Below are 144,179 nucleotides of genomic sequence, written 5' to 3'. Positions count from 1 at the left end.
TTAAATTGTCAGATAAAGAGGCAGTTTTCAGAAAAAGAAATAAAAGCTATCAATTGTCATATTTAAAAAATTACATTTGGCTAATCAGAAATATGTTTTGCATAACATCACATATATAATCAATATCATATCCCTTGCTTTCTCAAGGGAAAAGGCAGAATAAGGGGGGAAATTTGAGATTCAAAGTTTTAAAAATAAATATTAAAAATTATATGTAATATTTAATGAAATAATTTAAAGATATATTTTAAAAACAGAATTATTAGTCTCTGTGAAAACCATAAACAAATAAAAATCCTGGGAAACATATTTTAAGAAACTACAGTAGAAAATCACATGCACTATTAGGACCAGATTCTCTAGTATTTTGTAATCATTTATGGTGACATGCTATCTCTACTCAGGCTATTATTTCCTCCTCATCAGACTCTTCTTCTGCCTCTGTAAACACTCAGTTCTGGTAGGTCAGCTTTGACTGAATTTTGTTCATTTCTAAGCCTCTACAGCATTTTTACAACTGGCTACCAGGCTCATATTTCCCTCTCCTTCCCTTCCTTTACCGTCTAGATTCACTTTATGCTTTTTGTCCCCTCCTACTGCCCCCCTCATTAGAATGTAAGCCTCTTGATGATAGATACTGTCTTGTACCCACTGTTGTCCACTACCCAGTATTGAATCACAATTCAAGGGCAGAGACAAGCACTGCAGTCTTAAAGGAGTAGGAGTCTTATGTATATAAGGACCAGAGGAAGCAGTAAGCAAAAATTTTCCCCATTCACACCACAATGGAAACATAGAAAATTTACAGGTCCCCCTTGAGCAGTAAAAGCAACAGAAGGACATAAAAGACAAACACTCAATACATAAATTCTTCCCACCCATAAAGGTAAACAGAATCTATAAAGGCCAAAGTCAGGAAGTAAACTAGAAAAATGGACAAACAGTTTTTAAAAAGAACCTAACTGTAAAAATCTATGATGACAAGAAAACTCAATAGACACTCTTAGAAGACAAAGACTAGGAACACCTACATGTAAAGTCTCAAAGAAAAATGCAGGTTGGATACAAGTTCAACAAGAATTCCTAGAAGACTTAAAGATTTTTTGTTGTTATTTTTAAAGAGCAACACATTATTTTAAAAATCAAAAACAGTAGAAAATTCTGAAAACAAATGAGAGTAGTGAATGGAAATTATGAAGAGAGAATTAATACCTTGGTAAAAAGAAGCACACACACATACACATACCACTGAAGAAAATAACTCCTTAAAGATAAATATCCGTCAAATGGAAACTAATGCTTCCATAAAACATTGAGATGTGCCAAGTCTCATTTATTCTATCTTCATAACATCTTTCACATGCATTCTCTTTTCTCCTCTGACACTATCACTGTCCTAGTGCCCTCATTACCTCACACATGGAACTATTTGGATAGCTTACTGGTTGGTCTCTGTGCCTCAAGGTGTTTCCTATTCCAGTTCCCCTCCTCTTAACTACCAAAGTCATGTTCCAAAAAGATTGCCTTGATCTTCAGTAGCTCTTCATTCCCTCCAGAATGAAATAGAAAATCCTTTGTTTGACTCTGAAAATCATTCATAACAAGGTTCTTTCCTAGTTTCCAGTTTTCTTATACCTTACAATCCTCTTCGCCATCAACATTATCACCATTACCTATCTTGTAACCAGTGTCACTGGTTTCTTATTCCATATACAGCACACTCCATCTCCAACTCCATGCCCTTTCACTGGTTGTTTCTCTCTAACTGAATTCTCTCTAATCTCATCCTTGATTTCTGCTCTCTCTGACTTCCTTCAAGTTCAAAATAAAATCCTACCTTGTATAGAAAGCCTCTTTTATTCTCTCTTAACGCTAATGTCTTCACTCTGGAATTATCTATAATTTATAGATTTGTATAGATCTTATTTGTACAAAGATATTTACATATCTTCTACCATTATTAGTCTGTAAGCTCCTTATAGGTAGGGAAGGTTTTTTGCTTTCCTATATTTCCTTAAAGCTTAATACAGTGCCTATAGGGCACAAAGCAGATGTTTAATAAATGTTTGTTGTAATGTCCAGTATTAGTTTGTCCATTTCTTTCTATAATTTCATAGAAATATAGACTCACAGAATTTGAAGGAACCATAGAGTAAATTATGAATTATTCCAATCTAATCTAATATTCTCCAGCTTCTTAAACTATGGTTCACAAACTTATATGGGGTCTCATAACTTAATGTAGTGGTGGGGTCATAAAATTAGGGTTCATTTTCAATAAATATTTTACTTGTATATATCTATTTTACATACCTATATATCCAGAGCCACATAAAAATTTCTCTGGAGAAAAGGCGTTATGAGTGCAAAAAGTTTAAGAAGCCCTGCAACATTCAACTTAAGCTTTCAGCATCCTACAACATTCTAAACAAGACATTATTAACATTTGGGAACTTATTACTTCCCAAGCTCACCTGTTCTATTTTTGGACAGCTCTAATTATTTTTTAATTTCATTAAATTGCGCCAAAATTTTCTTTCCATAAGAATCAATCACAAAATTTTAATCCTTTATTCTGCTTTATATTGAGGAGAGTAGAAATCTCTGGCCAGAGGTTCACCTGGTATCTGTTTGTAGATTGTGAGAGTGAGTGAGAAAACAACAAATATTGTATAAATCACTACAAAATTTCCTTGAGATGGAATCTGGCCCCAATCTCTTCTGGCTAATTCATACCTGAGTATGACTTTTATCAGCAGAGAACAGTAGCTAGGTGGGATGGAGGTGAATGGGGGCAGGCATTGCTGACATATGACAAGGAGAATTGCTGACCAGTACCCCAAGGCATGAAGGAAATCAGGAATTGAGTTTAAAGGCCCTAAACAAAAGCCAAATATGTAAATCAAAGTGAAAACATCCTTTTAGATTACAATGTCATTCTTGCCAAGAAAAAGGAGACAATGTCTCACCAACGTTTAGTCACTGGCAACAAGTCTGATACAGTTCCTGTGAATAATGCTGAGGTAAACAACCATGACACCCATATGGACCATAGCTCCTTGTGGTGTAGACTTCTGTAGGACAATCAAGGGGATGGATTTGACCAAATGGTACCCCTTCTTCACCACACTGAGTATTGATGCCTTAGCCAAACTGGCTGAAAGTTCTTAACATAAAACCCAATGCCCATTTAGACCACACTTTGTTAAATGGCAATTCAGAATCATCATTATAGGAGCCAAAAATAAAATCAGGGTTGCAATGATATTCACAGAGAATGAGTGGACTGGAAAAGTACAGGAAATTCTAATCTATAAAAGAAAGGAGATAGATTAGATGAACCCTAAGTCTCTTCCAGATCCTGATGTATGATTCTATAATCCTAAGAGATGATCAAGAAACTGCTATATGGGGTACAGATGTTGCACATGTGAAAGGCAGAAGAAATTCTGTGGCTGACCTCAAAGTTTCTTTTCTACTAAAGTGGCCCATCTGACTGAACAACTCTTTCTGCCTCCTAGCTCTAGGTTTAGGGCCATCATTTTTTATGTAATAAAAACAAAAACAATAATAAAACCATGCAAGGAATCTACAACCCCAAACCTCTGGATTAATCTGAGCCATCATGTCCAGCACCATGTATCAGCTTCCCGGAGAGCACTGGCTAAGGAGGCATCCAACAAGGCCTAAAGAAATGATGGGTGAGTGAATCATTGGGCTCTGGAATGAATCCCCTGAGGCCCAGAGCCCAGAGTGCTCTATGAAACTAGAACAACCAGGTGCAAACAATTATTTCTTGGAAAACGGGTGCTTAGCTGTCCCATCAGTGAGTGATGTTCCTTACACAAACTTCTTAAATCTCCATCTGAAAATCCTGCTCAAAAGTTCTTGAGAGTTTCCAAGTTACCAGGAATAATGTCCTAGCCCATCTTGATCTCCAAGTATCTCACAAATTATTTGTGTTATGACTTGTTTTTATTCAGCTCACTACAGATCTCATCTGGCTCTCTGTAGTCTTATTTTTATAAGATTATTAATTTTGGCAGTTCTGAGTATAACATAGTTTTATTCCATGAAATTGCTCTAGTCCCTCCATCAATAAATATCTGTTATTTATATACAGACTATAGGTAAGGTGAGGCAGCTAGATGTCAAAAAGGATAGAGCACCAGGCCTAGAAGCAAGAAGACTCACTTTCCTAAATTCAAATTTGGCTTTAGACATTTACTAGCTGTGTCATCCTTGGGCAAGTTCTTGCTTCCTCATCTGTAAAATTGATGAGGTCTAGAATTGGGGTACCTAAATGAAATTAGGGTTTAATTGAGGTTTAGTGGCAGGTTCGGGGCACAGGGATCAAATGGAGCTCCCCTGCAACTCCTTTAGATTCGGCACAAGGATACAGAGTTAAATGAGGTCTAGTGGCGGTGCAAGAGTCCCCTGTAAAGGAATTTACAGACCCAAAAACCTAGATTGACAAAAGAGGTTTATTATGGGGTTTGGAAGTAAGGTTAAAGTCTAGTTAGTAAAAAGTGAAGGTAGAGAGAAGAGGTCACCGGAACCAGTGTTCCAGTGGGCAGAGATCCAACTTGGTGCCAGGGGTAAGGCTGCCATGTTTGGGACCTCTGCAAAGAGAGGGCTCCAGTCTGCCTCTTTTATAATAGGGGGCTTTGGCTACAAGCTGAAAGGGGCTTTTAGGTGGAGTCCCAGATTGGCTCCTAGCTGGGTTTCACTAGGGTTAGAATTTGAATTGAATTCAATAGGTTTTGGGACTGAGTCGTCCTCACCCAGATAACAAAGATGAAACTGTTTGTGCTTGGGGTGGAGTCTGCCCTGAGGCAGAGTAGAAGGAGGTTTTCTCCTTTAAGGATTTTTCAGAGTTTTGGTGTTTCCTCTTCAAAATGACTTGAGAAGGAATAGCAAACCACTCTAGCATCTCTGGCAAGAAAACCTCATGACTAAGCAACAAGGACAAGGCACCTGTATTACCACTCCTGTTAGGAAATTTAATTCAATAAGCTCCTTTTTTGTGATAGATATTAATGCTAAGTATGGGGGATGTCATCATGAGCTTATGTTCAATTATATGCCAGATAGTATACTATAGAGAAGATACAAAGAAAAATTAGAGGAAAAAATGTAATGTAGTGAAGAAAGTCCTGGACTTGAGTCTGAAGACTTCAGTTTAATTCCAGATTTTATCACTTACTAGCTTTGTGATCTTCATCCATCATTTAGTCTCTGCATCTCAATTTCCTTATCCATAAAATGATGGAGATAATACTTGTACTACTTATGTCACTCAGTTGTGAGACCTGAATGATGTGCATGTGTTTTGATACCTATTACCATTTTTATGAATAAAGTACAATCTTTGCTCAGAAGGAATTTGCACTTTAGTTTTTATCTGTATAACTTAAAAGAAAATAAAACAAAATTATAGCAAGTGGAATTATGGGGCTGTCCCTGGAAGATGGATTACTTTCATTACTTCAATTCAAATTTACTTTCTTAAGTGAGCTGGTATGATGCAGCATTGTTCATTCTCTTGTCTAATAAGTTCTTATTTACTCACAGAACTCATGAGGAAGCTCTACAGAAGCTTCTACCATCTGTGTGACCTTGGATAAGTCAAGTCATGTAATCACAGATTCTGAGTTGGAAGGGAGATTAGTAACCACTGAGCTCAATCTGCTTATTTCACAAGCAAAGAAACTGAGACTCAGAGAAGTTTGTCCAAGGTTAGCTGAGTAGTAGCAGAGCAGAAATTTGAGTTCAGGTTAATAGGTCATAAATCCAGAGAAGGGACTTCACAGGACACTTAGACCAATGGTTCTTAATGTGGGGTCCACAGATAGATTTCAGAGGAGGCATGTAAACTTGAATGGGAAAAAATAAATCTTTATTTCAATATAATGGATTTCCTTTGTATTCCTACTTATTTTATTTTATGCATCTAAAGACATATTTCTGAAAAATGACAATAGGTTTCAATGGAATGCCAAATGGGTTCATGACATCAAAAAAGTAAGAGTCTCTGATCATGTCAGATATGCTGATGCAGATGAGGAAAGTGAGATTCAGAAAGCTTAAATGATTTGCCAAAAGTTACACAAGTAATGAGTCCTGAAGAGTCTGGAAAAGCTAAATCCAACTCTTGCCTCAGGTAAGGTAAAGGTTTGTGTCTGCCTCAGTCTTCTCATCTGTAAACGGGAATGATGACAATATTTACCTCCTGTGGTTGTTGTGAGGGTAAAATAAGATAATAAATGTAAAGGATTATGTAAATATTATATTTTATATATGTAGTCACACACATAAATAATATTAATCTGTGAGAAATTAGGGATTTGGATTCAATGATCTCTAATATCCTACCTAGTTCTAAATCTCTGATTCCGTATGTGACTCTATCAGATGTAACAACACAGGTTCAGAAAGGAACCTTAGAAATTCAATTAATCCAACACTGATTTTTAGGATTAAGAAAACTGAAGCCAATGTCTTGCTCAATGACATCCAATAAATCAATATTCAAACCCACTTCCCCTGATACCTGAGTCAAAGTTCTTCCCAAAAGAATATATTGGTCTCCTACTTGACAAGAGATAGGGAATCCAGAGCATGAAACTATATCACAAATACAATTCCCAACAGGAAGAAATCCAGTCTAAAAGGCCCAATGGCAGTTCAGACACATAACCTAAACAGCATGAAACAGTTTAATGGGCTAGAAAGAATGCCAGATTATCCTGGTTTTGCAACTTCCTAACTGTGTAATCTTGTATCAGTCATATAACTTCTCTGTGCCTGTTTTCTCATCCATATAAAGAAAGGTTTAGACCAGATGATTTCAACTTCTGTGATCCTCATTTCCATAATTTGAAACTCAAATATTGGCAATCAAACCAGAGTTATTTAAGCTTACAAGTTTTTAAGCATATAAGCAATTAGCACACTTTTAAAATCAGTTTGGCTGCCAGATCCTTAAGACAGCAAGTCCCCTTCCAGATGATCTTGTGTAACAATGACAGTGTTGAAACAATGCCAGTGAAGTTCTGAAAAGCAAGCAGTATTAACAACAAGAATTTGTGATGAAAATAACGTTCTAATCAGACCTTAAAAAACAGGAGAAAGCAAACCATTTGAGAAACAGCATACATCCTCTAAAGTAAACTTTATTTAGCCAATCCATTGATGGGTTTTCTTAGGGCTAGATGATGCAGGAAGTAAAAAGAAGCCTAAAAAAAAAAAAAAAAAAAAAAAAAAAAGGAACAAAACTGGAAGTCACACAGTGGAAGCTATGGACTTGTTTTGTTAAAATAACCATTGCTTATTATTTGAAAAGAAAAATTTGTCACAAAGTTTGGCACGCAGTTTTCTCATATGTAAAATTAGTGGATTGGATTGGATTCTTTCTATAGGTTCCCTTCCTGTTCTGTGATTCTTTATTTCCAAGTTCATGATAGAAAATGAGCTTCTAGGCAGCGCCCCCATTTCACTTTGAGAGAGCAGAAACTGAGTATGGGAAGAAACAACATTTATATCCCCTTGAGAAAGTTTTTGGCACATAGCCTGTTGGGGGAAAATGGCAATGGATAAGAATGGACAAGCATCACTCATATTCTAGAACAAAGGTGTTGGCAGAAGAAACTCCCCAAGCTTTTGGATTGGAGAGTGGATTTTTTACTTTGTTTTGTTTATCTGTTTATTCACAAATTATTATTCTAGACATGAATCCTTAGCTTTTTATCAATCAGAATTTTGCTAGAAAGGCATGTGTTGATTCTCAGGAATAAATACACACTCTGCCATTAATATAAGCAATTACTTGCATAATTTATTTCTTCTCTTTTCATAACCAGTTTCTGTTGTCTTTTTCAATTCAGTTCAATGAACTTTTAAGTGCCTACTATTCACTGGGCACTCTGCTCTTTTGAAAAGGGAACTGGCACAAGCATCTCTGTGTGTAGTAAGAGAAACATTCAATCTTGTTGGAAGGGAATGAAGCAGAAAAGTGGCCAATAAAATAATAAATGCCAACTCCAGCTTGTGACTGCAGTCAGTTTCTCATCTTACAACCCCCAATGGACTGACTATTGCTTAAACAGAGTATGTTCATGGCTTGAAAATCAGCTTCTGTAGCCAGAAAGCCACAGCTCCTACATTGCCCTGGATGCACAAGGCATAGAACTCTGACTCATGCATGCTTTTCTCTCTGCTGTGGTCCCCAGTATCTTCTTCCCAACAAGCAGACTGGGACCATCAGAAGGGAAGGCTAAGCACTTCAGTGTCAATCTCTGCTAACAAAATACTGAATCCAAATTGTCATCATGAATTAACAAGACAGAAGAGAACCCCCTCCTGCGTTTTGTTGAGTGCTGGGATCTGGGTCTGTCCCATGGCAACAGGGTTTAGACTCAGACAGAAATTTCTAGCCTGTCGCAGTTAAGACTTTAATTGTATCTATTGAGTCAGGTGCTCCCTGTCTAATGGCTACATCCCAATGTGTCATTTTGTAAAGTTCTGTTGTGATTTTGTTTTTGTTAAAATAATAATCATAACCCTCTGGCTTTCCTGGATTACTAAACAGCAGTAAAATTGGCATAGCTTATTCTCTCTGGCAAGACTATTTGAAGTCTCTCATAGACTATAACAGCCTAGGACCCAAGTCTGGGACCTGGTCTTACCACTGGACAAGAGTTTGCTAATGTTTTATTTGAAAATAGGAAGGAAATGAAACTGAAATTTATTAAGCATCTACTCTGTTCCAGGCACTAGGTGAAGTATGCTACAAATAACTCATTTGATCAACATAACAAACTTAGGAGGTTAAAGGTTTTTGATTCTAGGAAATAAATATTGTACCCTATCATAAATATGTAAAATTATTCACCTAAAATATTCCTTCTCTTTTCATAACCAGTTTTTAATGATCATCTTTATTTTATAGTTGAGGGAACTGAGGCAGCAGAGATTGACTGATTTACCCAGAGTCACAAATTTACACAGAGTCACATGTTAAGTGTCTGAGGCTGGATTTGAACTCAGGTTCTTCTGACTCTACAGCCAATCCACTGTCCACTGAATCATCTAGCTAACTCCATCCTAAAAACATTTTCAAAGCCTTACTAGCCTGAATCATTTATACATATGAACCATCTCATGAAAGATTTTTCAATTATAACTAGGAAAAGATGACCAGGGATTTGTCCCCATCCCCACCAAAATCAGATGCAATAACAACATTTCATGGTTTACTTCCTGTTCACTCATGGCTACATTTTAGGTGAGTTTTCCTCTCCGAGCCATCCTTTCCTTGCTCCACTTATCCCAGGTATATACAGGCCTACATTGTATTTTCCAAATACTTGTTAAGGGCTGGGATTAGTAGAAAGAAAATTGAGTTGGAAGGCAAGTGTTTTGGCTTCTAATCCACATTTTTACACGTTAACTGTGAAACCTGGGGTAAGCCACCCAGAGTCACACAGCCTCAGATTCCTCATTTCCAAAATAAGAACTAGACTAGGTGATTTCTATTACATCTCTAATATTCTATGATTTTCATTACTTTTAACCCACATTCTAAATATACCTTCTTTTCTTCTTTGCAGAAATAGAGAATTATAGATATAGACTGTCAATTTTGTTAGCTGTTTTGGTTAATTTTACTAAACTGCTTGTTTCTCTATTTTTTAAAAATTTCTTATTATAAGGGATGACTTCATAAGTGGGAGGGAGGAATACATTTTTAAAATAAAAGTAATATGAAACCCAAAACAGCCATGATTTTTGAAACATGCAAAATTTTATATTCTAAATCTCTTTGAAAATGAAGGAGAAAAACAAGGAAGGCTACAATACATTTAAAGTAGAGCTCTAAATAGAGGATCCACAAAGATGAAGATGTGAGTGATTTAGTCCCTGAACTTACTAAATGACATGTGTATTGTAGAGTACTGAAGCTACCAAACTATATTTCAATACCTCCCCATTCCACCCCCCACGAGTTTGTGTTTTTCTCTTTGTCTCTGTCTTGTTTCTCTGTGTGTGTTTCTGTCTGTGTGTCTGAATGTCCCTGATTTTGTCTGTCTGTGTGTGTCTCTGTTTCTGTCTCTGTGTGTGTCTGATTTTGTATGTCTCTATTTCTGTCTCTGTGTACCTCTGTCTCTGTCTCTTCATATATAATGTATACACACACGTTAGCAATGCATAGGAAATATTTAATTGCATAAGGTCCTACTGAAATTTGGGATGGTGGTAGAGGAAAGATAGTACCATGGGTACTGATAAGGAGTTTAGACTTGTTAAAGAGTAGGAGAAGGAAAAACTAGAAAGTGGATAATGATATTGAGAAATGTTGAAGATAAGCAGAGCTGTGTGCATATATTCATATACATGTATGTATATATAAATATATTCACATATTTGACAGATATATTTGTATTTATAGACATATACAAAGTGCATGTATCATTCATACTCATACCCATACATGCCCACATTTGCATGTATATGTACACATGTTTTTATATGAATATTTTTATATAGTTCCTATATATGTATCATCCCAAATTCTCCACTTTTAAAATGTCAACTTCTAAAGTTAGCCATCATTTCATATCACCTTAGTTCCCCTCTTTTTAATGGACACTTTTTACCAAGAATGATACCAAAATATTTGCATTCATTATTCAGTGCCTTTTTCAAACATACCCTGACATCTAATATTTGGGAGCAAAAGGTTGATTATGTGACTTGATATAAAGCCCAACAAAATATTTCCAGCTCCCTCAGGCTCACTGAAGTTAGGCCCTGACTTACTCCCTTGCATTAGCTCCTTTCAAATAAAAGCAAAGCTCCATCTCCAAAAGTGTGTATTGAAATGTATATAGTCTCATCTCTAAAGTTTTGACTTTCTTGAAATGAGGGATACCATTCAACAGAAGCTTCCTCAGCTCTATTGCTCCTCTCCAATACTTCGCAATATCACCACCCTTTCTATTTCTTCCTTCTGATTACACAGATATCCTCTCTACTCTTTAACAAGACTAAATGCTCTCTCAGCATCCTTGATCCCATATTTTCTCCACTCCCACAAATACTATCCCCATCTTACCCTGTAATCTTCTACAAGATTCTATACAATCAATCATTACTGATATACTAAGCATTGTGAGGGAATTCAACTTTCACCCATCACAATTGCCAAATTTTCCTTCTGCCTGATACTTTCTTATCTACCTACGAATGTGCTTAGGTCTCCAAAATCCTAGAAAAGTCTTCCCTTGGTTTCTCTGAACCATCTATTTGTACTTAATACCACTACTTCTCTAACCCTTCATTTTCAATTCAGTTGCTTGTAATATGGCTTTTGCCCCTGCCATCCTAATGAAATTGTTTCTCCATCATTACTAATGATCTCTTAATTGTCAAATCATTGCCCCTCCATCCTCTTGGCTATCATATACATATACTAAATATTCTTTTCCCATTTTGTACTCAGAAATCACATTCATCAGACTCCCCTTCTAACCACTCTTTCTATGCCTCCATTACTTTTCCTCATCTTTTTTTTTCCTTTTCCCTTTATGTGATTCTTCCCCAACTCCAAGTGTCAGTTCTTGGTTCTCTTTTCTGGTTATTTTTTTTCTCTATCTTTTTCTTTCTGTTTCTCTGTCTCTCTTTTTCTCTTTCAATCTCTGTCTGTCTCTCTCCCTCTTTCTCTCATCTTCATTTTGAGGGCTTTAATTCATCTGTCATCATCTTTAATACAGTAGGACACCATGAGAACCAGACAGATGAGTTTTATTAGAAAATGGAGAAAGAAGGGTGGGTGGTAATCTCAGATTGGGCAACTGGGAGACATAAGACAGTTTTGGCCGGAATGAGGATTGATTCCATATATATATATATATATATATATATATATATATATATATATATATATATATATATATATATATATATATATATATATATATATATGCCTTGATGTCTAATAGGGATGTCACCCAGGGCCTACAATTACTCTATAAAGCAGAGGAGCATAAAGATGACTCCACCAGCTATTTCCTTATGATGATATTCATGGTATTGTAGAAAGAATGCTAAATTTAGAATGCTTACTATCTATGTGATTTTGAGAAGTAATTTTACCTCCCTGGGACTCATTTTCTCCATCTGCAAACTGAAGGGTTTGGACTGATGATGGTCCCTTTCAATTCTAAAGCTATATTTAATCACCAGGTGATATTGATTGCCACTATCAGGATCAGAAGCTGTATTTAACTCACATTCACTCTTTAGGTTTGTCCATGTCTTTGGGGGGAAATGCTGAAAACACTCTTTTTTACTTCCTATCTCTCAGTTTCAGCCCTCTCTATAGGATGACATCCAATCATATGAACTCAGCTTTAAGCCCCACTCATTTGTAAAACATTGCCACCTTTATTTGCTTCATTTCATTGAGAGCCAGTTATACAATCTTGAACTTGCACTTGGCTCCAATGCAACACAAAAATAGTTAGCTATTGCATAGCGTTTACTCTTAGCAAAAACTAATTAATAAATAACTAACAATAAATAAAAAGGAAATAATGTGGAACATTATATATTACATTGAAAAAAAATTATGACCTTAGGATCTAAGTGGATTCTCTGGAAGTTTTTTGTTATCAGCATCAAAACTGGGTAAGATGAGCAGCATTCTTAAGTAACAAGTAACCTTAAATAGTACTTAGCCTAGAACAGGGAACTTGGTCCTGGATATCCCATCTAAAGCAAAATCTTCAAACTCTGCTTGTGGATTCCGGGTGCATAGAAAGTGAATGGACTGTGTGGTCCCCAGTATTTGATGCTATTCTTGTCTAGTTTAGATTTTTTTTGGTTTTTTTCAGTCATTACTATTTGTGATTTTTTTTGACAAAGATACTGGAGTGGTTTGCCATTTCCTTCTCCAGTTCATTTTATAGATGAGGAAACTAAGGCAAACAGGATTAAGTGACTTGCCCAGAGTCACACAGTTATTCAGTATCTGAGCCCTTTCATGACTTATTTTCTTTCCTTCAGGACTTTGGTTGATAAACTGACTCTATATAAATTAAAGCTTAAAGAGCATCAAATGAAACTTACTCTTTTGGAAAGGGACCTGTATGTGCAAGAATGTTTGCAGCAGCCCTCTTTGTAATGGCCAGAAACTGGAAACTGAGTGAATGCCCTTCCATTGGAGAATGGCTGAATAAATTGTGGTATACGAATATTATTGAATATTATTGTTTTGTAAGGAATAACCAGCAGGATGATTTCAGAAAGGCCTGGAGAGACTTACATGAACTGATGCTGAGTGAAATGAGCAGGACCAGGAGATCATTATATACTTCAACAATACTGTATGAGGATGTATTCTGATGGACATGGCCCTCTTCAACAATGAGATGAACCAAATCAGTTCCAATAGAGCAGTAATGAATTGAACCAGCTACACCCAGCGAAAAAACTCTGGGAGATGAGTATGAACCACTTCATTAAATTCCCAATCCCTCTATTTTTTGTCCGCCTGTATTTTTTATTTCCTTCATAGGTTAATTGTACACTATTTCAAAGTCCAATTATTTTTGTACAGCAAAATAATTATATGGACATGTATACATATATTGTATTTAACTTATACTTTAATATAGTTAACATGTATTGGTCAACCTGCCATCTGGGGGAGGGAAGGAGGGAAAAAATTGGAACAAAAGGTTTTGCAATTGTCAATGCTGAAAAATTACCCATGCATATATCTTGTAAATAAAAAGCTATAATAATAATTTAAAAAAAACTCTTTTTATAGGCGGCCCAAAATAGACCCAAAATTGCTGAAGTGATTTATAAGAAATAGAAAAATTAAAAGCAGGGTCTAAATATGTGAAGTAGGTATTCTGGCTCCAAACTCAATGCTCTTTCCGCTACAGCACTTACAAATATGGAAAACTGGCTTAAAATTTTAAGGTTGAGGTTTCTTCTTATTTAAGTATGGAATTGAAGACAAAGTTTTAATTGCAATTGAGCTGTTTTTTGAACGTAGATTTAACCAAAAGCTTACTTTATTTGCAGAGCTGTGATTGTTCCTAAGAAACAAAGAATTATGTCTTCCACAGATATTAGATGGACACTTAAGTGTTCCTGAAGGCATTACTTACTCTCCAATGACATCAAATAAAAACACTCTCATAGTTTGCTATGAGCTATGGCACGGAGAACATTTCTGAGCTGTCCTGGATCTCCAAGGCTGTTTGCAAACCAAGCACTGATCAGCCAGCTGGAAACAGGAGGAGTTTTGTCAGCTCCAAAGAGGGTATTCCACAGGCCGGAACCAATAAATACCAGGGAGGCAACTGACAAATCGGCAGAATCCTCGAATTCCAGGCAGCCCTCCTCACCTCACCCCACGTCAAACACGTGTGTAATTTTAAATTCTCCTCTCTTTGTCTTACCCCAGTTTTAATTAAAAGTGGAACCACACAAGGCATCTCTCTTAACTTTCCTCAGAAAAGACACCATAGAATGACTGCCCCCGGAGGGCAATGGTCAGTAGGAGGGGGTCTCCCTTTCCGTCTTCATTCCTGTCCAGAATACAGCTCTTGCCCGTCTGCCTGGTTTGGGTAACGTAGGTCCGTTCCCGGCAGGGGGAAAGTACATTAAGGCTGGGACTGGGTGAAGAGCAGGGGGAAGCAACTTCTAAAGAGACCCGAATCCCTCTTTTCCCGGCCCAGTATCTTCTCCCCCACTCCACCCCCCGGAAGTGTTGCGGACCCTGGAGAACCAAATGGAGATTAGAACTAGCCTCACTGAGAATGGAGAGAAGCAGTCAGAAGTTTCCGCTTGGCCTCCCACGTCAACAAGAGTTTGAATGAAAGGTTGGCTCCCTGAAGCCTGAAAATACTCAGGAGCACAGAGTAGGGAGGCCCGAGGGATAGCAAGGGAGTGATACCCGGAGATGCAAGCGCCGCTCCTGGCCAAATATAAAGGACTGATTCTCCGGCGCCTTGTTCCCTCCTTTGGGGAGGCGGACTTTTCCATGCAGAAAAAGTCCCTCTGTTCTCCCTCCCGTGCTAGCAAAACGTCCGCACCCGCAGCTCCTTGTACCCCTGCAGAGTTGGGACCCCGGGGCTGCTCACTGTGTCCCTGCTCCGGAGTTCCCTGGCTGCCCCGCCTCCTTGCTCCTACCTGGGAAGCCGAAGCTGAGCCAGGCGTGGAGGGGCAGCAGCAATAGCGCTAGCCAGACCGAGGAGCTGCCCATAGTGCACGGCCCGTTCTCCTTCCCTCCGGATGACTAGTGTTCCACCAGTGGGGCTGGAGGAGCAAAGAGAAAAGGAAGGGAAAGAGGGTGGGGGGGTTAGGAGCAGACGTGGGTCTGAGCTGGAAAACTCCTCCTCTCGACTCCCTTTCACCTCCCTCTCTTCCTCCTCCTACTCCTCCAAAGGCAGAGAGAAGTTCAAGGTTCCTGCATCCCCCTCTACTGCCTCTTTCCTCCTCCTCCTTAGACTATGCAGCTTTCTCAGCAGCCCTTCCTGACGCCACTGCTGTCCCAGCCAGGCTGGTCTTTCTCCCTCCCCTACCCCCACTCCCCACTAACTCACACACCCTAAACACTAGCTTGGGGAGAGTTCTTCCCTCGGCAACTTTATTCCTCAGTTTTGACAACCTAGACGCCCCCAGAAGGATAGGGCTTTTAACCTAGCTTTCCACAGCTATTGAATCAAATCTTGGCAGATCTTAAAAGTCCACGAAAACTTTGTCTTCCTAGTGATCTTAAACATTCTACCTTATATTAAAATTACTGGCTTACATGTTTTTCTCGCTAGACTATAAGCTTAATGAGGGCCTAGCACCTTACCACTATGGAATGTGCTGGTAAATACTTAACAATGGGCTCCTTGGGAGAAAAGAAATGTATGCACTGCACATTTTTAAAAATTTCATCATCATTATTAACATTTCTTACATCTAAGTCAAAGCTTCTAAAACTGTGGGTCGAGATTCTATTTAGGATCTATATGGAATCATGTAACTTAATATGGAGGTCTCGAAAAAATTGGGGGGCAGATAGTTGGTGTTGTGCCTGAAATCAAAAAGACCTGAGTTCAAATGTGATCTCAGATGTGTAATACTTCTTGGCTATGGAATCCTGGGCAACTCACTTAATCTCAATGGTCTCAGCAAAAAGAAAAAAGAACAATTTAAGCAACAGTAAAAGGTTTCTGAATATTCTGCATCCTGCAGTATCAAATATTCCTTCAAGATTTAATTCCTTATGTAAAAATAAACAAGCACATTCATCTCATTAGTATGCAAATTTGCTTTCCTCTTTAATAAATGCTAAAATTATATGTATACCAAAGCATTGTTTTAAAATAATTTTCTTTATGGTTTATAATCAGTAAATGTTTGATCTGTATACCCATTTTATATATCAGGGTTCATAAAAAAAGTTTAAGAACACCTCTTATAAATAATTAGCAAAACACAAATAAATCAAGACCTGCTTTACTGAGCTTGCTGATTTCTGAGGTGTAAATGCTTATAATGAAATTTTAACAAGCTTGTTGTACAGGCCTGTTTGTTACCCCTATTTGTATCATTTAGTCAAAGTATTCCATTATCCTAAAAGTCAATCAGCTTTTCTTAAGTCCTTACTCTTACCATGAGTCACAAGGGATGCAAAGAGAAACAATAATCACTGCCACCATCACCAGACTCCCAAATATACCCGCTCTTTCTGTTTAGTACAGAATATATAAAGAATAAATAATATCATAAGGTTCAAAGTCATTGTAACACAGAGAAGTGATTTGCCCAAAATCACAAAACCAAGATGTGACAAAACTAGGACTCAGTTTCTTCATCTGTAAGATGGGAATAACAATATTTGCTCTATCTAATTCTTAGGCAATCTGAGAGACACATATTTTGTAAACCTTAAAAAGCATGTTTTTATTGCTTCACTAAACCTCATTACATGTGGAAGTGGTCTTCAAAGTCTAGCCAGGTGAAAATGGGCTCAGGAGAGCAAAGAAGTCTTGCCTGGATTCAAATAATATCTGATATATGGCAGTAAAGACGGTTAATCCCCCCAAAAAGAGTTAGATTTTTCTGTGTCTGGCTTATTATGTTTCCATTCTAGAGTAAAATTCAAGGGTATGGTATATCTAGAATTTTCCCAAAATGTGAGTAACAAGATCCCTGCTAGAAACATAGTGTAAAATACAAGTGTCAGGGAAACCCCTTTCCTACATCACAAAAACCAAAAAAAAATGCTTAAAATAATAATGACTCCTAAGTGCGCTTTAGTAAACACAAAACAAAAAAATTCTCAGATAACCCATTACACTCTCAGTGAAGATGATAAGACTGAGGTAGACACACCAAATAATGAGATTGGAGTCTGGCATCAAATGATGGGGTTTGCTTGGTAGCAGTTCACATGAGAATTCACAAGGCCCTTCTTGTTGCCAAAAGGTACATTTATTTATGAGAAGAGATTACAGACAAAATGAAGAGCTAAAATAAGTACCAGGAGTGGTAAATATGAAATAGATTTGGGAGAGCATATAATTAGTAAGGAGTTTTAACAATTAACAGTGGGAAAGACAAGTTCCCTAGTGGAATTCACAATTAACCAAGAAAAGGGTAATATTCCCTGAGGTAAGAGTATGCCATTAATGGGCAGAATAAATCCATAGAGGAGTTTAGCACCCTAAAAGAGTTAGTTAGCTACCCCATGAGGCATAAGGGAAGGCATGTGAGAAAAGGCACCATAAGTCATGGGGGAGAAAGGTAGAGGAAAGATATCAGGGGACAGAACAACATGGCAAATTAAACCAAATAGAATTCAACAAAAATGGCACAGACCATGGACAGATCTATAGGGGAAATTTAACCCCTGGGATTTGTTATTTGATTGAATACAGTAAAATGGTATTATCCAAGACCTCCATAGGGATTGAGATCCCTATCAACCCTTCCCTCCTTGCCTCAGGGAGTAATCTTAACCAGTACTTCAGGCTTTCTCTGCCAACCCCATTCAGCTATCCAGTATCTCATCAAAAATAAAGGCAATTTTGTGGGACATTGAATAGATGTGGGACACTTTCACCTCAGGTCTGAACTGTCCAAGCAACTCACAAGGTCCTTATCCCTGGGCAATCCATCTTCTTCTGCGAGAAGCTCTGTACTATTAAGAATAACTCTATCCCTACACTTTCTGGTGACTCCTTCAAATCGGTGGTAAAATTTTAAAAAGTGACTTAAAATCAAAAGACTATGTAATGACTACTGCATCATGACAATGGGCAATCATTTCATTTCCTCAACATCTGCTACCAACTGTTTTTGCAGCACAGACAAGAAACTATCATGAGATTAGTCATTTTAAAACACCTGTTCGCAATACATGGAGACATGAGCCTGGAATATGAATACCTTTTTCTTTCTGCAATTTGTCTTGGCTTCAGAAACTAGGGTTGTTTAGCCTGGGGAAGTGCATTCTACAGGATCTGACAGTCACCAAATAGTTCAAAGACTGTCACCTAGAAGAGAAATGAGACTTCTTGTGTTTAACCCCAGGAGGTACAATTAGAAAAAAGGGGCAGATCTGACAAAGAGAGAAATTTAGGCTTCATATAATTAGAACTATTTAGAAGTGGAATGGTCTACTTAAGTAGGTCATGAATTTTGATCTTTGGAGAAGGAAGTGTTTCAACCAGTGATCCAAAACACTCTTTGGATATGTTGTAAAGAGAATTATTTTTATGGTTTGGGTGAAATGAAATGGTCACTGAAGTTCCCTCTAATTCTAAGATTTTTAAATTCTTTGAATAGTGAATAGAGTAATTTGAGTAGAAATGAAGCAAAATAGCTAAGTTTTAAGTACTGATTGGAGGGATCAAATGAGAAACCCTATATAGTCAAGTCCCAAACATTTATTAAGTACTTACTATATGACAGGCACTGTGTTAACATGCTAAAAATTATCCTAAAGTTAGAATGCTATTTATAGATGATGGTTTTATTATTCACTCTGTTAGACTGTAAATTCCTCCAGGGATTATCTTTGGTCTCTTTTTGTATCCCCAGTATCTAGCACCTTGCCTGGCACATAATAGGTGCTGAATAAATTTACTTATTGATTAATTGACCTACAGTTGAATTTTCCAAGAGCTGGTAAGGCAGGAGCTAAGAGAGCCTCCATTTTGACAAATAAAAAGTAGCTAGGTAAAGGGGATGAGAATGGAAGAAAGCAGTCCCAATTCTGAGCTACAACCTCACACATTTCTGATTGGATAAAATTACAGGAAAATATAATGATAAATAGTGGAGGGGATCTAGAAAAACTGGGACACTAATGCATTGTTGGCGGAGTTGCAAAATGATCCAACAATTCTGAAGAGCAATTTGGAACTATACCCAAAAGGGCTATAAAACTGTGCATACCCTTTGATCCAGCTGTGTCATTACTGGGTCTATATCCCAAAGAAATCACAAAATAAATGTTTGTATCAGCTCTTTTTTGAAGTGGCAAGGAATTGGAAATTGGTGGATGCTCATCAGTTGAGAAATGACTGAATGAGTTATGGTATATGAATGCAATGGAATATTATTGATCTATAAGAAATGATGAGCAGGCTTATTTCAGAAAAAGCTAGAAATAGAAACACTTACATAAACTGATGTTGACTGAAGTGAGCAGAACCAGGAGAACACTGTACACAATAGCAGCAAGATTATATGATGATCAACTGTGATAGATTTGGCTCTTTTCAGCAATGTGGTGATTCAAGAAAATTCTAATAGACCTGAAATGGAAAATACTATCCGTATCCAACTGAATATGGATCAAGGCATAGTATTTTCATCTTTGTTTGTTTGCTTGCTTTTTCTTTCTCATGTTTTTCTTTCCTTTTTTGCTCTGATTTTTCTTGCACAATATATTAAATATGGAAATTTGTTTAAAAGAATTGCACATATTTAACCTATCTCAGATTACTTGCTGTCTTGGGGAGGGAGGAGGCAAGGGAAGGAAGGAGGGAGAAAATTTTTAACACAAAGTCTTACAAAAATGAATTCTGAAAACAATCTTTATATGTATTGGAAAAATAAAATAAAGCAGTCCCAAGTTTCCCTCAGAAAATATCCCTTGCCCACAATATCAGAGCTAGAAGAGAACAGCTAAGTGTCACAGTGGATAAAGCATCAGACCTGGAGTTAAGAAGACTCATCTTCTAACTCCAAAACTGGCCTCAGGCTCTTAATAGTTGTATGAGCCTGGGCAAGTCACTTAACATTATTTACTTCAGTCTCCTCATCTAAAAAAATGATCTGGGGAAAGAAGTAGTAAGTGACTTCAGTATCTGTGCCACGAAAATCCCAAATGAGATCACAGAGAGTCAGATATGCCTGAACAACAAAATATCCCAAGGCTCCACACTTGAGCCAAGTTCCTCACTCTGAGGCCAGCTGTCTCAAGAGTAACCATATGAACTCCATGGTAGCAGCTCAAATTTGTGAAATTTTGACTAATATGTTGAAAATCTCTGGTAGTAGGTTCCCCATCAATAGTCATGAAGGAGATGCCATAAGAGTTTTCAGTCACATGATTCAATGTTCCAACACTGTCCAGTTCTTTAGGTTGTTGCTATTTATAATGATAATAATAGCAATAACAATAACAATAATAATAAAGTTGTTCCTGTCCTCACTGCTTCAGGCTTCCAGTACAGAGATGGCAAAGACTAAAGATGCCAAGAAAAGTCCTCATGAGCCATCTTACTGGCAAAAGAATGATGATTTACTTAAAAAATATGTATCTGATTAACAACAATAACTGAATTTATGATGTAATATGTACCTATAGGCTTAAATTTCATTTTCATATAAATTTCCAATTTTACATAAATATGTATTAATGAGATGCTTTGGTTTCTTTGTCCAAGAAATCTTGTAAAGAAGGGTATTAGTATAGTATCTGGCATATAGGAGGGCCTTAATAAATGTTCACTGAATTCAACTGAATTCTTTAGAGAAAGATATTTTGATATACTGGAAAGAATATTGGACTAACAGAATGAGGGACCTGAATTCTAGTTTGGCTCTATCACTAACTGGCAGCTATTTAACCTTGAAAAAGTCCCTGTCTGGATTTTAATTTCTTTATATTCTTTTTTTTAATTTTTAGTTCATTTTTAAAATTTTTATTGAAGCTTTTTATTTTCAAAACATATGCAAGAATAACTTTTCAACAATGACCTTCACAAAACCTTCTTCTTCAGGCTTCCAGCACAGAGATGGCAAAGACTAAAGGTACCAGGGAAAATCCTCATGAGCCGTCTTAATAGCAAAAGAATGTGATTTAATTTGCACAGGGCCTACTTTACCAACTTTGGTGCTCAAAAGATCTATATCTCATATAAGTAGGATTTCACCATAGTTAACATTATTGAATATGAGGACATGGCTGTGAGAAGCATCTTATTCCTTTTTTTAAATAATAGCTTTTTATTTTCAAAATACTTGCAAAGAGGGGGCAGCTAGGTATCGCAGTGGGTAGGACACCAGCCTTGAATTCAGGAGGAGCCCGAGTTCAAATCTGGTCTCAGACACTTAACACTTCCTAACTGTGTGACCCTGAGCAAGTCACTTAACCCCAGACTCAGGGGAAAAAAAATACTTGCAAAGAAATCATCTCATTATTGAAAAGGGCAATATCCATCAAAATTGATCATCATATAATTTTGCTGTTGCTGTGTACAATATTCTGGTTCTACTCACTTTATTTAGCATAAGTATAAATATAAGTAATAAATGACAAAGGGACTTCTAGTCAAGGAACTCTAACTTTGTATGAATTCCTCTCGCTAATGCCATACACTTGATCCAGGATGGATCAAGATACATTCCAAGGAGGCAAAGTGAGGACTTACTTGTCTATCTAATGATGTTTTAAGCTTGAATGAACAAGATGGAAAGTAAAATATCTGAGTCCTAATTATTCCCACTCTAAAAACTACACCAAGTAGTCAAACAGATTTGATCACTGTCAATATACACTCAAAGAGGGTTAAAAAATAAGTCTTATACAGGTAAAAGTTGTCTATTTCCCTTATCTGTCATTTATGTTATGAGAGAAAAATTCCAAAGAGATACTCTTTTAGGGGCCTTAATCATAGCCCAGGTGTTTGGGAGAGAAGTAGGAGAACATGACATCAAGGCCTATGGTTCCTGATTCAGTTCTTTCTTTCTATATTCCCTATGTCAAAACCTTGAGATGCAGGTATGGTATTGAATCATTAGTCACAGCTCTGGGCCTGGGTTTTTACTTTAGAGAAGAAAAAACAGGTTTGGAGGCACACCACCACCAGACAAAACATAGCACAAGATGGTGGTGAGAGAGGGGAGGGTTGGACAGAGAGAAAGGGAAGCTATCAGGTCTTATTGAAGGGAGATGTTCACATAGTGGAGGGGAGGGAAGGGAGTATAGACCAGGGTAGAGGTTCTTGGCAGAGTTTGGCTCCCTATTAGACTCTTGAGGGAATAGGGTACTATCTCCCCATACCAGTCTGGTGGGTTTTTATAGAGTTCTTTATTTATTTTTTTGTCCAGTTTTCATGAACCCATTTGGGTTTTTCTTGGCAAACATACTGTAGTGGTTTGCTATTTTCTTCTCCAACTCATTTTTCAGATGAGGAAACTAAGTTAAGTGAATTGCAGGGTCACACAGCTAGTAAGTGTCTAAGGTCAAATTTTAATTTAGAAATATGTCTTTCTAACTTTAGATCCAGCATTCTATTCACTGCAGCAACTAGCAGTCCTAAGAGGTTCTTATATGAGTCAAATAGGACAAAGCATTGAAGTCAGGGAATGGGGAGTTTGGATGTAGGGAATATGGCAAGGCTCAGGACTGATGATGAGAAGGTGAGAGAAGTATGGAATTGGCAGCTAGCCGGTATTCATTCTCCCCAGTTGAAGGTGTTGTTGCTGGTCTCACATTGAAAGATGACTTGATTTTGGGTTTTCTTTGTCTATTGAGATTTCTTCTCTTAGCATGTAGAGAAGGTGTCGTATTGTCTTATAATCACCATCAGGCTGTGGTAGAACAAGAGTCTGGGAGGAGAAGGGGAACCTGGCTTTCTAATTCTGCCCAGATTCTTAGGCAGAGGGGCTTTGCCTTATAGCTGAGGAGGAGCCAGGACTGAAGCAAGGAGAGTTCTGATAATTGAAAAACATTTTAGAGTGATTATTGACATAAAGATTGATTTCTAAGTTTAAGATCATTCTTCTGGCTGAAAAAGGACAATGATTGATAGATTTCTTTCTTTTTTAATTTGCTCAATGGAAAGGAGAGAAGAGGTAGATTAATTATTTTTAAAGAAAAAAAGAATATTTATGGTATGATCTGTTGTAATCATTTCAATATAGTTTATTAGTGTTCAGGGATGTTGCAAAGAATCAAATTTTGGTTATGGAATCACACTGACAAAGAAAAAAGTGAAAATATATTACATCATCTTGTTATTGAAAAAAAGTATTCAAAATACTATCTTAATGGAATGGGGATGTTATTGATATTGTTATTGAGAAAGAATGGGAAGTATCAATTGAATGATTGAAAATGAGAAAAATAAATTAGATATCATTTTTATATCATTTATAAATCATTATATTTCTAAGGTAAATATATTGTATGATAAAATACCAAAAAATGTAAATGAATAAAAGAGGGGCAGCCAGGTGGCATATTGATAGAATACCAGCTTTGGAGTCAAGAGAACCTGATTTTAAACCCTGCCTTAAAAAAAGATAAACAGAAACTATATAAGCTTAAAGGAAAAAAATATATAATTAAATATTACTAGCACTGTAGAAGTGAAAAAAACTATTATTATACTCTGCATTTAAATATGTCTGCCAGGAATAATTTTTATTAATTTGTCATTATTCTAAATCCAAGTATTTTCAGCTCATAGATATGAAGATATCCAAACCAGTAGAGATGGTCTAAGACATATCTCTTAACATTTTGAAGTAGCATTTCTAGAAATCTTTAGAGGAAGAGATCACAATATTATTTTTTAAATTGGTTTTACATATTACTCCAACTAATAGAAAAATAGTCATTCAATCCTAAAATTATTCAATTTCTGCTATAATTACTCCTCTTAGTTATTGTCCTGAAGGAATCAAAGGAATCTGATCCTCTCCCAGTGGCAAAGAGAGAGTGCTATCCTTTGGTGGGTCATAACTATTATCTCTTCAGAGGATGGAGAAGGCCATGATTTTAACTAAATAAGAAAGGTTTCTGGTTGTCTTAGTTACCACTCAAAACATTTTCCTTAGCTTTTGTTGTTGTTGACTTTTTATACAAAAAAGGGAAAAGTCTGGAAAGGACTTTAGACTACGGAAATATGTTTTAGTATTTTCAGTTGAACTAAAAAGATAGGGTTTTTTTTCTATAGTACTTAATATATAAACATCAAATAATATAGCACTCAAGAAAAAATGAATTGAATCATAGGGAAAATTATAATAGGTATAGACATCCTCATGCTTCTTTTGAACCAAGACAAATTTAACAAAAAGATACTAACAAGAAGGAGATTAAGAATCTTTTAGAATTTTAGAAGCTAGAATTAATAGATCATTAGTAGTTAGTTAATGTGAAAAGAAAGCTGTATAGACATATGTATTTGCATACATGTGTACATATATACATATTGCATTTATGTATATTAATATATGTGTGTGTTCATCAACAAAAGCAATGAAAAAATTGAGTATACAAATAAAATATAGAAAAGCAACAAAGCAAAAAAAAATAGAAATTCTAAAATTTATAGAAGAGATTAACAAAATTGAAACCAGATGACATAACCACTGAATTAATTAATAAAAAATGGATCTTTTTTAAAAATGACATAGATGTACATTTAATTTGATTTTTTTAAGTGAGAAAAAAAAGTTGTCAGTAGCAAAAAATTTTAAAAAATCAAAAGAGGGAACAAATGCAATTATTAGAATTCCAATACAGATGATAATTTAAATAACATAAAAAGAGATTCACAAAAATATAAAATATCCAATCTAAAAGAACAAGCAATAGAGAATTTAAGTAACACAATTTAAAGAAAATAAATTTAACATATGAGAAGACTTAGGCAGACAAAAGTTGACTTCCCATTGTCATACAACTAGTATATTGTGAAACAAGAAGACCAATAAGATCTTCCTGACTCCAAGTCCAGTACTCTACCTGCTCTAATCACTTAGCTACTATATAAACAAGGGAGAGATAAAGCAGAGAAAGAAGATTGTAGAGTGATACCTCTAATGAATATAACTAAAATATTTTTAATTAGTAAAAAAGGCCACAACAACATTTTTAAACATTTTAAATGGCCAAGTTTCATATATATATATATATATATATATAAAACAGGAATTCAGGAATTAAAATATTTTTCAATATTAAGAAAAATAAAATTTAACATGACATTTAAAAAATTACAAAACAAAATCACATTTTATTATGTCAAAATTATATCAAATCACAACAAATATTCATATCAATTATACTAATAGATGCAAAAAAAAGTTTTTGAGAAAGAACATTACCCCTTTATGACAAAATGTTATAAAGTATAGAAATAATGAATTTTTTCCTAATAGGAAAATAAATAGTATCTATCTAAAACCAAGAGATAATCTATTCTAAAGGCTTTTCCAATAACATCAAGGTAAAGCAAGTATTGTCGCCACTATTATTTGATAATTCCAGAAATGTTAGGATAATCTTAATATAGAAAAATAGGCATAAGCAAAGAAGAAATAAAACTGCAGCTATTTGCAGATGATGTGATATTCTAAACAGATAATCCAAGAAATTCAATAAAAATTGACTAAAACAATAACACCAGCCAAGATGCAAAATATAAAATTAACCCACAGAATAATAGGTCCTTCTATATATTACCAAGAAAATACAGCAATCTCTTAAAGAGATAGAAAGAAAGAAATTTCATACAAAATAGTTACAGTATATAAAAATGCCTGAGAATCCCATGTATTAAGACATATAAAAGCTATATGAACATAACTACAAAACATTATAGATATAAGGACAAAGATATTAGCTATTTATGAATGAGTCCTACCAATGTAATGTTGAATAAATTAATTTACTAATCTAATACTGAGCCAACTAAAATCATTAAAAAATTACTAAGAGAAACAAAAGGTCAAGAAAAAGAATTTTTTAGAAGAGCAACTGGAAAGGATGAAGGCCTAGAAGAATCAGACCACAAACCATAGTACAGATCAATAACCATCAAAACTATCTGGCATTAGTTAAAAATACATAAAAATTAATCAGTACAACAGTTCAGTTCTACAAGACCCCAAAATAATAAAATACAGAATTATAATACTCAAAAAATTGAAAAACTAACTGCTGGGATAAGGAATCCCTTTTTGATAAAATTGTTGGAAAAACAAAAAAGCAATCTGAAATAAATTAGGTTTAGATCAACATCTCATACCATTACACCACAACAAGTTTCTAATGCACTTATGATATAGGTATAGAAGGCTATCTCACAAATAAGTTAGAAAGAAGATATCATTCACAACTATAATGGAAGAATTCTTGTCTAAATAGAAAGAGTCAAATGAAATAAAATGGGCAATTTTGATTACATAAAACTGAAAAGTTTTGAAAAAAAACAAAAGCAATATAATTTGAAGAAAAATAATTAACTGGGAAAATGCTTTGCAACAAATTTCCCAGATATACACTTCTATCTGTATGACAATTCATTTAACATCTGGTTACTTCAGTTTCCTCATCTTAAAAGTGTGGTTCAATATTAGGAACTGATTGAACCAAGCCTAATAACACTTATCTTCTATGGTTGTGGTGACGATAAAATAAGATTATTGCAAAGAATTTAGAAAAGTATGTTAGTTATCATCATTATCATCAAAAAGGTCTTATATAAAAGATACATAAGAGTTGATATAAAATGTTTTTTGATATTAATTGAACCAAATTATCAAAAGTAACGTTTTCAGTAATATCCAAAAATCAAATCACTGACACTTTTCCTTATAATTATTTGAAATTTAAACAGAATTTGTGCTTGAATTATTGCATGGATTATTGCTCTAACTTCTTATATAATCCCCCAATCAGTGTCACATGTGAGAAAACTTTAAAAGGCTTAATTTCTGGCCTAAAAATAAAGGGATTTTTATGGAATGAGGTTTTTTACTCCAGTTTGTGGAAGACATTGTTTACTGATCATTGCCTAATTCTATAAATATATATTTACAATCAAGGCAGAGCAATGTTCATTGTGACAATGATGTGTTGGAAATCTGTGCCCTAAAATTCTACAACCAAATTTATATAACCCACCAAAATGTAAAATAGAAGTACTAATTTAATAAATCCAGTTTGAGTTTGATAAACTAGCATGAAATAAACTGCATTTGCTTAATATTTGATTTTTCTTCCAGGTATTTCTAGTTAAGTAAAGCAGCTGATATAGCTTCCCTTGAGGTAAATTAAATTTATTATCTCAATGATATTATTATCATACATGTATCATAATAATAAGATATATATTATCTAGTTGATAATATAGTTCTATCTATATTAAATATAGAGACACATGAGAGTTGTAGAGTAGACTTTTAATTTCATTGGTATAAGGAATTATTAGATGAGGAAATTCTTTCTACAATGAAAGTTGACCCCATTCTAGATCACTGAGACTTAAGGGACTTGTCCAGGGTTACTAGTATATGTCAGGAGAAGAGCTTGAATATAGGTCGTCCAGATTTTGAAAATGACTTTTTATCCATTATGGCACAGATTCTTCTCTAAGTAGAAATGGGATCAAACAATATTAAGAGTTGGAAAGCAATGATCTAATGATGATAAAGCCATCTACACCCAGAGAGAAGTCTGTGGGAATTGAATATGGATCACAATATAGCATTTTCACTTCTTTTGTTATCTGCTCGAATTTTATTTTCTTTCTCATTTATTTTCCTTTTTGATCTGATTTTTCTTGTGCAGCAAGATAATTATATCATATTTACATATATTTTTACCATATTTAACATATATTGCATTACTTGCCATTGAGGGGAGGAAGGGGAAGGGGGGGGAATTGGAACACAAAGTTTAGCAAGGGTCAATGGTGAAAAGTTATCCTTGAATATATTTTGAAAATAAAAAGTTTCAATAAAAAAAGATTGGAAAGAATGTTAAGGATTATCTAACCCACCCTTTTCATTATCCAGATGAGATCACCAAAGCCTAGTGGGATAAAGGGACTTGCACAAAGTAACCAAGCAAGCTAACAAGTTGCAGAAAGATTGAGAAGTCCATTGATTCTACTCATGTGGCTGGGGTTCATTATGCAGCATAATAGAAAAGACACGAGAGTCAACTCTAGGATTCAGAAGATCTCTAGATTCTAGTCTTGGTACCACCACAAATAGGCCTTTAGCAATAATGAGTTAGTCCATCAATATATAGATAGATATGGATATCTATATAGATATCACACACATATGCACATGTGCATACACATAAATGGGCATCCATGTATACACACATGCATATATAAACAGGTGAGCATACATATCTTGCATGTTTATATAAATGTGGATATATACACATACATGCATATGTATGTACATATATGTTGTGAAGATAGATAATATATAACAGATAGTATAGATGGACAGTAGGCACAGAAATGAACTAGAGAAAGAAAGGAATTTTTGAAATTTTCCATTTTTTTTCCATTGACGCTGAATTGCTTTTGCTGCAAAAGCCCAACTTTTAAAATCTTTTAGTATGCTCCATGTTTATGAATCATAGAATGTCAAAATCTCCAAGGAATCAAAACTTCTGAGGAATTTTAAGAGTTGACCTAAAGATCATAATGTAGAGATGACATCAGTGTTTTAGAACTGGCATCTCTCTTGGACACCTAGAAAGATATCTTTGGTCTCCACCACATACAATTTAATCTATCCAGAAATTACTTTGGATGATGTATTCTTACCCTAAAAACACATAAATGTGCTTTACAGATATTTATAATAATTTAAAAGCATGCTGACATGAAAATCATTCCAAATTTCAAATCTTAACTGATCCGTTTACTTAAGTTTTTTTATAAACTAAAATATCTCATAACCAATAAGACAGATTAATGCTGACAGGCTTTTAGACTGCAAAAGGCTTTGTATCTATTGGGTGTGGATCATTCTCATCCCATAACTCACTTTTGGCACCAGAAATTGTTTATTCACAATTGTGGGGGGGAAAAAAGCCCTATCAAAGCCTTTTAAATTAAATTAAAATTTACTTATTTATTATCATTAATTTAATTTAATTTTAAAATGCTCTGTCAAAACCCTACCAAAGCCTTTTAAATTTAATTATTTAATTCAATGATCTCCCTTCTCTATCCTCATCCTTGAAGTTTTTACAACTTTTGGCAATATTGAACGCCCTTATCTTCTGGATATTATTTAATTTCTGATTTTTCATGATACTGCTCCTTTCTGGTACTATCTAGCTTCTATTTTCTTGGTTTACTCTGCTGATTCATTGTCAAAATCAAATTCCCTAATTGTGGGTGTTCCAAAACATTCTGTCTTAGGTTTCTTATCTTTTATTTTCTTCTATACTCTCTCATTTAGCAATTTTATGAGCTCTTATCAATTCAATTATCATTTTCTATGTAAATGACTCAGAGGTCTACATATGAAACCTTTGTCTCTCTCTCTCTCTCTCTGAAGCTACTTCTTTCATTATTAGCTGTCTCTTAGAAGTTCCATTTTGTAAACATCTCAAAATCAATATGTCCACAAAAGTAAAAAAAAAAAAAAAGCCCCAATTCCCCCCACCTAAAAAATAATCAAAAAACCTTGTTATTATTTCTCTACAAACTTACCTATGTTCTTTCAAACTTCTCTATTATTATCAAACTTACCACTATCCTTCCATTCACCCAGGTTGATAAGGTCAGCATCCTCCCTAACATTTATCCTATCTATCCAATCAGTCACCAAATCTTGTTTATCTCCATAACAGTTTTCAAATATGTCCCATCTTCTCCAGGGATACAGCTAACAATCTAATTCAACCCCATATTCTCTCTCCCCTGGACTTTTGCAAAAGCCTCCAATTTGGTCTCTCTGACATAACTCTCTAATGCACTCATTAATGCTTAAAATGTCAAGCCATTTTTTGGTTTAACTCCCATTTCCTTAGGGAAAAGTGTTTGGAATTGGAATCTGGGGATTTGGGTTCAAAATCTGGCTCTGTCATTTACTTCTTATGTGACTGAGCAAATTACTTAATATCTCAAGGCCTCAGTTGTCTTATCTGTAAAACATAACATTCCAGTTAGATGATTTCTGAGATTTATTACCCGGGTGACATCGGGAAAATCCTTTAACCTCCATGTTCTTCCCTTCCCTTGCTCCTTTTCTTCCCTTTTCTTTCCCTTTCCTTCCCTTCCCCTTTCTTCTTTTCCCCTTCCTTTCCTTTTCTGTTCCTTTTCCCTTCCTTTCCTTTTCCCTTCCCTTCTCTCCTCTCTAGGTCTAACTCTTTCCCTCCAAGTTCTAAACTAAGTTTTTCTTAATAGTCACATCAAATACTGCCATTCTCAAATTATTTTGTGTTTTAACTACTTTGAACTTATTTTATGTCTGGTAAATACTTATAAATTACTTTTTGTCTTTATTCTTAGAAAAACAAAATCATTGAAAGGAGGAGCTTTATCCTTTATGACTGGCACCTAGAAGATGCTTAAAAAATGCTTGTGGATTCACACAAGCTAATATGACTGCTGAATAAATGTCTTTAGTGAACTGTGTGAAAATCAGTTATTATAGTCAATCAAAGTACTATTATGACACCCATTGGTTCTTTCAAACACTGCATTTTTATTGACATCATCTCGTCCTAATTATGTAATGTGCTTTTTTGGGCAACGGCAACCAGTTGGCTGAGTAAGCTATGTTGTGTGGTTAAATAGATGTGTCATTTTCCCACTGAGATAAGGATGTGGGATTGAGGAGGAGATGATTAAATAGGAATTTGACTTGCTGCTTCCATTCCTGGTCTGGGTATGGGCACTGAGCCAGATGAAAATCAAATAAGTCAGTGTCACTGGATTTCAGAGTATGTGAAGGAGAGCAAAGTATGAGAAAAGTGTAAAGATAGAAATGGTTATGGCACAAATAGCTTTAAAGACTAAACAGAGATGGAGGAAGGAGGGGAAACACTTCAAACATGAAGGATAACCACTGAAAAAATACAGAACTAGAGTATCTTAAATCAGGAATCATTCAATTCAATTCAATAAACTTTAAGGGATACAATGTACTAAGCATTATGTTAAGTGAGATACACACAAGAAAAAGAAATAGTTTCCTTTAAGAAGTTTACAATATAACAGGGGAAGACTACACACAGAAGGATTGGTAGGGAAACCAGTGGGTGCCCAGTTTGGGGGCATATTGTTCCAGGGAATTGAAAACAAACAGAGCTACAGAGACTAGTATGGGTGGATTGGAGATTACAGTGGAGTGAAAACTTAGAGGCCAAAATATAAAGGACCTTTAAAAACAAACAGAATTTTATATTTGTTTCCAGAGGTAACAGGGAGTTACTGCAATGTAGTAAATAGGAGAATAACTTGTGCTTTATGATAGATCACTTTGATCACTGAACAGAGAATGGACTAGAGTTGAGGAAGCTTGAGACAAAGACTACTGCAATAGTCCAGGGATAAATTGATGAGGGTCTACAACAGACCGGTGGCAGTGTCTGTAGAAGAGAAGGGGGACTACTCTACAAAAAGTGCAAAGATGTAAGCAATAATCATGGCAACAAATTAGAAATAGAGGAGGTGATAGAATGTAAAATAAAGAATGACATGATACCTTCATCAGTAATAGCAAAGTTAAGAAGAAAGAGTTTAGGGGAAAAGATTATGAATTTAGTTTTAGACATGATCAGTTTAAGAAGTAGGACATCCAATATGAGATGTCCAATTGGTAATTGAAAAGGCAAGACTGGAGGTCAGGAAAGGGATTAGTGCTGGGCCAGTAGATTTGAAAATTATCTGTATGGAAATAATAATTGAATCCATGGAAGCAGATGAGATCATTAAGCAAAATATTATAGAGGAAGAAAAGAAGGCTCAGGACAGAGCCTTAGGGCATACCCACAATAATGGTCAGATCTGGATGAAGATCCTGCAGGGAAAGTGTGTGTGTGTGTGTGTGTGTGTGTGTGTGTGTGTGTGTGTGTGTGTGTGTGTGTGTGTTTGGGCAGAAGGGTGGGAGATGAGGAAAGAGAAGAGTCCAGTGGAAACTACAGTGAACTTGTAGAAGCCTGGAGGACAATGGAATGGCTACTCGGGTAGTCTTTGGTAGCTTTTCCACTTTCTTGCAAAGGTTTAAGTAAAAATATTGTGCCACAGTGATAGGAGGCCGAAAAAGGTTCCTATAGCATGAATTTAAATGTATTTTATTATTTATATGTTTTCAATATTTCCTTCTTTTAAATTTGGAGTTCCAAATTCTCTCCATTCTTCCCTCCCTCCCCTTTCCCCAGCCACTGAGAAAGCAAGCAATATATCAATTTTGCATGTGAAATCATGTAAAACAAATTTAAAATTTAGAAGTTTAAGAAAAAAAACAAGAAAAATAGAGTAAATTTTACTTCAATTTGCTCTTCAAATTCATCAGTTCTTTCTCTCAAAATGGATAGCAATATATTTTTCATTATGTGTCCTTTGGAATTGTCTACAATCATTACATAATAAATTCAATTAAAATTTAATATTTCTCAGCTCATCTCTATAGCTTGTTACAACATTTTGGAGGTCCCACCGATATATATATATATATATATATATATATATATATATATATATATATATATATATATATATATATATATATTGGATATATTTGGATATTGGGGGAGTTTTCCTTGATAATTTCTTGAAACATATTGAGATAACTCTTTGATGATTCATAATTCTTAAATTATCTTTTTCATCTATTTCCTAGGTCAATTCTTGTTCCAATGGAATATGTTGCACTTTTTTTTATTTGTTTTTGTTCTATTGTTTTTTGATGTCTCATGGCATCATTAACTTCCACTTGCCCAATTCTAATTTTTAAGGAATGACTTTTTTCAATGAAGATTTGCCTCCTTTTTTGTTTTTTTATTTTTAAAAATTTATTTAAAACTTAAATACAAAATAGGAAAAGAAAAAATTCCATACACAGAATATGAGAATTCAAAATATAAAGCAATAAATTTCCATTTCAAGAAGTCTATATAAAGAATATTATACACTGTGTTCAGAATTGTCCATCTTTACTTTCTTATAGATTTTCTTTTGTTTTCTGCTATGCACTTTAACTTTATTTTTCCCCTTCCTTCCAAATCCCCCAAGAAGGTTCCATTTATGCATGGACCTGTTATGCCACAGTTCTCTTTTATTGTCCTGACTCGGTTTCCCTAATTATCCTGACCCAGTCCCGACTCAGTTTCTCTAATTGTTCTGCTTCAGTTTATAATTATCAGCTCAAAGCTCAGTCCTGCAAAACCTCCCCTCCCTCTTTATTAGAATACTTGATAAGGATAAAATATCTTATGTTTTAGAATATCAGAATGCCTCTCCCCATCCCAAACTATCAATATGTCAGATATTGTCTTATCAAGATGCTTCCCCTCATCTCTGGAGGCTCATCCCACCCTGTCCGAGTCCCATTCCTGCTCTCAGCACTCTAACTCCACCCTTGCCTCAATCTACCTCCTGAGTCTGAGCCATGTGTATATAGGTCAATGAGAACTCACATTGTTTGCTAGATTCTAGGAGAGGATAGTCTCATTTAGCCCTGGGACCAAACTATGGATCCATTTGGTCCCAGTAAATCTCTCCCTTTTAAATAAATTATTAAATACTCCCATTCTCTATCTTGCCTTAGTGTTTCTGGCATTACAGACCTAGGTCTTGTGATTCTAATTGTAACTCCACTATATTTGAATTGTTTTTTCCCCTTGTTATTCATAACATTTTCTCCTTGAACTGGGATTTTCAGAATTTGGCTATAATATTCCTGTAGAATTTCCTTGTAGGATCCTTTTCTGGTAATGATAGGTGGATTTTCTCCTCTATTTCTACTTTTTCTTCTTGTTTTAAGACATTAGGACAATTTTCTTTATTTTTTATATTATTTTATGAAAATTTATTTTTTAAACCATAGTTTTCAGGTAGTCCAATTATTCTTATGTTTTACTTTCTTGATCTGTTCTCCAGATCAGTTGTTTTTCTTATAAAATGTTTCATATTCTCTTTTATTTTTTTTCCATTTATTATGGTTTTTGTGAGTAATTAACTGAGTAAAGACACTTTCATGGGAATATAGCCTTAAAATATAATTGTGACTTGAGACTTTAAAATAACAAATAGAGCCATAGCTAAAAGTTGCAGGTGTTAGTCCTCTCCTATTTTCTGCCACCTCTTACTTAATTAGCATTTAAGTACTTTTTAAAGGTGATGATGGCTTTGAATTCTCTTAAGAGTTTATTATTTGTATTTTTTTTTTGTTTCTGGGTTAGATTTCTACAATTAGAATGTAAGTGAACTCCCCCAAACAATGGGACAAAAGGTTAGAATGGGGGCTTTGGGGGTATCTGTGTTCAGGCTATTTAATTTTATGCTTCACAGTTTATGTGTTGCACTTCTTTGCTGACAAACACCTTGTGAGATGAAAAATGCCCTTTTTCCCAAGCTCATGATAAACCCCAGTTTGCTTTTTCTTACTCTGACTCTCTGATTGTTTTTGTAGTCATTACTGTCCCATAGAGTTTTTGTTTTGTTTTGTTTTTTATTTCTTGGACTCATAACTTTATTGGCTTCCGCTTTTCAATTCTAATTTTTAAGGAATTATTTTCTTCCTCAAGATTCTGAATCTCTTTTACATAATATTGTTTTTCTTCAATGTTCTTTTTAAATTTCCCCCTCAATTTCTCTCATTTAATTTTACAGTCTTTTTTTGAATTTGTGTGTGTGTGTGTGTGTGTGTGTGTGTGTGTGTGTGTGTGTGTGTGTGTGTGTGTGTGTAGGTGACCATTTGGCATTATTCTTTGGGGCAGAAAAGACTTTTAAAAAATTTCATTATCTTTTTGGAAAAGACTTTTCTATTCTCATAGTAACTTTCTATGGTTAGGTTGTTTCTCCTTTGTCTGATCATTTATTTATGTATCCATTCACTTTTTTTGCTTGTTTTATTTATTGAAACTTGTTAGTATAATCGCCTCTGGCTATGTGTGTGTGTGTGGGGGGGATGGCACCTCAAATCCTCCTTGAGTCATCCTCTCTGACCTAGAACTGAAACTGAGAATGATGAGAACTAAACCAGACAACCCAGTAATCATCAACAAAAATGTTATACAAACTTAAAAAAGACTTACATCCTCTGGAGAAGAACTCCTTTCTTATACAAACTTAAATGGCTCCATATCCTCTGGAAGCAGAAAGACCTTTTCAGATACAAACTTAAGTAGTCTTGCCTAATCTGTTCTATTATTTTGTTTCTGTATAAAGTAAAGTTTTCAGATTATGTTTCTTTGCAAAATTACTTCTCTCTTGAAGCTGATATTGCCTGCCAAGACTTTGTGGAGTCTTTTCCTAACCAATAAAGCCTTTCTTATCACGGCTTTGAGTAGGTGAATTCTTGTGCTATGTACCCGCCCATAGAACTTTGGAGAAAGAAGAACCGCACACCCATCCCTGTCCTATCTTACACCCTCATCAAGAACTCCACTCTCCTGTAAGTACCTGTATCCAGTGGTATTCTTTCCCCTTGCTTCTGCACTTACCAGGTGTATGCTGGTTCCTTCTTACCCAAGGTCACACCTGGGCAGCATAACTGGGCCTGATATCTCTGATCAGCAAAGGTCCCCTCAATATTCTCCAAGTCAAACTCCCCACACTGTCCCTGAAGTGAAAATCCCTGTGGCTGAGCTGAGGCTACTTCCCAATTCAGCTAGACTCAAGAATGCTACTTGCTATTTCAGTGAAACTAGCTTAAAGGGATTTATTTTACAGGGACAAATCTCTGAACTGGGATTTTTCCCCAAAAAATCTTCTTTGGTTATCCAAAGGAATAGCATTGTTCCCTGAACTCTTGTCTTTTAATAGTTACTCTATGTTTTCCTTGAGGTGCTTTTTTTGTCTTATTTGTGGGGAGATCTGGAGAATCTGGAATTTTCTGCCCTATTTTGCCAACTTATCAAAATACTCTTTCTCCTTTTTCATTTGACCAATTCTGATTTTTAAGGAATTCTCTTTTCAGTTAATTTTTTGTTTCTTTTCGTTATTTGGCCAATTCTGTTTTTTAAGGCATTATTTTCTTCAGTATTTTTTGTGCTTCTTTTGCCTACCTGTTGTTTTTAATATTTTTCTTATGCCACTGTCATTTCTTTTCCCACTTTTTCCTCTACAGCACTTATCTTCTTAATTCTCCCAGGAATTCTTTTTTGGGCTTAGATCCCATTATCGTTTTTCTTTGAGGTTATTTGGTAGCTGTTTTCACATTGTTATCTTATCCTGAGTTTATGTATTGGTCTTCCCTACCATTATTAATAGCTTTTTATGGTCAAATATTTTGTTTTTTTATTGTTGTTGTTTGCTTATTTTTTCTAACCTATTAATTGGAAATTGAATTTTATGTTATAGTTGGATGCTGTTCAGCTGAGGATGGAGAGGTACTATCTTAATCTTCAGACTTTTTTAAACTGCTGTTTTCAGAGATAGTTCTGAGAGTTTGCAATTTTCTGGTATTCCCAAGGTGATGTGATCTGGGCAGATATGTGGTTTCTATTTTCCTCATCCCTATTCCAGTGTGTGTGTATATATATATATATATATATATATATATATATATATATATCCAGGAAAGACCCCTAATTCTCTATAGTCACAAGTACTAATGCCTCTTTTTGCTTTATAACTGTGACCAGGACCCCTGCTTCTTGGTGACTTTGTGCTTCTGTGTTCCTCTCTGCCCTGGAACTAAAACCCAGAACTGTGTATGTGCAATATAATTGCCAATCAGTGCTAGCTCTATCCATTGCCAGAAAAGAGTTCCCTGTAATCTCTTTCTGACCAGTTGTCCAACTTCCCTATTGTTTTTGGACTGAGAACTCTCAAAACTGCTGCTGTTATGATTTTTGTTGCTACCACTAGCTGTGTGTGCTCTGGAGAGGTCTCCAATCCCCTTAACACAGACTTCTGCTTTCTTAGGCCAGAAAAATACCTCACTCTCACTTTTTGTTGGCTCTGATGCTCCAAAATTTTATTTGTGGTGTTATTTTAAATTGTTTAGGGGGGAACATTGGGAGAGCAGGAGGTTGGCCACCTCCTCAAAGGCTTCCCATAACTTAATTTAGCTTTCCTTCATGCCTGACTATATAAAAGGCTACAGTGGTTCTAGAATCATTATGTGGGGGGAAAGCTTTAAAATAATTTTGTTGGGGAAAATGGAAAAAACCTTATTGATAAAATACAGAACGATTTGAAAGAGTAGGGAAAAGGGTCCCAAGACCAAAAAGTATGAGAACTCTTTGGTGATTTAAGTACTTCTTAAACTTCTAAAGTTTAAGATTTAACTTCTTAAACTGTGGGTCATGACTGCATGTGGGGTTGTATAACTGATTATAGGAGTTTCGAGAAATTTGGCAACAGTTAAAGGTATCATTCTGTCAAGATTTAATTCTTCATGTAAAAATAAACAAGCAAATCCATCTCATTAGCATGAAAATTTGCTTTCATCTTTAATAAATAGTAAAATTATATATATATATATATAATATGTATACATTGTTTTAAAATAAATTTCTTTATGATGTAGTATCAGTAAATGTTTGATTGGTATTTTATACACCATTATACCTGGGGATGTAAAAATTTCTCAGGTGAAAAGGGGTAGCAAGTGGAAAAAATTTAAGAACTCCTGATTTAAATGATGGGGTATCAGAGAGCAGGGGATTTTCATATAGCTAGAATTTGACCATCTGAGTATCAAAATCACTCACTTTTTTTTAATAAAGCTTTTTATTTTCAAAACATATGCACAGATAATTTGACAACTTTGACCGTTGCATAGCCTTGTTTCAGATTTTTTCCTCCTTCCCTCCATTTCCTCCCCAAGATGGCAAGCAATTCAATATATGTTAAACATGTTAAAATTTATGTTAAATCCAATATTCAGAAACATATTTATGCAATTCTCTTGCTGCACAAGAGAAATTAGATCAAAAAAAGAAAGTAAATGAGTAAGAAAACAAAATGCAATCAAACAACAACAAAAAGAGTGAGAATGTTATATTGTGATTCACACTCAATTCCCACAGTTCTCTATCTGGATGTAGATGACTCTCTTCATCACAAGATCACTGGAACTGGCATCAATCATCTCATTACTGAAACGAAGCATATCCATCAGAATTGATCATCATATAGTATTGTTGTTGAAGTATATAACGATCTCCTTGTCCTACTCATTGCACTCAGCATCAGTTCATGTAAGTCTCTCCAAGCCTTTCTGAAATCATCCTGCCGATCGTTTCTTATAGAACAATAATATTCCATATACCACATATATACCACATATATTCATATAACACAGTTTATTCAGCCATTCTCCAATTGATGGGCATACACTCAGTTTCCAGTTTCTTGCCTTTACAAAAAGGGCTGCCACAAACAGTTTTGCACATGTGGGTTCCTTTCCCTCTTTTAAGATCTCTTTGGGATATAAGCCCAATAGAAACACTGCTGGGTCAAAGGGTATACACAGTTTGATAACTTTTTGAGAATAGTTCCAAATTGCTCTCCAGAACAATTGGATTCATTCACAGTTCCACCAACAATGTACCAGTGTCCCAGTTTTTTCACATCCCCTCCAACATTGGTCCTTGTCTTTTCCTGTCATCTTAGCCAATCTCAGAGGTATGCTATGATATCTCAGAGTTGTCTGAATTTGCATTTTCTCTGATTAATAGTGATTTAGAGCATCTTCTCACATGATTAGATGTGATGTTTAGAGAAACAGAATGTAATCGTTCTCTTGGGGGCAGATTTCTTGGGGAGCTTTTGGAGGCAGCCTTGGCGTTAGTTCCTGTCAGAATGTCTCCAGCCAGCTTCAGTCTCTAGCTCCCTCTGAATCCAAAGCCTCCAGCCAGCATGAAGGTAGACGTGGGAATGAATCAGACTCTGCCTCCAAGAGTGTGGGATTGTGGGTTTCCCAGAATTCAATCCTAGTTGCTGATCTCCCAGAAGTCTATGAACAGGCTTTTCCTTTAGCCTTGTGAATCTGCTGGACTTGCGAATCCACTGAATCCTAGCTCTGAATCTCCTCGAGCTTCCCTGAAGTTCTCCTCTTGACTCCAATCAGACTCCTTCCAAGCTAACTTCCCCACTCAATGTTGGCTCCTTATATCTTCCCAGAGAATGGGCTTGTGGGAACTCCTTAAAGAACCAATGAGTGAACTCCTTTAAAGGTGTGAACTCTGAACAAGAGAATTAAGTACCAGACAATTGACTTAAGCACCTAGTAATAATCCTAACAATTGGAAATAGTTTTAATTTCTTCATCTGAAAATTGTCTGCTCATATCCTTTGACCATTTATCAATTGGAGAATGGCCACAATAAAAGACTTCAGAGACTCTTGGGGTATAAAGGTTTATCTGCCTCTAATTTAAACTACCTGCAGTTTATTCTCCTGAGTTCTTGTACTATTTTTGGCCTTCACCTTCTTTTCTATCAGTTTTTACTTGATGTATTAATAATATGCCTTTTTTGTCACAGGCTCCTTCCTTCTTTCTCCCCTTAATTTGTTATGTATAAACTGCTGGGAGCTAAACTCTAAACTTCTTAGAATTATATGAAAATTATATATATATAAATTATATATAATTATATATATAAATAATATATATATTATGCAAAATAAGAACAAACAGGAATTAATTGATAAGTGAACAAATGGGCTTTACTTTATTATATTCAAAATATAATTTTTTGCTTGCTTTTCAAAGTATGTTCTTGGTTTGCCAAAGTTTCCAGAAGTCTGACCTACAGATACTGAAGACATTATTTTAGAATGTTTTTCAAAATTTGTTATGAAATAGAAAAAATAAAATTTCAGACCTGGAAAGAATATTAGAAATTATTAAGGATAAACCTTTCATTTTATAGAAGAGGTAACTGCAAATTAGTGGTAAAGGCAAGACTAGAATCTGCGGTATTCTGACTCCCAATTTTATGATGTTTCCAATATAGCTGTGTTACTTAGTTTGAGAGCTCAAAAGTTAGTTCATACATGATGTATCTAAAATTTTTAAGTTTTATTTTAAAATTTAATTCAAATTTAAAATTTACTTTTAAGAAAACTAAAACTTTTGAATGATTCCCCACCTTGGTCTGTATAGTATTATTTCTTTAAAAAAGCAAACCCCAATATGCTAATTTAAAATCCTCAAAAGTAAGCATATAATTTCTCATTCATCCTCAAAAAAAAACTCCAAACAAACCAATCCAGCTATGTTCCACAAGAAGTACAATTCACATATTCATCACTAAGTAGGAAAAAAATTTCTATTCATTATATCAAAGTATAACAACTTATGTAATATTTGTTGAAACTTTTGTTTGAAAGGCAAGTTATTAAGTATTTTGATAACCAGGTTGCATATTTGGAAATTAAATGAAATACAGACACACAATATTAGTCTTTCTTCAAAAATTGTTAGATACTTAGATATATTAAATATTGGGCTCTTTTCATTGCTTCATAGAAAAATTTTCATTCTTTAAAGGGCCTTAAATCCATTCCCTAAGGATATTCAAATTGCTCAAGTTTCTTCAATTCCTTTAAAACTGTCTAGTAACATAGACAGGTAGGTGGTACAGTAGATAGAGCACCAGCCCTGAAGTCAGGAGGACTTGAGTTCAAATCTGGTCCGGGACACTTAATACTTGTAGCTATGAAACCCTGGGCAACTCACTTAACCTCAATTGCCTCAGAGAAAAAAATAAATAAATAATAAAACTACCTGGGCTGGAGAAGGGAATATTCAAACTCAGATTTAACCCATGTTCTCTTGTCATATTCTTTTTCTTATTATTGTCTGCCTGTTTTTTTTGTTATATTCATAATTCTCTTCTTTCCATTATTATATTCTATCCAATAATAACAAATAAATTGTTAATCATGGGGGAAAAAAAGAAACTTTTGTTTGTTCTTATTAGATATAGCATCTATATAGGAGGGGAAAGTTATAGAAGAAAAATGAAGATACTTGAATGAGAAAACATTAAAAAAAAAAAAAATTCTGGTATAAGCTTGATTTTTTTTAATGCAGCTTTCAGTCCAAATGTGGTCCCATTAAAAACTTGACCTCCATCCAGGAAGGCCAGTTTCTAGATTTAAAACAATATAAGATAATTTGAAAGAATTATTTTAAGCAAATATGGTACATTGACTTTAGGAAAGACTGATCAGTTTATAAGGTCTTAGAGTGAGAGTTGATGCTGGTAAATATAGTTGTCATAATTTTACAGGATTTTTTTGTAATATGTTTAGAACTATTATAATAATAGTTTACACAGGCTTACTGAGGATTTTCTTCATAATAATCCCAAGAGGTACACTAAGCAGAGAAAGAAAAAGAAAAGAAATGTATATACTCATTGCCTCTAGTTCCTCGCCCCTCAATCATTTATAGGAACCTTTGCAAAAGATTTTTTTATTGTTTTTTGTTTGTTTTTGTTTTACTTTTTAAATAGTACTTTATTTTTCCAAATATATGTAAAAATAGTTTTCAAAATTTCACCTTTGCAAAATCTTATGTTCCAGATATTTCTCCCTCTCCTCCCCCACCCCAAGACAGCAAGCAATTTGATATAAACACATGCATTTCTTCTAAACATATTTCCATATTCATCATATTAGACAAGAAAAATCAGATCGAAGGGAAAAAAAGATATGAAAAAAAACAAAAAACCAAGCAAACAAAATTAGGTAGAAATACTAGGCTTTACTCCACTTTCAGTCTTCATAGTTGTGAGAAATGTTGAGAAGCTGGGTTTCCACAGTGTTGCATGCTTTGAGGTAGTGTGGGACAGTGGGTACCACTGATAAGAGACTTTCGGAATATAAGAGGTTAAGGAAATTAGGATTCACAGAACAATTAAGTGATCAGTAGAAGCCTAGAGCAAACAAGAAATTGGGGGGCCAGGAAGTCACAGGGGGATTTAGCCAATCAGAAAGAGTCTTATGGTTTTTCAGAAAACCACAAATTTAAGATAATAGCCCATCCAACCCAAACTAGTTGAGATCAGTGACCTGACTTGACCAAATCACTACTGCCCCTGCTTAATCAGCAAATTGAATATTAAACAACACACCCCAGAGGGGGAGTTTTCTGCCATTTTTGAACATGGGATGTATGATGGGGGAGAGAACATGTTTTATACATATTCAGGGGAAACGTTTAGTAGGCATATCAGAAAGATTGTAACCTGGATAAAATGGGCCAAACCAATGAAGACCCTAACCCAAAATGACTAATTGGTCTCTCAAAGTCAAGGTAGAAAGTCTTTTATTAGAATCTTGGGAGAAGAGGGCAGTCCTCTCCTGGGAAGTCCAGTGCAAAACCAATTTTACAGAAGCAGAAGTGTTGGTTATATAGCATAGATACTTCTGTTTTGGTTTTGACTCCATGGTTCTGAGAAGAGAATATTTTGTCCAAATCAAATAGAAAATCCCCAAAATGATCCTTCAAATCAAGAAGTCCAATAGAAATCTGCAAACGCAATTCATCAGTCTCCTCCCAAAGTTTTCAAGTGTAATTTCAATTCATTTGTAGGGTCAGGCTCTACAATCCATTCTTTTGACGCATCCACAGGTCCTTTGACTGGAGTGTGATGAGTCCGACCATATTCTTGTCTAAGATCAGAAGGCTTAGAAAGGTGCTTCCCAGGTTGGGACCAACTTTTCCTCCTTCCAGGTTCCCATCAGGACTTAGTCTCTGGGCTGGTATTTGTGTACAGCAAATCCTAAAGGTGGGGTCTGAGCAATAAGTCCTTTTAATTGTACTTCATGTAAATGTTTAACAAGTTGTAAAACATAACAACAAGTCTTTGGTGTCCCATATAGAGTCTACACCTTTTAGTCCTCTTCCTCCAGGATATGGATGTCCATGTAGGAGTTTGTAAGATAACAATTCAATATCCCCTCCAAGGTTTAGTCCTACTTCTAAGCAAGACAAGGGGAAGACATTTAGTCCAACCAATTTAGTCAATTGCCTCTTTATTTCTTGATTCATATTTTCTACCTTGCCTGAAGAGGGAGGATATGAAGGGGTATGAAATTCCCAAGATATTTATATTTCTAGGGCCTGCATTAGACTCTGGAGAACTCTTGCTGTGAAATGGGTGCCCTGGTCTGAGTCAATGTGTTCTACCATCCCATACCTGGGGATTATATTTTCCAATAAAATTCTGCGCATCGCAGGGGCAGTTGCCTGCGACAAGGGAAAAGCCTCAACCCATGAGGTCAGGTGGTCCACTACAACCAGCAAATATTTGAGGCATCCCACTGCAGTTAGCTTGGTAAAGTCCACCTGTATACCCTGAAACGGTCTCAGTGCTGAGGGTTTCCCTCTGGCCTGCACTTGGCATGAAGCAGCCTTATTTGACCTTTGATAGATCAAACATCCCTCCACCAATTGTCTGGGAAATGTGTATAATCCAGGAGTCACAAACATAGTCAGCACAGCATCACAGGTTTTGGACATCCTGATGGCTGCATATAATCTACCTCATACCTGCTTTGGTCTGTACCTCCCTGCCAGCTGGAAGAAATCATTATCCTATGTCAATTTCTCAGGAACCCAAATCATGGGCTTTTAATTTTTCCTCCCTAGTAAAGGATGGAGAAGATGGATTGGGTGGCAAGCAGGGATTAATACCATCATCCCTTCAGTAACATCTCCTTCATTCCCAGCTTTCCTCGCCTCTTCATCAGCAAGGCGGTTACCCTGGGGCTCAAATATGTTCCCCATCTGATGTTCTCTTACATGTACAATAGCAATAGCTTTAAGTAGTGTTAAATTTTGCAATACCTCCATCAGGAGGATCATATGAGCCAATTCTTTTCCTTTACTATTAACTATTCCCCTTTCTTCCCATATTTTCCCAAATATGTGTGCTGCTCCCCAAAAATATTTAGAATCAGGATAAATTGACCCTTATCATTCAACAGTTTCAGAGCTTGATTTAGGGCATACAATTCTCAAGTTTGTGCAGACCATATCTTGGGGAAACTTCTAGCTTGTACTAATGAACTAGTGACCCTGTCAACCTTTTTCCTCCCACCACTTGGGATGACCTATCTATAAATCAGGTCACACTTTCCAACAATGGTAATTCCTTCAGGTCTTCAAGAACCTTAGTTTGATATTCTATCAGATCTAGGCAGTCATGTTCACAAGTCTTATGTTCCCTTACAGGGGCAGAGAGGAATTTGGCCAGATTTAGATTGTGATCTTGTGTTAGGACCAAATCATCTTTCTCCAAAAGTTTGGTGTAACATGCCCTCCTGGCAGCTACAATTACTACTAGTCTGTTCTAGGCCCAACAGAGTACCTTTGACCACTGACCTTTGCAGTGTCAACTCTACATGGCTTGCCTCCTCTGAGGCTTTCAAAGGTATCTGGGCCACGATTTCTTGAATCTATAGTTTAATAACCAGTAGCATGCTCAAGAACAGCCATGTGTAAACTTAAAAGCCTTTATTATATCTACTCACATAATGCCCTGACTTAATGCCCTGACTTGTTAGGTCCCTAGTGAACACCTGGTCTAAAGACCCACGTGTTCACTACCAAACTCCTTACCTCTCTGGGCTATCTATCAGTTTGGCTCAGCTACCACAGGCTAGGGAGCCAGGTTAAAGAGAGTGACTGGCTGCAAGCAGTGGGCTTACAAAGGGCCCGTGAGGTCGCACACACAGCCAGCCAGTGAGAGAGTCGTCACCCCTTATGAAGCTATCTCAATATGGCCAAGATCCCACCCACAGGACAGTCCTATAACCTCAGAGATTACTTCTGGGCCACTCAAATCTCCTGTTGCACTGTGGCCGCCCATTTAAAGGACCCTTACAATTCCCTTCTCTTGTTTTGCGGGAACCGCATCCTTACTTTGTATTTCAATATTCAGGAATCAGTTAACCATCTGCCTGCTCTCTGATTGAGAATAGTTCTTACTTGATGAGGCACACTAACTATTAGGCAGCCTCCAAAGATGATTCTCTTGCTTTCTTCTACTAACAAAGGCATAGCAGCCACAGCCTGGATGCAAATGGGCCAGCCCCTGGCTCTTGGATCTAATATTTTTTATAAGAATGCCACTGGGTGGTGGTGTCCTCCCCTCACTTGGGCCAATACCCCCAGTGTCCCCGTGCTATGCCTTGGTTTATGTTCACAAATATATAAAAGGGCTTGTCTAAGGAAGGCAGTATTAGGACAGGGGCTGAAATTAATACCCTTTTTAACAGATTAAATTTGTTTTTCATTCTCTTGGACCCAACTTATCTCTTCTGGCTTTCCTTCTAATAGATGATTATATAAAGGTTTGGCCAGAACCACATAGGAGTCTATCCAACTTCTACAATATCCTACCAGCCCCCCAAATTTTCTGTATTCTCTTTTCTTCTTGGGCCTTTCTGTCAGTCTAATTCCCTCTACTCTGACTAGATCTAGTTTCTTTCTTCCTTTACTAATCAAATATCCTAAATATTTTACTTCTCTCTCCACAAACTGTAGCTTGTCTTGTGATACCTTACTTTCCCAAAAAATTCAAAAGTTGTATTGTAGCCACACAGTTTCTCCTTTCTTTCTTGTCATGAGTAAATCATCTACATACCATACATACATACAAGACCTTTGCCCCTGTAAGAGCTTCAAAATTTTCTAGTGTTTATTCTAATACCTGGCCAAATAAATTTGGAGACTCAGTGTAAACCTGGAATAGGATGAATGCAACACTAGTACTGCTGCTTCCTGTCCCATCTCTATCTCATCCCAATGACTATGTGCTCAATCCTTGTCCAACATACTCAAAACACACTCCTAAACCAATAACCCTTCTAACTAGATGCTCCATTTAAACTATTAATTGCTTTTGTGAACCTATCTTTCTTGTCCCTTGTCTTTAAATCATTTTTAACTTTAAATTTTAAGATTCACAATTAAATAACTTTCAGAGCTGACAAAATTTTAAGGCATGTGATCCCAGATGAGCTCCCAAAACTGTGTGGGGTACAAAGACCCTAACCCAAAATGACTATTCAGAGACCTCTCAAAATTAAGGTGGAAAGCCTTTTATTAGAATCTTGTGAGAAGTGGGCAGGGCTCTCCTGGGAAGTCAAGTTCAAAGAGGCTGATTTTACATAAGCAGAAGCATTAGTTATATAGCATAAAACCACAAACTGCCCACCACCCCTTGAACTTCAAACTGATTGGTCTATCTATGTGGAGTGATGATGACTGGGTAAACTGGCTGGGGAGGGGTGCTAGTTGCATAAGGAGATTTCCAAAGTTTTGTTTCTTCAGGGTCATGTGATTTCTAGGAAATCAAAACTGAGGCCTAAGGTTTCACATACTTTAGCAGATAGTTTCTGAAAAACCACATTACTTGCCCCACACAAGACGATTCCTTAAAAGTCTTCTTTAATAAATTTTCCTAGATACTGATTTTCAGGGTTGAGTGTTATTTCTAACAATAGTTTTCTTTCTGGATGTGGATGGCATTTTCTATCCTAAGTCTATTGGAATTACTAGATCCCATTTTCATTATTATTCAGTTGTATCTGACTTTCCATCATGCTGTGGGCTATAGTATGCCAATAGTGGCCATGGGGTTTTCTTGGCAAAGATCCTGGAGTGATTTGCCATTTCATTCTCCAGTGGATGGCAACCAGTGGTTAAATAACTTTGTTGAAGGTCATCCAGTTAGTATATGTCTGAGATCATATTTGAACTGAGGTCTTCCTTATTGTAAGCCCAGCACTCTATCCACTGATTCACCTAGCTATTTCCCTCCATCCTCATTACTCAATTGAAATTGCTATCTCCAGTGTTACCAGTGATCACTTAGTGGCCAAATCTGATGATTCTGTCTTAATCATTCTTGATCTTTCTGAAGTCTTTCCTCTCTGAGTACTCATGACATTGCTTTCTTGGACTTCCTACACCTTTTTTTTTAATGCAGCTTCTTTCAATCCAGATGTGGTCCTATTAAAAACTTTAGATTTACAAAAGAGGGTTTCTTTTTCTCAATTTTCTTTGCTGATATTCATCCAAATCACCCCCTATTTATGGGCATCCACCAAGGTCTGTCCAGTAACTTCTTCTTTCTATCTTTACTTTATCTCTACATTATCTCACTTGGTGACTTTGTTTCCTCAAAGATTTAATAATCATCACTATGAAGAACCCATATATCCAAACTTTCTAGTCTCCTTCCCCAAGCCATTTCAAACAATATTCCACAAACATCTCAAACTTGTCATGTACCAACCAAAACCTATTATCTTTCCCCTTCAACTCACACCACTTCTTTACTTTTCTATTTCTATTAAAAACAGAAGTATTCTCACAATCCCCCCAGGTTCATAACTTCAATGTATTATCAGCTACCTCTCACAACAGACTTGGAGAGTTAAATGGCATCAATGAAAAAGCACAAAGATCATTTATACCAATCATGTATTGTCTTTTGTTTTGTAACTTGAACAAAGCTCATGGTTTTAGAACATCCATATGATTACAAGATGGAATAATCAAACTCTAATGAATAACACATCATAAGTAAATAAATATATCAGAAACAAAATATAAATTAAAATGAAAAATAAAATAGCAAATAAATGTAAATAAATAAATGGCAGATAAATCAGAAAAAAAATCTAATTCAAAGGATAAGTCTTTCATTCTGTTGCTTAAAGACAACAATAATAACAGTATCTAACATTTATGTAGTGCTCTTATAGTTGTAAAGCATTTTGGAAACCTTAAAATTTCTCATTATTTTTATCCTTGCAAAAACCTTCAAAAGTACTATTATTATTCCTATTTTGAAAATTGGAAAAGCAAAATAAACAGATAAGACTCATAGTCTTATAACTATTAAATTTTTGAGCAGTGATATGCTAATATATGTTTAATAATGGGCTTTCTGAAGGTGAGGAATAAATGGATATTGGACACACTTGCATTATTAACATTTTCTCTATCACTTAAGTCTAAACAATCAGCAAAGCAAATAATAATAAATCAAACCCCAATTTGTAGGGTTTGCTGATTGCCAAGTTATAAATGCTTATACTAAAAATTTAACAATCAGAACAGCTTCAGCACACTCCTCTGTCAAAGGCAGAATTTTAACCTGAATCTTCTTGATAGTATCAGTACTCTATCTTGTCTGCACCTCTAGCTGTCTAATAAAATGATCCAAGGCAGGACAAATAGGTGGTAAGAGAAAATTGAACAACTTAAAAGAGATGTTAAAATTGCCAATGACAAAATTGAGGGTTGAGTGTATTTCACAAAATTTGGAGAATTATATACTCAGGGTAGAGGATGGCATGGCAACTCACTGGCCAAAATTTAATAGCCCAATCTGCCAAGTCTGTATAAGAGTCTCTGTGATTCCTGGAATTCTTACAAAAATTAAACTCAAATTGGCCAGTATGGAAATAGTTTGCCAACATCTCCAACCCCTAATTTAGAAATAATCCTTTCCCTACTCCCAGCACACACAAACCCATGACTTCTGGAAAAATCATTCTTAACACTAAATAATAATTGGTGTGAGGCTCACATAAATGGCAAATTCATTTTATCCTACTTTCTCCCATTATTTACTCCCAATATATAAAGCTTAGCTTTTAATAAGCTGTAATTAAAATTTTACAAGAGTTATATTTCTGAATTATTTTCCCACTACCTCTTTAAAAGACTTGTATTGTCTTACTTTCTGGCTAAGATGTGGTGAAAGTCCAGTCAGTTGTAGTTATAGAGAAAATATAAAATTGTGGTGGACTCAATCAATGCAGTTGTATGTCTTCTTCTGCACAATTAAACAGTATGTAAAAAGTGTGGAAGATGTCTTCATTACAGTGGAAATTATAATAAATTATAATAAGATATAAGAAAGATATAGGAAAGAAAGATTATTCTATTTTTTATTATTGATTTTAAGGATATCAGGACCATTACTACCAAATGCATCATTCTGCCATGCAGGATCACAGTCTCAATGTCATCTTCTCTGGCACATACTCCACATATCCTACCTGTAAACATTCCTTGTCATTTCTACCTTCACAACATCTCCACTAGGTCCTTTTTATTTCCTTTTCTTTTCATTCACAACTGCAACCTGGTGCAGGCCCTCATACCTGGATTATTGCAAAAGCTTTCTGGTTGGTCTTCCTGCTCTGCCTCTCCCCACTCCAGTCCATTTTCCACTCAGGTACAAATGGGACCAGGTCCTTCCTCTAGTCAATAAGCTCCAGTTATCTCATTAACTTGTTTCAAATTTTAAAAATCTTGTTGGGCTTTTAAAGCCTTTCACAACCTGGCCCATTACAAATTTCCATTCTTTTTTTCTTTTACTTCTTTTTAGATTATCTGTGATCTAGTTAACACTAGCCACATTTCCTGGTCTTCCTGCCAGTCCTTGTCCTCTGAAATAGTTCTCATTTAACCTTTATATATCTTAAATGTACACATTTCTGTTTTCTTCCCACCCATTAGAATGCAAGTTCCTCGAGGTCAGAGACTATGTTTTTGCCTTTGTATTTCCAGCACTCAAAACACCACCACCCTGACACATCAAACACTTAGCAAATGTTTAACATCCAGAACTGATGTAACTCCACTATCCCTGATCAAGAATTTATTTCCTCTTTCCAGTTTCAACCTTAATGCCACCAGGATGACATTGTTTAACTCTTTTGCCAAGTAATCTAGTTTTTCCTTCTGATATTCATTATTTTAGGATACAATAGTGATTTTCCCCTGCATTATTTTATAAATAAGTTAATATTCAAAACCACTGTTATCCTTGACTGACACATGGCAAAAAAACATCCTATCTCTAGGAAGGAAAAAACTCAAAAAGCTATCTAGCCAACTATCATTCTAAAGTCGAAAAAGTTGAGATTCAAGAAGGTGATATGGCCTTGCTGAAGCTCAAATAGGTAAGAGGCAGCATGATTTGAATCCAGATCTTTTGACTCCAAATAATCTCATGTTACCTCTTTAAGTAAAAAATTTTAGGCTTTTTTAAGCTTCTTTAGTCTTATCATTGTAACAGATTTGTATCAGCCAAGCTTCCATAAAAAAATTGCTATAAACTAGATCAATGTTCTTGCCTTCATTTCCCATTTTCAGTATGAGAAAAAGTCAGGTTTCAATTATGCATATAATTTTTCTTCATTTTTTATTATTCTGGCTTTAGTCAATTTTGATCTAATAAATTTATGGTATGAATGTACACAGCTAATTGAATAACTCCCATTTCAATAAGTCATTTGTTTGTTTCTAATTTTTGCTTACTTGGTGATTATCATGTCAAATATTATTCTATTTTTTCAAAAATTATTATGTATAGTTGTAAGGTTCCTGTAATAGTCTGAGTCTGTGGCCTTTCTCATTCCTCACTCCTCAATTACGTTTTCCAATGTATTTTTCATTGCCCTTGAATTATGCAAATTGAATAAGCTAAGCATATATTTTGATATCTAATTGCTTTCCTCCAAGGTATGGAGATGTTGAAAAAGATGGTTCAGAAATTAGGTGTGAGAGAAACCAAAAGTTTATAGACTAGAAAGCCTGGCAGTGATGAGCCTGTACTTCGCTAGCAGACACACTCTGACTATATTAAAAGTTTAGGATACAATAGTATGGTACTATTATATTCTGCTGAAACTGATTTTTGGAAACCTAAAAACCCCAGGGTAATCACATCATGATGTTGCACTGAAGGAAGACTTTGTGGAAGTTCACAAGCTTACCAGGAAACAAAGATCTCTGTAAGATATCTATTCTGTTCAGCCACTATCAATCAGACTCTCTATAACAAACCCCCTTTGGGGCTCTCTTGGCAACTATATTGAAACAGTTGGCCATTTCCTTCTCCAGATCATTTTACAGATGAGGAAATTGAAGCAGAGTTAAGTGACTTGTCCAGGGTCACACAGCTAGTGTCTGAGGCCAGATTTGAAATCAGGTCCAGCATTCTATCCACCTAGCTGACATTTCCAAAGCATTTTGTAAAAATATCTATGGTAATGAAATCACAAATTTCATACTAAAAAAGAAGTGAAGACTATTCGGAAATAAAGGATATTTAAGAGTTTAAGATTCTCACAACTCTGCTAAAGTAGATTTTAATTTAGCTATCATAATTGTTGGAGTAAGTGATATTAAAATTCCTACTAGACTGGAAATGTTTTTTTTCTCTTTTATCCTGTAATATGAACCAACTGCCACACAGCCCTCAAATGTTTATAGATTCTTTTTGAAAAATTGTGCTTATTTCTCATATTGGTCTCTGCTTCCTATTTGAACCCTTCAACTTCAATGTGTTCTTTTCTGTGATATTAAAATACAAATTACTTTATGTAAAATGATTAATTCTATGGGAAAGTTTTCAACTATATAATCACTTTTCAAGTATGAGATCAAGTCAAGGCAGCTTTTATGATTGAAATAAAACTCAAGACGACCTCCTTTTAGTTACCATAATCTAATTGCTTTGCTAGATCAATAATTTTTATTTACAATCTTATTAATAGTTCAACATAATCTTTTTTATCAATTAGAATTTATATCTCCAATCAGTCTTAACTTTCTTGACATTCATTCATTCTCTGGAAGTGAGAAGTAAAAAATTATCCCATCTTTTTTTTTTATCCTGTGAAAAGTATACAAGAACTTAAACACCTTTATTGTATATTGTTATATAAACTTGTACAACCATTTTGAAAGTGTATGCTTGTAGTTAAGAAAATTATAAAACTGTAAAATACTTTCAATTTTGGTGGCATCCCCAACTTTATAGGAAGCCTTAATCCTTACTAAAGAATAAGCAAAGGCATAAAAGCCAAATTCTGCATCAAAGTAATTAATTACCAAGGGACAGCTATTTGGTGTAATGTCACTTACTCCCAACTGACTCAGCAAAAAAAAAAAAAAAAAAAAAAAAAAAAAAAAAATTAATACCAAGACCAGAAGTCCTCTCTAATTAGGAACAGTTAATTGGCCTTTCACAATAGTTCTAGTTTCACCTGTTTGCTGCCAAATATATTCAAATTTAAATAAAACAAATATGCAAACCCCCCCCCAAAAAAAACCAGGCTGCTCAATTTGTTCCATTCTTTCATAGATAATTTTTGAAGCTTTGCGAAGTTCTTTAGAAGCTTCGAAGAAACGTGCTTTGCTTCTCTAGTGAGACAGATCAACTGTAATATATCTATAGTCCAAATTCTGACCTAATAGTATGAAAACACTTGAGACGCATTTTCATAATTTCATGTTTCTAATAATCCGAAAGAAAATTTCATGTCATTTCATGTTTCTAACAATTTGAAAGAAAAAAAGGAACATAAACTATATGAACAATAAACTCAAAATGAGAAGTAATTTCCATATTTAACACTTAATAGCTGCTCATGGTTTCTGGGACATTGCAAAGAACTTAAAGAACAGTTCTAACAACATTTTTGCATTGCAGCAATGGGGTAAATAGTGGGGGAAGGGAGTTGGTTTGTTTTAAGGCTTATGAGTATAATCTCAGCAATATAGGAGTACTTCTACTTATAAAATATTTCAGGATCCAAGATTCAGTGAGAATCTCTTCAGAATACTAAGATAATTTAGTGCCAATCCAAGAGGACTAACATTACAGAGAACTATAATTACTTTGCTGGCAAACCTTCACGTTTAAAACTGAACTATTCTTTCAAGAGTGCACATTTCCTTCTTCTTTTATTAAAGACTCTTGTACTAATTGGTTGTTTTTTCCCTTTGTAATTTTCAATGAGTACTATTTACAAGGAAAAAGATTGCTTAGAAAATTTGAAAATAACCTTATAAAATTCATTTCTTAGTATTAAAAATGTATATAAAGGGTGATCTATGACAGTATTAATGTTTCTAATGACTTAAAGAAAATAGCAGATTTTTTTCCAGTGATTTATTACAAGTTGATGTGAATAAGAGAAGCACAGGATGAGAGAAAAACATGTTATAACAACTGCAGGAAATATCTACATCAATAAGGTCACATACTATCAAAATATTCAATCATGGAAAGTTTAGTATAGTTACTAGAGAAGACCAATAAGAAGATATGATGTGAAGATCAGGAATTTTAGGCATAAAATCAGTCTTTAAACTTGGAAAGTATTAATAAAATGCAAGCCCTTTTATTATTGAAATTTGTTGGATTTGACAATTCTGTTGTATTAATTCTAACAATGATCTTTCTCATTCATTGAAAAAAAAGAAAAATTGCAAAGACAAATTGGTTTCTCTTAGAAGTTTATATTCAAATGTCCCCTTTTCATCCAATTGGAACTTTAAGTTATATTCAAAATGGTTCTAAAAACTCTATTAGCAGTCTAGCATAACCATCCATTTTTTATTGCCCTTTATTTTCCTGAAGTTAGTTTCTTTCAAAGGTCAGCTACTCAAAATTCAAATTATAAATACAGTACAAGCATACTTCATAATCTAAAGGGAGATAGTCTTGTTGGTGCTATTACTATCAAATATTACCTCCTATAATGGAGGTACACCTTAGTTTTCATTATCCTCTACTACAAGGCACACTTGAGAAAGGTATCAATACATCTCTTCTAATAAAGCAGTATTATTTATCTACTTATAACTACATGCTTTCTAACCTCTTTTACCAAAATCTTTTTTAACTTTAGCCCATTTTCCCTAGCTTCTTAACTATCCTTTTTCCTAATACAGGTTAAGATTTTCAACCAAAATCTCTGGTACTTCTTGGCACTCTAACCTTTTCTTGTATTGGAATCCTACAGTGTATATGGAATGGGGAGGGGGAGGAAAAGGAGGTATAGGTGTATATGAGAGCATGAGCAAGGGACGATCAAGAGAGCAAGTGCATATAAACACTTTTGTAATAGTAATGCTATATTTGCAACAACCAAGTCACCAGGAATTGCACTGATTTGCCCTTAATAAAATTGGAATTCTCCTCAAAGGAACAGAGGACAATCACAAAATCATGTTACAGTAACCAAAGTTCTATGGTGGGGAGATACACAAGAACCAGCTTGAGTCTAAATACCATCTCCTTGAAGGAATTGCTGAGCTATAGATCTTTATATTTAAGATATTATCATCTGAATGGGAATGGAGGGGGAAAAAAGACAGCCTGCTGCCTAGATCTTTTCATCCTAAAGAAATAAAAAAAAAAAAAAAAAGTTACACTGAACCTTACAATGTTTCCTTATGACATAGGTGGTGTGATAGTGCCAACTAGTGGGTGGGGTGGTATCTCAAGTGCCGTGCCACTTTATATGAGGTAGCCGGAAAGGGATGGTACAGAAGTGTAATATATGCAAGTGGGTTCCCCTATTAAATCAAAGAAGAATTGGAACGGGGAGGGAGAAGGAAGAAGGGGAAGGAAGAGAGAAAAGGAGATTTTTATTTTGATGAATCCTAGAAATTATGGCTCTGAGGAATGCTTTGACCTAGGGAAAATGCCTTTAAAATTACCTTTTAAAAATTTTGGTTATCTTCAAGTAAACCTAAACTTGGGACAATGGGAGGTGTTCACTGCATCTCACTGGTACTGTGTATATGACTTCAGCAAAAATTTAATAAAAAGAATATCCTTTCCAATGCTGTAGTGACAGTAACTTCAATATAAGTACAAACCATTATATAATTAAGGGGTTACATACAAAGTCTACATTGCAGAGTCTTTATGCACATTGCATATGTATAACATACAGAGTCATTGCATAGTCTTTCCTGTAAAGGGCAATAAGTAAAACTTTATTTTATAAGAAAGTACCTACATTATCATGGATATTCTTAGCATTTGTACCTCAATGATTGATGCAGTTTGCCATGTGATTTATTTGGTCATGGTATATATTTGTCTATCTTAGAGAATGTCAAAATGATCAGATCTAATCTTGTTACTGTCTTGTTTGACTATTATAAAAGGGCAAACTTAAAAATTCAAAGTTAGGCTACTTGGTCTTATAAATAAATGGAAAAATTTCAAACCAATGGCTCAAAAAATGTAAATAATGAAACTACACTATTGTTTTTCTACAAAAGTGGGCTATTTACATCAGCAGCTTTTTTTTTTTTGCTTTCATCAGCACTTAAAAGTGAAAATTTACAAAGTAACAGCGTTGTTAAACAAATTTCATTTTGTCCTGATTTTTTCAACTAATAGCTGCAAATGCCCTTCCTACTTTTATTCCTATTATCATTTCTAAGAATGTCACACACCAGAGATGATTTATTAAAATATTCCCACTGAAAACATTTTTCTTGTGTTTTTTAAACAATGCAAAATGGATACACTGTCATGAGTTTGGAATAGTGTTTCAAAGAATGGTAGAGTAAAAATTTCTTAGTAAAAATTATTAAATGTCTGAATTCAGTTTTCACATAAAAAAATATATTTTTATTACAACACTGAACAATTAAGGCCACAACACTTTAGTAAGATTTTCAGAGTGTACTTCTTATACTAATATTATCAGTAGAAATAAATACCAATACCATGGTCACAATGTCCAAACCCCAAGAAAACAAAATTAGCTTACAGTACAAAGTTCATTATCAGCAACTTTCTTTCAGAAGTCATAATTTTTTTTCAAGTATAAATTGCAACATGTGCGTAGAGACCACAAACAATAAATATGTATTTATAGAATTGTACATGACTTTGACTTTCTCTCCTGATTAGATGATGAAGGTTCCATATGGTTCTGCCCTGTGTGGTTTTGGTTTTCATCCTTTCTCTCTTTCCTAACATTTGCTTGATCTCCTATTGGTCTTGCTTCTACAACTACGAGTGGCTCAGCCATAGGTTTTGCTTCCAGAATACTCTGCACTTTTTGACTTGACGTTGATTTCCTCTTAAAAAGAGAAACCTAAAAAGAAGGCAATTGAAAAAAAGTATTTGAAATAACATAGAACAAAAGATTTAGGCTTAATGACATACATGCACTAACATCTTTCCATTAGGTATTATAATTATTATATCACATCTTTAGAGCACAAAGATTATGAGTGTACAATGCCAGAAACATTCCTAGAGCATGAAGCCTCGTTTATTTGTTTCTTTTTATTTAAAAATATTCAATTCTACCTTAAACTAGTAAAATCAAGTCGCAGACCATGACTTTTACATACCCTGTACTTTATCCAGTTCTGGAAATACCTGGAATTTTATATTTAATTTCAGAATTAGCATCTTAAATATAAGACTCTTAGCTGGCATTACTCTAGAAGTGATGACTTGAACTCATCTAATTTAGCTAAGTGGTTTGCCGTGGATTTCACTCCATATTAGGCATCTGTATTCTTTCGAGTTCAAAACCATATTCTTGGGAAAGAAGGAAGAGACACTAGAGTTGTATATTCCTGTCTTCTCTTCATAAAGGTACCATCACTCAAAGATCCTGATTAGTCCTCTTCTTTTCCCCAATACACCCTTAAAAAAACTACCCCTTAACATTTTTTTGTCTCATTTTGAATTTTAAAATTCTTGACACTTTTCTTTAGAGAGGCACAATATATTTTTGGATTCTTACTGCTTCATTTGCTCTTATTTCTGGGATCTTTTATGGTTATTTTAAATCTATGCTGCTTAACAATCAGCTTCTTTAGAATTTCCCCTTTTCCAAAACAGGAATTTAATCATTGACTTCAGATTGTCCTTAAAGATTTTTAGTCTATGGGAATCTACTGATATCTTCCCCAAACCCTTTAATATCTATTCTCCCCAAATCATGTCAGACAATGCTCCATTTTCTCTCTTTCCCTATTACAAATCCTAAATATGATTCTAATAATTTCTATTTTAGCAATCAACCATCTCCTCCTTTTTGGTGAAAATTAGGAATAGCACAAAAAGTATCTGTGAATGTTTCTTCCATTTTCTGAAATATAAGATTATTATTAAGAAAAGCCCAAAACTCTTTTAGTAAGAGAGAGTATTCTATCAAATGTCTGGATAACGGAAGGCTCCCTCTTTACTATTATACCAAATCTTCAGTTTGTCATCATGCTTCCCAGATGTAGTAATCTCCTAGTTTCCTTGCATATTAGTAATATGGTTGTACTGCCCATTTCTCTCTTTTACACCTATCTTATTCTTACATAAGAAACTTCAAAAGTCCATATTCTAGCAATGTGCCCATTCCACAAAATCTCAATACCTGTAAAGTCAATTTTTTTTTTCTTGATTTAGGGTTGCAAGTTCCTCTTATTTATTACCCATACTTTCTACATTTATATATAGACATCAGAAATGATGTCTTCTTTCTTGGATTTAGAATGTCTGAGCTTTTCTATTGCTCTTCCTCTTCCTATATATAACTATTCTCCATGGTATCTAATTTGGTGGATGAATACAGAAAGATTCTTCCCACTTTTTCTTTTTTGGAGGATTAAATTTTCAAGATTTTAGGAAAAAACATTTGTATATAAACATATGCACACAGGTATGTATAAATACACATGTGTATATATGTGTGTGTGCACATGCATGTATTACTGGTCACTATTAGTTATTCTTCATTCCTAACCAAGAGTTTATCACATCTCTGCATTTTAAGTTATGGGCCAGAAATGTAACACCTTTCTCACACACTGCCTGCTCAACAGAGTATATACCAAAGTGTTTTGACCAAGGTGACATTCAGAGGGTCAACTGTGTCCTTCATTGTGCTGAATATATTTCTACTGATATTTTCTAAATTTCCATGAACTTTTATGACTGCTGTATCATTATTGACTTGAACTGAACTCCAGTCCTGAACTCACAGTCTATTAATAAAATGTCTTTTCCATTTGAATTATTGTGTAATATTCTCTTCCCTCATATAATCACATAACTTATTTTTTGAACCTAAGTTTTAGTATGGTATAGGATTTCACATTCACCACTATTTTATTCCAATTTATTATATTGGATCCAATTAATTGTTCTAAGCCTTGATCTAGCATAGATCTTATGAATTACATTCTTTCCTTTCAACTTCATAGCTTTTCTAAATGTAACTATGTTACTTGTGCCTTAATTCTACTATCCCAAAATACCTCATGTCTTCATTTATCCTCCAATTAACTTGCAGATATTTTGAGTGGTTACAACATTAACATAAGGAATCAGTGTTCTATAGTTGTGGGTTTTAAAAATTATATGTTAAATACATATGTGAATAATTAGAATATTGGTCCATGTTTAACTTGCTGTCTAGGGGAGTGGGGAGGTAGAGAGGGAGGAAAAAAATTTGAAATATAAGATTTTGCAAGGGTAAATGATGAAAACTATCTTTGCATGTATTTTGAAAAATAAAAAGCTGTTATTAAAAATAATCAATTTAATCAATGTTTAAATATACAATCATAAAATAATTATTTATTTGATAATAAACAATCATGGCCTTACTACTTAATCCTAAAAAGAGATCAAATGCTTCTATAAGCAAAAATGTTAATGTGAGTGAGTTAGATTGTGAGTTCTTAAGTATACTGATCACTGTAAAGGAGATATGACAATTGAAATTGAGGAAAAAGAGACTCTCATTTTAGGCTGGGGATAGGTACTGATGTCAGAGTTAGAATTGTTAATAACTAAGATGATTTTTTTAGAAACAGTTTGATATGGAAGAGGAAAATATTTTGAAAATATGGATAAATTATAACTAAGATGTTTTAATAAGTAGGAACAGCCCAAAAGTAGAGTCAAAACACATGGGATAGAGGAAACAACAGTGTTTCTAGAAAGCAGCAATTGGGAATACTTGAAAAGAGGTGGTTATTTAAGGATGGCAACTGATCAGAGTTGACAGAAATTTCAACCAAAGGTGACCCTGAAGCTCAGATGAGCCCTGGGGACTGATGTAATTACCATTAGGAAGTGGTTGGGTGACTAACTTGAATAATAGTAATCTCAAGCATAAGGACCAAGAGAAGAATCTATTTATGCAATCAAAGCCTGAATTAGCTAGGATTTGGGTTTCTTTTGTTGTTGTGGTTTTTTTTTTCTGCTTTGTCACATTGTTGATTTTTTTAATCTATCTGCTAAAATTAAATGGGAAGTTATGATAGGGGAACAAGTAGAAGAGAATGTTTAATACTCTGAACTTGTGCTAAATTGAGTAAAATAAAACTGGTTATATGGACTTCAATGAACAAGATGGGAAAAAGAAATATATTTCTGGAGAAAATGAGACTGTCAGAAAAGCAAGGGGGGCAAGGGTTTTTGGTGAATTAATTTTACTCCTCTATACATTATGGCTGTGTTAATAAAAGGTTAATTCTAGATCAACCAGAAATAAATGATTTCTTAATCAACTGATGTTGCTATACCCTGTTTTGCTGTAAAGGTCTAGAGTTTAAGAAATGAAACTGTGTTAATAAAAGGTTAATTCTAGATCAACCAGAAATAAATGATTTCTTAATCAACTGATGTAAAGGGCTAGAACTGAGCAATGCACTTGGATAATGAAGCACATGAGACTAATTGCCAATTGGACAGTTCCCTATTAGCTTGTTTGAAGGTTGACCCTCCCCAGCTATTCTGTGCTGACTTGATTGGTGGGACAAAGAGGGGGAAGTGACGTGTATGGGAGGAGTAGGAGGAGGAAGAGGAAGTGAGACAAGATGCTGAGTCAGTCTCTCATGGCGTTTGAGGGAAGGTGTGTGCAAGGTTACTAGACCTAACCCCCTGACCTTGACCATAAAAGATCAAGAATAAAGACGTTTAGTGATCCTGACTCCGGCTGATTTCTGGGAAGACAGAGTTCCAGCATTTTGACACCCAACGTGGGGCCACTGTTGAGCCTAGTTCTCATTGTCATACTTCTGTTTACTGATCTGCTGCTTTGTACCTCCTTGGGCATAACACTCTGTCATCTCATGGACCAAGTGAACTATAGCTGGAGCTAAAAGTTTAGCTTGATGAGATGTGTGGTTCCCGCAAAACAAGAGAAAGGAATTGTAAGGGTCCTTTAAATGGGTGGCGCCACAGCACAACAGGAGATTGAGTGGCCCAGAAGTAATCTCTGTGGATATAGGACTCCCCTGTGGGTGGGATCCTGACCATGTTGAGATAGCTTCATAATGGGTGACAATTCTCTCGATGGTTGGCTGTGTGTGTGACCTCCCAGGCCCTTTATAAGCCCACTGCAGATAGCAGGCGCGCTCTTTAACCTGGCTCCCTAGCCTGGGGTAGCTGAGCCAAGCTGATGGATAGCCCAGAGAGGTAAGGAGTTTGGTAGAGAACACGTGGATCTTCAGACCAGGTGTTCACTAGGGAGCTGACAAGTCAGGGCATTATGTGAGTAGGTATAATAAAGGCTTTTAAGATTACACGTGGCTGTTCTTGAGCATGTTATTGGTTATTAAACTATAAATTCAAGAGATTGTGGCCAGAGACTTTTGAAGGCCTCAGAGGAGGCGAGGCGGGTAGAGTTGACACTACAAAGGTCAGTGGTCAAAGGTACTCTGTTGGGCCTAGGGCAGACTAGTAATTGTAACTGCCAGGAGGGCATGTTACAAACTGATGTTGCTATACCCTGTTTTGCTGTAAAGGTCTAGAGTTTAAGAAATAATCTTTTAAAAAGTTTTCTGTGTAATTAAATAGTTCACTAAAACAGAATATCCAGACGATAGTGTTTTCTCAAGAGCTAACAACATTCAGAGCCAAATAAATTGTACTTATTAGTCTTCAGGCAAAAAATCTGGTAATACCTAATGTCCAGTCACAGAGTAAATGTCCTCTGATGCCCATTAAAAACAAGGTACTAACATGGCCCTTTTCAACAATATTTATGATGGGAGGCAGAGTTCTGACAGAATGAGAGAAAAAGTAAACATACTGTAAAGTTCAGAAATGATCGAGGCAACTTAGTAGTGAATTTTGGTATTCTGAAGAAGTATCTAAAAATATAAAATGTGTTTGGAAAGGAAGACTAGTTTGGCTATATCTAGACTTAATCTACAAATGTCCTTTCCATTACACCATGAACTATGGCAAAATAATTCATGGGACACTTCTAAAAAGTTTTATTTGACAAATAACTCACTTATCTCCAATTAAGACCCAAATCCCACTGCTGAGATTTAAATTTCTTCGAAAGTTTACCTTCCTTGTTTACTCAGGTCTTTCCTTTTTCCTCACTCCTTTATTTTTCAACTGTCTTCCCCCTTCACACTCTTTCTCTTTTATATATTTTTTTCTATTTTTAATGCTGATAATTATTTTTAATTTTCTTAAAGATTTCGGCTCATAACAATTCAAACATTTTCATACTGATTCTATAGCAAGGGAAATCTGTTCAGTTTTCTTCACCTGTGTTTAATATCCTACAATACAAAACACTGATACATAACAAAAAAGCAGTATATTTAACTAAAGAAAATTTCTATAAAGTGTGATAATTGATAGTCCACACTTTAGTAGTTGTCTAACATATTCAATCTTTTTAATAGGAAATAGTCTAGAATATAATTCCTATATAAATGCATGTAGATGTTCATATAATCCTTGAAAACATTGTCTTAATTTGAGTACTGCAACCAACCTATAGGCAAAATAAGCCTGTCCCTACTGCCTCTACTGCCTCAATAGCATGGACTCAATGTACTTCCATACTTTGGGACAATATTTACCTCTTCTTTAAACCCCTTCTGGCTCCTCCCCTTTTCTAGCAACTATACTAAGGGCTTTAGTATACAGCTTTAGAACAAAAGCAATAATTTTTCATTCTTAACTTTGATTTGCAATAATCTTTTTATTAAATAACAATATTGATATGAATAGGAGAATAAACAAACTTTGTGACAGTTTTATCAAAATATTAAGGAGAAAATATGCTTTATTAATCTAATGTAAGAGGCTTGGAGCAGTTATTTGCCTTCTCACTCAGGAAAGGTTAAGTCTCTGGAACCTTTTATATAAGTTACTCTGTTCTAGTTCACAAGCCAAGAGGAAAATCTCCTTTCAATATTGTATAGTAAACAAATCAAAAACAGCCCCAGAATATCTGTGAAAACTTTCCATTTTGCATGGGGGATGGGTACAGGACTGGGCTCTGTACATTACCATAAAGAGGAGAAAACTGAGGCTTCATTTCCCATATCCCACTCTTTAGGTCATAAAACATATATCAAAGGAATGAAAATACCTGAGTAAAAAAAAAAACCCAGAAGAATTAAATCAGTACTCATTTATCTGCAATAAGAGAGAAATTAATTTTACTTACTGTTCGTGATTTTTTAAGAAGTCTATTTGGTGCTACTATAAAATATTCCTGGACTTCTGAATTGCGTGGCATCCGTTCATTTGTGTTTCCTAAAACAGAATTATATCATTAGAAATAGATTTTCTATTACTAAGAAGAAGTAAGAATTTATTTGAAAACAAGATCTGAAATCGAGATAATAGATTAGGAAACTTTTAATAATATTTGGCACTGATGAGAACAGTGCTCAACTTTGGAAACCACATATAAACAACATTCTAAGAAACTTGAGAGTATCTAAGGAAAGGTTACTGTTGTCCTTTCAGTTGTGTCCAATTCTTTGTGACCCCATTTGGGGTTTTCTTGTCAAAGATACTGGAATAGTTTGTCATTTCCTTCTCCAGCTTATTGAACAGATAGGAAACTGAAGCAAACAGGGTAAAGTGGCTTGCCTAGAGCCACCTAGTGCTTAAGGCCATATTTAAACTCATTTCTTGACACCAATACATAGTGTTTTAGTTACTATGGAAATATACTGCAGCAAAACAGTGCCAGAGAATCTCAAATCACGCTCTTAGGGGCTAATTTGCAAAATCTGAGGAAATTTTGGCTAGAGACAAGATAACATTGGTACAGCATAGAGAATACTGAAATGTAGTGTCTGAATAGCTGGGTATGCATATTCTGGCTATGCCACAATCGCTGTGTGACCTTGAACAACTTATTTAACTCCTTTAAGTTTCAGTTTCTTTGTCTGTAAAGTGGCTACATGTGACCCCATGGATCCTGATAGCTTTAGTTCCCCAACATCAAGAGATAGCTTTAGCCCCCTCCTTCTCTCTGAGGTCTGAAGATTGCCTCCACCATTGGGCCCCTTTCTCTCAGACTTCTCTTGAATCTAATTACTTTTTGTTTGGGACAGGTAGTGATACACTGGATCGCCCATCACCATACTTGGCATCAGGAAGATCTCAATTTAAATCTGGCCTCAGAAACTTACTGTGTAACCCTGCAAGTCACTTAACCCTATTTGCCTCTGTTTCCTCATCTGTAAAATGAGCTAGAGAAGGAAATGGCAAACCACTCTAGTATCTTTGTCAAGAAAAACCCAAATAGGGTCATGAAGAGTCAGAAATGGCTGAAACAACTTTTTATGTTTATATTTATATTTATTTGTTATATTTATTTATTTTATACACTTATATTTATATTTATTGTTATAGACTTTTTATACAGTCTTCTTGTCCTTTCCCCCCCCACCTCCTATCCTTCCTACATCCTGCACCTTTAGACTTGTTCTTTGTAAGTAGTATTTCATTCACTGTATTTATAACTCCCAAACCCAGCAGGGAGACTGATAGAAAACAGATAAAAATTATATATTCTCTGACTGATAGATCTTGAGTGATAGTCTATCTTCCTTCAAATAGGCGACGTATGGAAAAGATAACATTAATTCTATATAGTTCCAAAGGACAGAGCAAGAGCCAATGTGCAAAAGTTATGGGGAGATTCAGTTTAACAGAAAACATTCTAACATTTAGATTTAAGAATAAAAGGTGCCTTGTGAAGGAGTAAGCTCCACATTACTTTAAATGATCAAGAAGAAAAGCAGAAAATTGTAAAGGATTCCTGTGTAATGTGAAAAGCTGGACCTCTAATTTCTTTGCTAAATTTAAAACTATGATTTGTGTTTAATGATAACTAGTTAATACTAACCAAAATTTGCTTCAGGAGCTAATACTTTTAAAACTTTATGATTCATGTTTAATGATAGCTGAATATCAACCAAAATTTGCTTCAGGAGCTAATGTTAAATATAAACCAAAAAATCAGAAAGTATCTCCTTTATGAACCAACTGTTTTCATTTTCAAGAGAAACAGATTAGAGGTGTTCTGATTTATACTTAAACTAATAGTGAACTTTACCTGGGTAGAGCCTATTTGGATATTTCGATTGTACTTATTATTTGTTGCTTTGATTTCTTTTAATTCAAAACATTAAACAATTTAAAGTACATTTTTGAATGGTTTTTCCAATTCCCTTAGATAGATGCTGAGGATAAAAATATTCACATTAGTAAATGTGAAGTAAATGAATTAAGAAAGAAGTAATAAAGGATGAAAGAAAAAGTATAGCACAATTCTGAAAAAATGTCAGAAATATCAAAGTTTAGAAGAGCTGAGATAGTTTTCTTTTTTTAAGTTCGGAGGGAGGGAAGGAAGGGAAGATAGGTTTTTTTGGTTTGTTTTTTTAAGTTAGGAGGGAGGGAAGGAAGAGACTCAAAGGAGGGATAAGACAATTTCTGAGAAGTGAGGCATAGAAAGCATGACTATAATAGATGAAGGAGAAAAAGCAGAATCCTTTTTTATTTTGAATCCTTATTTTCTCTGCCAAGGAGAATAACTTTTTAATTAGTAGAAGAGATAGAACAATCTAGTTAGTCACCTGAGAGCTGAGATGCAAGATAGGAAGGGAAACAGTAAGAAAACAAATAAAAAACCAAAACTAATGCAATTTAAGTGACCAACTAGGTCTTCAAAGCTAGAGAGAGAGATTATAGTCTCATCATTTCCTGCCTTGGCCAGGCCATAAATACTAGTGTCAGCTGAAAACATCATCTATTAGGGAGGTTAACTAAAGATTATACAGAAGAGTGTGAACAGAATGGATAGCAAAAAGAAAAGATATGTGTGGGAAGGTGAAGGAAAGAGATAAAAAGCTGTCTTCAAATAGTTAAAGTGACATCATATAACCAAAGAACTGACACATTCTGGGAATTGGTTCCACAGAGCAGAATTAGGGGTAACTGGTATAAATTGAAAGAATCAGATTTAGACAATGAAAAGAAAAAGCTTATCAGCAAATAAGACTGATTCAAAGTGGACTGGGTTACTTTAGGAGAAGCAGGAGATTTTTAAGAAAGTCTAAATGACTACTTATTGAATATCCTATAGAAGAACCCTTATTTACCCCTCTCCTCCCTACCTCACCCTCATCCCCAGTAAAGGAAATCAATTTAGCATTAGCATTACTGTCTTTGTCCCAGACAAAAACTAATTTTTATTGGGTGAATGAAAAAACATTATTTACAAGACTATCAAAAAACTAAAAATGGAGACATAGGGTCACCCATAAATAATGAAGCTTGGATTTTTAAATGGATGTATTTAATAATAATAATAAAATTCACATTTATAAAGTTTTTTCTTCACAACAACCCTGTGAAATAAATGTGTACAAAATATTTTTGCCATGAATTCTATTCACTGAATTTGGCACAAGTCACTGAATTCAGTGAATCTCAGTTTGTTTGTTTGTTTTATTTGTGAATTTTGACTTGTCTTACATTTCTATTGTGAAGAGTAAATGAATAGATAAATGTGAAAAAATATAAAGTCCTGCTACAACTGCTATGTATGCCACCACACACTTTAGTCCAACTTTTTCAGTTTAATTTTTAAAAGCAAAAATGTTTACCTTTCTGACTTTCATTGCATTCAAGAATGGCTGGTTCAGCTTGCTCAACTTTTTCTTCCTATAAGTGAAAATAAAATCATAAAATCATATATCTGCTATGTTTCAATAACCATATGTATCACTTGCTATTACTCTAATCTTATCATTTCATGTTTAGGAACACATTTTTGTTTTGTTTTGGCAGATCCTTAAACATGATTAAGATGCACTGATCCAGAGGAGCATAGATTTAAAGTTGGAAGAGATCTTGGAGGACCATCTAATCCAATTCCCTCAACTAAAGCCCTGAAAAATGAAGTTATTTACTCAGGTCACTCAGGTAGTGTTAGGCACAACTGAGAATCAAAGATATGTATATTCAGAACTCAATTCACTGCTTTCCTCACTGTGCCACAAAAAAACATCTCTTACCATATTATACTCTAAGTGGTATTAACTACTACTGATATTTCACAATCTTCATATATCTTGTGACTGAACAAATTAGGAGAAATTAAAGGACTTACAAGGTCTAAGAAAAGCTGTCTTTTGGCATGAGTTGGTAAGTATTAGTTCAGATAGAATTTTCCATTACAACAAAAACAAAAATTACTATGATTTTAATGATTTCAGAATCAAAGAATGTTATAGGTAGAAGACTGAACTGAAGATAATTGGATAAGTGAAGATTAAATCATTCTCCTAATTTTACCAATGAAGAAATTGAGGCCCAGAAACACAAGTTAACTCCCCAAATGGCACATAGCTAATTAGCATTAATGAGGGACTTGATTCTTTATCTTCTGATCCACTGTGCCATGTTGGATATTATTAGGGACATAAAGAACAAGCAAAGCAAGTATTGCAATTATTTATTAGCTTAATTTGGTGGGCCGGGAATATTTAGTTGTAGGAAAAAACTGAAAGGCACAAAGTTTAGGCTCTCTGATTCAGCACTGCAAAGTTCAAGAACAGCATAAAACCCTGGTCAAGACCAGCCCCAGAGAAATTATTGTTGATGATGATGATGGCCTTGAATTTATAAAAAGCACTTTCCTCACAACATCCCTTTGAAATAACTTAGTTTAAATATTGTCACCATCTTATAAATAAGTGAAGGAAGCTTAGAAAGATAACAAACAACACAAAAAAATATGGGAGACAACAGGATTAGAACTAAGGTCTTCTGTTCCTCTCCTCTACCAAAATCTGTTTGCAGAACAGTACTTTATACAGTCTTTCAAGTAGGGAGGTAATCAGTTTCTCTCAGGAATAATTTTATTTTACATAGATCTACCTCTGTGCAATTTTAAGTTTCAGCAAGGCCTTAAAAGAGGTGTTTGGGGAATCAGGCATCTTTTTCAGTATCTTTGAAAACAGGTGACACTGGTAGATCCTTAAAATGCAAGGCTGGCCCTATCACTGACTATGAATGGACATTTACCTTTAGGAAAAAAATAATTTTATCCCCATGAGGTTGCGATTACAAAGACAAGCATAAAAAACACCCTCAGGTCTTGTCTTGCTCACAATATTGAGTCTAGCTCCTATATGATTCTCTCTTGTAATAATCATGATCCAAGTATGCATTTAGCTACAAAGAATGGTTTATCATTAGTAGTAACAACTGCTGATGGTTTTCTTTGGTCAAGAAACCAACCCATAAACAAAAAAAAAAGACAGACTCCCAATCCTGTGTAACTCCCTTCTGCCCCTACGTTGGAATGGTGAAGTGTGAGGGCAAAGGATAGCAAAAATAATAATAATAATTACATAGTTTTTGAAATGTCTATAAATGTTAACTTAAACATTTAAACATGTTATATTAAAATGTGAGATTTCTGGCCCGTAACAGATTGACAAGTGAAGATCAACTGAAGTTAACCAAAGATGAAGGGGTTCAGGGAGAAATAATATCTATCTTCAAATATTTGAAGTGCTGTCACATAGAAGAGAAATTAACTTTTCCTGCTTGGCACTAGAGGAGAAAGCTCAGGTCAATGGCTAGAAGGTTTCACAGAGGGAAATCTGGAGTCCTTAGGCTGACATTTATCTCTGGATTTTTTTTTTAAGCAGATGGAACGTTTAAAAACCACCATCACAACACTTAATAAAGAAAAACTATTTTCCTTTGTTACAAGAGCAGTCAGTTAAGAACAAGTTATGTTATTAGAGTGATATCACAATTACCTAAAAGTGAAATGCCCCCAAATTTTTTGATAGCCAAACTACTACAAAGGGATTAGTAACCTGTTCTTACAAAATACCTTTTCAAAGATTTCAGCTACAGGGTCACTGGCTCCTTCTGTGTGTGCTTCGTTGTGGTTCTCTGATTTGACATCCTCTTCCTTTGGCATTTCTTTACTCTCTTCATCTGTAGATTCATTATTAGCTTCTATGCCTTTGTCATCTGTATCTTGTGTTGTGCTTTCTCCATTTGACTCCTTTTGATCCTGTGACAAAAATAAATACTCAGAGAAAGCTTTCAGTCTTTTCTTTTAAAATATAATTTTTTGCATTATTTGTCCTAGATGATTTCTACTATCCATCAATACTTTCTATTACATTTATTCTACTACTAAAGTCATAGAAAATAAAATATCACACAATTCTCACAGGATATTAACTTACCTTGTGTATGAAAGCAAACTGCTGTATTTAAAATTTATCCCTAGGATTCCTTAGATTTGTGTCCATATAGGCAAAATGAAAGAAATAAAGCACTTAAATGTGTCATAAATTCTTTTTAAAATATCTTCAAAGATAAAACTTCAAAGACTTTGTTATTGTTGTGCCACACCACAATCATGTTTTCTATACATTAAATATACTTTTCTCCTTAGAAATGTCAAGTACTAATTGGCTGATACCCATAAAGAAGTGGGCACAGAAACACATTTTAAAAGATTTACCTTTGGTCATTTAAATCAGCATCAAAGTCAAGAAAGAGAACCAGAATATTTGATTGATGAACTATTTCTTAATTACCCTCTTCAAAAATCAACCTTAAATTATGATTCTATTTTCAAGTCCATTCTTTGGTTAGGACTTAGTATTGTCAAGTAAAAGATGAATTTTATTTTTTTCTAACACTTAAAATTATGTATAGAAAGTACAGATATACTCATTTGTGTGTTTAGACATTATCTAATCATAATTTTTCCCTTAAAGTCCATATATACATATAATATTTGATTCATTATTTTTTCCTGTGATATAACTTATTTTTTGTTGTCAAGCTTCCCAGAAATTCTTGATTAAGTGATTAAGTTACAGATGTGGCTTGCTTTAAAAGTCTACCAACACAAAGCATTCAATGGATAATTTGAAATTTCTATTAAAATAGGCCATATGAACTTATTTGGCCCGTTCAAAATCCCTACATCCCTCTCAGGTGAACCACCCACCATACATATAGTCAAATTCCCCCTACTCTTTAATTAGTTCTTTAAAAAAAATCTAAACCCAAGGATTTATACTTAACTCATATTAAATCCATATTCTTAATTAGCAAAAGTATTATGAATAAAACAAGTCTAAAGAACAGAATCCTGAAGACTTCATTTCTGGCTGATATTAATCTATTAACCAACTATAATATGCAGATTTTTCCCATCATTTTCCCCAAAGATAGGCAGACATCAAATTACCTAGTTTTCTAGCAGAGTATAGTATTTTTTTTTTGAAAAACAGTGTTTAATTCTCTTTTGTAGTAGGTAACTAAGTTCACTCCATAATACTCACGTAATGCATTTCATAACACAACTATCCAGCAAGTGAATGAAAATCTTTAGTGAATGAAAATCTTTAGTGAAGGGAAATCTATAAACTCCTAAAGCTACTGATTTCAAGTGCTGATAATTGGTAGATTGTCCTTACATTCTGCCTTCTTCAATCTTTTCCTTCATGTTAGTTCTGACTTTTAGGATTTGGTATAACAAATCTAATCCTTTATCTACACCCAAGATCTGCAAATTCTTGAAAAGGCTTTCATCCCCCTTCCCCTATGTTCCCTTTTCTAGGTTAAACAGCCCTAATTCTTTCACCTGATTTTCATGTTGAATGATTTAAAGTACCACATTTTGGAAAGGGCATTGATAATTTGGAAAGTAGAATTACTGACTTGGATCTGCCTCACTGAGTGAAATCATCAAGATCTGCATAAACATGCCTCAAGCCTAAAGTCCAGTAACAAATGATTTCTTCACTGTTATGTTACCTCTTCAATAAATCTCTTTGAGCCCTACTATCTTGGTCTGTCAATCCCTCCATTGAAATTCTTCCGCAAGGATGATCCTGGGGTCCCAATGTCCCCTTATAAGTCTAGTCTGGAGGCTGTAGCAGCCCCTTATCACTTGATGAATTAATTCTGATTTATCTGGGAAACAACAACAATGGAAGAGGGGATGGCACTTTCTGCCTTGGGCCTCCCTCCTAAGAGTCTTTTTCCTGTTCACTCTACTCATGCAGTTCTGTCTTCCTTTTCTTCTTCCATAGGAATGGGGAAAGGGGTAAGTTCTCTTGTATGCTAAGGAACTTCCTACCTGAAAATATATATTGACTTTCAAATTCCAATTACAACAGAATGAGAAATTTGTGTTAAATGCTTTACAAAAACTTAGGCTAAAATATACCTTAGAGGAACTTCTTGATCTAGTCTAGTAATCCTAGCCAAAAAAAAATTTTTTTTGATATGACTTAATAAATTCACCCTAGTTCTTTGTGATTATCTTTTCTAAATAGGCACTAGCCATCTCTTTAAATACTTAATTTCCCAAAGAACTATAGGCCAAAGAATTCACTGACCTACAGGTTTGTAGAGTGCATTCCACCCCACCTTTTTGGACTTTTTTCTCTTCCCAAGTCCAACTGTACCCCCTTCAGTTCTCCCTGCTTTCAAATATAATTGATAGGATTCCCTCCCCTAAAAAGGCAATCATTTCTACTAGTTGTTTTGGTAACCTGATCTAAATTAATGAAGACTAGATCTCTTATCTTGAATCCCAACTCTATTAGCCTTTTAAAATCTCTTTACAGACTAAAGATGATTCTCCTTAGCAAAAAAAAAAAAAAAAAAAAATAGCATCAGACCAGCCTTCTGCCTCTCCTTCTCCCCCCACTGGTATTGTTTTTCTTAATATATTCAGAATTTCTTTCCTGATAACTTCTCAAGAGTTCATGAGATTATTTTCCATAAAGAATTTTAGTTTATGGGATACTATTTATTATTTATTTGAAATTAAAGTTGGCAATTATATAGCACTTTAAAGTTCTGCACTTTTTATTCATCATTTTATAAGACTCTCAAAAAACCTAGGAGATAAAATTATAGTCATTTTATATATAAACAAACTGAGTTGGAGTTAAGTGACAATCCTGCTTATATAACTACAATTATAATCATCTGAAGCAGGATTCAAGTCCAGGTCTTTGTGAATCCAAGACTCATGTAATTATTTGCATTATGTCACGTGGCTCCCTCTAAATGTAGGGTACATCCAATTTTCTTTTCCTTCCCTATCATAAATTCTAAGATAATTCTCCAAATTTCCCGTTACTTCTCCTTCAGCAACTAGTTCTTGGCAATGAGTGGTTTCAAAACAGCAATTTTTCTCATTGTTTTCACATTTTAAAGAACAAAACTATCATTAAAAGCAATTCAACTGCTTTTTCCTGTCTTAGATTTTGTTTGCTATGTCACCATATGACAGTGTGCAAATCAAGTTTTAAAGGTACATTCTTTGTCACCAGCTGTTTACACTAAAAGTTTCTCTATACATAAGAGTAAGAGAACACCAAAATGAAGATCCCAGCACTGGTTGGATCTACTTAGTGTTCTAGGCAACAAGTGTCAAGTTAATAAGAGTTTGTCTAATACTAAGCTATTATTGTTCAATGTTCAATGTTCAGTTTAGTATCTGGCTTCAGACACTTACCAGGTATGTGACCCTAGGCAAGTCACTTAACCTTCATCTCTCCTCATAATAACAGCAGCACCTATTTCTCAGGATTGTTATGAAATTCAAATAAGATAATATTTATAAAGCACTTTGGGACAGTGCCTGCAACATAGTAAACACTGTATTAATGGTAGCTATTATATTTAATCTTTCACAAGGTTATTTAGAGTAATAATGAAATAAGTATAACGTTTTTATGATATAGCATACATTTAATTCTTACACCAAATACTTATATAGTGCATAATTTATATTTTAATGATTATAAAAACATCCACTTGATAGTTAATGTAGTTTTGATAACTTCTAATTCATTTATTCTTTTCCCTCTGTGAGCCAGAGTCCTCATATGCAATTTTTTATATATTCTTTACTATTCTCTTGTTATTTTTCTTTATATGAAAATCTCTCCAATTCATCCTCTTTTTGGATTTTTGATGAATCTATTATAATTTAGTAATGGAATTCTTTAGAAATATTTCCTCTTAAACAATTGTGTGTTAATAAGTTATATTCTTCAAAATTAAGATTTTCTTCCAAATTCTCCAGATTTTTACATTTTTCTCAACATGCTTGAATTGTGATCTAAAAATTGGTTCATCCTTATTTTGTTTTCTTTCTCAAATTCTACAAAAAACATGATTTACACATTAAAAATCTCTCTGATTTACACATTAAATATCACTTAGAGTCCTGAGAAACTGGATGATAATCATACCTCTTCTACTACCCTTCCTCCCAACCTATCTCTTAATAGTAGGAAATGAAAATAAGAACCTTCTAAGGCAAACAGTTCAACTGGCCACAATCTTTTGCCTTTTAAATTCTTCATCTTGAAGCCTCAAATCCTGTTAATTCAACCTCACTGTGCTCTCCAATTCCTCTATTCCTTATTTCTTTTTTAAGCCATCACCCCTGCATTAGTTACACTGTCCTTCCTTCCCCTTCTTTATTCTATGGTGAATATTAACACTCTCTTCTCTCTAGTCCCTTATCCCCTTATTCTATATCCCAGTCTTGCCCTCTGAAACCTTATTATCTATAGATTACTCCCACCTCCTGCTGCCTTTGCTCCTACTCAGATGCTGAAATGAAGTCTGAGAAAATCATGAGAAATCATGCTAACTTGATTCACTACAAATTTACATTACATAACCTCCATTAGAGCCTCACTGCTTCAAAAAAATCTTTTTTATACCTATTTCACACACTACAGTGTTTTTTACACCACGCTGCTTTATGACTTACTTTGAAAATAACTGTCAAGAGTTCCCTCTTCTCTCATCTTTTATCACTGAGATATCATCTGCCACTATCTCCTCCTTAACCACGTTTCACAAAAGCCCTTCTTGGCAAGACTAACCACTCTACAAGCAAAAGTGATCCCATTTCATTCCATCTTTTTTGATAAACTACCTCTTCTCTCATGGATCTATCCCTTTCTCCTGGCTTCTTTCTCATGCCAACAAACAAGCCCATTGCCTCCTTCATCCTACCAAAGTCTTCATTTGATCCATCCATCCCTATTGGCTATTGTTCCCTCTCTTCTAAGTGGCTAAACTTCTTGAAAAGGCTATAGATAATATATACTTCCTACTCTTAACTCTGCTGTTTGGCTTCCAACCTCATAACCAAATGAAAATTACTCTCCCCAATGATTTCTTAATTGCCAAATCTAATGACCTTTCTTAATAGTCATCCTTTTTATTTTCTCTACTGCTTATGACACTGCCAATGACTTTCTTTAATATACTCAAGAAAAGAGTATTTCCATGATTTTTTTAACCTGTTTCTCCTGATCTCTGCTCAGTCTCTAATATTCTTTGCCCAGGTCCCACTTGATTAACAGCAGATTATCCCAGTCCTGGGTCCTCTTATTTTGTATTTCTGTACTATTTTGCTTAGTGTTATTATAAATTCAATTACTATCTCTATGTTGATGACTCTCAGATCTATACATATTCTCTCTTCTAATCTCTAGACTCGTCTTCAATTCCTTATTGGATATCTCAAACAGGTTGATAAGAGATCTTAAATTAACTTTTCCCTCTCCCCATTCTGAACTCTCCCATTACCGTCAAGGGCGCCAGGATCCCCCCCACCAGTCAACTATGTTTACAACTTTTCAGTCCCCATATGCAATTTGTTACCAATTCCTGTTGATTTTTCTAACATGTTGCATACATCATTTGTCCACCAACAATGCCACTACTTTGGATCAGGGCCCCAAACTCTAATTTACTTTGTATATAGTTTACTTGTACAATTATTACTGACTTCCCATGCAGAGTGTGAGCTCCTTGAGAGCAGACAATATTTTTTGCTTCTCTTTGTATTAACTAGTACTTAATACAGGAGGAGGTAAGAAATTGCATATTGTTTTTACCTGGCAAGTTAAGAGAGGAAAGAATAAAGGAGTTATGGATGGTGATGGTAGAGAAGGGAGGCTGAAGGGGAAATGCTAATAAAATAAAGATTAGTATCAGGGAAATAATTAATGCTACTTTTTAAAAGTCACTTTACCAAATGATAAGATAATACTATTTTGCCTAAAGAATCATAACATGGTAAGACTAAAAGAAGCATTAGAAATGATCTATTCCAATTCCATTTTACAAAACAGAAAAATGAAGCTAAGACAAATTAAGTGACCTGCATTAGTTGAATCAAAGTTGACTCAGTGATTCTCTTACAATTCTGCTCATATGAATACTCAGTATTTAGTTTGTAGCTATTCTGTTGGAAACCAACCAAAGCTAGTGTAGATTTATTTCTATCAGCTAAGGAAGAGCCCTATTCAGTTACATACTCATCTAGTGGCTTTCCTTTTATAAAGAGTTTCAATTTATCATTCATCTTATTCAGTAATTATGGAATGTAACACTTTTTAAAACTACCACTTAATCTGGTTACTCAATTCAATGTTTTGCTACATTCAAAGTAGAGATAAAATATAAACTGGTCTAGTTATAGAATTCCTTGTACAGGTTTTTATACATAAAACAGTCAAAATTTACCATTTTGTTTTTGGGAATTTCACTTTGCTTTGTCCTTAATCCTTCTAACATATTGTTATCCACATATCCTAATATTTAAAAGATTCATGCACAGAAAACATAACACAAAAGTTTATAGGAAGATCATTTACCATAATAATTTCTATTAATTAAAAAGAATTTCAGATAAAATATGGAAGGAATAGGAAAAGTGATAAATTTGAAAAGGTTTAGGAGTAGATGAAAATCAAATAGCTTGAGTTGCATTATATAACACTGGTTCACCTAATGACAAATGAAAATAACTACTGTAAATGTTACTTACCCAAAACAAAATAGATTTTAAAAAAAAGTAATAATTACACAAATTTAATAAAATATTTTATTTGAAACATTCCAACAAAAAAACAGATAAAAATGGAGAATACAAGAGTGAAAATGAATAATATAATGAGAACACATAATAAACAGGAATGAAAGAGAATGCAGATGTTTCAAAAGCTAGAAAAGATAAACAGTAAAAGATCTTTACTCAAAATTAATAACAATAATGCATGGAATTAACATTACCTTAAAATGTTAATCATTTAGAGAAATGATTTAAAATCAAGTATGGAATTAAATCAATTTGGTGACTAATTCTTAGAAAATAACCAATACAAATAAATTTATCCCTTAAAGGGATGATGGATCCTTCCATGAGGATCTATTTTTTTTTTTCTTGGTGCAAATTATTTCCCTAAGTGAATAAACAAATCTTACTTAAGTTCACATTTCAATGAAAAAAGTATCCTCTAAAGATTATATGATTAGCATTTGACTAGTCTTAAGAAATGAAACAACTATAAAAGAAAAAAATCAAAAGACTTTTAGAAAACAAAAACATGTAAATATGAATTAAAATAAAATGAAAGCACTATTTTTTAATAATCTGCCTTATGTATTATATTTTTAAATCCAATGTCACATTTTCACAAGATCAATCAATATAGCAGGCTAAATCTAAAACTGAAATCTTAGGGTATTAAATTTGTTAAGATTTTCACAGACATTTTAAAAAAAATTAATCCTTAGGTATATATACAAATGTATGTGTAAATTCTTAACAGTTTTAGAAATCTTTTTCTAAATTTCTCTTCACTAAGGATAGTTACCTACTTAATATCTTTGCACTGTTACAAGTTTACATAAAAGATATTTTAATTATCTAATTGATAAATATACTAATACCCCAAGTTGTAACTAGTAATATAATGCCATCCATTTAATTACCATTATATTAAGAACTTAACAAAACCTGAAATTCTAAACTTGTTTGGCAAAACACTGTGTTATTAAATCAGAATTTCAATCCATTACCTCAATGTCAGGTAATGAGGGAGTACATTATTCCAAAATTGTTTTGAATTTGATAACCCATTCACTAAATGTTGCTTTGACTTTGATTTCATTTTAGATCTCTGAATATTACTTTCTCTCATCTGTGACTTGGCACTGGAGTTTCTTAGGTGTATTTTATTTTTGTCATATTTTATAGTTCCTTTTATTTGACTCACCTTTTTCTCTTCCTCACTTTCACCCATTCCCTCCTCTTCATGGTCTTCTTTCTCACCCCCCCTTTCATCATCTTCATCCTCTTCTTCCCCTTCAAATTCCCCATCCTCCTCCTCCTCCTCTTCTTTCTCTACCTCTTTTTCCTCCTCCTCCTCCTCCTCCTCCTCCTCCCCCCCCACTTCTCCCTCTTCCCCCATCTCCTCTTCTTCCCCCACCTCCTCCTCTACCTCCTCTTCCTCTTCCCCCCCCTCATCCACTTCCTCCTCTCCCTCTTCCTTCCCCTCTCCCTCCTCCCCCTCTTCTTCTTTCACCTCCTCTCCCACCTCCTCCTCCTCTCCCTCTTCTTTCCCTCTCACTTCTTCCTCCTCCTCCCCCTCTTCCTCTTTCCTTCCCATTTCCTCCTCCTCCTCCTCTTCCTCCTCCTCCTCCTCTTCTTCCTCTCCCCCCAATTCTGATCCCTTTTTGACTCCAGAGCCCTCTTCCTCACATTCTCTTTCATCTCTGCCCTCAGTAGTTTCCAGCTTATGTTTCTGTTCTATTTCCCACAAATCTCCCTCTACTTCACTCACCTCTTCATTTTCCTCTATTTCACCTGTCTCTTGCTCTGCTTCTTCCTCTTCTGCTTCAATTATAGCCATATTTTCCTCAACTGAGGAAGCCAAAGCTTCTTCATGTTCCTCTTCCTCCTCTGCCTCAGCCTCCTCTTCTTCCTCTGCCTTTTCATCTGCCTTTGCCTCTGCTTCTGCTTCTGCCTCTGCTTCTGCCTCTACTTCCGCCTCTGCCTCTGCCTCTGCCTCTACTTCTGCCTCTGCCTCTGCCTCTGCCTCTGGCTCTGGCTCTGGCTCTGGCTCTGCTTCTGGCTCTGTCTCTACCTCTGCCTCTGCCTCTGCCTCTGTCTCTGCTTCGGCTGCTTCAGGCTCTGGCTCTGGCTCTAGCTCTGGCTCTGGCTCTGGCTCTAGCTCTGGCTCTGGCTCTAGTTCTGGCTCTGGCTCTGGCTCGGGCTCTGGCTCTGCTTCTGCCTCTGCCTCTGCCTCTTCCTCCTCTGGCTCTTCCTCCTCTGGCTCTGGCTCTGCCTCTTCCTCCTCTGCCTCTTCTTCCTCTATCTCCTCTGCCTCTTCCTTATCTGCCTCCTCTCCTCCCTTCATCTTTTCTCCTTCCTGAATCTCTATCACTTGGCCATCTCCACCACCAACTTTGGCATTTATTTCTATTTTTTCCTCTTCAGCCTGTTCCTCAATCTCTTCCTCATCACCCTCTAGGTTACACAGCTGGTCATCTATCTTTTCACTATCTTCTTTTTCTTCATTATAACATTCTTTATTTGACTGAAATTCCTTAAAATTCTCAACTATATCTTGTTCACTAGCATTTTCACCCTCGTTATTTTCTGACTCTTCTAAAGATTCTTTTTCATTGTCAGAGATTTTATCTTCTTTCTCATTTGTAAGTTCTTCAACAAAGCCTTCATTTTCTTCATCTTTAATTTTAATTTCACTTGTCTCACTATGTTCATTCTGAGGAAGTTCTTCCTTTATGTCTTGCTCCTGTGGACCATTAGAGGATTTATTATCATTGTTTTCTAAATTCTCTCTTTCCTTCCCTTCATCCTTTAGACCTTCTAGTTGCTGACTCGGGTCTTGCTCTACTTCATTGTCAGAAGCCATTTCTATGGTTTCTAAATTCTTTAGACTATTTCCTTCATCACTTTCCTCCTCCACTAATTTGTGACAATAGTTCTCATCAGTATTTATTAACTCATCTTCACTTTTAAGTGTCTCTGTCTTTGAAATTTCTTCATCAGGATTTGCTTTTGGTACAAATTCAGCTAAGTCACGATTTATATTCTCGAGTGAACGTGACTTAGCTTCTGTTGTTTGCTTCTCCTCCTCCAAAGACTCATTCTGGGTCTGCCTCTCTTTACTAGTCTCTGACATCTCTTCAACTCCACTACCTTTTTCACATTCGGTATCAGAATTGTTTTCAGTATAAGATTCGTGTTTCTCCTCTTTCTTGGTTGTTTCAAGATTCTGTAAATTTGATGAATTAGTTATCATACATTTCTGGTGGATAAAAATAGCTTATCTAGTCTAAGATTTTGTTTAGGTTTTACATTTTTAGGCTACACTAGTAGAATAAAAATCTCAAATTTCACAAGACAGTTCTTTTTACCCTTTTCATAATTTGTGCTCATAAAGTTTGTGATGGATCTAATTTACCACATTTTAATTTACTATGATGTATCTGTATTTCTGTTTCATAATTTTTATATCCTTACTGTTTGTTTTCTCATTAATAATGCTCTTCTAAAACTGAATCTATAGCTATAGACTTTAAATTTATACTTAAAAAAAGGAATCAGAACATCTAGAATCCTACATAAGAGTTACATTTTAATCTTTCCATCTTCCTCATTTTCAGTTTCACATTTTTATTTTTCTTCAATTCTATGAGAAGCACAAAATTAAAAAGAAAAGAAAAAAAACATGAAGGGGAAAATAAAATTTTTTAAAATAATGACGATGTGGAATGAAAATATGATAGAGCAAAGAAAGCTTCAAATGCAATCATTTTTTCAAATTATCCTAGAAAAAAAAAGATGGTCTTTCAAAATAATTTTCTATTAACTTAAAAAGTTTTGGATTGCTCTTTTTACTAGTTTTATTGTGGTAGGGTTTTTTTTGTTTGTTTGTTTGTTTTGATAAGACTTATGATACTTCATCAGTTTAGAAAATTCCCAGTGTGGAAACCTCCTCCATATATACAAGTCATTTGTAATATGTTATTTACGTTATTTCTGGGTCAGTGAAGGATGACTTTCCCATTCATGGTCATGTAACTATTATGTGTCAAATTAAATTCTTCTGACCCAAATTGTCTATTATTATGTTGTCCAATAGAAAGAGAACTGATTTTGGAATCAGAGGACGCAGATTCAATTCCCATCTTGATCTGACACTGATGCCACTGATACTTAATCTCTCTGGGCCTCAATTTCCTTAATTGTAAAATGAGGAGATTGGATAAGATGCAAATGACTTTTGGGTCCCTCCCACTCTAGATCTATGATTAGGTTATTTCATTAAACCATCTTACATAAGAGGCAGTATGGAGTAGTAGAAGGTACGGATTGAGATGGTAACCTAAATAAAAGTTTGTCCTGCCTCTGACACACATTAGCTTTGTGACCCTGGGCAAGTCATTCAACTTGCAAATGATTCTAGAAGCTACTATAAAGAGCAGAACAAGTCCTGATCTGCAATAGAAGAGATAGATTCCTTATCAGGAACTCTTTTCTATAACAATGAAATCCCAGGCTTATACAAAAACATTAATACTTTACTAATTCATAATCTATTAATTCAGAATAATATTTTAATGGTCTAAACTGGGAAAATTTTCCTCTGCATCTCTCTTCTCTCTCCCTTTTCCCTACTACTCCATTTTGCACTCTCCTTTTTTGTCTCTACCTCCCTCCTTTCTCCCCTCCCCTGTCTGTTTCTCTCTCTCTCTCTCTCTCTCACACACACACACACACACAATGATAAAGATACTAGAGATCTACTTTTGGATTCATCTTTTATTTTCTATCCTGTCTTATAGCTAACAAGATGTGAACATATCAAGGAATCTCTCTTTTCCACTACTCTTAATTTTTTTTTCATTTACATGATTCTCAGGAAAACATGACAAATAACGAAGGTTTTACTTTTTTTAAATAAAGGTTTGTAATTTTTTTCAATTATGTGCTAGTGCTTTCCATATCTAAGTACTCACTTCCCCCCAATTCTTAAATGTCTACCCTAAAGACTATTAGAAAGAGCATCATCCAATGTTTTAAGTCATATAGCATCTTTCCTCATCATTTATAACATATCTTGTGCTCTTTATTTTTATTCACTCACTAATTTGGTAATACATACACACTTTCTTTCTATAAACTTTAAAGATTTATTTATTTTAAAAAATATAAGATATTCCTGTAATCATAGCTCAATTTGAACTCTGTCAATGCAGTATTTAAATATTATTCTAGCTTCTGGGTCTTATAAGATTTTCTAGTTAGTACTTCCCAGTCCTAACCAATCTGTGGACTGCTAAAATATTAACATTCTTTAGCAGGGACTTTCATGATTATAATCCAAACTCTCACAAGGGAGCTAAAGTGAGAATAGCAAGAAAGAGAGACACAATCATCTTTTTCAAGCTTATAGGTTTTAACAATTAGGAAACTTTGATATTTAAAAAAAAATGTGAATTCATAAAACTTTGCTAAGGAATAATATTAGACCACTGACTAGCAATTAAGCCCAAATTTATCATGCAAATGAGAAAATTAGAATATAGAAAGTTAAATTATCCAAAGTGACTCAAGACTATATAAAAAAGTTTACATTTAAATAAAGAGCTTTAAAGATTAACTAAGAGTTTTCTTCACATCATTGTGTAAATATTACACTTATTTTATAAATAAGTCTTAGAAATGTTAACAGATTTTTTTTTACTATGGTTACATGGCAACTATGTCATCAAATAACAATGTCATCTTACAGCCTTATGATTATACTATTATGGCCAAAAAAAAAAAAAAAAAAAAAAAAAAAAAAAAAAAAAAAAAAGAATAAGACAACAATCCTAAATAGGAAAGCTATTAAGCAGTTAAGAAAATTTTAAAATATGAATGTATCCAATATTAAATAGTAAATATTGAAACAAATTCTTTTTTTTTCTTTTGCTACAAAGTATTTGTAAATACTTACATTTTTTGAGGTTTTCCAAGAGACCAGTAAAGAAAAATGATCACTTTCTAAATAGAAGTTGACAAGTACCATTATAAAAAAGCTATTAGTACACTTTACCTTTTGTTTTTGAATTGGGGATAATCTTAAAGATTGATCAGTGGGATTCAGGCTCATCATATGTGTCTGAAATGATTAAAAATGTTATAAAAATTGTGATGCCATATATTAAAATAAGATACACTTTAAAAATGACAGACTAGTCCACTAAATATAATTAATTCTCAACCATACTAATAAAGAAAGAGATGGCTTAGATAATTTAATATATGAATCACATAAACCCAGGATCACTTCTTGTTCACTTTGGCATGTCATTCTCTCTTTTTTCTTTTGCAACGTTTACTTTTACAGTTACACTTACTCTGGTCAGTATTAAAACTAGTCAGTATTATTCTGAATAGTTGAGGTTAGTAATATGAGAATTACACTGAGCTTTAAAGAGGGTCAGAGATTTAAAATTTTTACTATTTATAAGCAGACAACTGAGAATTTATTGATTTGAGATTTTCATCTTGTTTGAGTGCTTTCACAACTGCCTATGACTTATACATAACTACTCTAAAACAAAAAGAGAAATAAAAGCATTGCCTTTGAAACTTTAAAAGGTGGTTCTTAGTTCAAGGTATTTCAGTGTTGGGTGCTCTCCCTATCCTGATTTTCTGGGCTTTTATCATATGCTCTCTTAAATCAAAGTCAACTCAGACTTTCTTTTCCTAGGTTTAAGTCAAGGTGGAATGTAAGGAAAAAATTCCAAACAATCAGAGCTGTCCAAATATAGGTGGACTTCCTTGGGTTCTCCCATACTAGAAATCTTAAAAGCTATAGAATCCATGACTAAATCTATAAACTAGGTTGACTCTGAGGTCTTATCCAACACAAACATTTGGTTACTCCTTATGAAGCTAAAAGATAACATTCGCTTATGTGGAGTATGCTTATTTTCTAGTTTTAGAATTGCACCTTTTATTCATTAATACTATCCCCCCCCCATTTTGTTAACACATGTTTCAGAGGTTTTTGAACTAGAATACATTTAGAGTACTAAGAGCTAAATTACATTTGCTGGTGTTCTAGAAACTTCTGTGATCTTTATCATTTTCTGCCTCCTCCTCCTCCATCATTCGCCCCACTGGCACTACAAAAATGGAAATGGTCTATAGAAGAATGAGGTTCATCTTATATTTTCATTTCCTTAACTTTTGCAACCCCCAAAAAAAATCATCACCATGTAGCCAGTATAGTAGTGATGTGCCAACATGGCTAGATTTGAGAGCTTACCTTCCATTGTTATATACTTCAAGAACCCACTTATACACCATGTAATACACTAGAATAGGAAGAAAGTTTGAATTTTTCCTCTGAGGACTGCTTTATTTACATCTCAGAAATTATGATATAATGTCTATTTTCATTTCCTTTTAATGTTTCTCTGACTTTGTTTCCTTACTTTTTTTGTAATTCAAGCTGCTAATATTTTCTTGATCTAAGTATGTATATTTTGTTCCTCCTTTTTATTACCATTTTCATTATGTTATGATCTGTAAAGGATGTGTTTAGTATATAGTTGTATGCAAAAGAAAATAATTAAATTTGTTAAGATTATAAAAACTTAAATTTTTACATCTTTAAAAAGTTTTATGTATTTTTTCTAAAAAATTTATTCAATATAATTTGATATTGAGGTCCACAAAACTTTTGATACATACTCCTGAATTATCACAATGAATACTGATGATTAGTTTAGTTAACTATTTTCTTTAATGTTCTTTCAGTTTCAAGAAGTCCACTTCATACTGTATAGGAATCAATAACAACCCTTTAAGCTGTCAGGTATTTCTGATGGTTTCTGCTATTTCCTAAGGACTTAATCAGGCCATTTTAATGCAGTCGTCTCTAAATTTTTGGCATTGTTTTCCGTTTTTGACTATGCATTCCTTTGCTCTTCAGTGAAAGTTAATATTTCATTATGAATCATGTTTAAAATGCCTAACATTTCAACACAAAAATTTGCTATAAATAACACTAATCACTGAAGTGTGTTTTTAAAAGAGCTTTAATTTTTACACAATTCCTAGGAGCAATATTTATTCTTAAAAATTAGCCCAGAATTAAAACTTAACAAATCATGAAATCTAGCATTAAACTAACAAAGAACTTAAGATAAGGAAAACAAATTTGATTATTTTCATCTGGTCAAAGTCAAATACTCTTAAGTCATCGTATAAAGTGAAACCATATTAAAAATATTGCTTGTGGGGCAGCTAAGTGGTGCAGCGGACAGAACACCATCCCTAAAGTCACAAAGACCCGAGTTCAAATATGGTCTCAGACACTTAATTCCTAGTTGTGTGACCCTGGGCAAGGCACTTAACCCCAATTGCCTCAGCAAAAATAAATATTGCTTGCCCCAAATAATTTATAAACTATCATATTTCTACTTTTTAATTTTTGTATTCTAACATATCTATTTTTAAAGTACCCTGTAATTTTAACTCTTTAATTCTATTCAGAAAATGCCAATACATTTCCCAACTAGAATTTCTATATATTTCCATTTTTCTATTTTTCATTTTTATGTTTTTATTATTTAGATCTGAAAACATAAAAGCCTGTTATCATTTTTGTGTCCTATAATTCTCTTTTATCTATTTGGAATTCAGTTTTCCTTTATGAATTTAGATGTCATTTAATTTGGCATATGTTTCACTGTTTGCTGATAGTTTTCAAGTTAATCTTTAAATTCTAAAATTTTGTAGGCTTAAACTTTTTTTAATTATTGAAATTGTGAAATTTAATCACTATATGAGTTAGGGTTTCAAGATGGCCATCTATTGTTTTGAATAATCTTCTACTTTGTGTTATACTATCTTCAAAAATTATACACAGTTTAAAAAATTTTTTTTCTTTCCACATCAGGATTTTTTTTAATTGTGTTTTTTTCCTGGGAGATCTATAATCCTTAAGTTATTTACATATATTCTACTTTCAAAAACTATCACTTTGGCTTGTACAGGATTCATGCATTGTTTTGAAGTTGTTTCCTTTTGCTCCTCCCCTTCTCTACTTGTTATAGATCTGTTATTTTGATACAGAGCCTCTAATCCTTTGAAGAGATTCCACATTGTAACTTCTAAAATATATAATCTCTATTTCAATTCTGCATTGCAAATTCTGATTTAACTTCATTCCTAATATCTTCTTTAAAAGTTGCTGTGGATTATTATTATTAATTTTTGACTGCTGTTCAATTCTCTCACACTAGTTTGAAGAATTCTATTTATGACAGAATTTTTGTTCATTTTTCATAATAATGAAATTCATTGATAATAATGTGGGCCCTCTAAGTATTTTTTTTTCATTTTTATTGTACCTTTAATCAGGTTGGTAGAGCAGTAGAAGACACATTTTCCTGAGTTCAAATCTGACTTTGATATATCTCCTAAACTGTGTGATCGGGAAAAGTCATTTTACTCTGTCTCAGTTGCTCAACTGTAAGATGACCTGAACTGAACATCATGATGATGAAAGATGGCAAGATGAAAAGGCAAACCACTCTAGTATCTTTGATAAGAAAACCATAAATGGCGTCATAGAAAGCCATACATGACTGAAACAAAGGAACACAACAAAACTGTCTTTACTAACCTCTCTATTTATTGAATGGGAGTTGGTTTACATTAGTTTTCTTCCTTGAAATTTGTTTAGCCTTTTCTCTTTTGCTTCCACTTATCTCTTGTTTTCTTTTTTAATCTGACTCTTTTGCCTCATACAAGTTTTTGCCTTCTCAAGCTTTGCAAGTGCAAAGGCCTAGCTATAGTCCTCTTTCCAAAACAAAATCAGAGGGTAAGAATCCAGCCAGCTTTCCTATTCCTTTTTTTCCTCAAATAGGGAAATTTTCTCTCTTCTGGCCAGCTCTGTCCTGTCCTCTGTGCCTCACTTTGCATCTGCCCTGATCTTCTACAGGAAAGGTATTTTAGTCACTCTCTTTTTCTGTTAAGACAGTTGAGCAGAATCAATATTTACCACAGCTTGTGTACTAAGAGTGTTTCAAACTGAATTAATGATCTGGAGAGACGTTAAAAGATCTCCCACATCTAAACCTTGAAGTATAAGTTTTTAATATGGCTTTTAAATTATTCCTTGAACAATATTTTTATATATCCCCTGAACCTGGACATCTTAAACATGACAGTGATGCATATTGTCATTCTAATAAAATTATGATGTTTATTCTATTTTAAGGGTGGAAATTCCACCACTATCTTTACTAATATAAAAAAGATAGCTCCATGAAACTCAATTGAATCAATCAATCAATAGAGCAAACTAAACAAAGAATTTTCCTACAATCTCTTTACAATGTATGAATAAGCGTTTGAAAGGATTATAGGATTTTTAATGCTGGATTAAATCAGATGATATAAATCTTGAAAATCATGTGATTCGATAAAATATCAGATATACTCTCTCTATAAAAACACAACCCTGTCTGTCCCCTCTTTCCTTTTTTCTCTCTTAAATCTTTTCTCTGGCCCTGCCAAGACAACTGAAGATGATGAGTAGAAAGCTAAGAACAACAATCTTCCACTGTGTGAGTTTTTAAATTAATACTTTTGTATGGCCTGCAAATGATATCATAAATATCTACATAGCTTCCTGCCAGAAAAAAAGTTTCCTCACCCCACTAAAGAATGCCAACTATCAATTCAAAAAACGACTTCTAAGCCTAAGGCACTACAAGTTCTGGTTTGTCCTTTTGGTCATCTGGGTATCCTCTATGTGTGGTCTAATGACCATTCTACTCTAAAATTTGAGCCCAATCCTTCTGTGCATCTCCCTCTCTATATATATGTGAGAGAACATTATTGCTGATTATTAATTGGAAGCACACCACTGCAATCAAAAAAGTGTTAAGTATTGGAAACTTGGCTCCTCAAAGAACTGAGAATGCTGAGAATAGTACTTGCTCCCAGCCTCTGAACATAAGTATAAGTTGGTAAGTGGTCTCAGTGATAGAAATGCCATTACATTTTATTTTGTCTATAGTAAAGACAATACCTTAACAAATATAATTCAGTTCTCACAATTATATAATTTCCTAATTAAGCTAATCAAAAATGGCAGTTTTAATATCTATCTTATAAACAAGGCCAGGAATTCTAATTATTTATGCCTATTTTCATCTTCAAGAAACTTTATCTTTCCTAATAATAACTTTTAAGGGATTTTTGAAGCCTGATAGCAAAGCAAGGACCATAATTAGAACCAAGAGAACATTATACACTGCAACAAGATTATGTGATGATAAAACTGTGATGGACTTGGCTCTCTCAACAATGAGATGATTCAGGCCAATTCCAAAAATCTTGTGATGAAGAGAACAATCTGAAAAAGAGAGAGGATTGTGGGGACTGAATGTGGATCACAATATAACATTTTCATCTTTTTTTGTTGTTGTTTGCTTGCTTGTTTATTCTTTCTCATTTTTCTTCCTTTTTGATCTGATTTTTCTTGTGCAGCATGATAAACATGGAAACATATAAGAACTGTACATGTTTAATCTTTATTGGATTACTTGCTCTCTAGGGGAGGGGCAAGAAGGGGGAAGGGAAGGAGAAAAATTTGGAACACAAGGCTTTGCAAGGGCAAATATTAAAAACTCTCTTTTGTATGTATTTTGAAAAATAAAAAAGCTATTTTTTAAAAAAATGATTCCTCATTTCTCAGAGTCCAGGAGATTATACTACTTGTCATATAATTTACAATTTAATAATATTATTCATGGGAGAGCTCAAAAACCAGTCCTGGAGTCAGGAAATCTAAACATCAAATACCTCTGAAACATACTCTGGGCAAGGCATTTGAGCCCCCCTCAGTGATTCAGATAAATCTCTCAAACAATAAATTTCAGAGTAGTTGCTAATCTACTTTGGTAGAAAGATTTTCCTTCTCATACCAATTAAATCACAGATTCATTCCAAAAAATCCTCAGGATAACAGACCAATACAACAAGGTCATAATATCCATGTTTTCATCTTACAGGTGGTGAAGCTGAGGCCCAGAAATTATTGACATTCTTTTAACTTTGTTGAAGAACATGCCTAAAAATGAATTTAATATTACCAAACAATTGTGGGCCTCTGAACCCAATTCTGGATTCAAGAGAATAATCAACTATTGTATGCTGATATTCTTAATGGCTAGTATTTATATATAACTTTAAGGTTTGCAAAGCATTTTACATATTTCATTGTGAGTCTCACAACAATTCTGTGGATTAACCTATTATTAGCCCAATTTTACAGAAAGGTACTTTGAGTTAGAGGCTGTCTTGCCCATATTCACATATTAATGACTGAGACAGGATTCAAACTTAAATTTTCCTGAAGTCCTGCACTCCATCTGCTCTACCACCTCTGCTTATCAATAAAGACAATCTCTAATCAGACAGCACAAAAAATTTCTAGTAAAGTTCTAGGCATACTAGTTGAAATTCAGTTGAACAACTTGTTCATGGCAATGCTTATTATGCCTAAAAAGAATTAAATATTACCATATTTAGAACATCAGTAGTGTCTCCAAGACTTCTCTGCTCGTTTTCAGGTTCTGACTCTTCTGCTGAAGAACTACTTTTTTCTTTCTCGTGAATTGGCTCATCTTGAAAATAAAATTATAGAAAATGAAAATTGTTCATATTTTATATAAGAAAAATGAAACGATTAGATTTATTTTTCAGAATGTGAGCTATACCTTTTTTAAAAAACTTATTATAGATGTTAACAAATTGAACACAACTCACTCAAAGATAAAGCTTTTCAAAATACATTTTCCATTTAACTGAACATTTATCAAGTATTTATTATGAATAGGTGCTCTAGATGTAAAAATCAAAAATAAAGCAGTTCCTGAACTCTTGAATGTAACAGGAGAGAGCAGGAAACTTGGGAGTCAGGAAAAACTGAGTATGAATCTTTATCCGCATTCTTACTAATAACTCAGTGATGCTGGACAAATCACTTCTCTTAGTTTCTGTTCCTTTAGAATAAATTGAAGATAATTAATATTTACAGTCTGAATTATGCAAGGTTGCTGTGGATTGCATATTTAGCAAATCTTGAAGACTTAAATAAATATACATCAATAGTTTTTTTTTTTTTTTTTAAGATTGTCAAAGGTCATTCCAAGGACATTAAGGATGAAAATTGAAAAAAAAAATCTAAAAAAAATTTTTATAATCAAGAATCACTATATACTGACTTTAAGGTCATATTTCCCTAAACCCTTTGAAGAGAATTAAAACAGAATGAAAGGGAATAGAGGCATGAAACTAACCAGATTAGACCAAGTATATACAGACATAATTGGTGCAGGAAATTACAATTATGAGATTTTTGAAGGATCATTTCACAAAGGAATAAAAGGAGGGGAAGATATTAAATTTGTAGGAAAACATTTCTAGGAAAACAATCTCAAACCTTTTTAAGACCAAAAAAGAATAAAAGAAAACATCTACTTGCATGCCTACTTTACTGTCTATACAAAATCTTTTATTCACAAATCAAAGGCATCTTCAATGAGGGAATTAATAGAGAATATGCAACTTTTTAGAAAAGCATTTTTAAAATGGACTTTATCTTTACTAACTAGTAACTGGAAAAATATAGAGGGCAGAACATTCCACTGAGTTTATTTTTGTTGATTATGAAAAACCATTTGATTCAATAGAGCCCAATGCTATTTTAAGGGTTCTCTTTGAACAAAGTTTCTCTGACTTGACCATATACATAGGAAAGAAGTCATGGATTGCCCAGATTATGAATGAACTACCTGGCACAGAGCATATAAATAGAAAATGACTTAGACCTAGAATAAATCTGGAGAGAATGCATTGGACTGACTTGAAGAAATTACAAAATTATTTTTATCACTCCAAACTTCTCTAGTTTTTTTTTTAAATTTTATTTTATTAAAGCTTTTTATTTGCAAAACATATGCATGAGTAATTTTTCAACATTGACCCTTGCAAAACTTTCTGCTCCACATTTTCCCTTCCTTCTCCCCCTGCTCCAAGATGTCAGGTAGTCCAATACGTGTCAAGTATGTTAAAATAGGGGCAGCTAGGTGGCACAGTGGATAGAGCACCAGCCTTGAATTCAGGAGGACCCGAGTTCAAATCTGCTCCTCAGACACTTAAGACTTCCTAGCTGCATGACCCTGGGCAAGTCACTTAACCCCAGCCTTGGGGGGTGGGGGGGAATATGTTAAAATATATGTTGAATCCAATATATGTATACACAGTTATCTTGCTGCACTAGAAAAATAGGATCAAGAAGGAAAAAAAAAACTGAGAAAGAAAACAAAATGCAAAAAAAAAATCAACAAAAAGGGTGAGAATGCTACGTTGTGGTCCACACTCAGTTCCCACAGTCCTCTCTTTGGGTATATATGGCTCTCTTCAACAATGAACAATTGGAACTAGTTTGAATCATATCTCATTGTTGAATAGAGCTATGTCCATCAGAATTGATAATCATATAATTATTTATGTGACATAATATAAATAACATGTAACTGTTATTTCCATGTACAATGATCTCCTGGTTCTGCTCACTTCACTCAGCATCAGTTCATCTGAATCTCTCCAGGCCTTTCTGAAATCATCCTGTTGGTCATTTCTTACAGAACAATAATATTCCATAACATTCACATACCATAATTTATTCAGCCATTCTCCAATTGATAGGCATCCCCTTCAATTTCCAGTTTCTGGCCACTACAAAAAGGGCTGCCACAAACATTTTGGCACATACAGGTCCCTTTTTCCCTTCTTTAATATCTCTTTTAGATATAAGCCCAGTAGTAACACTGCTAGATCAAAGGGTATGCACAGTTTGATAACTCTTTGGGCATAGTTCCAAACTGCTCTCCAGAATGATTGGATCCCTTCACAGTTCCATCAACAATGCATCAGTGTCCCAGTTTTCCCATGCCCCCTCCAACATTTGTCATTATCTTTTCCTATTATCTCAGCCAATCTGAGAGGTGTGTAGTGGTATCTCAGAGTTGTCTTAATTTGCATTTCTCTGATCAATAGTGATTTGGGGCACATTTTCATGTGACTAGAAAGTTTCAATTTCTTCATCTGAAAATTGTTTGCTTATATCTTTGATCATTTATCAATTGGAGCACGGCTTGAACTCATGAGTTAATTCTCTATATATTTTAGAAACGAGGCTTTTTTCAGAACCTTTGAATATCAAAATGTTTGTCCAAACTTCTCTCAAGAAAAAAAAAAAGTCTTATCTTTTTTCACACCAATATTCTACTGACAATGCTGTATGGCAACAAAAAGGTATAGAATACTACCAGTCCTGAATAACTGAAAGATAATCATATAAAAGGATATGAAGAGGCACATTGTAGGAGTGAGCAGGTTGCAAAATATAACTCTGAAAAATGGGAGTAAAAAGTGTCATTAAAAATGTATGACAGATGAGATGAGGTGGGGTAAGGGATAGCAGATGAAGACACCCTTGAAATGCAGGAAGAGGAAAGCTTTCAACAAGTTTAATGAAGTCACATGGGATGGTCAGGCATGAGTGAATTTATATTGCTAGAGAGGATCATCCAAATTGATTAGAGTTCTGAATGAGTATAATAGACTGGATAAGATTTTACATTAATACTATAAAATAAACGAATACATAGGAGAGGAGTCATAGAAGCAAGAAATCTGAGAATAAAGGGTATAATTTTATTTAGCAGGGTTAGGGGAAGTTTCATGGAAGACATAGGATCTGAGATGACTTTGAAAAAAAAAGAATAATTTCAAAAAAGAACTGTAAGGAGAGTTGGGTACTGTTCATAAAAACACTGAGGTAGAAAGCAGGGAAAGATTGCAAAATACCAAGGATTCCAGCTTTATTAAAACATATGTAAATGAGAGAATTATGATATAATATTGAAGGGAAGAATGTAGATTGTGAAGTACTTTAAATTTTATGATAAAGTTACATTTTATTTAGTAGGCAAAGTTTTTGAATGGAGAGTGATATGCACATTAGAATAAATGTACATTTCTTGTATAGTAGGTATATTTGGCAGAGACATGAAGGATGAATGAGGACTGTATGTAGGGAAACTAATTATGAGGTTATGACAATAAGTAAAGTGATAGCAACAGAAAAAGGATAGACCAGTTGTCACAGAGGTAGAATGGAAGTGACTTGGTAGTTGCCTGAAAGTGGAGGAAAGACAGAAAGTAAAAAATTTCAGTGTCTGAGCCTATAAAAATGGGAATGTAGCAGTACTATCAGTAAACAAAAGGAACATAGAAGGGGCAAATTTATAAATTAATACATGTGCAAAGATGTTTGTAGCTGCTCTTTTTGTAGTGGCAAGGAGCTAGAAATTGAGTGGATGGCCATCAGTTGAAGAATGGCTGAATAAGTTATAGTATATGAATGTTATGGAATATCATTATTCTCTAAGAAATGGATGAGCAGGCTGATTTCAGAAAAGCTTGGAAAAACTTGCATGAACTGATGCTAAATGAAATAAATAGGACCCAGAAAACATTGTACACAGCAACAACATTATGTGATAACGAACTGTGATGGACTTGGTCCTTTTCAAACAAGGAGATGATGCAAAGCAATTTCAATAGATTTGTGAGGGAAAGAGTCATCCGTATCCAGAAAAAGGACTATGAAGACTGAGTACAATTCAAAGCACAATATTTTCCTTTTATGTTGTTCTTTGCTTTTTTTTCTTTTTTCATCTGATTTTTCTTGTGCAGCATGATGAATATGGAAATATGTTTAGAAGAACTGCACATGTTTAACCTATATTGAATGGCTTGCTGTCTTTGGGAGGGGGTAGGGAAAAGGAAAGGAGAAAAAGTTGGAACACAAGGTTTTGCAGAGGTGAATGTCTTTGCGTGTATTTGGAAAAATCTGCAGGGAAATTATGTTTAAATTTTGCAGGGAAAGATGAGTCTAATTTGGGATGATAAAACAATGACAAAGATGGTACACTCACTTCAGCAATCTAACTCCTTTGTGAGTTTCAGTTTTACAATGAAGAGACTTGATTTGTTTCTCCTACCTACTTCAATACCTATATGAGATGACAAAAGCCTATCCAAAAGAATGATTATTTGTTAACTGAGTATCAGTGCTAGAAAACTCACATAGAAGACTTAAAAGTCCAAATGAGATTTATTAAAGGGATGCTATATAGATAACCAACATCAATAAGAGTATTGCTATCCTTCAACAAAACTAAATGAAAATCAGGATGGTGGCATGGTGATCCCAAAAGTGGCTTCTTAGCTTTTCTGTAAAGGGAAGGGCCCATTCCTCATGTGCATTAAAGAAAGCTCCTCTTTTTTTTTTTTTTTTGGTAGGGATTAGAGGTGGCAATGGAAGAGATTCCCAGGATTGTAATTGATATCTGCTATCTCCCCTTCCAGATTTAAAATTCAGGATCTTGGAGTGCTCTAATTTAGTGAGGAAGATGAGAAGGAAAGGAATTAGAATGCTTCTCCACCTACTACCACCACCCTGATTTCCTTGATGTCTACAAAGAAAGTGACTGTGATTGTAGAGGATCATCCTATCTATGATCACAGTGGCTACTGGGTTATTTGGGCAAGTGAGTACTTCTTTATGAAATCTTAATTATGGAGACAGAGACCTTGCTCGCTTAGTCTTAGGGTTAAACAAATGAAATGAGAAAGAACTAAAACTCTTAAGTTTATACAGAATAGAAAACTATTACTAGGGACCTGAGTTTTCCTAGAGAAAGATGTCTCTAATTTTTCTTTTGCCAGAAGGACAGGTTTTCAGCTCTCCTCTCAAGTGAAGCTCAAAGCCCTAGGAGGAAGGTGCTTCTGACATTTCTTCTGAGGATTTAACACAAAAATGCTAACATAACATTCTTTAGGGGAGGATGAAAAAACCTTATAAACATAAGGCCTCAATTATTTATACACACACACACACACACACACACACACACACACACACACACACACACACACACACATACACACACACACACATATACTTATCTGTGTAATTCAAGTAATGCCAATTAATTTACATTTCTGAAAGAAAATGTTAAAATATAAGAAAATATACATTTTTATATACATCATAAGAAGGGTCATAGTAATCATGAGATACTATGAAATAAACCTTATCAATAACAGCTTAACAGATCCTACCACAATGAATCTTTAGATTTTGTTGGAAAGACACTAACATAAGGATGTTCAGCAGGCAGTTGAAAATATATGGCTGAGGGGGCAGCTAGGTGGCACAGTGGATAGAGCATCAGCCTTGAATTCAGGAGGACCCGAGTTCAAATCTGGTCTCAGACACTTAACACTTCCTAGCTGTGTGACCTTGGGCAAGTCACTTAACCTCAGCCTCGGGGGGAGGGGGGAATAAGAAAATATATGGCTGGGTCACAGGAAAAAGGACAGATATAGGGAAATACATTGGGGGTTCATCTATATATAGTTTTTAAAGATTACCAAGGAAGCAGTGAATAACTTGTGTGACACCAGGATAACTAAAGCAGTTTGTGCAGAAAGAGATCTGATAGGCAAGGGAAGAGCTGTGGGGGAATCTAAATTCAGGGGGAAATTCTCATGGTAGAAAGAAAGAGGAGGAATTAGGGAAGAACAAGGTAAAGTTTTTAAAAGTAAGGAATAGAATCAAAAGAGACCAAAAGAAGACTATATGTAATTGCCAGGAAGTCAGAGTAGTTATCTTTGACATGCCTCTCCCACTCAAAAACTTCAAAAATAAATGATGATCCAGGGAGTAACTAAAGCTAAAGCCTAAGACTCAAAGGCAAAAAAAATAGAGAAAAGTGGAAGAGGAAAGCAGGCTGTACATAACAGAAAAATCCATTTCACTTGAAATCTCCTATTCTATAACATATATAGACATGGTCACTATAACTGATATTTGTTAAATAAATTCAAAATAAAGTATCAAATATCTCTAAGCATTTGATAATCAAGATATATACAGGGGATTCACACAAATTATTGTTTGTCCTTCAATCTTGGAGAGGACCATGGCATCAGGGAGATGATGTCATGGCATGCAAGTGAATTGGATTGAACCTAAGGAGAGCTGTGCAAGGTCACCTGCCTCACTTTCCCCTCCAGAGCCATCTGGGTCCAGTGACCAGATAGATCAGGATAACTAGAGATGGCTCCAGATATAGTGGTAGATTTAGACCTTTTAAAATTAGAGCTTTTAACAGATCTAAATTTGACTAAAGCAACACCCATACAGTGTTTAACACTAGGTAAGAAATGGGGCAGATTAACAGCCTCTTAGTGGTCAAAAAAAAAAAAAAAATCAAGTCTAGAAAGGGAAGACCCATAGGGTTTTTAGCCAAAACAGAATAAAAAATGAAAACAGCAAGAAGGACTACAATAAGGAAGGTACATTAAGATGCTATTGGTAGATCTGTGGTTTGATCCAACCATTTTGGAAAATAATTTGCAATTATGTTTTAAAAAAGAGATTTAAATGTGCATATCCTTTGACTTCAGAGGTCCCATTTATAAACATTTCTCAAGGAAGTCAAAGACACAGATAAATACATAAGTTGAAAATATATATATAGGTTGCAGCACTTTTTTGCAACAATGAACTGGAGGTGGGGGGAGAGTCTCTATTGATTAGGGAATTGTTAAATACATTGTGAGGAAAAAAAATGAATATTACTTTGATGAGTTGAGTTAGCAATTCCCACTTCAAAATACAAGGCACAAGATACAAAGCACATGTGAAGAATGTATAGTGGTGTTCTCTTTGACAAAATATAACTTTATTTACAAGAAGAGATTACAGACAAAATGAAGGGGTAAAATAGACACCAAAGGTAATAAATATGAAATAAGTTCAGAAGAGCAGATAGTTAGCAAGGAAAGGGGTTTTTACAATTAACCAGGGAAAAGGCATTCTCCTTAGTAGAATTTAGTAGCCAGGAAAAAAGAACAGACCATGAATGGCAGGCTAAATCTATAGGGGAGTTTAGCAGGCTAATCTCAAAAGGGGTTAATGCAAGAAAAGGGGAATACACCAAACTAAACCTAACAGGACTGTAATAAGGAGAAAGATACCATGAGGCATGGGGAGGAGATGAGGAGAAAGACACCACGATGCAAAACACTGTGGCGGGCTAACCCCAAAAGGGATTCAGCAAAGATAGCACAGTACATGGGCAGATTTATAGGAAAAATTTGACCTCAGGGATCTGACATCATAATTTGGCTTTCTGACTAGATACAGTAAGGTGGGGTTTCTCAAGACCACCACAGGAGTGGGATTATAATGTTGAACTGATCCCTACCAGTGCCATTCCCTGCTTGCCTCAGGGAATAATTATAAACTCACCAGTACTTTAAGCTTTCTCTGTCAGCTGCACTATAAAAAATTTAATATGGAGAATCCAGAGAAATGTGGGAAGACATATGAATTGATGAAATATGAAGTAAGTCAAATGTAGAAAATAATAAATAGGATTATGACAATGAGCAAAAAGAACAAAATCACAAAATTAGATACCTATTACTATGATCAAGTTTAGTCTGGGAGAAAACTTAATAATCACTTTTCTCAGAAGTACAGCAATGTGGATATGGATTGATGCTAAGCTGTCATTTGTGGCTAAGGTGGTGTTTGATTTTGATGAACTTTTTTAAAAAATCTGCTATAAGGTAAGAGAAGGTACTTGTCTAGAGATGAAGAAATTAACTATATGGATAAAAGATCAAGCTCAGTAATATTCCTTAAAGTCTGATGACAATTCAAACCAAGGCTTGAAGACTCTTTGAAGATTTAAAAGAAACGTATACTGAAGGAAAAAGGTATTTACAGAAGCAGTGACTGATTTGGATGATTTAAAAATCATGCAGGATTTCATAATATGCAAAAGTCGAGAGAGGCTGCTAGTATAGATACTAAAGCAGCAAAGAAGTTCCCAGAGTTCTTGTAAAAATGTAAAAAAAAAAAATAATAATAAGATGAAGGTCCCTACTTTCCAGAGCAAATCATTAATGTAGGTGAAACCAGACAATGTTATCAAAGAATACCATTTTTGAACCTACAGCTTGGTGGAGAAAAAACTATGACAAGGCATAAAGCTTTGAAAAACAAAATTACTCTTTAGCTAGGAGGTAATGTATCCTGAGATTTAAAAATTAAAATCTTTCCTTTGCATTGTGTAATGATAATGGCAATCCTTACAAGATTCTACTTATTTTGGATAATAATTTCCCATTCCATTTTAAAATGAAAATGTAAAAATGGTATACTCAGAGCGTCTTCCTTCCCCCTCCTAGACTTTTTTTGACTAGGTAAGAGAGGTTATTCTTTGCCTCAATTCTTCCAAAGTAACTGCCTTTGTAAATTAATGGGCATTGTCTGTCAAACTGAGAATTATTGAAGACTTTAGCTTAAAAAGGCCAAGGTCTCCCACTGCATCCAGGGCCATCTCCAGCCATCCTGATCTCTGTCTGGCCACTGGATCCAGGTATTTCTGGAGAGGAAAGTGAGGCAGGTGACCTTGCCCAGCCCTCTCTCACTTAAAACTAATTCACCTGTATGTCATGGCATCATCTCCCTGATGTCATGATCCTCTTTTCAAGAAGGAAGGACAAACAACATTATTACCACATTATTACAATCTATGGATCTGGGAGTGAATTTCCAGGTGTATTATTTGCACAATACGTTTATCCAGGCTAGTGTAGCTTTGGATGCAGATAAGGACTTGACACTGAGAAATTCTTGGAAGACCTATATAATTTACCATGCAATCTCGAATACTGCTAAGGCAAAGGAAAATGCACCAAGGTCATCCCCAATTTTTATGGATTTGACAAAGACAAAATTTAAAGAAGTAACAAGATTGTAAAATTAGCACAAGAATTTGAGCTAAAAGTGGATGAGAATCAAGGGAGGAAGTTGAATATCATGGAGAAGAGGATCTGATTGAGCTGCTAGCTTCAAAAATTGCAGAAAAAGAAAAGGAAGCTCAAAACAAGTTTCAAAACAAAACAGTGTGTAGAGAAGTATTACATCATTTGAGTGACTTTTTTGTCGTATTGAAAAGATGGATCCAAATACTTCAAGACTTTTTAAAGTTTAAAGACTAGTTGGGAATAATATTTGCTCTGTCATGAGATATACAAGAAATAAAATAGCTACTATTCAAACATTTCTTGATAGCTTCATTAAAAAGTTACATAGACAATGACCAGTGATAAAGGCCAGATGAAGTGAGTGGAAAAAAGGCAACATATACCACACACTGTGTGTCTGTATTTGAGTATATTCTAGGACATAGAAAGTTGGGAACTCCTTACCATAAAGTTACAGGGATTGCCTATCAGAATCTGCTGCTTTCCACTATACTTTTTTACTTCAACCAGATGTTACCAATTATATGCTATTAAGTAGCTAAGAGGAGGTACATATAGGTGCTACATAAATGTTAATTATCACATCCTTATTATTATTCTCCAACTGAGAAACATGCCACTTGAGGATTGAATGAGACTACATTAAAAGCTCTAACCTTTATATGACAAGCTGGCTGAATCATAACATCTTAGAGCCAATGCCTTATATCTAGATATTGCATCATTTCCTTGCTGGGTTCAGATCCTTTTCCCAGATTGTTCCCCTCTGTATTACATTTGGTGCCTGCCCTAACCATCAACAGGTTTCTGGTCCATTAAATGTCCTTTCAATGCTCCTATTCATGGTTCCTTATCAAGTGTCAGATATGAATATACTTTCACAAATCTACAAATTATTTATAGTAGGTATGTGGTAGTTAATGATGGTTGATAACATCTTAAAGAATATATATCCAAAACACTGGGAAGTGAATGTAAATTGTTAGCACTAATGTTTGTCTGCCCAGGTTACATGTACCTTCGGAATCTAATGCTTATTGTGCAACAAGAAAATGGTATTTACACACATGTATTGTATCTAGGTTATATTGTAACACATGTAAAATGTATGGGATTGCCTGTCATGGGGGGGGAGGGAGTAAAGGGAGGGGGGCAATAATTTGGAAAAATGAATACAAGGGATAATATTATAAAAAAATATATAATAAAAAAAAGAATATATATCCAAAAAACATAAATTGCTCATGGGAGACCAAGCTGATATAATAAAAAATGACAATTCTACCTGAATTGGTTTACTTGTTCAGTGCCATATCAAACAGCCAAAAAATGTATTTTATAACAGCTAGAAAAAAATAACAAAATTCATCCAGAAGAACAAAAGAACAAGAATATCAAGGGAATAAATTAAAAAAAAATACAAAGAACAGTGGCCTAGCCAGACCTAAAACTCTACTATATAAAGCAGCAGTCATCAAAACCATTTGCTACTGGCAAAGACATAGAGTGGTGGATCAGTGGAATAGATTAGATACATATGACACAATAATTAGTGACTTTAGTAATCAAATATTTGATGAATACTAAACTCCAACACTATTTCACAAAGAACTCACTATTTCACAAAAAAATTGCTGGGAAAACTGGAAAATATATATTAGAAATTCAGCATACACAAACTGTTACTGAGTGAAACAAGTAGAATCAGTAACAACAAGACTGTAAGATGATCAATTATAAAAGACATGATTCTTCTTAGCAGTTCAGTGATTCAAGGCAAACCCAATAAATTTTGAATAGAAAACATCATCTGCACCCAGACAGAAAACTAAAGAGAGTGAATGTAAATCAATACATGCTATGTTTACTTTTTTTTCTTTTTCTCTCATGGTTTTTCCCTTATGTTCTGATTTTTTTCTCCCAATATGATTCATAAAGAAAGATGTATTTAAAATTAATGTAATGTATAAACAGAAAAAAAAGAAAGAAAAAAAAAAGGGAGAGGGGAAGAATATATATCCAAGACAACTGGTACTATTATGGTTCATAATGGTTCTTTCCAGTTATTGAGTCTATGATGGGTTAGAAAATAAGTAATTCAATCACTTAATAAATTAAACAACAATAACAATTTTTTCACAAGAAAACATAATGCTAAATATCACCTGCATCAGCTAATTGTAGGTTCTCATTTTCATTATTTATATTTCCATCAGAATGACTGTTTACAGGGAACCTGAGAGGAACTGTATTGTTGGAGGCTTGTACTGGTGGTTTAAAAGGAACTTCCAATGGGGGTAGAGTTCTTATCATTCGACCGTGTTGTTCTGGTGAATTTTCCTTTGAAATAAGAATTAAAACAAGATGATGAATGAGAATGATCAAGCACTGAGTTCCACTTTCAATATTAATTTATTGTATATGTATATTAATATTGTATATTTCTTTTTAGAAAGAAAAAAGCTGCCACTATTCCATGTTAACATTTCAATGATACCTGAGAATGTAAAAAAAAAAATTCTTGAGCTATTATTTTCCATCTTAAAACATCTAAATTTTCAAAATGGAAGAGACTAATAAACGGCAAAATGTAGGGCTGTGAATGTGAATTTTTTGCTCTCAAGAGTAATAGGGTTGGCTTTCATACATATATGCTTTTTACATCATTGTTTTATCATTAATAATAGTTTTTTCCCAAATGATCATTTTGCATGATTTTCATATCTTACAAGTAAACTCAATACTTTTGACAACATAAATCACCAACATTCTAACCTTAACAAGTTTAATTTGAGAGTTGATAACACTTTAATAATCTTTTAAATTTTTTTCATGTTTTCTTCACACTGCTAATTAGTCATTAGAAGCAGAATTTGTGAAATAGCTACCCTTTCTCTTCTCCGAGACCTTGCAGATAATGATCTCTGCAAGGTGTTTCCTAAAGGCTGATCATCACCAAGACAAGAAACTACAGTCAGGTTACTATCGTTTACTTTTTCTTCTATAATTTCTTCAGATTTGTTGAGCCTTGGAGTAGCAAAAACTAGCATGTGGCATCCACCACAAGCAACCTGGTGTAAAAAAAAAAAAAAAAAAAAATTAATTAATGCTATCTTCCAATGGAAATGAATTTAAAAGTAGCTTTCAGATAAAATGTTACTTAATGAGAGCTTCTTTTGATAAAAATACTTTAATCACTGTAATTTAAAGTTGAGGACAGTATTAAGCCCATTATTTTATTTTGACCAGTATAAATATATCATGGAAAACAAAACTGGCAAACCACTTTTTTTTTAAGAAATAAGGAAAATTTAAAAATAATTTTAAAATAGTTTCAGTAAATTTAACTAGGAAATTTGGAAAATTAATTTCTTAACTACTGGCAGAAGAATAATCAAGGAAAAGAATAACATAAGAAATAACCATCTCTTTTGGCAATTCTTTAAATTGATTACTACTGCTGTGTGTGTGCGTGTGTGTGAATGAACCTGGCAATATAGAAATTTTAAGCACTTTTAAGTGCTCTGCATCAGAGCTGTTAAACAGCTTCCCTCCCACCAACCCCTAGCCAAAGCTAAGTCAGTATACAGATATCCTTATATATGGATTAGTGGCACTGTTTCTCTTTTGAAACATCACTGTCCTACATTTCATTATTGGTCTAAAAAGAGTCATTGAGTCTACTGAAAAAGTAAGACTACATAAGGCAGAGGTGAGACCTCACAGTGTAGTGGGAAAAGGTCTCTAAAGACCTGGGCTTGACCCTAACTCTTAGACTTTATTTGCTGTGTAGCCTTGATCAATCCACTTAATATTTGTAATTTTCAGTTTTCCTCATTTTATAAAATAGAGATGATCATACTTAAACTATTTCATAGGCTATTATGAGGGAAGTAATTTGTAAGCCTTAAAGTATAAATTAATCCTTATTTTGTCATCAAATTATTATTATGAATATCATTATGTAAACAAAGTTGGAAAAGTGAACACCAGCTATAATTTTTCCTGTAAGATATTTCTAAAACAACAAAATTTCCCAAGGCATCTCTGGGGATTTCACCTTTTAATCCCATGTTTTTCTGTATCTATGCTGCATTTTCCCTATAGAAATAGGTTCCTTGAGAACTTGTGTAATTTTAAATATCTTTGTAACCCCAGCACCATACACAGTGCCTTGTACATGATAAGTACTTAATATATAGTAGTTGTATGAATATGAGGATTTATTTTCAGGTATTACTACTCTATAGCATTTGAGAGTGTCATTGATATCAGAAGTGAAATATAAGATTGGCAGAAAGACAAATAAAAAGGAAGGAGAAGAAAAGCTAAAGAAAGAAATTATAAAGGAGATAATTTTTCAGGGCAGAGATGACTGAAAAAATTTGCTTTTAGAAAGCTTGAAACTAACATAAAAGTTCAAGATTTTTTCCATCTTAAAAATCAAATATTTTCCATGAATTTTTAGCAGGCATGAACATCCAATATAATATAATATGAACATCCAAACAAGGAAATGTTATATCCTTACCAGACGGACTACAAATTTCAAAAAATTAGAGCACAACGTGGGTACAAATTGATTAGTAAAATTTTCCTGTCCAAGTCCTAATTTTCCATGTCGACCATCTCCAAAAGTATACATATGGCCTGTATCTGAAATATTAACAAGTGTCAGAATATTTTCTTTTATGTAGATGCTATTTCTAGGACAGCCACACCCACTAAAACATACTAATGAGTACTGCAATTATAGTTTTTTGTTCCCCAAATTCAGTACTGAATTTATACAAATATGGTTACTAAATGATGATCTTCTACTTAGAGAATAAATGGATGACTAGAAAATTGCATTCAAAAAGTACAAAAAACCAAAGTACAGTTATATGTGGAGCTTATTGTACATGACATTATTTAAATAAGCAGGAATGAAGTATGTATAGCACATACTCACTTTATACAGATATAATTATATCAATCTATCTATGAAATTAGATATATACATATAGTATCAGAGATCTGGAGATGCTAAACCTCCTCATTTTGAAGATGAGGAAATTAAAAATAAAAGTGACAAAGCGTTCTGCCCAAGGTCACACAGAATAGCGGCAGAGCTGAGATTTGAACTCAAGTCTTTTCATTCAAAATCTGGTTCACTGGAACTGTTACAATACTAATACATAATCTACAAGCTTTTGGTTTCTTTTATTTGTTGATCCTGAACAATATTTTTCAAGATTTTTTTTTTTACTGCTCTTCCTAATGCCTACTGTGCAAATCAAATTACCATGTATTTATTAAAGTATATGTTAATTTAATATAGAGGGTCTTATCAAATTGTATATTAAAATTTAGCACACTGGACTCCTCAAATGTGTAGCTTCGTGGTGCTTGTTTGCTTATGATGAGCATATGCCATCCAGGGCAAGATGACCAAATATACTTTTATTTCTTCTTGCTTCTAGAAGAATAAAACCAACTCTATCAATTTATTTGCAGGAACATACAAGCGATTCTTACATTAAATTGCAATTTCCTTGTATCTTTTGTCAAGAATGACATGATCCAACTCCCCTCTTGTGATATTGCCAACTCAATAACCATTAGGGAAAAAAGAATCAAAAACTAAAAAAAGTTATTCTTTCTAAATTATTTTAAAATTCACTCTTAGCTTCTCCTGTTCCCTTTTCTCGCTTATGCTATCATCATTACTGAAATGAAAAGTTTAGAGAGAAACTGTGGAACAGATTGTAATTTTTTTTTTTAACTACAAGGGTTGTCTTGTCCAAAGAACTCATTACCAAGCTGCCAATTTATGTATGTATGTAGTACTTAAGATTTTAAAAATAAATAAGTATATAGATATATATATAGATATAGATATGCATATATATATATATATATTTAACTCCTTTAACAGGAGCTAACAGTCTACCATGAAACTAATCATATATAACTACAACAAAGAAATAAAATTTATTTTAAAAATGTTGTTTTATCAACAGAAATAATTCACATGAAAAAATTACTTTTAAGAAAAATGGAAATATGTTAAAGAAAGTACATTATTCTAGCAATAGGAAAAAGTATTAAAGGCTATTAGCAAGAGATCTAGCTACAGAAATATTTTTAAAAAGCTATAGTTTGAGGAAAAAGTAGACAAAAAATGATTAATAAGTGGACTGATGGGCAAGTTTGTATTCCTAAATGAAGGCCTTGAAATTTAGTGTGAGGCTCAAAGAATAATTATTAGACTTTATTATTTTTAAGGAATTATTGCATGAGTGAAGATTTAAGTAGACATTTAAGTGAGTAGATGATTTAACTAGATTTGATGTAGCTAAGAAAATTTATTTTGGTTCTAGGAACATTGAGTGAGGTAAAGAAATGGGGTTTTGAAGATTTGTATGAACTGACAAGAATAGAATGAGCAGAACCAAGAAAACAGTGACACAAACAACTTTGAAAGCCTTAAAAATCTATGCAACAACTTGACTGTGATTTCAGAAAATGAAGATGATGATGAAGCATATGACTCATTTCATAACAAGGTGATGAACTGAGGGTGCAAACTGAGACACAATTTTCAGCCACGGCAGTGTGGAAATTTGACTTGTTAAGATTATACATATTTATTCTAAGAATTTTATTACCTTCCCCATTTTTTCTTCAATTTTCAAAGGGGAGAGGGTTAAAGCAAGAAAAACAGATTTTTGTTAAAAAAAATATATATAAAGCTTTAAAAAAGTAGAGTGGGCAATGAAATGAGTAAAGAAAACAATAGGCAAAGTGTGAATAAGGGAATGAGAAGAGGTGAAAAGTAGAGAACTAGGAAGACAGAACACAAACCAGTGTGTTTAATCAGATTAGAAAAAAGGCCCCATACCATCTTCTCCTTGGTTTCTTACCATAACAATAGTAACATCATTAATTTGGAAAAGAAAGAAAATATTTAAATGGCCCTTTATTTCCTTATTGTTTCATGTGATGTTTATTTACCTAGCATATCTTTCCTCCTTCCACATTTTCTCTCATTTCATTCCCTGATGTTCCCTCCAACCCCACTACTGTAAACAAAATCATGACACAAACAAGAATGATTATAGACATTTTCTTAAGCAAAAGATAAGGTGATGTCACCAGTTTCCAAAGTCTCGTACATCAAGAATTCGACAAGGTAAACCAATAGCAGAGAAGGCTAATTCTTAGCCTTTAACAAGATCTCTCCTCACCCCATCCCTCATTACTCATGTTCTGACAGGACTGCATATGCTGATCCACTAATCTGCAACAGAAATCAATTCTATCTCCTATTGCCTCTTAGTCCTGTAAAAAACCAAAAACTTACTTTGGCTGAAACTCCAGAACAGTAGCAGCACTTAATATTCAGCCAAAGAACAGAGAAACAAAGGTTAACTGAGACAGGATACCATGGTGGCTACCAGGATCTATCAGGTCTGCCTAAAGCAAAGGGTCCAGATCCATCTACAGAGGTTTCTGTTCCTCAAAAGTTACTGGGGAACACATCAGTGAAAAATAAACTGTCTGATATAGGAAGAAGGTAAACCAATCATCTTGGAAGTCCAGCCTTCAGAGAAACCACACTCAAAAGGGAAGGAGTCAGAACAGAATATGGAAATATATGGAGAAAAAAGATTGAAACAGCCAAATAATTCAGGAGAAATAAAACTCAGTAAAAGTTTTAGAACATAAGTTTATAAACCAAGAGAGAAATTGTTACTAACAAAGAGAATATGGCCTCCAAATTAGATACATGATTCTAGACATAATATTACAAATCAAAGGAAAATGAATCAACACTTGATGAGGCAGAAATTTCTGTAGATTCCCAAGAAAAAACAGAATGAGAGAAATATATTTTTACTTGTTTAAAAGATAACTGAGAATTGCAAAGGAAGAATTTTATAACCCACAGAGAAAAAATAATTGAAAAAAAACAGAAAAACTTGAATTTACAATAGGAAGTCTCAAATAAACAATGGAGAGAATAACTTTGGAAAAGTAAATATAAATATAAATAAGAAGAAAAGCAAAAAAATATATGTTCTCTGTAAAAGCAAAATATAAAATCAATATAGAGATAACTAAAGGATTAAAAGTTTCTCAGGGAAAAAAAAGGTAAAAAAAACTAAATAAATAATAGAAGAAAATTACAAAGAAATTTTGAACACAGAAAGCAAAGTGCCAAGAACAAAGTGATAACATGTTATCTCTCAGAACAAAAAGCACTTATGCTACAAAATCCTAAACATACAGTAGTTCACAACAAACTCTTCAAACACAATGTAACACAGACCTTAAAATATAAAGAAAAAGAAATTCAGGGAACACAGATTATTTTGCATCACTATAAACTGGAAAAGGAAAAGGAATAGTGTTCCAAACAAAGAAGCTCATAGAGCAACATACACTGCAAACCTAAACCTAATAATCAATGAAAAAAGATGGATGTTCAATTTTAAAAAGAGGTGTTTTAAGTGTTCCTAGAAAAAACAAAACTAACACTTAGAGTTTTAAAAGTTAGAATGGTTATTTTTACTTATTTTAAAAACTTTTTTTCTTTTTTGTTTCTTGCTTTTATATCACAATATGTTTCTAGTGAAAATACCTCCTCCCCCAAGGAATCTTTCTTTGCAACACAGAGAAAAACAATTAAAACAAAATACTCCAAACAATTACCCCTTATTCTATCCTAATCCCCAACCTTTCTTCTATGAGGAAGGAATTATTATATGTGTTGTTATCTGCTTTTCAGGACTTCTACTGATTTTTCAGCTGGCTTACAGTTTAACTTTCTTTTATTTATAATATTTTATTTATTGTGAACATTCTTTTGGTTCTATTTATTTTGATCTGTATTAGTTCATAAAACTCTTCCCAAGTTTTCTCATTCTTGTTCTTACTGCATAAAAATATTCTATTATATAAATTTATTCTCATCCATTATGTCATCTGTGGACCTTCTTTTGTTTTCATATTTTTGTTCCATAAGGACTACTATGACTATGGTGACTTTTTAAATTGGATGTTTTATAGGTATCTAAAATACATGTTCTTAGCTTACATCTTTCCTCCCAAACTCTTCTCTCCTTTCCATAACATTACACTATTTTTCTAATCTTCTAGGTCTACAACCTTGGAATACCTTTATCACCTTTCTTTCCTTCACCTCATGAGCACAGCTAATCAACTTCCAAGTCTTATTGATTTTAATTGCAAAATATTTCTCATGCTTTCTCTACCTTATAACATAGGCTCTGATCACCTTTTGCCTGGGTAATTTATGAAGCCGATTAAGTATTCCCCCTTTCTAATCTATCTCCCCCAGAGATGTCAAAGTGATATTCCTAAAGCACAAGTCAGACCATCTCACTCCCTTACTCAATAAACTGAACTTGTTCCTATTTAACCTCTAGAATCAAATAAAAAAATCAACTGGCAATTAAAGTGCCTCAATATTAAGCTCCAACTTCATTACATATTACTCCTCAAAAACAGATTCAATTGGCCTACTTGCTTTACTTAGCATGTGACAGTCCATCTCCCATCTCTGTGTTTTTGTACAAAACTTCCTCCATGCTGGAATTCATTCCTTCATCATCTATGTTTCTTGGACTCCCTGGCTTCCTCTTATTTTCACATTTCCCAAATTGCTATAGCATCCTCCTGATAGAAATTATCTTCCCTTTACCCTGTATATTTTTCATTTACTTTCCCCCTTTTTATTTTATTATAATAATACATTTTTATGAAGTAAAACAAGCATTTCTATAAAAGCCCAATAAAAAAGATCAATCATGAAATGCAAATCTACTATGTACAATTATCTCTTTCAAATATAAAATAAACTTATATAAATTTATTTTTTCTACCCTCCACTCAACCTACCCTAAAGATGGCTGCCATTAGACACAAATATGATATATATATACATATATATATGTGTGTATATATATATGTAGCTATGTCTACATATGTATAAAATTATTCTATATATATATATATATATATACATACATATATATTTATCAGTTCTTCCTCTGAATGCAGATATCATTTTCTTTATTAGTTCTTTATAGTTAATTTAGATATTTATAACAATCAAAAGCAATTTACTCAAAATTGTTCTTCTAACAATATTGCCGTTACTATATTCAATTTTCTGTTTGTTCTGCTCATTTCACTCTTCATAATTTCACACAAGTCTTTCAATGTTTTTCAAAGATCACTGAACTCATTTCTTGTAGCACAATAGAACTCCATCACAATCATATACCAGCCATTGTTCAGCCATTCCCTAACTGAAACAGCTTCCCTGAATTTCCAGTTCTTTGTCACCAAAAAAAAGCTGCTATAGTGGTATTCCTGGGTCAAAGGGCAGATGGTAGCTCAATAACTCTTTAGGTATAATTCCAAGTTGTACTCCAAAATCTGCCAACGATGAATGTAAGTAAAGCTCTTTGAGGGCAGGGATTATTTCATTTATCTCTGTACTCCCAAATACTTTCCACATAATAGATATTTAATAAATGCTTGACTAATACATTCATTCAGGTACCAGAATATTGATTTCTCTTTAAAAGCTCTCATTTCTGCCCTTATAATTTCTCTGATTGCTTTTCTATACCATTCTTGGGGTTGAGTTACTATGTTGTTGTTTCGGGGGATCTTGCCAAATATATTGTTGTATTTTTATCCTCTTCAGGACACTAAGATTCAATTTATTTTGTACTTATCCAGTGAAATAAAAATATTTTTTCTCCAATCTGCTATTGTCTATATTGTCTATGTCACCCTGAAGAGTCTTCTATGGTATGCTTGCTGTCAACACTCTTGACATTAATATTTTCCCGACAGCCCAGTGCTATCAAAGACATAGGATCAGCAGGGACACTCAGAAAGGCCACTGAAGTTGTATTAATTCTTTACTTTTTGCAAGTCTGGACTCCACCCTCCTTTCTGAGTCTGCCTTTTTTTTTTTTTTTTTTTTTTTTAATTCTTTAGCCTTATCTAGGTGATGACCATAAGAGGTCTTTTACTACATGATTCACAAATTCAAATCTAATCTTATCCTTTTTCCTGCACTCTGGGGCCTGCCTTTCCAACTGCTAATGAGGAGAAATCATAACCCAGATTCCTCCCATTCCTCCAAATACATGCACGTTTACAGCTGAGCTCATCCTTAGCTCAGGATGTTTTCCTTTCAAATTGTTCCTCCTCCTGTCTTGGCTACTTCTGTTTCTGGCATGACCGTTCCTCCAGTTTACCATGCTCATGTAATTGGAGCTTTCTTTTGACTCTTCCCTTTCCCTCACTTCTGAGATGAGGTATCTCCTAAACCTCTTTTTTATGAATTCCCTCATCTTTATTCCTGCTTCTAAGACCATTTTAGGCTTTGGAAGTAAATGAGATTACCAAGTTTAAGAATCTGAGGACTGAAGTGTTTTTCTAAGGTACTGAAGCTCTTAGTGTTTTATTCCTAATCTTCTCATTCAAAGGTGTAAGTGAAATACAAATGCTTCCATTTTGCATTTAAGGTATTTTACAACCTCCAATCTACCTTTCTAGGCTTATTAGATGATACTCCTCTTCAAAAAAGCTATAGTCCAGTCAATGGGCCTTTCTTGCTGTTCATCATAATAACAACACTCCATCTCCCCTCATAATGCCTTTTGTACGGCTGGGCCTTGTCCTCATCTCTGTCTCTTAGAATTTATAGTTTCCATCAAGGGAACATCAGCTAAGAAAAGTGGCACAGTATTGGTCCTGAAGTCAGGAGGACCTGAGTTTGAATCCCACGTCAGATACTTGACACTGATTAGCTGTATGATTCTGGATAAGTCACTTAACCCTGGTAGTCTTGCCAGGACCATCCTCCTACATGAAAAACAGCGTTCAGTTGCAAATGTCTCTCCCCCTCATTATTTTTTATCTATGTACTTTTGTCTGTGTGTGTGTGTGTGTGTGTGTATGTGTGTGTATAGATAGATAGATGTACATATATAATGTATATATACACATATACATACGTAAGTGGAGTGGGGAGAGGGCGTGTGTGTGTGTGTGTGTGTGTGTGTGTGTGTGTGTGTGTGTGTGTGTGTGTTTCTTCCCCAATAAGCTCCTTAAGGAACTATTTCATTTTTATCTTTATATCTATAGTATCTAGCATAATGCCTAGAACATAGTAGATTAATAAATGCTTATTTGTTTGAATAATTGTGGGCAATTTACTTTACCTTTTGGTGCTTCTGTTTATCTGTGAGATGCATAAGTAAGCAACCCAAAGGTGATGGCTGGGTCAGCAGCTCCTGCCTGGAACCACAGAAAAACTAAACCACAGCCAAGCAGACATTCCTCCAGAATAAGACCACCTAAACTTCCAGGAAACAGCATGGATTTGGTCAAAGGATTAATTTTCTTGCATTTTGATTCCTAATCCAACAGATTCCCCCAGTTTTGAAATCTATTAAGCAACTCCCCATTTATCCTTCCAGTCATCTGATCTCAACCTCTAGATCAATTCCCTAAAATTATTCCGGTATGACCTTCAGATGAAACATTCTCTCCTCTTAATATAAATTATCTTCACCAGATAAGTAACTGAACTAACAAGTGAAGGAAATAAACTAATAGCACTTCTTCTGACTGGGAAAATCTCCAATTGATGACATATATCCAGTTGTTCCTCTGGCACTATCTGATAATATATTGGACTAGATTATTTCTAAATCCCTTCCAACTCTAAATTCCCATGATGATCTGATTCTATTTCCAATTTGGGATTTTTTTTCTAACTATGGGGAGGGAGAATTTATAAAACTGATAGTAATTCCAAAAAAAAAAAAAAAAAAACCAAAAAACAAAATCCTACATGTTCTGTCAAAGTTTTAGAATAAAGTTTTAATATTAATACCTTTTTGACATTTATAGAATCACAAAATCTTGTGTGAGTTGGAAGGTTCTTTACAACAACTTCTCATTTAAGAAATTATTTTTGTAGACCTCAAACATTTGCAATATAAAAGAAGTAAACAATTTTTGAGCAGCACCTGCTTTTCAATAGATAATATTAACTGAGTAACTGTCAGATTAAATATGTGAAATAGTGGTCTAAACCTAATTTTTGCCAAACTTCTTCCCAGTATTCTCTCAGAAGTTCTCAATGAAAAGTGAAACCTCTAGAGTGATAGCTGTTATAAAACCACATATACCCTTTGACCGTACAATACCACTACTAGGTATCTATCCCAAAAGAGATTAAAAAACAAAAAGGGAAAGGATCTATATGGGCAAAAATGTTTATAACAGTTCTTTTCTCAAGGCAAAGAACTGGGAATTTCCATCAACTGGGGAATGGTAAATAATTTGTGGTATGTGATTATTATAGACAGCTATTGTACTCTAAGAAATGAAGAGCAGAATGGTCTTCAAGAAAACCTGGAAAGCCTTTCATGAGCTCATGCAAAGTAAAATGTACTAAATATAAAATAACAGCAATATTGTAACAGGATCAGCTGTGAAAGAATTGGCTATTCTCGGCAATACAATTGACCCAAGACTGGAAATTGAGTGGATGCCCATCAACTGGGGAGTGGCTGTATAAGTTATTATATATAAATGTAATAGAATATTATCATTCTATAAGAAATGATCAGCAAGCTGATTTCAGAAAAGCCTGGAAGACTTAGATGAACTGATGCTAAGTGAGGTGAGCAGAACCAAGAGTACATTGTACAAAGAAACAAGATTATGTGATGATCAACTGTGATGGACTTGGTTCTTTTCAACAATAAGATAATTCAAGGCAACTCCAATAGACTTGTAATGAAAAATTCCATTTGCATTCAGAAAGGATTATAGAGACTGAATATGGATCAAGGCAAAGTATTTGTACCTTTTTTTGTTGTTACTATTTATTTTTTCTTTCTCATGTTTTTTTCCCTTTTGATCTGATTTTTCTTGCATAGCATGGCGAATATGGAAATATGTTTTTAAAAACTGCACATCTTTAACCTATATCCAATTGCTTCCTATGCTAGGGAGGAGGAAGAATGAAAGAGGAAGAAAAATTTGTAATACAAGGTTTTGAAAAGGTGAATGTTGAAAACTATTGTTGCATGTATTTGGGGGGAAAATACTGATTTTAAAAAATACAATAATCCAAGACAACCCTGATGGACTTTTGATGAAAAATGCTAACCGCACCTAGAGAAAGAACTAATGAATTGTTTTATTTTGTTGGGTTTTTTTTGGGGGGAAGGGGTCTTTTATAACATGAATTTTATGGAAATGTTTTGCATGACTTCACATGAGCCTTCTCAATGAGGAAGGGGCTAGAAAATGAGGAAGGAAAAGAATCTAAAACTTAAGTTTTAAACATAAATGCTAAAAAAAGTTTTACATGTAATTGGGGAAAAACAAAACACTAAATAAGGGGAAAAATGTTGATTAATAGACTATATAGTCTTTGACAATGCAGGGTCACATCATGATGATTCATCATAGTAGAACCTAGCAAAGGTTGCAAAATGGTGCATATTTATTCTTTGTTAACTGCCTATTTTGAGTTCAATAAATGTTGATTTAACAAGCATTAAGTGGCTAGAGTATGCTATATAATAGAATATATTTAACAAGCATTAAGTGGCTAGAGTATGCTATATAATAGAATATACAATATCCAAAGTTTAGATAAAACATGAGCCCCGACTTCATGGAGCCAACAATCTAGTCTAGATACCAAAAGATACTATAATACATAATGTGTGACATATTAGAAAGATGCAAAACATTGTGTGAGGGTTTGAGCCAAAAGATTATTAGTAATACAGAGAAACACAGAAAGCTTTATGAAGGAAGTGGCACTTGGAGGCAAGCCTAGATCACAGATCTTCTGACACCTAAAATCAATTCCATTTCTAATATACCATCTTCCTTCTTGTATATGCTATGTATCTGGATTTCTTAAGAATACATAACCCTAATCCTTACCCTTTCTGTATTCCTATTCTCCATAAAAAGAAAAAAGATGAGGGGCTCTTTTAACTACATGCATATCAAGATGATATAAAAGTGTTTCCTGAAAAGTTAACTGTCTCAATCATTGATTTCTGTGAACAATTATCATATAGAAACATTTCAGTATTATTCATTTCATTATAGTGTTAAGGTAAAATACATATTGTTAAACTGAATCCTTACCTGATATTAAAGCTGTATGGGTTTTCCTCCACATGCAATATAATGAATTTTCTGATTCTGAAGATATTTAATAACCTTTGGTTCTGAGGTTTCAAATATAAAAGTACCAAGACCTAATTGTCCAAATTGCCCAAGGCCAAATGTATATACTTCTTCCTCTGAAAGTGGAAAAGAGTAAATATTAAAAAGAAAAATTAAGTAGTTTTAAGTAAGAGTAATTAATATAATCAATAATATAACTTTCTAAATGGGCTATTATAAACACTTATATTTAGTAAAAATATTAAGTACTATTCATTAGAAATGCATTCAAAAAATGCATTCAAAAGAATATCTAAAACCCAAGTTGAAAACTTGAACAACAAAGGGAATCTTGGGAAAAATACCAAGGACATGAGCCTGATCTTTTCTAACATTTCACAAAATATCTATAATCATTTGTATTTATCTAAGAATAAGAAAAGCTATAAAGATATAACTTCTTGTTAATGTAGTCATTTACTATAGATTATAGTCAATTACTATTCTCTGAAATGTATACAAACATGCACACATATGCATATATGTATGGGCGTGTATATATATACACACACACATATTATACATGTCACATGTGTATATGTGTATTGTATAAACATTTATGTTACATAAAAACTACCTCCATAGTTAATTTTAGTGTTATTATTATTATAATAGGGGATATAGGAACCAGACCTGTAATTTCATCAGTATTAAGAACTTCCAGGTAATTAACTCCCTTTACCAATGCAGACTGGCATCTAGTGACTTGCCCAGGGTTCACCCAACCAATATATGTCAAAAGCAATAAAGCTAGGATTTCCCCTATTTCATGGGGGTACTAAGGTATAGTCAATTATCAATAAAAAAAAATACAGATGTTAAAATAATACTACCATGGAATTTAAAAAAACAAAAAAAATAAAGACAAGGATCTCCAAGATCATTGGATCTAGGCGCCTTCTTATTAGGATAGTGATTGAGGAAAAACAAAATGGCTTTTTTAAAAGTCTCTAATTTTCACAAATGACTTCATTTTTAGGTGTTGCAATTTGTGACTTTTCAAGTGGTCACTTTTCTACTGAAAAGATATATATATATATATATATATATATATATGTGTGTGTGTGTGTGTGTGCGTGTATATGTATGTGTGGTGTGTGTGTGTGTGTGTATATATATATATATATATAAAATATGTAAGTAATACCTAACCTCTTTAGGGACTTACCTTTACGGAAGGAGACAATACATATAAATATAGGTAGTAGTAAGGAACTGTAACCAATCAAAATGTGTAGATGTTTACCAACTGGAGAATGACTAAACAAGTTATACATGAAATGTTATAATATCGTGCTTTATGAGGAATATAATGAATAAAATGTTTACAGAGGAACATAGGAAGTTTTGAACAGATTCACAGTGAAGTCAGCAAAACCAACAACAAAACATATACAATAACCACAATGAAAATGGAATGCTGTGAAATTATAATGACCAAGATTGGCACAAAAGAAGAAATATGAAAGGACATATTGCTTTCTCTTCAAATGAAGGATGCCTTAGAACTCATTAGTGCCTTTCCTCTTATATTTAATATATGGAGAACATTCATTTAATGTTGCTCCCTTGCTTCCTTTTTCCCCCCCTTTTATTATTTTATGTTATCAGGGATAGCTTCTAGTAGAGAGACAGAGGAGGTTAGAAGTGAATACTGGGAAATCTAGGTTACATTAAAAAAAATATTTTTACAAGAAAATTTATTTTAAAAAAATACAAATTACTAAGCAAGGACAAAAAAAGAAAGAATAAACTAGAATAGGATATCTCAAAAATCAAGGAAAATTATCCTTTACCCCAATTATTTCCTTTCCTGTACATGTGCCTTTAAAAAGCAATGTATCCATGTCTATTCATCCTATGCAGCTCTTGTATATATCATTCCAAAAATCTACCAAAGAGAGGTTTTCAGACTGTGGAGGGTTTTTTTTTCCTCCTTATAACACTGAAAACACTATGGAGAATTTGTCTTTTACTCTGGTCAAAAATTTATATGAAGACCATCTTTACATTGCTTCACTCAAATTGATTCTTCACTTGAAGCCTAAACACATCCCTTATTGCCTTTTAGGTAATTCTCACCTTAATTCTTTAATTCCCTTCTTAATTCCCTAACTTCCATAAGTGGGAAATTGGTACTTTAAAAAAAAGAATTCTTGATGGGCTTTGATTTCAGAAAGAAGTGTGGTATCATGAAAAGATTTTTAAAATTTTCCAAAGGCAATTCAACCTTTTCTCCCAATCAGTTTTAAGTCCAATTAAAATAACATGCTACATTTGGTAAATAGTCCAAGAACAGCATGAAATTACTTTAGACATTGCAATAACCCTTACTAAACATAACTAAACCTGATAGCTAAAAATTAATGAGCTATCCAAAAAAGTAGAATATTTTACTTTATCAAATAGAATTTGGATTAACAAATCCAATTCTGAAATGGTTAAACAATTCTATTTCTTTGTCAAATGGTAAGTAGATGGATAAAAAATATGTGCTGAGTATAATGCAAAAAAGGTGACAAAATCCAAGTAAATTCATAAACCAAAACGATAAAAGAAAATTTAAAAACATTTTGAATGCTTTTTAAAACAAAACATGTAGTCATGACATGTTCTTCAAATGTTTTTGTGTAAGCCCTATAAAATGATTAAATGAATGTTTTCTATATATTAAATATAAGAGGAAAGGCACTAATGAGTTCTAAGGCATCCTTCATTTGAAGAGAACTCAAGTTTAAAAAGAAAAAAATATTAACTGGATCTAAGATTACTAGAATACAGACACAGAGGTTTACCAAAAAAAAATTACAGAAATAAAGATAATAATCATAAGTTAATAATATATAAATATATGTAATATAAATATAAATCATATATTAATTAAATATTGAGGATAGATTTGAAGATATGGGTCTATTACAGATATGTACAAAGACACGTGGGATTTTTTTAAAAAGCTTATATAACATTTTTGTCTTTGAAAAACTAGATCACAAAATGGCCCACATCAAATTTATAGTCATTAAAATACAATTATAGTTGCAATGATACTCAAAATGGGAGTAGTTTTAATTTTTCCTATGTCTTTTAACCATTTTACACAAGCAACGAAAACTATTTTAATCACAGTAATACAAAAAGTTTGTACCTGAATTGTTATTCTAGCCCATCAACAGTACATGTTTATTGTTTACCAAAACAAAAAAAGGAGAAATTTGGGGTACTAACCTGTTAAAGCTACTGTATGACCTCCACCACAAGCCACTTGATTCACTTTTCCAGGAATTCCAAGAACCAACTGGGGAATTCTATGATTTTTCAGTTGCTCAGGTGACAGACCTAACTTTCCATTCTCTGGTTCTCCGAAGGTGTAGAGTTCACCTTCTGCTGTAGAAGATGATGGAGAGTAATTAATCATAATTCATCCAAAAGCTAATATTAATGGGACCATTTTCTTTCAAATACAGTTCCTAAACTGGGTCCATGTTTGACAGTGATTTTCAAAATAGGAACCTTCTTAATATAAATGAGAAATTTAGCAAGAGACCAAGAATGAATTTTTTCTTTGATTTGTTTTATTTCAATAACCTACAACATTTTATACCATTACTTCCAATGTGAGTATATATATATACATAAGTATACATGTAATATATACCACATCAGATGATTTACAAAGTAAAGATGACATATTTGTTCTCAATATGCTTATAACAGAAAAAGACAACAAAACACATTCTTTTTTATGGATATTTCTTTTTTTAAAAACTCATGTTTAAGGAAAGTAGCTTGTTGGTTGTTCTAGGTGAGGATAGTCTTCAAATTTCATTTACTTGTAACTGTTTTTGAACAAGAATTTCAGACAGGTTATAAAGGTAGATGATTTAAACTAAAACTAATATAAACATTCTAGCATATTATGGTATAATGCCAATTTACGCTTCATTAAGACAGTGTCTAGGTTCAAGAAAGTAACAACTTCATTTGACTCTGGCCTATTTTTGCCTCATCTGGAGTGTTGCAGTTCAGGCATATTACATTTTAGGAAGAACACTGATAAAGTGAAGAGCTTACCCCAAGGTCTCAAAAAATGCCAGATGATGATTAATTATAAGAATGGGTTGTAGAGCCTTGGGAATACTTGGGAATAAAGACTTAAAGGACAAAGAAGGATAACCATGTCCAAGGATCTAAAAGACTGTCATGTGGAAGAAGAACAGAATTATTTTGCTTGACCCTAGGGGGCAGAACTAGTAGCAAAGGGTAGAGAGAAATTTAGACTTAATATAAGGAAAATCTTCCTAACAACAAAAGCTATTCCTAAATGAAACAAGACATCTCCGGAGATGTGTGGGCACATTCAATGAACAAACACTTGCTCTATGTCAGATATGTAGTATAGTACTGATAGGTCAAATTTTTACTTTGTCATTTTCCTTTATTTGAATTAGAACACATAAAATGGAGTTAAAAATTAAAACTATTTCTACCAAAGATCAGTGTCACTTACTATTTATAAGTCCATCACAAAATTAAAAGTTACATTTACATTATTACTTAGTTGGTTATAATACAGGATCTAGTTATTTTTTTAAAGTTTCTCCCCCCCTTTTTTTATTATAACAACATATATTAGTAGTTATCATAATCCACATCTGGAAAATTTTTGATTCTGCTGAAAATTATATTTTTTCTGAGATTATCTTCTAACACATTTTCTAACATGAGTTTAAGAAATTGTTGGCTTAAAATGTGTATGGCAGCTCTTTTTGTAGTGACTAGAAACTGGAAAATGAATGGATGCCCATCAATTGGAGAATGGTTGGGTAAATTATGGTATATGAATGTTATGGAATATTATTGCTCTATAAGAAATGACCAGCAAGATGAATACAGAGAGGTTTGGAGAGACTTACATGAACTGATGCTGAGTGAAATGAGCAGAACCAGGAGATCACTATACACTTCAACAATGATACTGCATGAGGATATATTCTGATTGAAGTGGATATCTTCAACATAAAGAAGATCTAATTCACTTCCAGTTGATCAGTGATGGACAGAAACAGCTACACCCAGAGAAGGAACACTGGGAATTGAATGTAAACTGTTTGCACTTCTGTCTTTCTACCCAGGTTACTTATACCTTCGGAATCCAATTCTTACCATGCAACAAGAAAATTGGTTTTACACACATATATTGTATCAAGGTTATACTGTAACATATTTAATATATATGGGATTGCCTGTCATCTAGGGAAGGGAGTAGCGGGAAGGAGAGGAAAATTTGGAAAAAAGATAATGTAAAAAAAAATTACTCATACATATGTACTGTCAAAAAAAATTATAATTATAAAATTAATAAAAAATTGTTGGTTTTTCATAATAGTTATTTGAAACAAACAGTAGTTGATTAAAAAATTAGCAAAAAACCTGAAAAAAATCAGGACTCTAAGCATTATCAGATTTATACCATTTTCCATGTGGAAATTATAACCCAGGTTGCTGAACTCCAACATTGAAAAGAGGAACTCAAAGTGTTAAGTGAAAACTTTCTCAAGAAGAATAATGTCATTGGATGTTAGAGGTCATCAAGTCCAATTTCCTTATTTTCTGGACAAAGACTGTAAGGTTCAGAGAGATGATGTTACCTACCCAGTCATATACCCTGTGGCTGACAGAGGCAAAATCATGACCTAGGCCCAAATCCAGGGCTCTTTATATTTTATCATGCTGTCTCTTCCTTTTATTCACGATTATGCTGCTCTGTTTTTAGTATGTTTAAACCCAATACTCTTATACTTAATGAATCTATTTCAATCAGAAATTGCTGAACCAAATAGAATAACAAGGTAGAGTAATTATGCATATCATCTGAAAAGTTGCATGGAGCATGGAGCATATTAGGGTTGCCAAAGTTTGTATGAGTTCTAGCCAGGTATGGATACTGGCAATGAGTATTCTTGACTTCTATCCAATACCCATAGAATCTAAGGAACAAATTAATTTTTAAAGTCTAAGTTAAAGCATTTATTTTTGCTAATACATACATACATACATACATATATATATATATATATATATGTATGTAAATAATATATATACACACACATACACGCACACATACACACCCAACATATGTGTGCATATTAAATGTATATTAAATACATGTATATTGACATGCACATACACATGAATATGTATTTAATTTCCTCAAAAACAAAGAGAAGATTTCTGCTAACTAAATACTAAGCTATGGTGGAGAGCTAGTCTTGAAATGAGGCAAGCCTGGGTCTAGTCCTGCCCTAACAGATTATATGGTTGTGTGACTCTGGGCAAATGAATTAGCTTCTCTGTGTTGTAGATAGCTCCTTAAGACTCTAGTTTAAAGAAAAGTTAATACCCTGCACGGGTAGAAAGATTTTCCTCTTCTGCGTGTTCCAGGCCAGCATCAATGAAATCTGCATTTCATGGTTTGTTGTCTTTTCCTATTAAAACACACTTCTTTCACAGTAAAACATGACAAAAGATTAGGCAGACAAGAACAAAGGTGATTTTTGGATTGTTTGAAATTGCTTCTTTTTAGAAGAAAAGATACAATGAATGATAAATGGAATAAGAAGAAAGGTTCATAGGATTTTTTGGTTTAAAATGACTCACAAAATTAAAGAACTATTGTTGTAAGACTTACACCACAATAATATTCATTTTCCAACTATCTGCCACATTCATTTACAAAAGCAAATACAACAAAGTAAAGTTTCTGAAAAATATTTCATTATAAGTATTATTACTATGCTACATAGAAATTTTACAGTTAATTTATTTATATTAGTAAAATGGAAAATAACTATCTTACTAGTTACAAAGGCTGAATGGTAATATCCACAAGAGATCCATGAGATAGATTTTCCAATAGCCACTTGACAAGGGACACACACATTAGATTCATCTGCTAGACCAATTTGTCCTTCAGAATTGTCACCCCACATAAAAAGGTCCCCATCCTCTAAAATAAAAAGACAAGAGAAAAAGCTGAAAAAAATGTGCTAATAAGCTACCAAACATTTCCAGAAGATTTTGCAACACTGTATTAATGTGCTCTGAATAATCAATAATTCACAGAGGGGAAAAAATCCCACCAAGACATAGTTTAAACTTTATATTTAGAGTAATTTCTATTTTGGAATTCAATTGCCACCATTAAGGGCTTACATAATAATTAAAGACAAAAAGTTTTTACTGGATATGACACAAGTCACATTCATATTTTTCAACACAGTAACAAGATAAATAGATGCTCTTTTCCTTACAGCTGCCTTTTCCTTATATGAATGACTTTAAGGAGAATAAGTTTTCTTCTCTTCAGAAAAGTATATCTGCAACTGAACTAAGAGCTAAAACTACATACTTCATGAGGGGTTCCTTGATGAAAGGAGTTTACGGTATTCTTGCTCTTTTAAGTACATTATGAAAGTGATATTCTAAACCTTCAAAATGAGTGTATCCTAAAGAAAGGAAAAAAAGAAATTGCTGTATATCTGATGATGTTGATTACATCATTCACATTCAGTGGTGTACATATCTAAATATAATTTTAAAAAATTCTGGTAAATATGATACTTTGAACAAAGTTGTATGTTTCAAAGAAGACTATTCAATTATATCTGTACAGGCCATGTGGTTAAAATGTTGTTCTCTAAAATTTATTTTTATATATTTTGAATCCTCCATGTTGTTCTGCTAGGCACATGATAAGGTTCTCTTTTGTTCTGTTTTCTTTCTTTTTTCTATTCTGTTTTTTCTTATTTTGTATTTAGTGTAATAAATAAATTTTTAAATGATATTTCCTAAAAGATTGTTATAGCCTTAAAAGAAGTTTCTATATTTCAGAAAATGTTAAGTTTCCCCCTCCCAAAAAATACCCCATAATTAAATAGCAACATCTAAATTTAAACTGTTATCTTCTAATTTCAAAGCAGTTACCCAAGATATTAGTCTAACAAATTTTATGACTGTAGTCTCTATTTTCAACTACTTGGAAAAGACAAGTAGCCTTTGAAATAAAAAGAGAAATGATGTCTTCAGTCAAGTATTTGAGAATCCTGGCTGAAAGAAAAAAAAAAAAAATCTTAAACTTTCAAAATGGCAACCAAAAAAAAAAAAAAAACAACTTAGAAGATCTACTCAGGCATTCCTTTCAGGAAAGAAAAAAACAATCCCACAAAGTGTTTAAAGTTTGTTTTTAACGATGTTGAAAAGATTCATTGGGACACTAAAGATCTCTATATTTAGTTGTCCATGAGCCTTACCAGTTAGTGCAGCTGAAGTATTAGATCCAGCAGAAAGCTGTTTAATCTTGTATTGGGATGTAAAAAAGCTGACTAAGTGAAAAGTAGTTCTCTCTTCAGTGTCACCAAGTCCCAACTGCCCTTCACTATTACCTCCAGCTGCATATACATTTCCTTCTTCTGCAGAGAGAAAAGAACATTAAATACTACATGTGCATCCTTACTATGACAATAATAAATCTGCACTAAATGATAAAAAAAAATTGATGAGGAAAAATAGCACGAAATTGCTGTACAACACTAAGAATGATCAGAATATTTTTATTCTGATATATATTCAGAAATCTCAAATGGAAAAAATTAATGCAAATTAACAAACTTTAAAGCACCTATTATATATAAGGCTACTATATATAAGCCTCTGCACTGGGGAAACAAAAGACAAAACTAACTCTCTTTGCCCACAAGATTTCATTGTTCTTTTATTAGATACAAAAAGTCATTGCAACATTTTCACATCAAGGAGAAGTTTGTCATTCTTTTTTAAATGAACATGTCATGTACCCTTCCTATATTTCACATTAGTGTACCCACTGGTGACTAGTTGCTGACTTCTCAGAGGGGATCTAAGGAGGAGGAGATTGAAATGATACATAAGAACTGGTCATTGGATAACTGAGAGTTTTTAAATATCCAAGTTAGAAGAAACCTCAGAGGCCAATCCATTCCCAAAAAAATTAATTCTGTCTACATCATGACCTCTGTATGAAAAGGATAATCACTAGTTAGGAAGAAACCAAGACTGCTCCTAAAGCAGCCCATTCTACTTTTGGTTAATTCTAATTTTTTTGTTAGTTTTTCCTGACATCAAGTCTAAATTTACTTTTTACTTCCACCCTCTGGGACTGAATAAAGTAACACTAATCCCTCTTATACATGACAGGCCTTCAAATACTGAAAAGCTATAGTAAGCAAGAAATCTCTAAATTCAATAACCCTAATTCTATCAATAGAGTTTTCACAATGCAGAAACAAGGGACCATCATCCTAACAGATCTCTTCTGGATACTTATCAGCTTAATGTCTTTCTTAATATATGGGAACACAATATTCCAAATGTGATCTCATTAGGGCAAATAACAGCAAAACTCTACCCAGTCTCATCTTCACATTATGTCTCTCTTAATGCACCCTGAGATACTTGCTTTCTTGGTTGTGATATCAATGTAAATTTCTCTTGAGCCTAGAATCTACTAGAAGCTCAAAACATTTTTATTTATGAACTTCTGTCTAACCATACTTGACCTAGCTTATATTTATAAAATAGATATTTAGAAACCAATCCATCATGCAACATTTGTTAAACACCTCTTATGTATGGGCCAGGCACTATCCTGGGTGCTGAAGAAACAAAAGCCAAAGTGAAATAATCCCTTGCCCTCAAGAAGCTTACATTTTAATGGGAGAAGCAAAACAGGAACATTTGGAGATACTATATTTACAAAACAGACAAAAGGTAAACTTTCTGGGGGGTAGTGGAACAAGGAGCAGGAGAGATAGTTGAGGTACTTAGGAAAGGCTTCATGCAAAAGATGGCACTTGAGTTAAGCAGAGGTGAAGAACACTTCCAGGTATAAGGAACAGCCTGAGCAATGCACAAAAATGGAAAGTAAGAGTGTCGTGGTACAGAATAGCAAGATGATCAATATGGTTAGACCAAAGAATACATGGAAGGAAAGAACCAGACTTTTAATGTTAAAAAGAGTTTATATTTAATCCTGGAGGGAACAGAGAGTTAGTAAAGTTTGTTGAGGTGATGTGATCAAACCCTTTAGAAGAACTGCTACAATACTGTGTTGGAACCAGAATAGGAACAGTCTTAAGCCAAACTATTGCAATAGTTCAGGTGAGAGGGTGGTGGCTTTGTGTGCAGAGAAGAGGAGATGTATAAAAGAGAAGTTGTGAGTTAGAAACGACCAGGTTTTGCAAATGATTAGATTAAACCTCAATGACAAGCAGAATACAGATTATTTCAATGGAAACTGGAATTTTGGAAGAAGTGGGGAAAGAGGAGAAGCTAAAGAGTTCTGTTTTAAATAAGATGATTATTGGACATATAGTTTAAAATGTGCCAAAGTATAAGTCTAAGACTTTATATTTGTAATCTACTAAATTTTATCATATTAGAATGAACCTAATGATTCATCCATTCTAAAATGTTTTGATTCCAGACTCTACCATAAAGTGTTTTTAGCTATTCCACCTCAAATCTGAATCATCTGCAAAGTTCATTAGCATATCATTTATGTCTTTATTTAAGTAACTGACAAAGGACCCTGAACAACTTCCTAGGTCACAATCTCAACTTAATTCTTCCTGCTTCCCCTCCTGATACTGAGCAGGTTCAAAATCTACTCTGTTACACATATAGCTCACATCAATCCATCTTTTCCATACAAAGAACAGAAGAAACTTTAACAGCTGCTTTACTAGATTTTAGGCAAAATGATACATATCACTTTAATAATTCTGTCAAAAAAGAAAGTGAGTTAATCTGTCATGACCTGGTCTTAATTTAGCCATTCTTGTTCTCCATAAAATACTGAAGATCAAAATCGGAACATCATGTACACATTACAACTGGTCAATATGAACAGATCATAGAGCGTGGCAAGAGAAGTAATGTGTAAGAAGATTCAAAGGTATGCTGTGAAAATATTAAATGTTAACAAAGGATTTGTTATTAAAGGGCTTAAAAGAGACAGAGAGACAGAGACAGAGAGAGAAAGTGTGTGTGTGTGTGTGTGTGTGTGTGTGTGTGTGTGTGTGTGTGTGTGTGTGTATTTATGAGATTTGATCTGATCAATGCTTTAGTAAAACCACATAGGTGGGTCTGAAGGAGATGTATTAAGTGCAGAGGAGGGCTTGAGTTAAGGTTCCAAATGGGAGCCCATCTCAATAGTCCAAGTGAGAAGTAATGAGATCAAAAACTAGGATGGGAGTTGTCTGAGTGGAAAATAGAGCCATATAAAAGAGATGTGGTGACAAAAATGATGAAGATGGGGGTGGGCCATACAAATTTATCAACTTAAAAAACTTAAGCAGTTGGCTGTAGCTAGCTTTCAGCTCATCATCGCCTGTGGTTGCCTTGGCAGGACCAAACTAAATGACTATGCAGGCCTTATAGGGTCCATGGGCTGGATATTCCCCACCCTTGGCTCAAATGGATGGAATAATTATAACTATGGATAGAGAGAAGGAAGCCATTCTAAGCTTCTTTCTTTTTAAATCTTCTGTTTTATTTGCCAAGAAGAATGATCTTTGGACTAGAAAAAAACAGGACAAAAATTGTAACTTGGAAGCTGATACCCAAATTAAGTTTTTCTGTCCATCTACAGATCATTTTGTGCTTTAGTATTATTGATACTTTTTGCAAGACTATGTCTTGCTTTTATATTTATTTTCCATTATCTTCCTTTGCTTCTCTCTTCTGTACTTGTTTTTGCAATCTAAGTTGGTTATTAGTTACCTATACAGTCATAAAGGTTTTTATAGAATACTTTCTCTTCAATGGATTTCTTTTTCTTAGGGTCTCCAAAATTCATTCTTAGTTACTTATTATCTCTCTTTAGCAGACTTCTTCTCTAGGAGTCCATGGACTACTCTGAACTTCTTTAAAGCTCCTTTGCCAAAATACAAAATGAATGTTAGACTATTCCCAGATTTCTTCTCATTCTCTACATGAATTCTAAAATGAAATAATTACTTCCCCACAAGGTACCCATCACATATCTCCCACCAACCAGTTGCTCTTTCCTAGTAAAAAAAAAATCTAGTTTGAATTTCCCTTTGCTGGTTCTTTCAAATTTTAAAGAATGAAATAAACATTGCATCAAGTCAAAAAAAAAAAAATAGCTACTGTTTTTGACAGAAAACTACAGCAAATGTCTGATTAAGTGAAGCTCCTCATCACTACTGTTAGCACATATTTCCCCAACTGCTCAATTAGTCTATACTCTCATTTCTTTACAATGTTGCTTCCATTTTTGCTTCCACTTATCTTTACAAACTGCTTTCCACAATCCTTCCCCCTAACATTCCTACATTACTTCATATAAATATCTTTTTAATATACGTTATCTCACTTCCTTTTCTTCTGAATAAGTTATTCCATTTCCAGAGGCAACTCCAGATTTCTGAGGTAGAGACAGTTAAGTTTGTGTTTGATAATCAAGTCCTGAGCAGTTCTCATGAGCAATGGAGAAGGAAATGTGACAGCAGCAAATGGCTCTAGTGTACTTAGAAGGTGTGAACCCTTAACAAAGAATTTCTTCAAATGGATATTTTATAAATAATCCTAGAAGTTATTTGAATTCTGACACTAACATTCACTTTACCAATGTTTCTAAAGGACAATTTAAGTCTACCAGATATTTTCCCTTAGAAACTTTTGTGACTTGTACACAGTTAGTGGTGAATAAAAGTTCAATCGAACTATAAATGAAGTAAATATTTACTGCAGTATAGAAAATCCATAAACTTTACAAAAAACATAAAAACTCAAACTTTGCAAAGAATAATACATAATATATATTACTGTACCTGTGTATACCAAGGTATGGTTCCTTCCACATGCGGCAAATTTTACCTTTTCAGGTTTTAAAGCTAAAAAACAAAAAAGATGAAAATATTCAAGTTATTTCTGAAAAATTAAAATTCATTTTTGCTTAAAAAAATTGCTTTCAATAATGTACATATACTACCCATAATTTATTAATGATCTCAAGTCTCTCTAACTTTTTTTTTTTTTTTGAGGCAAGTGGGGTTAAGTGATTTGCCCAGAGTCACACAGCCAGAAAGTGTTAAATGACTGACACATTTGAACTCAAGTCCTCCTGACTTCAGAGCTGGTACTCTATCCACTACACCAAGTAGCTGCCCCTATGACCTCAAGTCTCTTCTACATTAATACAAACTTCTAACAACTGTCCTCAACTGACTAATAAACTTACCATTGATCTAACTATTGCACTCTTAGAACTGACTTTTTGGCCTTTCTATTTGCTCCTGTAGCTCATTTTTCTTTTAGGTACTGACTCCTCAAATTCAAGAATAAGTTCCTTGAAAACAAGAGCTTTAAAAGCTTTTTCTTTTGTTTTTGCTTTTTCTATCACTTAGGCTAGTGGTACACAGCAGGCACATAATGAATGTGTTTTTTTCAAAGCTTTCCACCATCATCCTATTTTTCATATTATTTTCAAAACTTTTTATATATATGTTTATGTATAGGTATACAGATGTACATGCATATACAGCCTTTATTCCAAAAGTCAATCTACACTATTGTTCTTCATATTTTCCTCTTCTATCACCAAGGCCTTTTCAAGGCTTTATTAGATGTGTGTGTGTGTTACCACTTCAATCTTTTTCCAATCTCAATTTGAAATCCTTATTTTTCAAGGAAGTTTGTTATACAAGATTATATATCAATTGTGATGGATGTGGCTCTTTTCAACAGCAAGATGATTCAGGCCAGTTCCGATGGACTTGTGATGAAGAGAGCCATCTGTACCCAGAGAGAGAATTGTGAGGACTGAATACGGATCATAATATGGTATTTTTACTTCTTTTGTTGTTTGCTTGCTTTTTGTTTTTTCTCATTCTTCCCTTTTTGATTTGATTTTTTTTTGAGCAGCAAGATAATTGTGGAAATATGTACAAAGAATTGCACATGTTTAACATATACTGGGTTATTTGTCATTTAGGGGAAGGGATGGGGAGAAGAGAAGGAGAAAGAAAGTTTGGAACACAAAGTTTTGAGGAGGTGAGTGTTGAAAACTATATGCATAATTGTTGGTGGAGTTGTGAAAGAATCCAACCATTCTGTAGAGCAATCTGGAATTATGCCCAAAAAGTTATCAAATTGTGCATACCCTTTGATCCAGCACTACTACTACTGGGCTTACATCCCAAAGAAATACTAAAGAAGGGAAAGGAATCTGTATGTGCCAAAATGTTTGTGGCAGCCCTTTTTATAGTAACTATAAACTGGAAAATGAATGGATGCCCATCAATTGGTGAATGGTTGGGCAAATTATGGTATATGAATGTTATGGAATATTATTTTTCTGTAACAAATGACCAGCAGGATGAATACAGAAAGGCTTGGAGAGACTTACATCAACTGATGCTGAGTGAAATGAGCAGAACCAGGAGATCATTATACACTTCAACAACAATAATGTATGAGGATGTATTCTGATGGAAGTGAATATTTTCAACAAAGAGAAAATCTAACTCAGATCCAGTTAATCAATGATGGACAAAATCAGCTATATCCAGAGAAGGAACACTGGGAAATGAGTGTAAACTGTTTGCATTTTTGTTTTTCTTCCCAGGTTATTTTTACCTTCTGAATCCAATTCTTCCTTTGCAACAACAACAACAACAACAAAAGCGGTTCTGCACACATATATTGTATATAGGATATATTATAACATATTTAATATGTATGGGAATGCCTGCCATCTAGGGGAGAGGGTGGATGAAAGTAGGGGAAAATTTGGAAGAGAAGGGAATGCAAGGGATAATGTTGTAAAAAATTACCCAAGCATATGTACTATGAAAAAAAAGTTATAATTATAAAATTAATAAAAAAGAAAACTATATGCATATATTTTGAAAATAAAAAGCTTTTTTTAAAAAAAGGAAGTCTATTATAGCTTGACTTTCTTCCACCTTTTAGTTTCCCTTTATCTAAATCATTAGATTGCTGTAACTCCATAACCCATAACCTATAACTACTTAGGTTAACTTCATATTGGCTTATTTTCTCCCCATCACACTATAAGAGATAAGAAAACAAAGATAAATGTCTATGTATTCTGAAGGCTTTACTTTTTTGATTAATATACAAAATTCAATTTGGATTAGCATTAAAAAATTCACATTAAAACTACAATTTGGAATGAGAACTTTCATTTTAAAAAACCCATTTCTAGTTTTTACTTCCTAGAAACAAATCACCATTAGTCTTTTAAACTGGTACTTAGATTAACATATATGACCATATATTACCGTTCCTGGTACATGGTAAGTGTTTAATAAATGTTTTTGATTGATATCTAACTAAACATCTTAGCATGTGAGATCAACTTGTAATATATGGTATAGTAAATAAAGTAACTACATATAACTAGAAATTACAGAGAATCTAATGTCAAATTACAGTAAGCAAGAGCTCAAGATCTACAGTAAGGCAACAGATGAAAAAAACTTCTACAAAATAAGTAATTTTTAAAAGCAGAGATCTAAAAAGAAAAAACCTTGTATACCTCTTATGATCATCAGGATGATGATGATAACAATAAATAATAATGACAGCATCTATATAGCACCTATTAATGCCAGATACTATGCTAAGCACTTAAAAAATATCTCATTTGATCTTCACAACAATCCCAGGAAGTAGGTGTTATTATTAGGTAGTAAAGATCTGGTTCAGGGTCTGAACTCAGGTCTTCCTGATTCCAGTTCCAGCAACATCCACTGTGCCACCTAGCTGCTTCATCAAGGTCAATTTGAATTTGAGGCACTAAAACATAAAAAATGCTTAAATGTCACACATACATTAAAATCCTAAATTTCAATTAACATTAAAATCTGGAGGAGCAGTATGTTATAGTGGATAGTCAGAGAAAAGTAGGTTCAATTTAGGTCTTGGAATTATTTTACCCATGTGACCCTGATCAAATTCTTTAAACCTTGAGTGCCCCAAAAAACTGTCCTAGGTGTAAGGTGTTCCACATTTTCCTCATCAGGTGTTCCCCACACTGATAAAATGATAAGTCAAACAAATATAAAACATTTTTCTCAAGTTAACCTTAAAACTTTTATCATATTGCACAGTTAAAGACAAAAATAAAAACTAATTTTATAAGAATTTCATAGGACTTCAAAGTAAAAGTAAAAGTCTAATGTAGAGACTTTTTTATAATGAATATTTTCCCTTTATTTTTTAAAAATATGTTAAGGTATACATTAAATACAATATATGTATACATATTTGTATAGTTATCTTGTTGCACTAGAAAAACTGGATTTAGAAAGAAGATAAAAATAACCTGGAAAGAAAAACAAAAATGCAAGCAAACAATAACAAAAAGCATAAATGCTATGTTGTGGTCCACACTCATTTCCCAGTGTTCTTTCACTGGGTATAGCTGGTTCTGTTCATTATTGATCAATTGGAACTGATTTGGAGCCTCTCATTGCCAAAGATAGCTACTTCCATTAGACTTGATCCTCCTGTAGTATTGTTGAAGTATATAATGATCTCCTGGTTCAGCTCTTTTCACTTAGCATCAATTCATGTAAGTCTCTCTGTATTCATCCTGCTGGTCATTTCTTACCAAACAATAATACTCCATAACATTCATATACCACAATTTATTCAGCCACTCTCCAATTCATGGGCATCCATTCAATTTCCAGTTTCTAAGCATAATGTAATGACTCTTAATACGACTTTAATGGCTTATTACTAAGTTACTTGCTAAATGGGCAAAGAATAAAGAGCAAACAAACCTTTTACACAAGTTGGCTTGCTGATTGTTGTCTTTGATCCTAATCCTAACTGGCCCCAATTGTTGCTGCCAAACATGTAGAGTTTACTGTTTCCTGATAAAGAAGACAAAATTAATAAAACTGATTATCCTAAACATAAAATGTTGGACAAAATCATACTTGAAAAAAAATAACACTATATATCACTTTCGATTAAGCCATTTTATACCTGCTTATGTTTAAATTATGTTGGACACAAACAGAATTTCTACACTTAAACGGTAACTTTTTTTGTTATACAAATGACCTTACTAATTCAATAGATATACTCTTAGAAAATTGTGTGTAAGATTAATCATACTTTAAGTTTAGTAAGGGATTTACAATTAAAGTAAATCTTTGGTGGGTGCTTTGGTCAAGTGAATAATCACCTTTATTCTTTCTATATTTTTATAGATCACATTGTTAAAAGAGGTTACAACTGAATAAATACAATAAAATAGGTTTCTTAAATTTGATTTTCACCATACAGGGTTTTACTGACCTGTTATAAGAGCAGTATGTTCATCTCCACATGAAAGATATGCAGGTATATCATTTTTTAACCAGAACTTGCTGGGAATATTTTCTGCAAATTTGCTTTTTCCAAAAGTGAAAACAGCACCTGAATCTTTAAATATAAATAGTTTCTGTTTTAGAATTTCTGCTACATTGTCTATCAAAATAAAAATAAACAAAAATGTTTCAATAATCTACTTGTATACAAGCTTTTTCTAACTTAGCTTCTGTTCTGGCATTATTTATATCTTTATTCTTCTAATAATGAGTTAAATTTACTTTCTTGAACAAATCTATTAATGTTGACAGAATCATGGAATTTCTCAATTGAAAGGAATCTCAGAAGCCATCTATTCCAAAATGGTCCCAAAAGGAATCTCCTATCTAAACTAAGTGTTTAATCCAACATTCTTGAAGACTTCCAAGCACAAGAGATTCCACTATCCCATGAAGCAGGGTGGGTACAGCTGATTGTCATTGTTAAGGAAATTCTTCCTAACAGCCAGCTTAAGTTTATTTCCTAAAAGTGTCCACTACTTCTCATTAATTCTACCATATGGAGCCAAACAGATCAAGCCTATTCCATCTTCCATGTGACAACACTCCAAATGCTTGACTCCATATCCTGTTTTCTCTTCATCTAGATAAGAATCTCTCACACTTTCAAATGATCTCATAGGACAATAGTCTTTCATCAACTTGACTGCCCTTTTCAGGTTACTCTTCAGGTTTATCAAAGTTGTTACTAAAATGTGATATCAAGCATTCAATATTTTAAGTATGATCTAATCAAATCAACATTTAACCGTAAGACCCCCATAGTCCTCAGAACCAAAACTCCTAATAGTCTAAGATTACACTATTACTTAATTAGGGAGTACTTAAGAAATATACTAATTCAAGGAAGAACCTACAGAATCTAATCTTTTGTTAATACATTTTTTTCAGGCACCAATTGTGGGTTTTTTTCCATCTACCATATATATGGAATTTGTGAATAGAAATGAATTCTTAGTCTACACTTCTACATACATGTATGTACTTATTAGATATGTTTGTGCATAACCAGTTATATATATATATATATATATATGTGTGTGTGTGTGTATATAAACAAATATAACTAGAGAGATAATTATCTTCTCATTCATTTCAATATTCTTAGTTTTCTTTATAATTCTTTATATTTTATTTTATGCCTTTAAAAACGTCATTCTGAGAAAAGGACCATACTACACTGTCAGAGCATTCTATGACATACACTTCTGTTCTAGAACTTATTTCCACTAGTGGATCAGTTTTTTTTATTATTAAGAAAATTAGGGTCTTTTAAGGGTCTTGTCTTTTTATTAAGAAAATGAGGGTCTTTGGTGATCTATGATTTCATATTCAATAACCAAGACCTCACCATGAACACATTTCATTTGACTTCTTAAATTCTGTGACCTGAAATGAAACCCCTTTTTTCTGAACTTGGATGATAATCTTTGTTATTCATTTGGCAGATATGCACTATCTTAAGATATACTTTCTAGTACTACTCCAAACTTTTAAAATAGTTTATAATTATATATTCTAATCTTCTCCAACTAGGCTGTACAACTCAAGATAGCACTGTGTCTTATAATCTTTATATCTCTCCCAACAAAAATAGAGTATTCTGAATATTTAAAAAATACTTATTAGCTATTACTTCTTACTTTTTTATATTCCTTGCTTCATATTTAACAACAAAGAAGTTCTCCTAAAGTACCAGTGAAGCCACAATTCTTGTCCCAATGGAACAAGAGCCCTTTGGCAGAGAAAGCCTCTTTCTCACCCCCTAATTAGTAAAGATGACAGAATTTCCAATGCAGGTATCAACACCTAACAAGATAATATTTCATATCTACAGCTTCTCTAATAGGGAGAACCTGGGAAAATCAGGAACATAAAAAACAAAGGGCCCATATGGCTTAAATGGCTTTAGCCAGCAGGGAAAACACTAGCCTTACAATGATCCCATTATGATTGCACATTTTGGAAAAGGAAGGACAAGAACAACAATAAAGCCTACAAAAGGCAACTGGACTGTTTTCTATTTCAGCACTTCTTAAACTGTTCCACAAAAACTGGTGTTCTGTATTACATGAACAAAAAGGCTATAGGAAAATGTCAATAGCAGATATAATTTGCTTCCTCTAAAATATTTTTAGGTTTTCAATGCTTTAAAGGATCCATGACACAGATCATAGCCATACTTCCTTCAAGGCTATAGGAAAATGTCAATAGCAAATATAATTTGCTTCCTCTAAAATACTTTTAGGTTTTCAATGCTTTAAAGGATCTATAACACAGATCATAGCCACACTCCTTTCATCTTATACCTCCTTGATAGCATTAAAGGATTCCTTTACAGGGCACTAACAAGAGAAAAGATAACAAGAAAATGGAGGAAAATATGGATGACATTAAATCCAAACAAAGGTAAGAGTTCTAGAGAACAGCAATAATTATTGACCAACAGGCCTTTATCATCTTTATAAAAACTGTATGAGAATTATCCATGCATTCTGAAAGTCTGAAAGTATCAGTGATCAAAATATGAAAAGAAAAAGTCAAGTTTTCACATACAACATTTTTTCATACAACTAATAAGAAAGTATTTTGACTCTAGAGGAACAAACCAATCCTAAAGGCTCTCATTCCAACAAGGAGTCACTTGTGCAAACATTAAGATCCTATAATATTCTCTGATAAATGAAACCAATGATCTGCTTATTAACATTCAGTGTGTCACAAAATAACCCTTCCTTCTAATGTCCCACTCCAAAGCTACTCTCTAGAATGCTCTATAAGTAACAAACTTACTTTCATCTTCAATCTTTTCCTCTCCCACTTCTTCCTTCCCTCTAAGAATAGTGAACATTACTCCTGATAAATCTCCCTGTTCACCAATCCCTTCAATGACTGGATTTTCCCCCTCATACCCACATCTCCATTCATTGGCTCAGGATGAGGAGTTGGAATTCTATTTGTTTTCCACAACCACTTTTAAGTTCTTCCTCAGCAGTCACCACTCAGTAAGCTCTCATCTTCTGAGGTTCATCCTAATCTTTCTAACACCCAATGAAAACTCTGGTAGTTGTTGTCTGGTAACCTCTGGGATGCTCTCCTCCTTTTCTCAAAGAGTTCAGTGCCTTCTCTCTTCCTCAACTCTTTACCTCTTACTAGGGGACTTCAACATATATACAGATATTCCCTCAAATACTACAAATTTACAATTCCTCTCCTTAAATGCATTTCCTATGACCTATTCCTCCACTCCACCTTATACACAAAGAATACTCGATTTTGCCATCAGAAAAGCTTCATTTCAATATTCATGAACTTTGAAATTCCCTTATCCATCACAATCTACTTTCATTTGACTCCCCCTAAACCTTGCAACTCCAAACTCCTTTTTTTCCTCAATGCCTTCATCTCTCATTTCTTTCCCAAGTTAACATCCTTGTCTTAGCTACACTACTTGATGAACCAGTGCAACTCTATATCTTCCCCTTCTTTTGAGTCTCCTGCCCCTTAAGATACCAACTCTCTCTCTGACAAGCCTCAACCTTGGAATAGCTCCTAACATCCACTGCCCTCACTCCAACACATGCTATTGACAAAACTGGAGAAGACCACAGAACAGTTCTGATCCACTACAAATTTTTGTTACAAACCTTAACTAGGATCTTACTATGGCAAGGCAATCCTTTTACACTTTCTAATTAGCTCAATAATTACTCACTATAGTAGCTCTTCCAAACTTTGATATCTCTCTTCAAACTTAACAAACCTCCATCTCTCTACCCCAAAAATTTTGTCTCAGATTTTACAGGGGGAAAAAAATGAATCCATTTTCCAAGAATTTTCTCTTTTTCCCTCCTCATCTCACATCACTCAGATGTGTTCCTCAACTACCTTCTTTAGCCTGTTTTATATAAAGAGATGGCCCTTTTCCTTGCCAAGGCAAACTCCTCTAAATATGTAAGTGACCCCGTTTCATGTCATCTTCTTCAACATATTGCCCCTCCTATCATCCTCACCTTCCTACTTATCTTTATTCTTTCCCTGTTTATTGGCTGCTTTTCTACTGACTACAAAAATGTCCACATCTTCCCCAATTTCAAAAAATCCTCATTTGTTCTATCAATATGCACTAACTATTGACAAATGTTTCTTCTTCCTTTTGTAGCTGAACTCTTTGAGATGTCTTCTCTATAATCAATTTCTCCACTTCTTTACCTCCCATTATCTTAACTCTACAGTCTGGCTTCTAATCTCTTATCAACCAACTCAACTACTTTCTCCAAGGTTACTAATACTCTCTTAATTGCGAAATATATTTTCTCCCAATCATCAATCTCCTTGATCTCTAATAACTTTTGACAACATCTGATGACCCTCTTCTATTTGACATTCCCTTTTCCCTAGGTTTTTTATCTCCTTTGCTGTATCTTCATCTATTATCAGGCCCATTAAAGATAGATGTTTGATTCCCAGGGCTCTATTCTGGTTCTTCTTCCCTTCTCCCTCTCCATTATTTCATTTTGTTATCTCAACAGATTCCTCAGATTCAATTACCTCCAGGCTGATGATTCTCAATATCCTGCCCTAACCTCTCTCCCAACCTACAGAATTGTAGCCAACAATCTTTTAGACATTTCAACCTAGATGTCTCTTTGATATCAAACTCGTATCATTTTCCCCCCCAAAAAAATCTCCCTTCTGGACTTCATTGTTGTCAAGGGTAACACTATCCCTCCCCTGTCACTCAGGTTCTCAACCAAGATGTCATCTTTGACTCATCACTATCTCTCATTTACCACATCCAAACTATTGCCAATGCCTGCCAATTTTACCTTCATACCAATTCCTGTTTATGATGCCTTTTCTCCTCTGATACTTGCACTCCACCTCACACAGGTCTTCATCTCCTCATAGCTGGTTGGTCCATCTGCCCAAGTTTCTACCTACTTCAGTCCCTCCTCCCCTCAGCTGTCAAAGTGATGTTTCTAAGTTACAGATCTGACCATGTCAGCCCCTAGTCAATTAACTTCAATAGCTGCCTACTCCCTCTACGATCAAATTCCCTGTTTCACCTGCAATATATCTCACTCCTCACGACGTACTTTGATCACATGATTTCTGTCTCTCTGCTGTTTCTTGCACACTACTCTCTCATATCTTCTTCCTTGGCTTCTCTGGCTTTCCTCAAGTCCAACCTAAAATCTTATCCTCTAAGAGAAGCCTTTCCTGATACCCTTTTACATTAGTAACTTCCCTCTGTTAATTCTCTCCAATATACCCTGTATCTATCTTCTTGGTAGGACACAGCTATTTTCCTATTGTCTTCCCCATAGTACTGAGTTCTTTGAAAACAGGTACCTTCTTTTGCCTTTGTATTCTGGGGGAGAAGGGAGGGGAGAAACATGATAAGGATTTAATAATTGCTTACTGACTGATAGTTCAAATTCTTCCTTATACTTCAAAGACTCCCCCACTCCCGTCTGCCCCTCCTCCATTCCCCCCCAACTCTTAGTGCCTTCCCCTCTGAGACTATCTTCCACCTATTCTGTGCTGTATTTATCTAATTTTTTACATGTTATCTTTCCAACCTCAATTAGAATGGGAGCTTCTTAAGGGAAGAGACTGTTTTTACTTTTTTAAAAAACTTAATAAGTAAGAACTTAAGAAAATTTTGATGGCTAAATGATAAAACAGATGGATCTATATGTGTTTTTCCCCCAATCCTCTTCACTATTTGAACACAAATTGAATTTAAATACGTTTAAACCTTCAGTTAATTTGTGTTAAGTACATATAAAATTGTGAATTATTTTGAAGGCAAATATTAAACAGAATAAAAAGACTGGAATGTTCTAATCATAAGTAAGGCTGAGAAGAGAAAAGAGACACCCATACACAGGAAGTAAGGAATAGATATAGCAGGAAAAGGTGATTAGGGACATCAAAAAGTTGTTAATTCCAAAGATAATAAGCAAAATTTAGTCTAAAAACAGAGGACAGAATATAAGCTATTGCATGAAGTTAAAAAAGTTTCAATAACGAAAAAGAATTTCAAACACAGATGTCCAGTTTCAACTTTTATTCCTCTCTGTTTCAGTTGGGTATGATATGTCATGTCCCCATATGGGGTTTTCTTGACAAAGATATCGGAGTGGTTTGTCTTCTTCTCCAGCTCATTTTACAGATAAGGAAACTGAGGCAAAATAACTAATCCAGGGTCAAACAGCTAACAGATATCTAGCTGCAGCCAGATTTGAACTAAGAAGATGACTCTTCCTGACTCCACACTTAGCATTCTAGCTACCAAGCTGCCTTCATTGTAACTAGAAAGCAATACTCTTATTTTTCAATAATTTCTTTACCAAAAAACTGCTTTATTAACCACTGTCTTTACATCAGAGACCCACAAGATCTGCTTTACAGACAGGAAGCTCAAGATGTAGGAGAGGTTTGAAAGTGCTCAGAGTTTGAAGAGGATTAAAGAGAGAAATCCAGACTTACAAATTCCTACTTTGACAAACTGCTACCCCAGCCACTCTTCCAAAATCTTAGCAGGCAAAGTGGTGTACAAGAAAATGACTAAGGCCGAATTCGGACTTCAGAGCTGTAAATTGAGGAGCCTGGAACAGATCTGAAAAATCTCTTCCAGAAGAACTCTAACTTATATAGGAGGAGAGCCCAGGATCTTGCTAATGTTGGCTCTTGGAAATCACTTTCACTCATTTTCCCAGCGCATGGCTCATATCCTTTACCTAGTACTTGTTCCTGGAGCCAGATCTCCAAGTTCTGGGTTCAACTCGGCCTTTATTTCCATCAACCTTAGCCCTCCACTACCACTACCACTGAGATTACAACCTACAACAAAAACAATTGTACCAATATATGACTATCATAACCCCTTAGCAAATTCTCATCCCCATGGCTCATACCATCAACTCGGTATTTGTCCCGAACCGGATCCCCAAGTTCTGGGTTCAACTCAGCCTTTGTTTCCATCAATTTTACTTTGTTTCATCATTTTACTCCCTCGCCCTCTCCGCACTACCTTTATCACTACCTGCTGAATGTTCCCTCCGACATAACGCAATAACAAGCTATCAGTACCACCACTAACTGAGTAGTTTACCCTCTTAGCACTTGTTTGGTCCTGGCGATACTTGTAGCAAGAGTGGGGTTGTAGAGAAGGAAAAGAAAGAAAAGCCCACCCAACCTGTTACAATCAAACACAAACGTATGTATACATGCACACATATAAAATGTGCGCACATATACATGTATGTGTAACATTAATGTCTATACGACACACACACAAATAAATGACTGTTTTAGATTTACTCATCGTTGTCTCCCCAAGCTCTGACTCCCTCCTCTGCATCCAGCAGGTGCTGAACACATGCTCGCAGAATAAATGCTTTCCAATAAACAAAGACACAGCCAGACTCCAGCTTCCAACATCCATCCCTTCCTCCCCACTCGGGACCAAAACACCAGGCTCCCGCCCTCTAAGGACCACTGGAAGGCAGGTAAAGAGCCGCCTCCGGGGACATTAAATACGGGTGACTCTGGTGGTCTCGTAACCTTCTCTGGACTGATCAAAAGGATTTCATGATTCCCTTGGGTGAGCCTGGTGGGGGGCTTCCCAAAAGGACCTCCTACTTTCCTGAAGACCGAGGTGACTTCGGGTATCTTCGCCTCCTCGGCCTCACCCACATCTCCAGCCTCGAGGCCTTAATCCCACCCCCGACACCAGACCCTCCTCCCTGAGTCCATCCCCCGCCAACCGTCACCTCCAGGCTCTCCAAGAGCCGGAGAAAGGAGGACTGTGGCGGATTAGAGGCGCGGCCCCTGCCCCTGAGCGATGCTCACCCGGCACCAGCTCCTCAGGCTCCCCCATGTCGGGGGCGGCTAGGCACGGTCTAGGGCTGCGCCCCGTCCTCCTCGCTGGCGGCCCCCACGGTCCCCATGGCGCAGCTCCGGGCATCGGCGGGGGAGAGCGCGCCCCAGCTCCCGGAAGTCAACAAAGAGCCGCCAGGGGCAACGGGGGCGGGGCAGGTGGCGAACGGAAAGCCACGGAACGGGGGAGGGGGAGGTGGAAGCAGAGAAGGGCCTGGGAATGCCGAGAATTGGGAAGACAAGACCTGGCCCGGGGTGGCATCCGACTCGAGCGCCCCCTGCCGGCTCGGAGGAGTCCTGAGCCGCGATGTGGGACGCTGATTTGAGTGGCTGATAGGCATGCGCAGAGTGCACCACTTCTCTCCTACCTTCCTACCTCAAAGCATTGTTATGCTGCATTGTCATAGACACTGGACCGAACAGCAACATCTATTTTAAAGTGGATACAATCTTATAATTAAAACTTTTCCAACTTCCAGCATTTAGCATAGTGTACACACATTTAGCATAGTGTACACACATTTAGCACACAGTAGGCAATTAATATATGCTTGCAGACTTAATTGATTTTTCCGTTGCTCTCATTGTCTAGGGAAGCCACACAACCTGAGACTCACAGTGTTTCGGGTTTACTTATCGGCATAAATATTTTCTTATGGAAGTCCAGGACTGTTTCAGTTTTGTGGCACTTGATAGGAAATTATTCTAGAAAATTCAGTTAAAAATCCCCTCTCCTCTATAGGAATGTTGTGATTCAGTAATCCTGTTCTTGATTTAATTATTATAAAATTAATTTAAAAAAAATTCTGTCCTTGAACCCTATGGTCATATGCTAGCTTATTGTAGCCATAGAGCATCCACCCGGTGCTTAATAAATACTAATTGAACTGAAATGAACAAGGGATAATTACCAAAAAGTAAAAACACTGCCAGATTCCAATTTACAACATCAATTACCATAATCATTGGAATGGGTCTAGATGACCACAAGCAGAGGATCTTTGTCTGCAAAGTTAAATTTTTGGTGCTCCCAGTGAATTCTTTGCCTCCAGAAACTATAGCGGGCCGCTGTTATAAAGGAAAATGTTTCAAGCCCTTGGCGCTGCAGTAATTGACATACATTGATTAGAATGCATATCCTTATCCAAAGGCACTGCTAAATGACAGAGTAGCCAACAATCTGAAATTCTGAAGCTTGGGTAATTTCAGTGGCTGCTGTAAGTGATCAAGAATGCTCCTAATTTGTTGAGGTTGTTGAGTGAGGTTAAAGAGTGTGGTCCTTTGTCCAAAAGCCTCCAGTGGAAATAGACATAAACCCTTGACACCTTGTGGGGAGGACACAGAATACTCCTCTGATTGGTTGCAATGACTTGCCTCCAATATGATTGGCAATCTGGTAGATAGGAAAAGGATGTCATCAGAAGAGCCACCCTTCTCTTAAAAATGAACTGATTAGTTTTTGCCTCCCTCTACCTTAAATTTCTGCACCAGAGTGTCCCTATGCTGCCCACCCTCCCCAAAATGACCTTCCTTTTAGGCTAAAGGCAAAGAATTTCCTCCTCCTCCTCTCTCTTCCAGGAGCATGTAATGGATAGTAAGCAGTTAGAATCTGCAGTGCTGGACTGTGAGCTTGCATATGAGAGTTCAAGGACAGAGTTACTGAACTGGTCTCTTCTATAAATAAGTGGGAATTTTGAATTGAATTCCCTAGGCTGGGAGATACTGGATTCTAGCCATTTAGCCAGAGAAGAGAATTTCCTGGGCAGCAACACCAGCTCACATCAAAGGAAATAGGGAGAGTGAAATGACAGTAACTGAAAACAGAAGACAGAATTACTCTGCTCTTATTTTCCTTCTGTTTTCTCTGCCAAGCTGAATAAACTTTCCAATAGACAAGGCAGAAAGAAGATGGCTACTAAGAAGCTGATACCTAAGACCAGTTAGAGAGTACTTTGTCATTCATAATCAATTCAAGTCACCTTGCTCAGATGAACTACTTCCTCAGGTCTTGAAAGAATTGGCAGATGCTATTGTTGAAAAACTTCCAGTGATTTTTTGAAAGATCATGGAAACTGGGAGAGGTACCAAAAGACTGGAGGTGTGAAAGTGTCCCAATTTTCATGAAAGGGAAGAACATGGAGTCTGTAAACTATTGTCATATGAACTTGACTGATTGCTGGGAAAATTCTAGAATGGATCATTAAACAGAATATTAGTGAATATGTAGAAAGGGAAGCAGTGATTGCAAAGAACTAACAGAGTTAGTCCTCAAGAACAGGTCATGTCAATTAACATTATTAATTGATTTGTCTACCTATTCATTGGTTTATCTATTTATAAGAAAAATATTAATAATCTGAGGAATGCTGTCTAGTTCATATAGACTTTAGTCTATCTAAAGTATCTTCTATCACACACATATGGAGAGAGGTGAATTAAAAGATAATACAAATAGATGGATTCAGAATTAATTGAATTTCTTTGTCCCAATTTGTTTGTATGTGTATTTCTGTCTCTGTCTCAGTCTCAATCTCCTTCTTTTTCCCTTCTTTATTTTCTTCTTTCCTTCCTTTCTGTTTGTCTGTCCCCTCCCCTTCTCTCCCCTCACCTCCCCCCAAAAAGGCTCATCCTAGGTCCCAATAGCAGATGATTGCACAAGATTAGAGTCTGACCAGGTCAGAGGAATAAAGACACTCTCTCCATGTGATTGGTTTTTTCCTCCAAATCCCAAGTCAGCTCTAGGAGTAGCTTGGAAAATTGTCAAGATGATCTCTTGAGCTAGATGTCTCCAGACTGTCCCCTTCTCCTAGTTTAAAATCCTGTTTTTCTGGACTTCTCTGTCCCTTCAACTTTGTTTTCTCGGTACTATCTAGTCAAAGTCTTATTATATCCATTGCCTTTAGAATATTTCCTCATTCTTCATGTATATGCAGCAATCTGGTTTTATTTGTTTTTGCATCAGGGTCTGACCAAAACCTACTATACTAAGAGAGAATATTCAGATGTCCTGAAATATGCAGCCCCAGGACACATAGGTCCTATTTTTCCCAATTGCAACCTAGGACGGGACACCTAGCTTTTGGGGGATAAATCATAATCACAGGGAGGAGATATCTTTGCTCCTCTATCCTAGGAAGTCCCTGACCTGGCAGCTGATGCTATTGAGACCTAGGATATATCTCTTTGTAAGCAGAAAAGAAAAGAAGGAAGGCAAGAGGAAAAGAAGGGTGGGAGAGAGTGAGAAGGAGGAATGGATGGTCTGCTGATAGTTGTTGGGTCCAATTTTTGATTCTTGTATCTTTCGAAGAGTTTCAGTGTAATGTTCTGGTTAGTTTTCAGTAGGTCTCTGGACTAGCCTTCCCTTCAGCAAAGTAATCACCATGATAAACTAGATAACCATTGTCTCATCAATTTCACTGACTTAACACTATGTAAGAATCCTTGTTTCAGAGTTCTGACCCATAACATCTCCCACTTTATTTTGTTTTAGAACATAGGTGGTCATGTCCTCCCTGACTTCTCAGGGAGGTGAGAACCCCAAAAAGGAGGTGATCAAGCCTCCCCTTCAAAAAGGGGTGAAAACACTAAAAAAGGAGGTGATCATACCTTCCCTGATGTCTCGGGAAGGGAGATGAAAACACCAAAGGAAATGGGGAATCAAACCAGATAAGTGGTTTTCTGAAGGGTCTCACTTGAAACAGGTATATATAAATTAATTAACATGGGAGGTATTACATAAGCATATGGTATCACAGGCTAGTAGTGATTAACAAACAAAATGAATCAACATGAGGAATCATACATTTCCATAAGTCCTAGAAATAGTCCAAAACCAATGTATTGTGCATTACTTCATATGTCAGGGAATCCAATGATTCCTGCAAGTGTTGAAGTTCTGCAACAATCTTATCAACAATTTTTCATCTCAGGGAATCCAATGATTCCTGTGGGTTTTGAAGTTCTGTGATAGTCTCATTATCAGCCATGTTCTTTCAGTGTCAGATGTTTCTTAGGTCTTCTCCTTTGTTTGGAGGTTTTTTTCTCTTTCATCTGTAGAAATACAAGCAAACCCTTTCCCCCAAGCAGTTAACCTATCTAGTCCCTTCCATTCACCATTCTGGATTTCTCCTTATCACTTGGCAATTACATTAGAGTTGCTTGTACTGGACACTGCCCTTCTGTCTGGTTAAAAATTCTGTATTCTCCCCAATTGTAATCCTTTTCTCCCATCTGATTGCCTTTTGGCCGATTGATCATATCAGAGTCCTGAACTTCTAAAAACTCTCTGGGTGCAAACTCGGCTGCCATCATGCCCCAACTGTTTTTTGTTTGAGGTCTTGGAACTGGGCCCCACCTCTCATTTCCCTGGGTCAATCTACATTCTGAGGCCCAGTGGAAGCCCTTGCTACATTTTGTAATGGGATTTGGGGTCTTCTCACTCTATCTCTATGCCTACATTGAGCTTTCAGATGTCCTCCTCTTTACCACACTGAAAGCATTGACGAATCTCTCTGGAAGTCCCTTGCCTGTCTTCCCATGTTCTGCATCATAGCCTGGGTATAATTTGTGCTCACTATGGCACACTGTCTTATGATCTCTTCTAAAGGAGCATCTTTGTGTAGTCCCCATATAATTCTTCTACAAACCTCATTAACATTTTCCTTAGCCAGTTGTCTTATCATAATTCCTGTAGCTATATTTTCTCCAATCTTGCTATTTGCAGATGTCCCACAAAATCAGTAAAAGGTTCATTGGGACATTACTCTATTTTTGTGAAGGCTTCCTCTTGATCTTTTCCTGGGAGGGAGTCCCATGCTTTAATAGCAGCAGCAGCAATTTGCTCATATACTACTATGGGGTAACTAATCTGTTCTGAAATGTCTGCATACTGACTTTACCTGCTAGTTCTCAAAGGTGATTTGTACATTAACTCCAGTTTGCCTATTTTGTTGGGCTTGTATTCTACATAGTTCACTATACTCTGAAAGCCACAACAAGTTTTGTCCAGGTTCTAAATATGTCCTTGCTATAGATTTCCAATTATTAAGGGTTAAAATTTCATAAGCCAAAATTTCTAATACCATCTTAACATAAGACGATGTAGCCCCATAAAGAATGCAACCCTTTTATAAATCTTTAATAATTTACAAATCAAAAGGAGTGTATCTTCTCCTGGCTTGACCAGAAGAATCAAATTCTTCAATCACAGTGTATGAATTTATCAAATCAGATATATCATGTCCTTTTTTTTTATCTTTAACTAATGCCTTTTGTAATCTTGTCCTAGGCAGATTCACAGGCCTCCTCCCTCCACCCAGAAAGGAATAATTAAGAGGGGTAGATTAGGGGTTGGGGAATGCCCTAATGAGTCCTGCAGTGAAGCACCACATTCCTTAATTTCATCAGAATTGTACTTAACTCCATTCTTATCTAATTCTTCATCCTTTTCACCTAGTTTGTCAGTATCCTCCCCCTAGGACCACTTAGGTGGTTCACCTAGAACCACCCAGGAAGGGCTAACTGAGGGGAGTAGATTAGGGGTTGGGGAATGCCCTAATGATGAACCACCTATGAAGGGCTTAGAGAACCAATGAGATATGTATTGTAATGTTTCTAGAAGTTCAATGATATGCTCCCAAGTTACAATCAAACTTTAGCTTTTAATGAGTTTAACTATGCCTTCCACACATTTTCCTTGAAATGGAAAAGGCTCTTTTCTAAACATTTGTCCCATTTCAGCTGAAATACTAGTTTAGTCCTTTACAAAGTTTCCTTCTTGTCTATTTTTGTACTTACCCTAATTTCTGGGTTACAGATGTAGGTTCTTAGCCTAATGGTCAGATGCCAAAATGTAATGTTCTGGTGGTTTTTGGGAGGTCTCTGGTCTAGCCTTCCTTTCAGCAAAGTAATCACCACGCTAAACTAGATAACCATTGTATCATCAATTTCACTGACTTAATACCTTGTAAGAATCCTTGTTTCAGAGTTCTGGCCCATAACATTTCAGTAAAAGTTTGATTAGCATTGTTGTATTCTGAGAATAAAGGCAGTTAGGTGATACAGTGGACAGAGCATTGAGCCA

At 34.5% G+C, this 144,179-nt stretch overlaps 2 protein-coding genes across 3 annotated transcripts in view; both read right to left on the bottom strand.

Annotated features, from left to right (window-relative positions):
- Positions 1–15,407, bottom strand: part of SRPX (sushi repeat containing protein X-linked) — a 108,942-nt gene extending 93,535 nt beyond the window's left edge. For both annotated transcript variants that reach the window (XM_074300841.1, XM_074300842.1), the window contains exon 1: positions 15,211–15,407. In XM_074300841.1, the coding sequence (XP_074156942.1) occupies positions 15,211–15,283 (73 nt within the window). In that variant the 5' untranslated portion in view covers positions 15,284–15,407. The remainder of the gene's footprint in view (positions 1–15,210) is intronic.
- A 40,488-nt stretch (positions 15,408–55,895) lies between these two features.
- RPGR (retinitis pigmentosa GTPase regulator) lies at positions 55,896–138,275 on the bottom strand. The gene is given in 19 exon segments (XM_074300840.1): positions 55,896–56,384; positions 62,730–62,818; positions 66,190–66,247; positions 68,436–68,621; positions 77,248–78,705; positions 81,535–81,600; positions 88,032–88,135; positions 99,599–99,773; positions 100,322–100,504; positions 101,965–102,089; positions 112,656–112,680; positions 112,683–112,813; positions 115,965–116,123; positions 119,596–119,745; positions 121,049–121,207; positions 125,630–125,692; positions 129,614–129,706; positions 130,137–130,262; positions 138,071–138,275. Coding segments are annotated over 19 exon segments (3,693 nt in total). The 5' UTR covers positions 138,186–138,275; the 3' UTR covers positions 55,896–56,156.
- Positions 138,276–144,179: the final 5,904 nt, after the last annotated feature.

The sequence above is a fragment of the Sminthopsis crassicaudata genome, chromosome 3 (genome assembly GCF_048593235.1).
Source record: "Sminthopsis crassicaudata isolate SCR6 chromosome 3, ASM4859323v1, whole genome shotgun sequence".
Taxonomy (NCBI): Eukaryota; Metazoa; Chordata; class Mammalia; order Dasyuromorphia; family Dasyuridae; genus Sminthopsis; species Sminthopsis crassicaudata.
The sequence above is the reverse complement of the archived record's forward strand: the minus strand, read 5'-3'. Positions and strand labels throughout refer to the sequence as shown.